The sequence below is a fragment of the Cupressus sempervirens genome, chromosome 2 (genome assembly GCF_028749045.1).
Source record: "Cupressus sempervirens isolate cs-2001-9-10 chromosome 2, ASM2874904v1, whole genome shotgun sequence".
Lineage (NCBI taxonomy): Eukaryota > Viridiplantae > Streptophyta > Pinopsida > Cupressales > Cupressaceae > Cupressus > Cupressus sempervirens.
The window spans coordinates 278002131-278146309 of NC_143119.1; positions in this window are offsets into that span (position 1 = coordinate 278002131).

The window sequence follows — 144179 nt, forward strand, 5'->3', positions numbered from 1 at the left end:
CCCAACAAATAACCACAAAATGGAAGATAAACAAAAATAAAAGATTTGAAGCCAAATCATAATAATGTATTCATAGATATAACTAATTATAGATAATATTATTTCATTTATTCTTCTATTATGTTAGTATAATGTATTTATTATGTAGCATTAATTAATTTTATAATGTTAGTTAAATATTGAATAACATACATTATATTATTATTCCTCTTATTTACTTATTTATAATCATCATATGATTAATTTTTTTTAGTATAATTATATTATTTAATATGTTTTAATTAAATTATTCTTATTTATTTATTATTAATTGATATTTTTGATGAGGATATCACAAATCTCCTTGTTTCCCAAGCCTCAACTACTAGCCCTTTCAAAAATTCACTCCTCTACCACCTCCTATTCTCCAAGATGGATGAATAATGACTAAATAATTCATCAAAAACCCTACTTATACCCAACTAAACCACAAGACAACCCAGTATGCAACAAATTAAATATCCCTTACATTAACTACTTGAAGAGCCACTAGTCGGCCTCCAACATAAATTAAATACCAAATACCTTTAAAGGCTTAAAATAGTAATAAAATACAATAAAAAAAATAACAAAGACCCAAATAGGTCCACTTAGCTCCACTAAAATCCCTTAATCATGCAAGATATCCAACTACCCCAGGATGCTGCTGCATTACACTCCCCAAGTGCAAAAATATGTTCTTAGCAGCTAGAAGAACATCTCCCGTGATTCAACACACAAATACCAAACTTGTTCTTCACATACATGTCTCCAAGTCTTCAACCTTTACACTCTTTTTCTTTCTCCCCTTCTACTTCTTCACCTCCATCCTTGGTGTTCCATAGGTTTTCTATCCATACTAACCACTAACCCTTTTAGACTCTTCCAACTTAATTCAGCTACAAATACTTATGTTCCTTCTTTCAACCTCTTCATTCTGCAAAGGAATCAAGGAATGCTTCTTGTAACCTTTCTCAATTATAAACACATTCTTGACACAACCATGGACAACCTTGCAATCAACCCACCAAGGTTTACCAAGAAAGACATGACAACTGTTCATGTCTACAATATCACACAATACTTGATCCTTATAATGCCCAATTTGGAATTCAACAAGGCATTGCTCCCTCACTTCCAAATCATGCTCACAACACAACCAATAAATCCTATAATGATAAGTATGTCTCACTCTCTTCTAATCAAGTTTCTAAACCATCTCCTCAGCAACAAGGTTATCAGTACTACCACCATCCTAAAACACATTACAGACTTTACCACCAGACTTACAATGAGTCCTAAACAAATTACTCCTTTGACAAAATTCCAATGTCCTCTGACTAACTAGTACTCACTAAGAACCTAAGCTCTCCCCTTGCTTAGGTTCATGGTCTTCGGCCTTATTCACAACAACAACTTTCCTATCACCAGCCTTCTGTGGACAATCATAAGATCTATTTCCTTCTCCATGACATCTAAATCAAGTACCCTTAAACTCTCCTCTACCAATCTTTCTCTTCTACTCAAGAGGTTTTGGTTCATCTTCTACACATGGTTCAACTTTTTTTGAGTAGTCCTGCTTCTCCTTCCCTTGAGAACTACCTTGATTCTTCCTCTTCATCTTCTCCTCTGCTCTCAGAGAATATTGATAAGTATCCTCAACCAATGATATATTCAACATACCATCCTCATCCTAAATATTGAATCTCAAACCATTAATGTACTGAGTTACCTTTTTCTTTGACAATTCTCTATGCTTAGACCGAATAATGAACTTTTGGAATTCGTTGATATAATCTTTCACAGACATATCTTTCTAGTTCAAATTCTATAATCTATTAAAGAACTCATGTTCATAATCAACAAGAATGAAATTAGCCTTAAACTTAGTCACCATCAATCTTCATCTAGTGACCTTCATTTCACCTTCCTCTTCTCTATCTCTTTATAGTTCCTTCCACCAAAGAGCAACATGTCCCTTCAGCTTAGCTTATGCCAACCTTACTTTGAATGGACCCTCAATATCCTCAAGCTCAAAGTAATCTTCCAATTCACCAATCCAATCAATCAGGTCTTAAGGATTTAAAGAACTTGAGAAATTAAAAAACTCCATCTTATGCTTCAACTTCAATAAAGATGTAGGTCTAACAAACTAACCAACTTTATTTCCCATAGGTCTCTCCTCATGATTAGTTTTGGCCTCACCACCCAATCCAAAAACTTCAAAGTCTTTAGCAACTTCCTCACAACATCTTCAGTACCCAATGCAAAGGTACACTACCTATAGTACTTATGATCTCAGTGATCATATCACTTTTCATCAATGCCATCTCAGATCTAAAGCTAGTTTTAGCCTCCTCTACTTCAAATCTAAAATTTTCTTTAACCTTCTTTGAGATCCTTTCTTCTACAATATCACTAAAATCATCAATCGCCCTAGGTTACAATCTTCTCAGAGGCATCTTCCAAGATTTTTGCAAACCCTAATAAATCCAGTTCAGAAGACCCTAGTTCAAACTAGCTCAACTTTGGTGCTCAGTCTACACACTCAGCAACAACCTTCACTCTAATACAACTTGATGTAGTGCAAGATAGGAGAATCCCCAAAGGAGATTTCCTAGCCCTCAACAAATAATCACACAATTGAAGATAAACAAAATTTCAAGATTTGAAGCCAAGTCACAATAATGTATTCATAGATACAACTAATTACATGCAATGTGTTGGGTTGTAAGGCCTTCCAGTTGTAACCAAATACAAATAAAGTAATAGTTCTAGAAGTTTTATGAAGATCCAATCCAAACCCTAGCTAGTGCAAATCCATACTCTTGTATAAACCTCCAAGGAAGATCCAACTGGTACTCACAAGCCCACCAAGTGATCTCCTTGTTTCCCAAGCCTCAGCTACTAGGATTTTCTAAAATTTTCTCTGTCAACACCTCCTATTCTCAAAGATAGATGAATAATGACTAAATACTTTACCGCAATCCCTACTTATACCCAAATATGCCACAAGTCATTCTTTTAAACTACAAATTAAATATCACATACATTAACTACTTGAAGAGCCACAAGCTGGCCTTCAACAAAAATTAAACACCAATTGCCTTTAAAGGCTTACAATAATTGTTAAATACATTAAAAATAATTAACGAAGACCCAAATAGGTCCATTCAACTCCACTAAAATCCCTTAATCATGTAGGGTAGTCAACTACCTTGGGATGCTCTTGCATCACATAGGAGATTGGTAGGTCTCTAAGAAGCATACAAGGAATAAGAAGGTGGATTTTTTCAATGAGTCCAAACAAGGAAAATCCACAAGTAGAAGTACAAGAACAAAACAAATGGCAAGGGAAATTGTAATTGGATGGCAATTAACCTTGGTGGAATCTCATAGGGTATGAATGAAGTTCCTTTCATGGTGTACCTATTAGAAAGTAAAGTCCAGCAAGATAATTGATGGGGGGCGGGAGTGGTTTGGGTAGATTAGTTATCCAGTCATTAAAAAAATTATCAACCTTATTAATCCTTAACCATGTGAACAATATAACCAATAGCCATAAGAATATGTGCATACACAATAACACTAGATATGTTAAGTAGGGAAACCTTTGCTTAGAGGGAAATCCCTATTGGGGATGGTACCGACAAAATGATGTACTAATATAAAAGTTCCTTGTAAGAGGATGGAATTTGTCAGGAGTCAATGAAATACATTTAGTACATATCAGTCCTTGTTAGGAGACTTTGAATTCCTATTAGGAGATTCAAACCATGTTAGGAGTTGTGTAAACCTTGTTAAGAGTTGTAGAAGGAAGATGGACCCACTGTCCAAACATCTTCAGGGGAAGACCACCAAACTCACTGTCTAACTAGTCTTTGTATTATTTCTTGTAGAATAATATAAATTAATGATCTTGAACTCTTGTATCCTATTGACCAGACCAATTCTCTTCTAATCTCAATACTAGATCACCAACTTTGCATCAAAATAATCCCTTGGATTACTTACATGCATTTACCAACTTCACATATTGCTTTTTCACATACAATATAATTCACATTCTTTCCTATATTTTCCACAAGAAAAGTAAATTTCCTTTATGCCATATCCTCAAGTTAATTCCTTCAGTTGACCTTGAGGCTTTCCCAATTAATTATAATAAGACCTCATTAAGATATTACAGAACATTACATCTTTTCATAGCTATCATCTCAGAGTCTTTATAACTTCTCACTCATGTGACCTCTGAACTTGCACACTCACTGATACCATCATCAAGTTTTCTACTATAATTTTCTAACTACACTCATCACAATTCTATCCTTGTTAAGAGATAGAATCCAAACATCAAAAACCACTCATCAAGTACTTTGTTTGCTCATCATCCTATGTAATTTTGCAAATGACTTCCAAATGCATCCAATTTTCTATTCACACACACTTGTCCACTTCACAAGGACATAGTGTAGAATATGTTCTCAATTTCGTGTGACCTCATCATCAATAGGTACTTTGTATAAACTCATTCTATGTCTACTACTCTACTAGTATTCATAGAAATAATACTATGCTGATATCAATGACAAACACAATAAAAAATGCAATGTGTCAATCATATTAACAATCTCCCCAATGCTTAGGAAACTCTTCCAAAGGAATACCATCATCATTCATGCTAACAATATCCCCCTTTGGCAATGATGGAAACATAGATGAAAAATATCTAAGTTCCAAGAATATCAAATCTAACTCTGTTGCTACTATATTCTCTGTAAGGAAACTTGGCAATAAAGAATATAACCGTTTCCACATAACCCATAATAAATCTGAAATAAACACGAAATTAAATTCCACATGCAAGAGAATAGACAATATACCCACAAAATTGTGACACAAGATATACCCTGGGAAACCCTCATTGAGGGAAAAAACCCAGCCTCCAAATGCATCCATCACCATGTATTATTCAACAAAAATACCATTGCCATACAACCATGGAAGCCTTCATGGCCATAGCCACAACCGAGTAAACTATGTGAACAAGCATGAATCCACACATCCCATGCCATGACTTCAACCTTCACAAATGCTCCCTTGGCTAACTTGTCAAGCCTTGTCCCGCTCGACTCTTGCATTTTGTCTTCTCCTTGTCACTCTCTGTCTCTACAAAAACTACCCTTGTGGCTGCTTATATAGTAGCAAGTCCCACAAAACCACCAAGTGGTATTACATAAACCATGTGCTACCTAACCCACTGACCCCACAATTAATATTGGGCATTTAATTCTTTTCCCCCAATATTAAATAATTATATGAAATATTATCACAATGTTACAATACAACTCATCAAGAATATTTCGTGGGAATCTTTACATGTTGCATGTCCATGTAGGCACAACATTACATAATAAAATAAAATAATAAAATAACAATATTATGCAATGTGTGCAACACCCATTATCTCAACAATCTCCCACTTGTTGTATACATTGCATAGGGTCAATCCGTAGCCACATAAATGAACAAGGGAACAATCCCTCCCAGCACATCCACCATCATGGATAAAAATACACCAAGTGCTCCATCCTGGTACCCACAACACAATCAAAGTATCCAGCATCTCAATCATGAATGATCTCACCTCCTATTATGCCACTGCCACTAGACATACATAGAAGCCATCCAAAGAGAAAGCCACCCAACTTGTCACATTAGAAGATCATAAAATCCTGTACCAACTGAAATGCCAAGCACAAAAAACCTGATCCAAAGGTAATCACATGTATCTGTAGTTGTCAAAATATCCATAGCTGAAATAGCACCCACAGCAAGTGCCAAACCCATCCAACTATCCATACCTCAAAGGTATAACAAGTGAATCTCATATCACTGACATATCCAATCTGCAACCTGCAATCACAAGCCTCAAGAGAAATACCTGCCACATATATACCAAGAAGCTCCCACTGCAAAAGATAATGTCAAATCTATAACCAATCCACTCAACACATCTCAAAGAAGTGAATCCATGTAGTATTAAGGACATCCACAATACATAAACTAATATCCTGCAAGAAAAAACTCTTATAACAAGTCTCCAATAGTCTCTCAAATTCTCCACAACCAACAAAGGAAAGAGATAAAGAAATAACCATGTCATCTCTCACATGACATACATGAGCACAAACCAGTGATCACAATCTCCAACCAATCTCAAATCCAATGTAGGCAAAACTAAACATCCAAGAAGATAATCAAGACCAGAGAAACCATGCAAATCATAACCTGTTTCATGTCCTTCTACACACACCTCTAGATGTAAACTGTGCAAGTATGATCTCCTCCATAAAACCCCAACAAGAAGCCTCAACAACACCCAAACCATACCATATAACTAATCATGGATGTAAGCTTCTCACAAGAAGATCAAACTCAATAAAACCATTCCTAAACCAAGGAATATGCCCAATGTAAAACCATCTCCCAAACTCAACCAGCATAACAACATATGCACATGGAGACAACCAATGCTAAACCATCTCTCAAATGAACCCTCCAGAACTAACTCATGTACAATAGCTCAAGATCCATATCCATGAAAGACAAGCATAAATATAATGCAATTGAGAGAAACAATGTGCTTTACCTCTCAAGTAGAAAACCACCGAGTAGACCAAGAGTAGGGAATGAGAATGCTCATCAAGATACCCAAGTCTCCAACCAAGAATCATCTAAGAACAATCTCCTCTCAAGTCCATATCAGGTGACTGCCCCTTGGACTTCTTACTGAAACCATCAACCGTCCCAAAAAATACTTCTCTAATCCAAGAGAAATCAACGTCACAACCATCTCTAAGTATCCATGAGCACATATAACCAATCAATCCATGCCAACTCCAAATGCAACATAGCAATATCATGAAGTATCCAGCTTATGATCAGTGTACTCAATACTAAGAAACTAAACCAAGATCAATGTCAAAGTTCCAACCATGGCCTCAGGAACATAAACATGACAACATGATCTTACCATCTCAACTAAAGAGATAACATGCTGAATATGAACACACCATCACATGTCACAACTCTAAACTTGTATCAAGAGTATACCATGACATAATAATGAAACCATCCTCATACCAAGGATAACATGCCAAATAAAAGCATAAACCACACCTTTGCCAAGAACCCCATAAGTCCTCAAGATGCAACCATCTCCACACATCGTGAAGAACCATATCCACACACCATGAATATAACCAAGAACTCCGTGAGTCCTCAAGATCTAACCATCTTCACACACCATGAAGATAACAAGTGCACCATGCAAATGTCAAAGACGCTTCTGCAGCAACAGGATCTAAGACAAAACTCCAACATCTGCAAACACTCTATAAATATATCAATGCCAACAACTCCCACTCAACTATGGTACCAAGTCACCTATGGCATCATAAAATCCATCTCCTCTATGAAGATCCAAACTAAACCAAGAACTAATCCTGCACTGTCACCTCATCACTGTCACAAGCTCCCACTAAACCATGTATCCAAGCTATCCATGACATCATGATGAAAATACAATCCTCTAACCATGAGAATCAACCAAGGCATCAAACCATCAAAGAACTCAAAGTGCACATCATGATCTCCTCAAAAGAAACCAAATAACCATGATCCTCAACCAAGAAGATATACCACCATAACCAAATTAGAAAATCTAAGCTAATGAACATCAAGGATGTACCTGTATAACCAATCATGTCATGCCAAAAAATCCATGACACCATGATCACATCCATGAACCGAGCATTTGTCTCTCAATCTGTCCAATCTGTCAGCATAGTCAACCACAATCCTCCACCACGACTGTACCTGATAACAACATCTCATCCCTTCTACATGAAGAAAATAGTAAATCATGTGACTTAGGGCATAGACAACCCAAATCCAAGCCACCAATTTGAATATGCATCAATAATGAAAGATCAATGGGCAAAGACAACCCATAACCAAGCTATAAATGCAACTTGTAGGTATAGACCGCTTACAACACTGCACAACTTGTAGATCCAACAAGTCATCATGCATATCCAAACCAAACACTGATAACCATATCATCATTAGACCAAACTTGAGTATACAATGACATCAAAACTTAAATCTCCAATGCCATAAACTCACAAGTTACCATAGTCAAAATATATACCATAAACTATTCAAATAAATACATCAGTAAATAAATCATACCAAACCTACAACAAATCTAAACCAATGTGTAGAGCTCTCCAAGAGCTTTCCGTTGACTACTCTAAGTCCAAAATCCGACTTCGTATGCCCAAGTTATGCCCCAATCCGTGCTCAAAATAAACAACATCTGAGTTTAGGGCTCTAAAAACCTGACAAAATTTTAAAAATCACAGAACCAAACCTACACCATGTTGTAGTGCTCTGAATTAGCTTTCCAATGCCTATAAGAACTCTAAAATCTGATATTCTGAGAGAAAGTTATGGCCATTTTACTAAGACACTCTTTTTACCATTTTCAGTACGATTTTTAATTTTAATTTTTTTTCAGTGATGAAAATTCCGACGGGATTAAATTTGACGGCCATCATGGGCTGAAACCAAAAAACTTTTTCATTTCCTCTTAATATGGCCAAACTAGGGCATATTATGTATCAAAATTTATGGAAATGTTGACCCGGATCCAATGGTGAGGTCTGTTTTTACCCAGGAGATCATTTCTGCATGCTACCCCCAAAAATCCTCATTTAAATGAAACATCCAAAAAAAAAATCTTTTTCTCCAACAATTTCACATGCCCAAATCTTTTAACATCCCATCATAACAGCAAATCCAAATCCCTTAGATCTGCAATAAATCATTCATATATCTTGCCCTTTTCTTTTATCCTCTCATGCATTCCCATGGATTCAATCTAGGGTTACAATAATAAAACCATAGCTCTGATACCACTTGTAAGGAAACTTGGCAATAAAGAATATAACCATTTCCATATAACCCATAATAAATATGAAATAAACACAGAATTAAATTCTATATGCAAGAGAATAGACAACATACCCACAAAATTGTGACACAAGATATACCCTGGAAAACCCTCATTGAGAGAAAAAACCCAACCTCCAAAAGCATCCATCACCATGTATTATTCAACAAAAATACCATTGCCATACAACCATGGAAGCCTTCATGGCCATAGCCACAACCGAGCAAACTATGTGAACAAGCATGAATCCACACATCCCATGCCATGACTTCAACCTTCACAAATGCTCCCTTGGCTAACCAGTCAAGCCTTGTCCTGCTCGACTCTTGCCTTTTGTCTTCTCCTTGTCACTCTCTGTCTCTACAACAACTACCCTTGTGGCTACTTATATAGTAGCAAGTCCCACAAAACCACCAAGTGGTATTACATAAACCATGTGCTAAAACCATGTGCTACCTAACCCACTGACCCCACAATTAATATTGGGCATTTAATTCTTTTCCCCCAATATTAAATAATTACATGAAATATTATCACAATGTTACAATACAACTCATCAAAAATATTCCATGGCAATCTTTACATGTTGCACATCCATCTAGGCACAACATTACATAATAAAATAAAATAATAAAATAACAATATTATTTACAGGAAGGATTTCAAGGATCTAAGCTAAAGATGAGGATGTCTTACAAGAGGGAAATTCCAAGGCTTAACATGGATAACTTTTCAGCGAGGCAAGGTCTCATGAGACTCCATCTAGCTTCCATTGGAGATACAAGATTGAAATATCTAGATGAAGTGTATGTGATTCCTTCTAGTACATTATCTACTAATGACATTGCTAAGAAGAAGACTCATAACACCATGATGATATACATTACATTTTCCCTAAGTTATGAAAAATTTTATGATGTCAAGGACTACAAAACTACTGTTGAAATGTGGAACAAGCTGAAAGACATCTATGGAGGTGATGATAATGTGAGTAGAGCCAAATCTAGAAGTCTAAGAGGACAATTTGATTAAATGAGGATGAAAGAGGATGAAAAAATTCCCAGGTATGTTGAAAGAGTCAAAGTAGTTGTCAATGCAATCAAGGCTTCTGGAGGAGATATTATGGAGGAAACAGTTGTAAGTAAAGTTCTTAGAACATTACTTCTCATTTATGTAATTATAATTTCTACAATTCAAGATAGAAGATGTGAAGCAAATCATAAGATAAATTTAGAGGCCATAGTAGGAAGATTGACTGCATTTGAGCTAGATAACTATGATAACTATGTTCCAGCTTCCAAGAACATTGAATCAGCATTTTAAGCCAAGCTTCCACTCAAAGGTAAAGGCAAGAAGATAAAGGATTTAGTCAAAAAGTGAAGAAGAATAAAAATAGTGTTTAGACAGTGATCTTGAGGTGGTTGAAGCTCTACTTGCAAGGAAATATTCTAGAGGCAGAGGGAAATACAAAGGTAAGGTTCCTCTAATTTTTTTTTTCATGTGAAGAAATTGGACATATTGCTACTAGGTGTCCAAATAAGTAGAACAAGGATGAGAAGAAAGGCCACAAGTGCATTGGCAAGAAAGACTTCAAATCATTCAAGGACAAAGGTAAGAAAACATGTTTCATGGCTGAGGATTCTAATGATTTTGATGAAGAAGAAGATGAAATTGTTTATATTGCTATGAAAGAAGAATCTAATAATGATGAGGAAGATAAAATGGCACTTATCTCTCATGTGAGCAAAAATGATACATGGATCATAGATAGTGGTTTCTCTCATCATATGACTGGTGATAAAACTAAATTTGGACATTTTAAAAACTATGATGGTGGTAGTATGAGGTTTGGTAATAATGAATCTTGTTGCATAAAAGGAAGAGGAAGAATATCACTAACCAAAGAGCTTGTATGTGATAATGCATATTGGTTAGAAGGAGTAAAACACAATTTTTTGAGTGTGGCACAACTACTCAATAATAGATTCAAACTAGAATTAATGCATTGAAAAGAAAGACTGCTAGATGACAAAGGAAAGCTGATTGGATTAGGCATACAAATAAATGGTAACTTGTTCTATATTGAACTTGGTGAATGTTCATGTTTTATTGCTTAGGTTGAAGAAAGTTGGTTATGGCATAGAAGGCTGTGTCATGTGCACTTTGATAATCTAGTAAAGATAAGAAAATTTAGGAAAGTTAGAGGCATTTCTAGTATATAGAAACTTGATGTTGGTCTATGCAAAAATTGTCAAATTGGTAAGGTGGGAAAAACTAGCTTTAAAAGTAAGAACTTTTAGTCTGAAGAAGTTTTGGAAATTGTGCATACTAACTTGTGTGGACCCTTTGGAATTGCAAGCTATACTAGAGAAAATTTCTTCATTCTTTTTGTTCATGATTACTCTAGAATGATGATTTTCATGTATCTAAGAGAGAAATCAGAAGCATTTGAGAAGTTCTAATGGTACTTGGCCAGAGTAGAGAAGGAAACAGTGAAAAGACTAAAATGCTTGAGGTCAAATAGAGGTGGTGAATTCATCTCCAATGAGTACAATAAATTTTAAATTGAAAGAGGAATCAAAAGATAGGTATTAGCCCTTGTAACTCCCGAGCAAAATGGAATAGCTAAAAGGAGGAACAGATCTATCATGGACTATGCAAGAACTTTAATGATTAAAAAGAACATTGCTATCAAATACTAGAAGGAAGTTATCAGCACTACAGTTCATACCTTGAACCAAGTATTGCTGAAGAAAGACTCATTCAAAACCCCTTATGAGTTATGGTATGGCTATAAACCCAATGTAAGTTACCTAAAAATATTTGGAAGAAAATGTTACATTTTGAAAGAATCTAGAAAAGGTAAATTTGATGTGAAAGGTGATAAAGCAATATTTTTGGGATATTCTTGCAAGAGTAAAGCATATAGATGTTTGAATTTGTCTACTCAAAAAGTCATAGAAAGTGCGCATGTGAAAGTTGATGAGTTTTCAAAAAGGGCTGAAGAAGAAAGCAAAAAGAGCCAAAAGATTACAAGAGATTTTTTTTCATTGAGCTTGATATAGTGCTAGATAAATCTATCAATCAGGAATCTTCTACTCCTAAGTCTTTAGTAACCAAGTTGCAGGAAGTTCAAATTGAGCTACAGGAACCTGAGTGACATTTAGATGCTACTAAGCCAATGCCTACTGAGTTTGAAGGACCCAAGTAGTAGATAGAACAACCAGAACCTAAAGCCAAAGTGCAAGAGGATGACAATGCAATACATTCAAAAGGCAAGGAACCTGTATTAGCTAAATATGTCAGGAGGCATCATGCACCAAATCAAATTATTGGAGTCAAATCTAAAGGTACTATGACAAGAAGTAAGCTAAAAGGTACTTGTTTACTTGCTGATTTTGAACCTAGAAGTGTCAAAGATGCATTAGAAATGAAAGTTGGACTGAGGCTATGAATGAAGAGATAGAGTAGATAGAGAAGAACCAAACATGGACTCTTGTACTTAGGCCTAAAGATAAAAATGTGATTGAAACTAAGTGGGTATTCAGAAATAAGTTGAATGAAGATGGTAAGGTGTTAAGGAAAAAAGCTAGACTAGTATGCAAAGGATATTCTCAAGAAGAAGGAATAGAATATGGAGATACTTTTGTTCCTATTGCAAGATTAGAAGGTGTTAGGACCCTACTTGCATATGCTACATACAAAGAATTTAAGGTATATCAAATGGATGTCAAATCTGCATTTCTTAATGGTATACTAGAAGAAGAAGTCTACATTGAGCAGCTTGAAGGTTTTGTTGATCCAGAGAAGAAGGACATGTTTTGAAAATTACACAAAGCATTTTATGGTCTGAAACAAGCCCCTAGAGCATGGTATGAAAGATTACATAACTATCTTATTGAAATTGGTTTTTAGAGAACTAATGATAATAGTAGCTTGTATATCAAGGGAGGACTAGATAATGAGATTGTTTTGGCAGAAATATTTGTGGGTGACACTTTGTTCATAGGAAATGATGATCTTTGTAAAGAGTTTTGAGAGAAAATGAAGAAGGAATTTGAGATGTCTATGTTTGGTGAGATCAAATTCTCTTTTGGTCTTCAAATTCAATAGAGTAAGAATGACATTTACATTAGTCAGTCAAAATACATCAAGGAGATACTGAAAAAGTTTGGTATAAAGGATTGCAAACTAGTTGGGACTCCTATGTGCACTATTCTAAAGCTTACCAAGGATGATGAATCAAAAGAGGTAGATCGGACATTGTATAGATCAATGATTAGAAAGTTTCAATATGTAGTTCATACAAGGTCAGATATTGCCCTTGTAGTTGGTATTGTAGCAAGATTCTCAGCAAAATCAAGAGAAAATCACATGATGGCAATCAAAAGGATCATAGGGTACTTGAAAGGCACTAAAAATTATGGATTATGGTACAAATTTGGAGGTAATCCTGATTTGAAAGTGTTTACTGATATAGATTCGACAAGAAACATTGATGAAAAAAAGAGTACAAGTGGAGGTGCATTCTTTCTTGGAAAGAGGTTGGTTTCTTAGACAAGTAAAAAGAAAAATTGCACATCCCAATCTACAATAGAAGTAGAGTATGCTGCAGCAACAATAAACTATTCTAATATTGTTTGGTTCAAGCAATTATTGGAAGGCATGGAGGTGGGAATCAAAGAACCAGTTGTTATGTTTTGTGACAATACAAGTGCAATTAACATATCTAAAAATCTAGTGATGCAATAAAAAACCAAGCACATTGCAATAAAGTATCACTTTGTTAGAGAATTGGTGCATGATAAGGAGATCAGATTGGAATATGTCCATACAAAGGAACAAATTGCTGACATATTCACCAAGCCTTTACCTAAGGAAGCATTCTTGTATCTAAGAGGTAAGTTAGGGGTGAATCCCCTATTTTAATCTCACTAAAATGAAGTTTTAGTGATGCATCAACAAGTATCAAGTTGAAGATCTTTCAATTGATGCAGAATAATCATGAGAACATTGCATATGAATCAATACTTAAGGTACATTGTTAAACATTTGGTTTGTGTTGTCTTTGGCATGTGTTGTCAAAGAGGGAGAGTATACTGTCATATCTTTTTGAAATTTGAATTTGTTTGTGAAGAGTTTGATGTTTGAAAAGAAGCTATGTAATTCCTTCACAGAGGGAGATTACTATATTTGAAAAGTTTGTGGAATGAAATCTAAGAGGGAGAAACACTTTGTCAAAAAAATACTTCTTCTCAAATTTCATTCTACTATGACATGTTGTGTTGCCATCAATGCCAAAGAGGGAGATTTTTGGATACAATTGTTCAATTGTGTGTTGTATCTGATGTTACACAAATGTCATATCAGTTATCAGATAGAGTCTACCAAGGTCAGTTGGTAAGCAAAGTAAATTATAGAGTCTATCGAGCATTCCAAAATACTACGCTATGAAGACAGTTTCTACGAAGCTCACTCAGGAATCAAAGGATTCTGTGACAAAAGGTAGTCTTAATTGAGCTCCCAAGGTTAACAAAGGAAAGTTAGTTTCTACCGAGCTCACAAGACCAACAAAGGAAAGTTAGTGTTTTCAAGTTCACTTAGTCTCCAAAGGATTTTGTAGAGTTCTCAGTGTTTACCGAGCTTCACTTGGGTAATACTGGAAATCATTTCTGGAGTAGTGTTTACCAAGTAGGGTTGGCCAATGAAGGATTTTATTATTTTGAAAAATAAAGTTTAATTGTTTGATGTAATGTTTGTAGCTGACTGATGTATTGTTTATTGGTAAATGTAACTTGTAAATGAGCTGACTTGACAATTTGTAATGTATAAATATAAGGTCAAGTTGTGAATTCTAAGTGTGAATGGATGTATGAATGAGCGAGTATGAAAGTGAGTTGATTATGTGAAGAGGAAGTGTGAGCAAATTTTGAAGAAGGGTTAGATATCCTTGAGGAGAAGAAAAGGTGTATTTGATCAGTAAGGATCTAGTAAAGCAGAGCAAAGATCTATATCAGCAAAGTTTCATTGCATCTCATTTAGGTCACTCATTGTTACTTTCTCACAATTGTAGCAATGAATTATAAATCTCTTAAAGAGTTGGTTTAGCAGCCATTTTTGTAAATCCTCTAACAAGGTGGATAGTTCTACTGAATTGTTCTAAAGTCCTCTAGCAAGGCCACTCCTAGCAGGTGTTTAAATCCTTTAATAAGGTCACACCTAACAGTGTAGGGTTGGCTCCTAATAGGGCTCACTTTAGAAGAGTAAAAATTGGTATCTAGTTACTTGGTGGTTTTTCCCATATTGGGTTTTCACGTTAAATTTTGTGTCTCTTGTGTTGATGTTATTTATTTTATGCATGCATGTTAAATCTTTATGAATGCTTAAGATCAGTAATAAATTAATATCTACCAAGTTACAGTATTTTTCTATGTGGCTGCCGAGTGACAATAGTATCTAGCTTTAGAAGACATCTAAGAGATCTGTGGATTTGTTTTTGTGGTAACTGATTCAACCGCCCCCACCCCCCCCCCCCTCCTCTCATTTACTCCATCTATATTTCCAACACCATCCCCACTGGGGTTTTCCCTCTAATCAACGATTTCCTTAGTTAACATATCTGGTGTTATTGTGTATGAGCATCTTCCTATGGTTGAAAATTATATTATTCACATGCTTAAGGATTAATAAGATTGATAAATGTTTTATTAGTTGGATAGCTAATTCATCTCCCCTCTTAGTTATCTTGGTAGACTTTGCATCCTTCAAGAAAAAGCTCAACACGTTTAAGAGATCAATGGCAGGTCATTTCAGAAAAGAAAGTCCAAAGTCTGATGAAGTTAATTTTTATGTTCAGAAGATGGAGTTTCTTGGTGAGATATTAGAATTATGTATAGAACAAAAGATTGAGCCTCCAGATTCAAAATATTTTTTTTGCATACAAAAGAATAGAAACACAAATGAACATTAAATCAAAATCTAAAGAAGATAAAAAGTTTTGTAAGAATTTGCCTAAGGGAAAAATTCACCTAGGAAATAAGAAATCAAACAAAAGCACACAGTAGACCAAAGAGAGAGTGAGTATGATCAAAATGACGATGTATTCAATATACCATTCATGAGAGTACACTAGGAGTGCCTCTATATAAAGGCCTCTGAGATACATCTAGAATGCCTCATAATTAGGACCATGATGTGTCATACAACCAAGCACATGTCCACCATATATAGGTTATCCTCCATTAAGCATGGAAGTAAGTGCGGTGATGAGAGGATAAGCCTAGAAGGTGTGACACGAAAAATAGTGTTGTAGACACCATATGCTAAAATAGAGTTGCATACTCATGTGTTGTCAACATTACAACTCAAAAAGGTGTGCAAACTCCTAAGTGTCTCACAAATAAAAATAATAAAATAATGCAAAATAATAAACTAATGCATTAACCTAAGTAAACTTAAGTAAGTGTAATAAGTAAATACTTATTTAGACCAACAAATTTGAAGAAGGAATTTCTCTTCTTATGAAAAGAGAGTTAGAAGGTATGATTTTTTTTGTTTGTTGGACATGTAATGAATTTGGTCATTTTTTATCCAGATGTTTTAAAAGAGTAAAGAAAACTAGAAATGATTCACTTATGATGAATCATTTTAAGAAAGTATGGAAAGATTCTTGAGTGATATTGATGATAAATATAACAAGATTGAATTGGTTTAGAAAGAGGAGGTAATGGAAATAATATCATTAGTAACTATTGTTGATGATGAAGAAGAAAATAATCCTAAACCTATTAGAGAGAATATTGAAGTTTTCTTTGAGACTAACAATGATTTATATAGTGGTGTTCAAATTGTTGAATAAGAGAAGAACACATATATGAAAAAAGAGAATAAGTGAGAGTTGAAATAGAAACTCCCACACTAAAGTGGAATTTGACAAAGAATCACCCTGGTTATTAGATTATTGGAAGCAAAGAAAAAGGAGTGATGACAAGAAACATAGTATACAAGGAATTATGTTTGATTTCTCATGTAGAACCAAAGAGAATAGATGAGGTATGCAAATATGATCATTGGATTCAAGCAATGAAGGAAGAATTATATCAAATTATGAAGAATGAGACATGGGAATTGGTTCCTAGATCAGAAGACAAGAATGTTAAAGGAACTAGATAGATATTATAAAATAAGATGATGTAACGAGGTGAAGTTGTGATGAATAAAGAAAGATTGGTATGAAAAGGATAGTCACCGAAAGAAGGTATAGATCATAAAGAGAAATTTTCCCCTATTGTCATAATGGAAGCAGTATGAAGGTTCCTCACTTATGCCACAAATACTAATTTTAAAGTGTATTAGATGGATGTAAAGTCAACATTTTTGAATGAAGAACTTGTTGAAGAAGATTACATTGAAAAAAATAAAGGATTTAATTTGAAAAAAGAAAAGGACGTGGTATGCAGATTGAAGAAAGAATTTTATGGTCTAAAGCAAGCACCTAGAACTTGGTGTGCAAGATTGGGCAAGTATTTGGAAAAATTGAGATTTTCTAAAGGTATGACAAATTGTAACTTATATTTGAGAGGAATTGAGAATGGAATCCTGATCATTGTAATATTTGTTGATGACATAATCTTTGGAGGTTATAATAATGAAGCAAGTGAAAAAATCACTAATGAAATGAGTGATGGGGACACAACCCAAGCACATAATGGACACAATAGGAAAGAGAAAATTTAATTAACTATAAAAATATGCTAGTACACTTAGTGTAGAGAAACAGACTCCAAAACATGCCCTATGGGCTTATAATAGCATAAATTTGGAGATAAATTCTTCTCCCAGTACCTTCTCTTAAACTTCACTCTGAACTACCTTTTACAATGTCAAAAATGTTCTTAAATAGACCCTGGAGGGTTAAGGATTAGGAATACATTCTAAAAAGTGCTAGTTGGCATCCAAAAACCAAATAGAAGGATCCAAAAGTCACATTAGAAGTCAGGACAAAATTAGAAGAATCCAGAAACGGTAATCGAACTTTCGGGAGGCATAACTTTTGAACTGTAGCTCTGATTGATGAACTGTTTACATTTTTGGAAAGCTCTTGAAGTGCTCTATAGCCCTATGGACCAGCTTTGCTCATATCCCATTTTTGGCCTTTTTTGAAGTCATTTAATGCCCCTAACCTGACTTTGAAGCATTCTTAGGAGGTTTCCAAAAATCAAAAAACTGTGATAACTTTCAAACAATGGGACCTTTTTACCTGATTCTTTTTCTGGAATGCTCTAAATTACAATTACATTCATCCAACTAATTTACACCTTCTAGTTCACCAAAATGATGGCTATGACCCTTCCTACTTCTAAGTAGATGATGTAAAAAGTACATCAGTCTAGTGGTACATACCATTGTTGTTTGTTTGGACTGAACACTGATGCTTCTTATATGGGGGAGTGTCTGAGATGAGTAGAGTCATCAAGGACTCTTTGTAGTTGTTACGTAATAGTGTCTTTGGAAACTTGAGATGATTGAAGACTTGGAGTAGATGATTGACATAATGAAGCCTTTTTTATTTATGTTAGTGGGAGAGAAGTATACATCAAAAACATCTCCTACGTATGGGGGAGAGAGATTATAACAATAAAAGAGATACACCAATAAAATTCATTGATGTCAATGGGAAGAAAAATTGAGTTACACCAATGGGGAAGAATTTGTCAATAATTGATGCCCATCTATGAAATCATGAGGAAACTCACAGGATATGGATTTCAGATTTGATTGATGAAGAGGATGTAAAAATGGAGAGAACACCAACAAAGTTTGATTTGGTATTCTTGGAACTTGGATGCTTTTCATCTATGTTTCCATCAATGTCAAAGGGGGAGATTGTTATAATGAATAATGATGATATTCCTTTTGGGGAGTATCCTAAAAATTGCTAGAACACTTGGGGAGATTTTATAATGATTGACATGATGTATTCATGGCCATGTTTGTCATTGATGTTAGCATAAGGTTGTTTTTGTGAAATTTGGTAGAGTAATTAATAGAGAATGAGTTTGTATAGACTATGTATTAATGATTAGGTTAAGTGTAGTTAAGGAAATGTTCTAAACTATATCTTGATGACATGAATACGTGTGCATTAAAAGAGTCAAAGACATGCAAAAGATATGCTTGATTTATAGAAGATGGTAAGCATACAAAGTAACTAATAATTGGTTTTTGATGATTGATTTATATCTCTTAACATGGATAGAATCAAGATGAGCATAATTAGATAGTAACAATAGAAATCCTAATGATGATGTCAAAAAGTGCACAAGGTTTGAGGTAACAAGTGTGAGAAGTGTTGGAAACTTACAATTTGAACAATTGTTGTTTTGTCATTTATGTTAAACATATTGATGAGACATATTACTACCTAATCTAAATTTTATATCTATTTGATTGATGAAGAGGATTTGAGAATTTTGTCATAAAAATAGCACCCATGGGAAAATTTGAGTTATAAAAAAGAAATTACAATGTACATTTGATTAGATAGACTTTGAGAATGCAAGGTGATTGTTTAAATCAAGAAAGCTAACAAAAGGAAAGCATAAGCATAAAATACAATTAATGCCAAGAAATGCTAGTATCAATAAAGCTATAGTTAGTGTCAAGAAAATCTAGTGTTGAATAGGTATTAGCATCAACCGAGAAAGATAGTTGATGCCAAGCCAGAAAGCTTTACAACAACTGAGTATTTTAGTGATGATCAAGTGCCATAATTTAGAGGTTGCTGAGTGACAGTATAAGAATGAATTTAAATCATGAGATCAAGTTGACTCAGCTGATTTATTATGAGATGTAAACTATGTTGAAGATAATATTGATGAGTTGGATCATTGAATTCAAGGCAAGGATTAGGTAAATACCTAACAGACAAATTTTGGAGAAGTTTCTAGAAGAAGATCAAGAAGATAGATAGATACAATGAATCAAGTTGAACCTGATCATAAACCCTAAGGGCCTGTTTGGTGAGCAGAATGAGAATACGTATTCCAAAAATTGTGAATTCCTTGTTTGGTTGCACCAAAATGGGATTGGAATACGAAGCAAAAATGGAATACATATTACATTTTTGGCCCAAAAATGGGGTTTTGCAATTCCACCAAAATAGGTGGTATTGGAATACATATTCCTATTCCATTTTTTTAAATTTTAGAAAACATAAATTTTTGGGTCCGCAAATTCCCATCAAATATTGGGCGAACCAAATGGAGAACAAGAATACATTCTATTCCAGAATACGTATTCTAGAATATGTATTCAAGAATACGTATTCCTATTCCACTCACCAAACGGGCCCTAAGATCTATGGTGGATGTAGAAAATGGTAAAGCACAAATTTCCTATTTAAAGTGGTACAAAGCTAAATAAACTATGTGTATGAGTGCCTGTACGATGCATGTGATTGTGTTTATAGAAATCTTGTATGTAAAGAGAGACATACAGAGAAAGGTTGATAAAAAACACACAAGAGTGTGAGTGTATGTGAAGCTAATAGAGAAATCTAGTAGATATGATGTTGTTATTGATAAGTACATTAAATGAAAAGACTAAAGTGTGGATGAGAAGAGTGGAATGATTTCTTGAAGGGTGTCCAAGGAAATCATGATCAAAAATGTCAATGGAAGGCTTATAAGTAAACCAACATAAGCATGGAACATAGATCTAAACATACAAAAGTGAGTTGTAATCACCTAGATCAAAACCTACTATATTGTTTCTAGTCATTTTAAATAGTTTGTATTGAAATCCTTTTGACAGAGGTTGACCTAATAGTCATTTGAAGATTTAGCAATTTGTATAAATCCTTTAACTAGGTGACATTCTAAATAAAGTAATCAAAGTCCTCTTACAGGACCACTCCTAATAGGGTGAATAAATCCTCTAACTAGGTTACATTTAATATTGTGTTTTGTAACCTTTAATAGGGTTAGCTCCTAATGGAGCTCACCTTGAAAGAGTGAAAAAGAGTGACATATTATTGGTGGTTTATCCCAAATTGGATTTCCACGTAAAACCCTAGTGTCAAAAATGTGATGAATTCTTTATGTGTGTTAACATTTTATATTGTTTTCATTATGTAATGCAAGTTATGTTTATGACAGCTTTACAATATAGACCAAGTAACAAAATGATAAGTAGAGCAATGAAGTGTTTATTGTTTAATTGTTAAAGCGGTACATATTGACCTTGAGTAAATGATTCACCCCTCCCCCCTCTTAGTTATTCTGAACATTTCTAATAATTGGAACTAGATCTCTATGCTTATAGAGAAAATTCCAAAGGTACTTAAAGCTAAAGATGATGAATAATAAGAGAGATGTAACCAAGCTGAACACAGAGAACTTTCCTACATGGCAGACCTTGATGAAGTAACACATATCTAGCATCAATGATGTTGCTATCAATTTTCTAGACAATGAATATGTAAAGGTAACAACTACTCCTTTGACTTCTGAACAAATGAAACATAAGCTAGAAAAAAACCAAGCAATGTCGAAGATTGCCTCAACCCTAAGATATGCCAAGTTTGATGACCTAAAAGGCTGTGATAGTGCAAAGAAGATGTGGGACAAATTGAAAACCATATATGGAGGTGATGACAATTTTCTAAGAGAAAAACTAAAAATTGTGAGAGGTTAATTTGATGAAATGAGAATGATGGAAGGTGAGAACATAGTACAATACTAAATAATAGTTAAAGAGGTTGTTAATGTTATTCAAGGTGCAAATGGAGAAATAAAAAATGAAACAATGATAAGTAAGGTATTGAGGACTCCAGTCCCTATCTATGCCATTAGAGTCTATATAATCCTAGAATTGAGATGCACACTAGGTAACAATTTGACCTTAGAGGGTGTAATTGGTAGAATTACTACTTTTGAGATGTCTAACTTTGATAACTACACACCTGCTACTATTGAATCTACTTTCAAGTCACAACTAGTTCTTAGAAAAAAGAATGGAAAACATGTGATGAGTGAAAGTGATAGTTCTGATGATGAGATTTATGAACTTGAATCCCTCATTGCAAAAAGGTTTGGAAGAGGAAGAGGTAAATACAAAGGTAAATTACCTATCTTTTTTTTCATGCAACAAAATTGGTCATATTGCTGATAGATTCCGTAAGATAGACGATAAGGATGAAAGGAAGGAAATCAAGTACAAAGGAAGAAGAGATGAAAATAATACAAGAGAAGCAAGGATGAAAAAGGTAAGAAATCTTGTTATATTAATGAAGAAAGGACTGATAATGAATCTAAGAGTAATGATGATAAAGTTTTCTATGTTGCTATGACAACAAATTCTAATGAAGATAAGAAAATTGCATTAATTTCTTATGTGAACAAAAGTGATAGATGGATAATTGATAGTGGATATTCTAATCATATGGCTGCTAATAAATATAAATTTCAAGATGTTGGTTCATATAACAGTGGATCTGTTAAATTTGGTAATGACATCCCATGTGTTATAAAAGGTAAAGGCACTATTCAACTGACTAACAAGATAGCATATAACAATGTTTATTGGGTTGAAGGACTTAACTAACATTTTATGAGTCTTTCATAGCTGAAAAAATCATGTCATAGATTTGAATTCCATAATAGAAAGGCCAAAATACATGATGGTGATGGTAACCTAATTGGAACTAGTGAGCAGACACAAGGTACCTTATTCTATCTAGAACTATCAAATGAGACATGTTTGTTTACACAACAAGAATATGTTTGGTTATGACACAAAACATTATGTCATGTGAACTTTGACAATTTGTTGAATATTAGTAAGATGAAAAAAGTAAGAGGGTTGCCTAAACTAAAGAAGTTTGAAAATGCTATGTGTAAATTGTGTCAATTGGGAAAGACGATAGAGTCTAGTTTTAAGAGAAAAACACATGATGTTAATGACATTTTGGAATTAGTTCATACTGACCTTTGTGGACCCATTGGTGTTCAATATTACTATGGAGATCAATTTTTCATTCTATTTGTGGATAACTACTCTAGAATGATGACTATGATGTTTCTTAAAGCTAAATTTGATGCTTTTTAGTTATTTAAGTGGTATTTAGCCAAAGTTGAAAAAGAAATAGGGAAGAGTCTAGAGTGTTTAAGATTTGACAAAGGTGGTGAATTCATTTGACATGAGCTCAATACATTCTACAATGACAGAGGAATCAAAAGATAGAACCCCTCCTTAGAATGTAATAGCTGAAAGAAGAAACATTTCAATAATGGACTGAACACAAAGGACCCCTGCTTAGAATGGAATAGCTAAAAGAAGAAACATATCAATAATGTATTGTGCAAGAACATTAATGATCAAGAATAATGTATCACATAAATATTGTAGAGAATCGATTAGTACTATTGTTTATACCCTGAATATAATACAAATCAAGAAAGGTATAAATGCTACACCTTTTGAACTATGGTATTGTTATGCTCCTAATGTTAAATATTTCAAAATATTTGGTAGTAGATGCTATATACTGAAAGATAATAGGAATGGAAATCTTGATGCAAAAAGTGATGAAGGCATATTCCTAGGTTATTCCACTAAAAGCAAAGCTTATAAGTATTTAAATTCTAACACTAAAAAGTTGTGGAAAGTGCAAATATGAGAGTTGATGAGTTTGTAGAGAGTGGTGAAAATTCATGTAATGCAGAACTTGAAGACTATAGTAAATTCATCTATGTGGATGATGATGCTCTTAGCACTCAAAATGAATAGACAAGTCAAGCTACAAGTTCCCATCAGATAGGAAATGATAGAATGCAAATGAAAATTATTGAGCAATATAAAATGCTAAGCATACAAAACTTGAACCAAAATGGAGCAAGGAAGAGAAAATGAACTTAAGGTTAATTTTCAAGATGTACTTGTAGAAGATCAGAGAAGGAAACTAACCTTGCTAGAAAAATATGTGAGAAGACATCACAAAATTGAACAAATTGTTAGTGATTCTGAATCAAGTGTTATGACAAGAAGGCACAAAGATAATACATACTTTGTGAGTTTGAGCCCAAGTCAATAAAGGATGCTTTAGACAATGAGATTCAATCTAGGAATGAACAAAGAAATTGACTAGATTGAGAATAACAATACTTGCACCTTAGTGCCAAGACCTAAGGACAAAAATGTCATTGACACAAAGTGGGTTTTCAGGAATGATCTCAATAAGAATGGATAAGTAACAAGAAACAAGGAAAGAGTGGTATGCAAAGGTTATGATCAAGAAGAAGGAGATGATTATGGAGAAACTTTTGCTCTAGTAGCAAGATTTGAAGGGGTCAAAACTATTCTTGCATACTCAAGCTACAAAAATTTCAAGGTATATCAAATGGATGTCAGATCTACAATTTTAAATTGTATACTAGAGGAAGAAGTGTACATTGAACATCTTGAAGGACTTGTAGATCCAAACAAGAAGAACATGGTATGTAAATTGAACAAAGCCCTCTATGGATTGAAAGATTACACAAATATTTTGTCAAGAGTGGTTTTGAAAGGACAAATGGTAATAGTAACTTATATTTGAAGAATGGTAAGAACAATGAAATATTGTTATCTAAAATATTTTTTGATGATATAATATTTGGAGGAAGAGAAGCTTTATGCAAGTTATTTGTTTATGAAATGAAGAAGGAATTTGAAATGTCTATGTTTGTTGAATTCAAATAAAATTTGGTATTTTTGATACATAATCAAAATATATCAAGGAGATACTAAAAACTTTTGGTATGGAAGATTCCAGGCTAGTGAGTACACCTATGTCTACTAGACATAAGCTATCTAAGAATGATGATTTTACTGATGTTAACCATACCTTATACAGATCCATGATTAGAAAATTACAATATGTTGTTTAGGTAGGCTAGATATTGCTTTGGAAGTTGGGATAGTTGCTAGATTTTCAACAAATCCTAAAGAGAATTACATGATAGTAGTGAAAATGATAATGAGATATATGAAAGGTACAAAAGGCTATGGATTGTATTAGAAAAGAAATGATAAGGTTGAACTAATGGCGTTTACTAACTTAGATTGGGAAATAAATATTGATGATAGAAAAAGCACTAGTGGAGGTTCTTTCTTTCTAGGAAAGAGATTGGTGTCATGGACAAGCAATGAGAAGAATTATATTTCCCAATCTATAACTGAAGTCAAGTATGTGGCAGTTGTAGTGAACCATTCAAATATTATGTGGAACAAAAAATTACTTAAAGGTATGAAAGAAGAAATTATAGATCAAGTGGTTATCTATTGTGATAACACAAGTTCTATCAATATTTCAAAGAATCCAAAGATGCAAACTAAGAAAAAGAACATTGCTATCAAGTATCACTACCTAAAGGAATTAGTTCAAGACAAAGAAGTGAAGCTAGAATATGTGAATACAATGGAACATATTGCTGACATATTCACAAAAACCTTACGTAAAGATGCTCATGAATATCTTAGAGGTAAATTAGGGGTGATTCCCCTAATGAAAGCTACTTAAGTAGGAAAGGTGCATTGCATCACATATACTAATAAGAATATCCTACATAGTGATGTAATACAACTCTACTTTGGGAAGTTCCTAAGGTAGATGATTTAATGCAACATAATAGATCAATCATAGACTGATGACAAATATCTATCAAACATTCTAAATCTACATAATTTAGATGTATGAAGAATTTGAAGCTAAGACAGCTACAAATCTTTGACATTTTTGTCAAAGACAGAGAGATTACTTAAGAAGGATACATTTAGAAAGAGAAATTCAAAAATTTACAAAAGAAGAGGTTACACAAAGAGGAGCAATTATTCAAAAAAGAAGAATCAGATTGTCAGTAACAAAATCTTTTGGATTGTATAGTAATAAGTTACAATTAGTATCAAGATGTTTGAGATGTTGCCATCAATGCAAAAGAGGGAGATTTTTGGAAAAATTTTAAAGACTATGAGCTGATAGTTATTTGTAATTAAGAAAAGATGTAATGTTTTGTAATATCTTAATGAGGTCCTATTATAATTGATTGGGAGAACCTCAAGGTTGACTCAAGGAATAATTTTGAGAATAAGGTGTAAAGGAAGGTTATTTTCCTTTTGATTAAATTGGAGCTTTCTAAGTGAAGCACGAACTATGCAAGTGATATGTGAAGTTGATAAATGCATGTAAGCAATCCAAGGGATTATTTGGATGCAAAATTGGTTATTTGGTATTGAGATGAGAAGAGGCTTGGTATGGTCAAGAGGATAGAGAAAGAGATGAGATTATTCATTTCTATTATTCTATAAAGAATAATATAGTGATTGGTTGGACAGTGAGTTCGGTGATCTTGCCCCTGAAACTATTTGGATAGTGGGTCCATTTTCCTTCTACAAGTCCTAACAAGGTTGGAATCTCCTAACATGGATTCAAAGTCTCCTAACAGGGACTGAAATGTACTAAATGCATTTTATTGGCTCCTAATAGAGTCCATCCTCTAACAAGGAACATTTCTATTAGTACATCATTTTGTGGGTACCATCCCCATTGAGATTTTCCCTTTGATCAAGGGTTTCCCAATTTAACATATATGGTGTTATTGTGTATGAGTATCTTCTTATGGTTGCTGATTATATTATTCACATTCTTAAGGATTAATAAGTTCAATAAATATTTTATTAGTTAGATAACTAATTCACCCCCCTCTTAGTTATCATGGTGGAATCTATTTTCTAATAGATTTCTTCTTCAAGTTCTCCATTAAAATTTTTTGAATTTACATCCATATAATATACTTTGATCTTCTTACCTATTGCATAAGCCAAGAATATCCTTATTGCTTCAATTCTGGCAACAGGGGAAAATATCTCTTCATAATCTATACCTTATTTTTGTGAATATCCTGTGCATACCAATCTTGCTTTATTCCTCATAACCTCACCTTGTTTATTCATCTTATTTTTAAAAACCTATTTAGTTCCCATAACATTCCTATCTTTAGGTATGGGGAGCGATTCCCATATCTCATTCTTCATAGTCTGATCTAGTTCTTCCTTCATTGCTTGAACCCAATGATCATCCTTACATGCCCCATCTACACTCTTTGGTTCAACTTGAGAAATCAAACACAATTCTTGATGTACTTCATTTCTTATCAAAACTCCTTTTTCTTACTTCCAAAAATCTAATCAACATGATTATTCTTTGTTAGATTCATGTTTGGTGTAGGCATTTCTTTTTCAACTTTACTTCTTCTCTAGTTTCATATCTTGGTTCTTTTCTCTATTTAACAACTTGAACATCATTCTACAAATCATTGTTAGTCTCAAATAATACTTCAACATTTTCTATAATAAGTTTGGGATAATCTTCTTCTTCATCAGAATTATAATCCAACATTCTCTCTTTAACCTTAAACCTTTCATCCACTTTCACATTTATGCACTCAAAAATAGTCTTATTTCTTTGATTAAAACATCTATAAGATTTTCTTTTCAATGAATAGCCAAGGAACATAGCTTCATTGCTTCTTGCATCAAACTTACCAATATCATCATTTCTCTTTATGTAACACTTACTTCTAAAAATTTGTATGGACTTTATTGAGGGTGCATGTCCAAACTATAATTGATAGGGAGTTTTGTTTGTACATTTTCTAAGTTGCACTCTATTCATGGTGTATAAAGGTGTATTGGCTACTTCTCTCCAAAATGTCTTGGATAGATCATTCTCAAACATCATGTCTATTACTTCTTCAATTATAGACCTATTTCTTCTTTTAGTAATACCATTTTTCTCAAGGGTCTTAGGCAACAATAACTATCTCATGGTGCCACTCTCTTCACAAAAGATGTTAAAATCTCTTAAGGTAAACTCTCCACTTTTATCTAATCTTAAACATTTTATCCTTATTCCTAAATCATTCTCAACACTATTCTTGAACAACTTAAACTCTTCAAATTTCTTAGACTTTTCTTTAAGAAAAGCTACCTACATCATTCTAGTTAAATCATAAATTATCTTTCAGCATAGAATCCTCTTGTTCTAGTAGGATCACTCAAACCTATGTGAACAATATCCAATTTTGCTAGGGTGGTGAACTTCTTGCTAGGAAAAAAATACTTCTTCTACTTAGCCATAAAACATTCTTTTCACTCAACATTAGTAGGCTTCACAATTTGGTAAATCTCTGGCAACAAATGTACTACTAGCCTTCACAATATTATGAAAGTTTGTATGAAAAAATATGATATGCCATAACCAATTGTTATCCACTTTTGCAACCAAAGATGTCATCTTTATAGGGTTTAATTGAAATACATTACCTATGGATCTTGTACCAATACCAATCAAATTAGCATGTTTATCCTTGATAATGCACATCTTCTCTGTAAATTGTAACTAATAACCTTTGTCAACCAACTATCCAACACTCAATATTTTATGCTTTAATCCATAAAAAAATAGATGTCATCAGTGTTAGTCTTCCCATCAAGAGTAACAGATCCTATTCTATTGTTATGACAAGCTGCACTATTATCAACTTTGATAATTTGTCCATCATGATTACTAAACTTAACAAACTTATTCATGTCTCCAGTCATATGATTCAAGAATCCACTATCTATAATCCAATCAGTTCTCTTTTCAACTTACAACACTAAGGCTTTCTCTTCTCTGACTTTTTTTTATAGATTTCTTCTTTTATGGCTACAAATCCTAACTCATCATCACTTTCACTTTGAACTCTTTCTTTAGACTCATCATCTTTATTTTCATACAAACAATCTCAAGGCTTTCTAGACTTGAAATTATTCTTATACACTATCTCTCTCTTAGGAAATTTAGAACCATAAATGACCAAATTCATTGCAAGTCCAACATCCAAAGATTCTCTTATCATCTAGTTCTTTGTTTTGTTGAATCATGGTGTCATAGTTTTCAAGATCTTCCAAATAATGTCATCTTTAGTTTTAGATCCATTGTAAGACATAATTCCTACAAAAATTTTAGATATTACACCAATATAACTTCTTACAGAATCATCTTCCATCATTATAGCATCTTGAAATAAAAATATACAATTTTGTAATCTAATTCTTTTAGCATGCACATCACCTTCAAATGTAGTTTCTAAAGCTTTTCAAATTGCATGAGATGTTTCCAAGGATTTAACCCAAATTTTTTCATTCCTAGGAAGAGATGACAATAATGCTTCTTTGGCAAGCATATTGCACATAAATAGATCTCTTTCAGCTTCACTGCTTTCCTCAAGTTTTCTTCCTTCTACAATTTTCTTTCCATTCTTTGTCATCAGCCAATATCTTGGACCCATACATAGAAAATGACTCTTCATCTTTTCTTTCTAGGTGTCATAGTTAACTCCAAATTTAAGATTTTATTCAAGGAATTGATGCTCTAGTACCAATTGTTAGATACTAAAGTCCACCAAGATAACTTAGAGGGTTGGGGTGGGGGGGGGGGGGAGGGGTGGGTGGTGAATCATTTATCAAATTATTAAAATTTTAATCAACCTTATTAATCCTTAACCATGTGAACAATATAACCAAAAACCATAAGAAGATACACATAAAAAATAACACTAGATATGTGTAGGAAATGATTGAAATGATCATGAATGAATTATAATGGAACTGGTAAAGAATTTTTTCAATAATTTTTTTGACATTGATGTCAAACTTGCTACATGTAGGAATGAAAATTTCTTGAGTGATCCAAATACTATCACTTGGTTGATTGTCAAGGAGGTGGCAATCAATAAGATGTAACTAGAGTACCTAGAGAAGGTTAAAGTTATGATGTTTTAATGAAGTATAAGGATCAGCTAAGCCATTGATAAAATAGTGTATTGATGAAATACTCTAAGAGGTTGGACACACTAAGACACATCAAAGATGTAAGTTTTAACTAAGCCATTTGTAAAGCCTAACTAAGTTCATTGGAGAGTGTCGAGCAGCCTTCAGGTGCCAAGTGAAGATCAAGTGTCGAGTAACTCAGGAAAAGACTTCAAGTTCTGAGTAATTTTTCAAGTGCTGAGTAACTTAGGAAAAGACTTTAGGTGTCAAGCATCAGTAAAAGCAGTAGAAGTCAAGTAACACAGACGAAGTTGAGCATCAGTAAACCAATGATGTTGAGTTGCTGCATTATTTGTTAAGTCAAAGATTCATCAGATCAGTAGTGATAAGGTTGTTAGATCAAATTTTGTGAATTAGTTGGATGATAAGGATGATGAGTAGATGTGATAGAATTTTAGGTAAACCATACAAACCAATTCAAGGCAAATGCTAGTGGACTTATCATGAAGTTTCTAGAAGAAACAATTTGGAGGAAAAATAATACCGTTTTCTCAAGATCAAATTAAGATTTGAGTGGGAAATGAAGAACATAACTTTTTTATAAGGAGTTACAAGTCAGAGATCAACTATGCATGTGTGAGATCGAGTTGATCAGAAGAGTGGTCATGTGAAGAAGCCAAGAGAAGGCTAGTGTGAAGTGTCAAGAAGAGGACACAATGAGGAGTAAGTAAAGAGCATCAAGACTTTGAGTTGATCAAGTGGCCATAATGTGCATTGGCATAATGAGTAGAAGAACTCAAAGAGATAGATCTTGAAGGGTGAACAAGCTGGTAGTAGTACAAGGGAGAAAAGCCAAGCGAAGAAAGAAATTGAAGAGTGATCTAAAATTTGCACAACTAGGGTTGCAATCTTTATCAGGTCAAAACTCTTCTAATAATCTCTTACCATTGTATTAGATATTGAAATCCTAGATTGCTAGGTTAGCTTAATAGCTAGGTGGATAAGCCTCAGGAAAAGGATAAAGATATCCCTAGGAGAAGGATAAAGAGATCCTTAGGAGGAGGATAAAGAGATCCTTAGGAGAAGGATAGGAGATCCTTAGGAGGAGGATAACAGATCCTTAGAGAGGGATGAAAGATTCTTTTGAGAAGGTGACTGTAAATCCCATGGACTTGGGTGAGCCTAACAGCTCTATGCAAATCCTTTAATAGGGTGACATTCCAAGTTGAATGTTCTTAAGTCCTCTAATAGGGCACACTCCTAACAAGGTGTAGAAATCCCTTAACAGGGTCACATTTAACAATGTGCTGTAGCCTTTAATAGGGAAAACCATTAGAAGTGGTTGAAATCAATTATGGATTTATTTTGTGGATGTCATCCCCACCCCATTTTTACCTTCTTATTCCTGGAGGGTTTCTGGGTCATCAAAATCCTATGTGTTATGGTGTGATGCATGTTTACTTTTCATGATTGTTTAATGTTTAATTGCATGCATGATAATTTTAGTTATGTGCCATTAAGGATTAGAAGAAAAAGTTGTATTGGATATTATTGGATCTTGAATAACTGGTTCACCCCCCCTCTCAGTTATTCTAAAGAATTCTAATAGATATGTTAACTAAGGAAACCCTTGATCAGAGGTAAAAACCCAGTGGGGATGGCACCCAAAAAATGATGTACTAATATAAAAGTTCCTTGTAAGAGGATAGACTTTGTTAGGAGACAAGGAAATACATTAAGTACATATCAGTCCCTTTTAAGAGACTTTGAATTCCTATTAGGAGATTCCAACCCTATTAGGAGTTTTGCCAACCATGTTAGGATTTGTAGAAGACATATGGACCAATTGCCCAAACATCTTTAGGGGTAAAACTACAAAACGCACTATCCAAATGGTCTCTATATTATTCGTTGTAGAATAATAGAAATGAATGATCTTGAACTCCTCTTTTCTCTTGACTAGACCAATCCTTTTTTGATCTCAATACCAAATCACTAACTTTGCATCCAAATAATCCCTTGGATTGCTTACACTCATTTACCTCCTTCACATGTCCCTTGCTCACATACAATAGAATTCACATTATTTCCTATCTTTACCATAAGGAAAGTACCTTCCTTTATACTGTATCCTCAAAATAATTCCTTGAGATAGCTTTGAGGCTTTCCAAATTAATTATAATAGGACCTCATTAAGATATTACAAAAAATTACATCTTTTCACACTTGTAGGATCACAATATTTACATCTTCTCTCTTGTGTGACCTTTGACCTTGTGCACTTGTTGATGTCATCATCATGCTGTCTACTTTGATTATCGAATTTTTCTCCTCATGATTCTATTCCTATTAAGAGAAACGATAAAAAACATAAAAAACCACACATTAGGTACTTTGTCTTGTCTCACTATTCTTAGTAATTCTTGAATAAGTTTTGCATGTCTTTGAATCTATGTTTGCACACTTGTACACTTAATTAGGATATAGTGTAGAACATGTTCTCAACCATGCATGAACTCATCATCAATATGAAATCCATATGAACTCATTCTCTATGCACTACTATGCCAATCTTCACAAAAATAATAGTATGTTGACATCAATGCCAAATACAGTCATGAATGCAACATGTTACTCATGCTAACAATCTTCCCAATTCTTAGAATAATCCCCCAAAGGAATACCATCATCATTCATGCTAATAGTACCAGCTTAAAATAAATGCACTTTATTTTGAGGATGTTTTAGCATCCTCTCCTAATGCCTTCTTCAGACCATGGATGTACTGATTCTTGATCCCCTTTTCAACTATCTTCTTCCTTTTTTCACCTTATTTGTTGTAGTACCTATCTCTTCTTTCTATGGCACTTTTGACTTGATACCTAGGATCGATTCAACTTAGGTAAACATATTCTAGGCTAGGTCAACCTAGTCCTCATTAATTTTAGGGATCAGGGCCTAAAAGGCCTTAGGGTTTCAATTAGTTTTATTTTGCTCTCCTATTAGCTTGTATTGTTTTCTCACCCAAAAATTCATATAAAAGGAGGCTTGGAGACTTCATTTTCATAATTAAGTTCCAATATCACATTGTACTCTCAAGATCTTGCTCACAAGTCAAGATTTCTACCTTTTTCATTCATGGAATTCAAGTATTCAAGATTTTCAAGCATTCAAGCAAGGATACTTCAATCTAGCTATGCATGATCCTTTGTGAATATTTCATCTCCAAGATGTAGTTTATGATTGGCCATCAAGGAAGGAGATCTACATTGAAGCATTCATCCTCTCCTTATTGGTGCACATTTACATCCATGACACCATAAGGGAATTATGATAGATCCATTACAAAGTGTGGAGATACTCTACATTCCTAGTATAAGATCTATAATACATTGCATGCAAAATCATTATTGACAAGAAAAATCCTAACATTTGTCTTGTCTTTTAGTCATTTACATTTACATTTCTCATTTATAGTTAATTTCTTAACCTAGGGATTGACCAAGGAAATCCCTCATCAGTCCCAACCATAAAAACCCTTATTTTTTGTGTTTGTTTACAGAATATCAATCAAAGCTCACATATATGAAAATGATTCCTTGGGAGCTTTCTGGAGAAGTGTGTTATGTAATCCTCAGACTACATCAACTGGGTCATAAGATGTAATTCCAAGTCAACCTAGTCCTTTAGTGTCTTCTTGCCAATAGATTTTTTGGCTTTGTGCCTTTTTTCATTTCATTTTGAGATCCACGATCAAATATTTAGAAAATATTTTAGATCCATAACTTTCAAATCTATCTTCCCCTACTCATTTCAAGGTGATTCTTTCATATTTTATTTCCTTTCATATCTTTACCCTAGATCTATATCTTAATTAAGCTAATTGTACACACATATCATCTAGATTTACATTATTACATAAATTAGTTCAATTTCACATGAACATTATCCTAGTAAGGGCTAAAGAGAGCATTTCCTTGTGTTGTATTCCCCTTGGGTTCTAGCTAATCTAATTTGGATCATAACTAGAATCATATTTGCAAATTCCCCTCTTTACCTTTTGATACATGTTTGAATGGCTTAGTGGCTTGGATAAGCAAAGACCTACAAACCTATTAAAGTGCCTCTCTTTTCCCCCAAAATAGTTTGGTGAAATTTACTTGTGCTTGTTTCTTTTTAGAGTTAAATTATTTGTTTATCTTCTTTTGATAAACCTCACTCATCCCCACCTTCTTTTTGTGTTGGATTATTTTAGGTGTTTACCTCCTTTTCTCTCAACCCCTTTCTATTTTTGATCATAACTTGTTAGATCTAGCTATCTTGTGTGTGGCTAGATCTCTCTTTTACTCTTTTTATTGCATTTGTATGCTTTGATCTCATTAGATTTTTATCTTTTGATCTCCCCTCTTATGATCTTCATTACATGAAATCCAACCTATGGCATTCTCGTTAGGCAAAGCCATGGACTCATGGGATCGTTTGATCATAGTTCCTCTTTGCTTCCTAGGACTCATAATGATACTCATATATTCTCTCATGACCTTAATCCTATAACATATCATAAATCTTCTCACTCATTCCATGATGAGGATGAAATTTTAAGAGTTTCTCCTATTGGGACTCAAAATCACCTTCCCGATTTGAGTACCATTCCACGCTTTTGAGTTAGGGGAAATTTTTATCATTTAGAAGTTAGTTTGATGAAGATATTATCAAAATTTCAGATATTTTGGCAAAAAAAGGGCTTTCATCATTAAGGAAGAGATATTTCCAAGTTTGTTATAGATAATGTTGAGAATAATTTCAGCTTTTGGTTGTATAAATATGAGAGGTACATTGCAACAACAAGGAATGAAGATTCAAGTGGACACATGTCTCTTACAGATTAGATCTAGGATTTCATTTCTTTCATGTCATGGTTTTGCTAAAAATCAACATCATTAATCAAATATCTTTTCCCTTTAATGCTGAAGGAACTAGAAAGGATGCCCTCACTTAGCTTATCAATTTCTCAAGTCATGTTTATTAGCTATTTCGTGTCTATGATTTTTGCATCAGTACAAAAGATATAACAATTTTTATCTACTTTGTTTAGATTCACTCTATGCTTTGAATATTGGTACCATATGAAGAATCTATAGGTCCACCCACCTAGGCTTTGTAGAGCCTGAAGTAGAAGAAGGGTCCAACCTTATAGTTGGCTTGGTGTCTAAAAGGATATGTTGTAGATGGAAGTAGCTACCCCTAGATGTATTCTATTCTCATCGAGGTAATTTGAAACCAAGATGTTTCAAAACACCAACATCTCCTTCAAAATTTCATAATATTTCTCATGAATTTGATAAATTAGAAAGTTGTATTTCATAAGAAAATCAGAATCCTAGTAATATTTATGCTCTTGAAGCTCTTAACAAGCTTGTTAACAATCATGATAATAACATTTCTATCTTGTGTGGTATATCTCACCATATTAATACTCATGGTAAGTCTTTGATAAAATATGCTCAAGAATTAGGATATCCTCCTCTTTCCACAACTGTTGAACCCTCAATTCTAATTTATACCACTCTTTCTAGTAAACCTACATATACTCCACCTCTTATGACTACTTCTAGAAAAATTTATGTTCCTATAAGTGTTGGTCTTCTTATCCTTTCACTTCATATGAGTGTTCCTCCTACATCCATTCCTTATTCATTACCCCAATCTAATGCAATTCCTTTTACTTATTTGAACCCTTTACCTATTCCTTCTAATCCTCCACTGAAATCCTTACATATTTCTTTTGTATCTTATAACTTTCTTAATCCGTCTAGCATACATATGCCTACTAGAATAGCTTATGATCTTAACATTAGTACCTTGGTTCAAACCATTACTACCTTACAACAACTCACCCATTTAACTCAATATAAGTACAATATTCCTACTTGTGACATTGTTAATCCTCTTTTCTTAGATATTGTTTATGTTTTTATTCCACAAAATGTTGAGATTCCTAAAAATTTGCAAAGATTTACAAAGATCTTGAATGAGATTCCTAAAAAATGTAGGTTGGATGATCAAGTGTGTTTAGTGGTTTATCTTGATGCATTTGATTAAAAAATGAGTTATCTATTGAAAGATAAAGAGCTTGAGACTGTGCATCAGGAATTCATGACAACAATGGAGATTGAGAATAATATAAAGTGTAGCTTAACTAAGGATCATTTCTCTAGAAATGTTTTTTGACAAGATGAAGTTCAAAGGAGAAATTAATGTCATGAAGAGTGTTCAATTTCAAATCAGCATGTGGTACTACTATTGTTGTAAATAAGTTTGTTGAAAATTCAAAAATAAAAATATGTGAAGATGAAGTCTCTTTATTGCAAAAAAGAGCTAATCTTTTTCTTGCTGAACATAGTGCACATGTTTGTAGTATCACAATAGCAGATGACCAAATTAACTCACTTGATCTGTTATATGTACAAGAAAAAATTTCAGTCACTCCTCCTATTGATGGATTGGATTATGTTAAGAATATTATTAGCCTTTAAATTTAAAGGTGTTCATCTCATTATGAGGAAAAAGAGGATGAAAGCTATGTTTCAAGTGATGAAGGTAAGATTTCTGATTTGGTATACTATGAAGAAGCATCATATGAAGACAATGATGAAAGTGGTTACTTGAGTGAAGAGGAGGAAATTGATAACACAATTTCATCTTAATATGAATCTGATAAAAAATAGGAAGAAGAAAGCAATGATGGAAGTGAGTACTCTTATGCAAGTAAAGGTATGAGTTCTTTTTGTAAATTTGAAATTGAAGTTCCATCTCAGAATTATACAAATCAACTTGAGGATGAAAATTTTGAAGAAGAGTTGTCTACACAGTATGAGGATAAAGAGACTTTTTATAAGAATGAATTACTTGGTTGTGTAGATGAATGTCATAAAGTTGCATGTAGTAGTAGTCAATAGTACATAAGTAATTGTAAGATTAGTGCATCAGCACCTATTAATAAAATGAAAGATGATTGGTTTTCAAGACATTTGAATCATCTTAGTGAAGACAATACAAGTAACATTAATTTATAGTCTACGTTCTTTGTTGGTGAAATGAATGGTGTGTCTTCATTTGATGATTCTAATTTTTGTTCTTCATATGCTAAAAGTATTCATGACAGTGATGTTAGAAATGGTTTTAAAGTTTTCACTAATCTATTATATGGTGAAGAGTTTGATATTAATTAGCACATCACTTGTTATAATGTCTACAAGGGAGATTTACATGGGATTATGAAACTGATTTTGAAGAGCACATGGAATATTCCAATTTGGTTAATGCTAATCTTGATGGTGATACATTGTCTTATTATTGTAAGAGATTAGATTGTTCTTCTTCTAGGTGTGATAGTAATTATGATGATGAGGTTGCATCTCATGATGCTAACAAAGTGTTTGACAAAGTCATTATTGAAGATCAATAAACACCTTACAATGAGTTCTATGGTGAACACTCTAATATGGTGGCTAATCAATTTTTTGATTGCAAAGAATAATTGGAGGACTCCTGATTAGTTTCATACATTGACATTGATGACATTTGTGAGTATAAATCTGATTGCTCATTTGATTACCATCTGGTTACACATGAAGATATACAATTTGAAGGTATGTGTGATTTTTTTCCCCAAGTTGAATATGAAACTTTCATATTCAAGATTGATAGCATGCATGATTCATTCGATGAAGAGGAGTTTCAGTTTTAGTCTGATATGTTGGAGTATGCTGATTTATACTTTTATAATGAGCAAGTTGTAGAGAATGAACCTAGTTTTTAATTTTGTTATGAACATGAAAATGTATATTCAATTTTGTCAAGTGAGTTGATTTAGATTGCTAATCTAATTGGTGAAATTGATAGAAGTGATGTTTCTAGATTACCTCATGAAAATTTAGATGAAAATCAGATCTATGATAGAGGTAAAAGTTTTGTTGAAATTTAGTGGCCTGGGGCCATCATTTGTACAGTCTAGGAGTATTTATATCTTTGCTTTCAATAAGTTGTTCGAGATAAGTTTTCATTGTCAAGTGTGTGGTTTATTTCTCCTAGTGATTTTGAATCCTTTCCATGCCCACAAGGGACATGAATCCCTAGAAAGAGCCACTGTTGGGACTCAAAATTGCCTTCTCGATTCAAGTACCATTCCAATCTTTTGAGCACTTTTAAGAACATTTAATGCATGTTTACTTGGCTACTCGTTTGAGGCGTAAGATGTGTTTAATATTTCTAATATCTTTAATTTAGCATATTCACTCATTCGATGAAGATAAATTCCCATTCTGAGTCATTCCATGAAGTTTCCTTTCGAGCAGTGTCCGAATTTGCATTTTTGCCTAAGGGACAAACAACAATAGGGGGCTTTGTTTGCATTTGAATATCTTGCACCCAATAATGTTTCATGACTAATTATAACTCTAACCCAATTGACAAAAATGAGATAGTTCCTTTTGTATTGCATTCTACAAGTTAGAGACTTGTTATGTTTTAGATTTAAGCTTATGAAAAATCAGTCTGCTCAGTTTTGGAATGTGATTTCATATGAAATTTAAAAAGTTTTAGTGGTGTCATGAAATGTGGATTAATTGGTACCTATTAAGGATGTTATAACTCCAAATTCATGATAGGTGAGATCAAATGGTTTGTATAATTGTGTTCTACTCTAAAAATACTTAAGTGTGCCAGTTTATAAGTCTTGACGAATCTATTTGGACACTTTCACAAGTCTATTCTATTGTAGAAAATCCATTTTCTACCACTATTCCTAGTTCCGAAAATCCAAGTAACCCACTTTGACCATTCACCAAAAGTGCCCAATTATTTGTCATGAGCCCAACTCCTAGATTTATACTCTCCTTGTGATAGTGAACCAACACCCAATTTTTGTGCACCCAAGTATTTTTTTCCCTAGTTTTTAAAGCCAAAATAGAATACAATTTATTGTTTTTTGATATGTTTCTTTGCAGACAGTTCTGAGAAGGAAACTTTAATAGTCAATATCTTTTGACTAAATGATTGTCATGACACAAGATTTGGTAGGGTGAAAGAATGTGGATCAAAGAATTAGCATGTTTGATTTCAGAGGTTAGTGAATTTTTAAGGCCAATCAAAGGACCCTTTGGAATGAAGTTGAGAATTTGTAGAAAGAGGTTAAAATGAGTTTTAAAAGTTGAACCAATGATGCAGATTGATTTTAGTTAGAGTTAGGTGCTCAGTAGATTAGTTTGAGATGTTAGTTGTTTAAAAATGATTTTTGTTTAGTCAGACCCACTTTGGGACTTGACTAATCACTTGGATTGATAACACATGAGATTTGAGGAGTTATTGATTATAATAAGTCTTATCATTTTAATGAGTTCACATATCATCTTTTCTTTTTTAAGTAGAGTGAGAGGTTTACAATTTTGAACCAACATTTTATAGTGTGGGAGAAAAGCATTAGAGGATACATTCTTCATGAAGAATGTAGTGCATGTATCATCACATTTTGTATGTATGTTTTCCTACACATGAAATAAAAGCTTGCTCTAGAGTTATCTCAATACACTTGTAGGTAGAGAAGGACACAAAGGAATGATGATTAGACATTCAATTTCAGACCAAATAATGCACATATAATGCTCAGAGTGTTCATAATTTTCAAGAGACTTTATCATAGACCGAAATGAATGACAAATCAAATTGATGTGCCTGGATTTCAAAATTTAGATATAGAAAACAAAATTATTAGCCTTCCTAATTTGTCAAAGGAGTGTTAGATCTACTCTCTTCACACGAAAAGTATAGAACAATATCTATATTGATTTCATGATGATTAAATATGTAGTAAGATCATGGTCACCATAGTTTCAAAGAATGAAAATTAATAGGGAGCACCAATGAAACAAAATGCAAATGTATAACAGGAAGGAGGCCAACCAAGAAAACATTGATGCCTATTACCTTGCCAAGAGGATCAAGATGAAATGTCAATTCTCTGGTCTAGTGCAGTAGTAGTGAGTGTTGTCTCTTTAATGTAAGGAAAAGGCTCAAGTCATTCACATAGATAATTTTTGAAGCCTTTCACTAACAATAGTAATATCAAATAGGGACATCAGAAATTCATTTTCTATAGACCATGGAAAATCTAATGGAAATTGGATGAAGTCACATTCAAACCAATGTTGCCAATGAAGCATTCATCTACTATAGCTAGCCACAGGTGAAAGGGAGTTTAATGGTGGTTCTCTTAAGAAATTGAGTAAAAGGAACCAAAGATCACACTGAGAGAATGGATGAGAGAAGAAATAACATAAATATGGTTTATGTTAAAACTATAAAAAACATGAAATTGCTCATAGTTTCAAAGGTGAATAAGGCATATTATTTTGCCTAGTCTTTTCCAAAAGGAATACTCCCATGAAGATGGTTGTTCATGCAGAGTTTCACTCATAAAAATTAGAGATTAGATAGACCGCTTCATTGGTAGAAATTATATGCTTAGTCATAGTTTCAATTTAGTGATGGCTTGGTCAGATGTATCTTCAATGTTTAATCCTACATTAATGCTCCAAGGAGGTTTCTTGTTATTTAATACCTTAGCATTAACATAAAGAAATGTCTTAAAGATAATGGCTTTTATAAGCCAAGGATTCTTGCATGGGTCCTGATTAGTTTGGTGGCTTAGGAAAATTTTGAACTATATGTGCAAGCAAGGATGATGATGTTAGATGATGAGTGGATCTGCCAGACAAATTGAAATTGATATTGCAGCCAGAAGGACTAGTTTTAAAGTGACACATGGAAGAGGTTTCCATGATGGGCACACATTTTGAGGTAGCCATGTGGTGAGGAGTGACACATGGTGCAACATTGCTATGTTGCTAGTGACATAGCCGACCCAAGATTTCGTAGTGACATAGTGATAGGTCACCATGTGGCGGGATCAGTGATGTGGCATAAATTATGAGGTAGTGATATGGATAGAGGTACCATGTGTTGCGATGTTGTTATGTCATGATGACATGGCAATCATATTGACAAGGATAGTGACATGGTGACACAATCAGAGGCTGCCTCATGACAGAGGACTCATTCACAAGTGGCAAAATAAGGACCAATCTAATGGTGCCACATGGTACCTAGCTGGAAGATTAGATGACATGGTAGGAATGAGTGAATTAGAATGTGACATGTGTCAAACTTGGTCAAACCTAGTTTGACTTGGATTGGTAATTGGAGGGAAATTTCAAAGTATAGAAAATAGTCATTTTTGATTTTGAGGGTACATCTAGTTTTAAATCAAAATGGTATATACTCTAAAGTTTTGACTTTAGGGTAATACTAAATATTTGTTAAAAATGTAGTCTCAGAGCCATGCCAGGGACCTAAAATTCATTTTGAGATTTTGGGGATCTCCAATGTGCCAATATAGTACTATTATATATTATTAGAACTAGGAGAGAATGAATTTTTTATTTTCGGAGTTTGTTTTGTGCACAAGAAGCCATCTATTCAAGTTATACAAGGTTTTGTCTTTGGTACTCAGTCTTTGGCCACATTTAGGTATTGAAGTTTATATTTGATTTCTAGCAAGATGAGGATTGAATGTGTGCTAGAGGTGGTAAGAATGTAGTTAGGGTCAATTTTTCTCATTTCCAAGTTAGTTTGATGAAGATATTATTAGTATCCTAGATGCATTTTAGATATTTTGGCAAAACAAGGCTTTTCATCATTAAGGAAGAGATATTTCCAAGTTTGTTATAGAAAGTGATGAGAATATTATCAAATTTTAGTTGTAGAAAGATGAGAGATGCTTTGCAATATTAGGGAATGAAGATTCAAGTGGACACATGTCACATATAGATCAGATTTGGGATTTCATTTCTTACCTATATCTTTCTCTTTCTCATCCATTGTAAGGATTGGTAGTTTTCTCTATGAGACCATAGGTTCTAGTTTTTGATATGTTCTAGTTTTGGACATTTTTCACTACTGTGATACCATTTTCTTTAGCATTTCTCTTGTAGTGAACAAAAAGTAATAAGAATATAGATAGTTCTAATTTTTTAGGCATTTCTATGTTTCAATTTTGTGCATCATATTGTATTTGTTTCAAAGAAATGAATAAAAATGGATTAACAAGTTAATATTCATTCTAATATCTTGTCTCCCATTCATGTTGTTTGTGATCTTTTATGTTTTGTAAACAAAGGGTATAAAACTCAATTGCAATCTATTTTAGGTTGTATATGTTGATTTATTTTTCTTATGATTCAAGGAGTCATGTAAGTGCTTGGTTTATCATCATGGGACTACAGATCTCATGAAGGGATAGGTTGAGTATGAGATTTAGAAAGATGTAGATATCTAATTCATAAGGTGAATGGATGGATCAAAAACTTCTGATGTATGGTATATGTCAATGAATTTTAGGGATGTGTGTTATGCGTTTGTGGGATTGCCTAATAGATAAGACACTGATCAGTTATAGGATCAAAGTGTCATGTTGTTCATGTCATGGTTTTGCTGAAAATCAACATCATTAATCAAATATCTTTTCCCTTTTATGTTAAAGAAATTGAAAAGGATGCTCTCACTTAGCTTATGAATTTCTTAGGTCATGTCATTAGCTATTTCATGTCTATGATCTTTGAATAAGCACAAAAGATATAAGGGTTTTTATCTACTTTGTTTAGATCTAGTCTATGTTTTGACTACTGGTAGCATATGAAGAATCTACAGGTCCACCCACCTAGGTTTTGTAGAGCCTAAAGTAGAAGAAGGGTCCAGCCTTATAGTTGGCTCAATGTCTGAAAGGATATGTTGCAGATGGGAAGTAGCTGCCCCTAGATGTATTCTATTCTCATCAAGGTAATTTGAAATCATGATGTTTCAAAACACCAACATCTCCTTCAAAATTTAATAATAATTCTCATGAAGTTGATAAATTAGAACCTTGGATTGCATAAGAAAATTAGAATCCCAATAGTATTTATGCTATTGAAGCTGTTTAACAATCATGATAATAACATTTCTATCTTATATGGCATATCTCACCATATTAATACTCATGGTAAGTCTTTGATAAAATATGCTCAAGAATTAGGATATCCCCCCTCCTTCCATAACTATTGAACCTTCTATTTTTATTTCTAGCACTCTTTCTAGAAAACCTACATATGCTCTGCCTCTTATGACTACTTCTTTAAAAATTTCCACTCCTATAAGTGTTGGTCTTCCTAACCTTTCACTTCCAATGAGTGTTCCTTCTACATCCATTCCTTATTCATTACCTTTATCTAATGTAGTTCCTTATTCTTATTTGAACCCTTTACATGTTCCTTCTAATTGTCCATTGACATCCTTTCATATTTCTTCCATATCTTATAACTTTTTGTTAGTAGTTCTTTGGGTTTCCACTTGTCAAAGGTCTTTCCTTCAACTTTTTCCTATCCATTTTTTGAAGTCTTTCCCTTGTCACTTGACGTATTCATCATCTCTTGAAGTGATTATTTGAAGTCCCTTTTTCCCATAGTTGATATCTCTTCCCTCAGACCACTTTGAACCTTGGTTCAAAGTAGTTCAAAGAAGTTCAACCAAAGGTTTTGTACTAACATTTTTTTTGGCCAGTGATATGCATCAACATGGTAGAGTTTTCTTTTGAATTGCTTTGAACCACTTTGAACCTTAGTTCGAAGTAGTTCAAAGTTGTTATATGGTGGAGGTGTTTTGGCAATATTAAATCCTAGTGTATGACGCGCCATCATCCCAAAAGGCAATTGATGGTCATGTCAGAGAATAATGAATAAATGGACATTTCTATTCCCAATGTGGAAAGTCATCATTATGGGGAAAGTGGGAAATCTTCAGCCGAAAAAGAGATTGGGTGTCACATTAAAACTAATCATTACCAATGCATCCAAAAAGGAAATCATAAAATGGAAAATTTATGCAACAAGGCTTTCAAACATGTGAATGTTAACAAGAAGTGATGTGTCATTAATGCCTTATAATGAGCTTTTAGTTCTGCACATAAGTATTTTCCCCTTGTAACTTGCTCAGCTTCCTTTTTCTATTTGTCATGCAAAGAACTAAAAGTGTGGAGAAAAAACTATTAAGAGTGATAGAGAAAATCGTTGGTTTTTTAGCAGAATACAGGTGAGAACTTAACAATTCTTGTTTTGTTTTGAAAATCTCTATTATTTAAGAATTATCTGTTTGAAGCCTTGTTGTTTGATTATGAATGAGTTCTATATTGCATTTCTTCAGTAATTTCTCAAGTTTAGAATGTAGAAAGCTAGTCATTTGTGATATGAATTTGGAGGGGGTTAAGTTGGAGAATTTATAGGAAAATTTTCTTGAATATGCTAATGAGGTCAATGGGTGTATGGAAGTCCTAACTAGTGGGTCAAATGAGGCTATTATTTTTCCCCCAACCTTTGTGAGTTCTGAAATTCTTCAAGTGTTTATTGATCACTATGATGTTAGAAGAAAAAGTATTGTAAGTAAAAATGGAAACATGATACTCTCAATTTCAAGAGACACTATTGCCTCTATACTACGTTTGCCAAAGAATACCTTTGCTACATTTTCCCTTGTTCAAGCCTAGGCTGAATATCAAGAAAGTCCAAACCAATTTTGCAATATCCTAGCAAGGAAATTGATTGAGACCATGTATGATGGAGGTTCTAGGCTACCCAAGCTCATCACAAAAGATCACGTTAAACCTCATATCCATGACCTTGTGGTGTTATTGCATAGAGTCAAAGGTTCAGCCGATTGTTTCTTTTTGAAGAATGGATGTACAGGTACATAGAAATCATCTTGAAGGGTGAATAATGGATGGATTGGGTAGAGATTATTGCCAGTTCATTGAGGGCACAACTCAGACATGCCAAGGAATGCTGGGAAGATTTTTTTATGGCTTCCTATCTAACTTACTACATTGCTTGTACTTATGATCTTACCCCTCTTCCTCATGGAGTATGGAGTGAAGAAATAACAATTTTTTAGTATTGCCCAATACTACAGAAAGATAGAGTCTTGGAAGATTTTAGGAAAGTTCATGATGTGTTAATGGAGAATGTTTTTGTGTCTCTAAAGAATATATTGATGCCTATGTTGCCTCCCGAAGCCCAAAGGTTAGTTCAAAAATATTGAAGCCACTTCATATAATTTCCCAGGTTCATGTACTTGAGGATAGGTTTATTCGAAGAAGAACCTAAAAATTTTCCATGGCATGCTTTGGATTGTTTTGTTTTGGTTGAGATATGTAGGTAGCTTTTCTCTATTATAAAGGATAATTTACCACAAGAGGATTGGGAAACACATTTTCCTATCACGCTGGGTTTTTTGGTTTGTAGTAGCATGATCAATGCTTCTATCATTTGAAGTAATCTTCTTGGGTTCAATTTCAACTCTTACCATAGAAGAAGGAACTTCGAAAGTAAAGCATATGTAGTCCAGATTCTTAGCATTGAAGTTCCCTTGTTGAAAACTCCATAGTTGGAAGACCTATGGCAAGATTGTAAGGATGAAGGAGAAGTTCTAAGAAAAGATCATTCAAGGCTGGCTTTGCAAAAAATTAATTCTTTTAAGTTGAAGTTCAAAATAGAGGGAGTGGTTGAAGATGGCTTGGATATAATTGAACCTAGTGAATTAAAGTCTCTGATAGTTGACTGGAATAGAGATGAGGAAGATGATATCAATCTAAGGGCTAGATTTATACTTACCTTAATAGATGACTAGTTAAAGAAAAAGAGCAAAGGAATTATCAATGAACCCTCTTCAGGGTTAGTTTCTTTTTTTGAACCATCTCCATCTGACATCCCACTTTCTCCTATTGCAGGTAGTATATTGGCTCAGGATAAATAAAAGAAGACACCGGGCTTCATTTGCAAACTATAGCTCTAAGGACTAGATCTCAGTCTATGTCTGAGGCCTTGAAGCAACATAAATTTTAGAAGGAGAGAATGTCGACTCAGGGGGAGGATTCGAATGATGGCCTTAATTTCTTAGATGGTGTGGATGGAAATGTTTAGTTCATTGAGGCTCCTAAGGTAGATTAGCACATATTCCTAACTCCTACTGGAGATGCCCAGGTAATGTCTGTGAGCCCTACTATTCCTTCCTGGCTATCTAACACTATCAACAAAAAAATGAATTTGCAACTAGTGTCCACACTGGTGAAAGACATCGTCACTAAATATGCAGTTAGGGGTTTGAAGGTAAAGAAGTTGAAGATAGATGGTCACCTTAGCAAATACCTAGTAATAGGAAAAATCACTGCTGAAACAACTACCTACAAGTAGAAGAAGGATTTCGGGGATATTGATGACGAAGGTTTCAAAGTTACCTCTATTGAACTATAGACTATTAATAGGAGCATTAGTAATCACTTCTTTAAATTCTCTACTGATCATATGTTGACACAATCTAGGAAGGATATCAAAGAGAAAAAGGAGCTAAAAGGCATGGTAATGAAAATGGCTACATATATTAATTCCTTAATGAACCTTGGCACATTACCAATTGTTCAATTTCCACAGTCCTTTGATCCTAATTTGGTAGGAAGTCAACAATTAATGAAGCAAATGCAAAAAGGGAAGCTGTTAGCTGATGCCATGAAGGATTGGGTGGACATCATCATAAAAGAAGGTAATACATTTATTTTAGAATTTACTAATGTTTATGCTGAGAGAGAATCATTTTTGGGAGAGATGCAAACTTTAGTTCTAGTTTGGAAAATAGAGCTAGGTCGATGTCAAACAATTGTTGTTTAAGTGGCTAAATTCAAGAGGTTCGACGTCCTCATGTTCTTGAATGAGAGAAAAATATGAATCCCTACATGTTGTTCATTATGAAGAACAACATGGGCTAGAAGGAGTTAGTTTACAAGGAGACAATCAAAGAAGTGCCAAGTATAGAAAATAAAATTATTGAAATACATGAAGAACTCCTTAAGGATATGAAGGTAGTTAATCCTACAGGGATCCTACAGTTTCACGACAGGAACATGGATGCTGAGGCACTAACAAAGAGCTTCAATGAAGCCATGGAACAAATTAGGGCAGGTGAATCACCAAGTGCCAATGATTTCACTACGTTGGCAAGTATTAAATCAATGTTTTGTCTCAACAAGAACCTAATGCCGTGTCAATGTTTAAAGATAAAGGAATTCAAATAGCAGAAGGATGCATGTAGAGCCCAATTGCTGAGCTTGAAGAATCCACACTCCCATGCAATTTAGGAGTTTATGAATAATTTATGAAGCTGGAAGCTAGTACGTCAGATCATTGGAAAGGAGGAGAAAATTGGCAATGATGCTTGAACTGTTGCTTTTAGTTACTTTTTAGTACTCATTTTAAAATTGCTTTCTTGTTTTGTAACTGTTTCTTTTTTTAACTAAAATGGTTGGGTTTTGATGGAGGCCTTTCAATTTTGAATGGAAAAACTATAAATGTTGAGGCATTGAACTAGTTTAAGGTTAGCAATAGATAGTTAGAAGGTAGATAGTAGAAAAACCCTTGATAAAATAGGTAGTTTTTAAGTAGCAATCAAAGGATAGTATGTGGATGTTTTTCTTTCAAATGACTATGTGCATAGAAAGGTTTAATATACATATATAAATCATCTTGGATTCTACTTTTGAAACTTAGTAGTCAAAGTGTTCAAATCTCTATATTTTGTGGACTATGGTTTAACAATTTGAGATATTGGTTGCTGTTCTGACTGTAAGTCCATTTCAGTTATGGAGCTCAAATGATTGATATGAATTTGTGATGTTATTCATTCATTTAAAAGTATATTTTCTATATAACTATATTCAAATGGATGTTTCTTTGAGATTTTTGAATTGATTTTTACCTCACTACCTAAGAGTAGCTAAGAGATCCTTATGTGCTTTACGATAAAACTGTAAAAGATAATTTGAATTCATTGCAAATCTAATAAGGGAGCTATACATTTAAAATTTAGAGAGAAAGTCAAATAGCATGAGATTTTCTCAACTATTGTGAGCATTTTGTGTTTTTCACACCTTGGGTATAGAGTAAATTTGTTAAATTATTTGAAAGGACAATCTATTCACTAACACTTTCTTAACACATCTAGCATATGTATGCCTACTAACATATATTATGATCCTACCATTAGTACCTTGATTTAAATCATTACTGCTTTACACCAACAACTCACTCAATTAAATCCATATAAGTACAACATTCCTACTTGTGACATTGTTAATCCACTTTCCTTAGATATTATTTGTGTTAATCCACAAAATGTTGAGGTACCTCAACTTAAGACTTATAATGGTAAGGGAGATTTTGTAATCCATGTTAAATCTTTCTAGACTATATGCAGTGATTTTTCTCATGATTATAGGCTTATGGCTAAGTTGTAAGTTCATAATTTTAGGGATAGATCCTTTTAATGGTATTGCTTTTGAACTCCTTATTCTATTGACTCCTTTCAAACTCTTGCTAATGCTTTTATTCAATAATTTCATAATAATACTGGTCCACAAATTTCTTTAACTGATTTAATGCATTGTAAGAAGAATCTTATAGAGAATGTTACTAAATTTATTGGTAGATTTAAACATTCATATGCTCATATTTCTTATCCTTTGCCTAATCATGATATTCAATGCATCTTTATTTTTAATTTATAGAAAGACATTAGAGATAATATTCTCGTTACTAAGTATACCTCCTTTTCACATCTATGCGAAGTGCTTCGATATTACTAGTTAAAAGTGATTTAACTCAAGAGCTCTACTATGATGGATCCTATTTTTAGTGATAAGAGTTATTCCACCATAAATTGAAACAATTTATCTAAACCTAAATTTTTTATCAAAATCAAGACTGCAAATATGGTTGTTGATAAAGTGGCTACAAAATCTAGAGGTACGACTACTTTTTTGTTTGTATATCATCCTAATTATAAGTACAATCAATTATCTGATCCTTTTTGTGAGGTGATGACTAAATTAATTCATGACAGAACTCTTACCTTCCTTCTAATCATCCTATTGATACTACTAAACTTTTGCCTAAACATTTTGATTCAATGCTTTCTACTAATATCACCATCAACTTGGTCATGATACTCAAAAGTGTTATGGTTTAAAGAATAATATTCAGTACCTTATTGATTCTAAGGCTATATCCATTTATGAATAAAGTACTAATCTAAATAGATCTACTACACTACCTAATTAGAATTTGCAAATTTACACTAATCCTTTACCTTCACACTCAATGAATGTTATTAATCAACCTAATTCTTCCGATTGCAATATTAGTTATGATGATAAGATGCACGAAGTGAATCGCATGGTAAATCATGTTGAGTTAGAACCTCAACCTTCAATTTCTTCTCCACATGAACCTAAACATTAAGCTCTTATTAGCTTTATTCAGACTGGTATGTTTAAGGAACCTGATGGTCCTCTTTACATCACTTATAGAGTTTCTCATATTCCTTGTCATGGTACTTTGGTGGATTCTTCTTCCACTATGAATGTTATCACTGCAGAACATATTTTTAACAAAGGGTTACATAGAGATACTTATGATACAACTCCTATATAGATTCAAACATTTAATGGTTTTCTTTATCATCCTCGAGGTTCTATCACTTTACATATTACTCTTTAGGGAAAGCTATTTATATTAACTTTGTTATCATTCTTACTTTTGATCAATTTCAAGTTAATCTTGGTATTCATGAATTTCTTCAATGCAACCGATAGCTTCTACTATTCATAAATGACTTAAATTTCTTCATGATGGAAATATTATTACTATTAATCAATCTTTTTATAAAGCATCATGTCCTAGAGATTGTGCTGAGATTGATTTCTATTGGCTATCTCATCTAAAGAAAAATCAACTCATCCCAATCATCTCCATAGAAACTAAAAAAAAATAAAGTAGCCAAGATCATGGAAATTAGTCTTCCTAAGGGTTATTCAACTGCGCTTGTCTTGCCTACTCTATTTGCTTCTAATTTTGAACTAGTTTTACCTTCTACATCTAGCCACTTAGCTACTATATCTAAACCTATTGATGTTCCTTCTCTGGAACCCATGATAATTGATCCTAATCCTCCTACTATTATTCATAAGAATATTAATAATTAATATTCTTGTGAACATTTCAAGAACTGTCAAGATAAAGATAAGGCTAAAGCTTGTTCTCTTTCTTCACAACCTATATCTTCATGTCAAACCTTTCCTTCCTTTGATCAAACCATGTGTGAGTCTTCAAAGTAAGCTAGACAAGGTAACACTATCCCTATAGATAAACATGTGATTATGTTGATTATTTTAGATTCTATTAATCTTGATATTGAAGATACTTTAGATGATTAACATGTTAGTAGTGATGGAATCTTCAAAATGGCTAGGTCTCCCGCTCTTGTTTGAAATGCTGGTTCTCCCTCTCGTGGCATTCACACCTCCTCTCCTACTACAAAATTTGGTGCCCCCACTCTAGGTGTTCCTATGTCCTTAATGTTTTCTCCTATCGGTTGTGTGGGTGGTTGTGATGTTGGGCAGTCTGTGAAAGGGGTTGCCTTGCATTTGGCCTTTGGTGCGAGTGGGGTTAGGGCTTCCTTTGCCCCTCACTTGGCTCCTAGATCACCTCCTTGTTCGAGGGGCACATCTTTTGCCAACATGGCTGCCTTTAAAGTAGGCTTACATGGTGCTCCCCCTCTTGTAGGTTCATCTAAACCCCTTCTTGTGTCACCTATAAGTGCTTTAAAACCCATTAAGGTTTCTCTTGACCCAGATTCTATTGAAGATATTTTTCATACAGCTGAAGAGCTTTCCTCTTTGGCTACCATATTTCACTTCTGAGGTTACTAGACCTCTCTTTCTGATCTACATGTCTGGATCTCCAAGAACTGGATGCCACTTATAGATAATAATGTCCACATCTTCCCGTGTGCAAAAGGTTTTTTTATAGCTAAGTTTCAAAGTTCCAGTGATAGGAAGATTATTTTTTGTCACAATAATTTTTCTTGGCTGGGTAGGTGTCCACTTATGGCCAAACCATGGCATATGGATTTTGATGCACTCACAAAATCCTTTAATAAGTTCCCTATATGGGTTTGGCTTCCTAATCTTCCATTACATCTTTGGCAAGATTAAATTTTTTAAACTATTGGAAATGCTATTGGCAATTTCCTATATGTGGATGCTGACACTTTAGATATTATCCATTCAACTTGTGCTCACTTTCTTATTGATTTGGATGTTTCTAAGGGCCTTGCTTAAGTGATTTTCTTTGATTCCCCAAGGGGTTCTTTGACACAATTTTTGGATTTCAAGGGTATCCCTTTTTGTTGTAGGAATTGTCTCTTAACAGGTCACATTGCTGCTCAATGTGTTGCTGGGAGATCCAAATCTAGGTGTCCACCTTCTTGGTGGTCAAGGGCATCCTCTAAGGACTATGTGGTTAAATAGCCCCAGGCTGCTCCTTCAGATTCTATGACTGAGGCTAGTGTTTGTTCTGAGCCAGTGGTGGAGGAGGATGCTTTGGTGGAACATTCCTTGGATGTTTCTATGGTTTCTATGGCTGAGGATAGCATTCATTCTAAGCTGGTGGTTGAGGTGGATGTTTTGGTCTCTCCCCTATTTTGAATGTTCCTCCTAGGGGCCAAAAGTTGTTTGATTCTCATAGGGAGTTTGTTGTGGCTTCTGCGTCCCCTAGGTTCCATGGGTCTTTGTCTTCTAAGGATTGGGTTGCCGAGGCAACAAAGTTAGAGGATGGTTGGATTGCGGTTAAAAGGATGAAGACTAAGTCTTTTGCTCCCCCTTTAGACATGATCCTTTGGTTGTGAAAAGGAAATTTCAAATCAAAAGGAAAATCCTATGTTCCCTTTTGCTACTGGTTTTATTGTGATGGTAAACTGGATGCATTTCTAGTTTGTTGGATACTAGTTTGGGTGGCTTTTAAGGTTGTTTTGCTCTAGTCTGTGGACTGTCTAGGTTTCAATGTTTTTATGATTGTTTTTTCTAGTCACTTCTGTTAGTCACAGGTCCCTATAAAACTTGGTTTAGTTTTTTAGCTACTTTTAGGTCCTTTTAAAACCTGGTTGTGGTTAATGATTTATCTTTCTCTTTTTTGTAAAGGGTTTTGGGCCCCCTTCAAAACTTTCTTTTACCTTAATCTAAAACATGTTAGTAGTGATGAATAATTAATTGATATGGATAATGATTTTCCTAACTTGATTTCTACACAACTTACAAGCACTTTTAGTAATAACCATAATGACTCCAAATGTCCTTGCTTAGAGCTCATTGTGATTCCTACTTTAATGGTTGTCATCCCTCTCATAATTTAGCATCCTTCCCATAACATTTTAGACTAAGATGGGTGGGGGTTATTGTTGGTCTCAGTTTGGTTTTGACATTTGAGTGTCAACACATTTAACCACTTTCTACATTGAAGCCAAGTGACTTCATGTGCCAAGCATTATATAGGTGTTGAGTCATAGTTGATGCCAAGCAAGTTAGAATGCTTCATTTACTTAGTGAGCTAGAACTATATAGGTGCCAACCAAGACAAAATGTAATAGGTGCTGAGAAAACTAGGATCAAACTTGTGCCGAGCACTAGTAATCTAGTATATGCTGAGTTACACAAAATCAACATATGAGTTTGTGGTTTCACAAACTCAAATGTAAACCATTTTTTGAACTAACATAGAAGGATTTTGAAGGATAATAAGGATAAGAATGAATCTTTTATATTTCCTATGAAATCAACAGACAACCAATAAGAGAAAAGGAAAATACATGCAACCAATGAGAAAAGTGCAAGGAATGAGTGGAAATTAAAGATTCAATATGGATTGTAGATCCATACCTAACCCTAAGTCTATGAAGCCTTTATAAGAATGCTTAGACCCCATGATTTTATGTTGCTGAATAGGAGTTAAGGAAATTACTAAGAAGATGGTAAAAATTGTAGAACATGAAAAATAATAGGGGCATCAAAGACTTAGTGAATTGTGCAACAATTACTTATCTAGTTGATTAGAACAAGACAAGGTCTATGAATAGATATCAGATCAAGCAATGATCACATCAGAATAAATATTCAAGTGCCTAAAATTAGCAATTGAAGGTTGTAAGCAATTAGGTCAAAATATTTCTAATACTTTCTAGCAACTGTATTAGATAGTGAAAATCCTATGTTGATAGGTTAGCTTATAGCTATTTTGTAGATCCTTTGAAGAGGTGATTGAATCCTTTAACAGGGTGACACTTCATGTTAAGTGTTTTAAATCCTTTAACTAGGTCACTATTGAGATAGTGTAAAGCCTTTAATAGGGAAGACTATCATAAGTGATCAAACAATTATTGCTCCAGTGATTTTGTGGGTATCATCCCCACCTTAGTTTTACCTTCTTATTCCTGGAGGGTTTTTGGGTTACCAAAATTCTTGTGTTATGTGTGTTGATGCATGTGTTTACTTTATGTTTATTTAATATGTTTACATGCATGCAGTCTACTTTTAGTTTTTTTTTTTAAAGGTTTTGGAAAGATTAAGATGTGGTACTTCTGATTCACCCCCCCACCCCGCCCCCTCTCAGAAGTACTCTTCCCATTTGAATATTCCAACAATCGGTATCGGAGCAAAGTTCTCACAAGGAAATGCTTAATAACTTAGAGAAAAGATTTGAAGATGGAAGTCTTCAAACTTGGGAAGATCATAAACAATTAGCTGATTGATGTGCATCTCACTCTACACAAATTGAAGGAAGCCAAAGACGAATTGAGAAAGTCCTTGAAAAGAAGGAAGGATATAGCCATAGCTGAAAATGATATACACTACAAGGAGATTGACACCACACCATTTTTTTTTTTAATGGAGATTCCAAGGAATTTGGTGCAACAATAAATGAATTAATGGAGAAGAATAGAGCTCAAGTAGAAGAAATCAAAATGCTAAAACTTGAACAAGAATCATAAGCCATAATTCTTTGTGAAGTAACTGAACAGAAGAAGAAAGCCATTGAAGACAAGGATATGATAGAAGATGACAAGAGAAATCTTATCAATAGATTGGAGGAGAAGATAATTGAGTTTGAAAGAATCTCAAACATGCAGCTTGACACCTTAAGCTAGATGATTAATGCACATCATGAGCTGAATATGAAAGACATTGAGATCTCTACATTGAAGATAAAAAATGATCAACAGAAAAATGATCTAAAAAGAGAGAAGGAAGTTGCAAAAAGTTTCAACAAACCTAGTGAGGCTATCAAGTACTTTGAGTAGTTACTAAAATCACCAAGGCCAGTAATGATACTTCAAAACATGGTTGCACTAGCACTGAACTAAGAGAATCATCCAAGACTGCAAAAGAAAGGAGTAACAAAGGTAAGAACACTAAACCTACTTGTAATTTCTACATTAAAAAGGGACATAATTCTAATGTATGTAGGAGCAAGGATGACCATTAGCATGATAAGCCTAAAAATGCAAGCTTTTTTCACAAGTGCAAAAAGAAAGGACATCAAGCACATGAATGTAGAACCAAGATCAAAGCCTATGTGGATACCTAATCATCATGCAAAGGGAAATAACCATGGTCATCATTGCAATTGGGACTATAAAACTAGGTATAGTTGTCACTACTATTAGGAATATGGAAACATTCCTAAGAACTACATAAGAACACACTTCAGAGGGAGCTACAACAGATGGTTGAGTGAAACCACATGTTTCAGTTGCTTGAAGACTGGTCATATTGGTAGGTATTTCCCAACAATGACAAAGGTACCCAAGTCAAAAGTCAACAAAGGAAAAGAGAAAGTAGATGTTGAACAAATTAGAGGAGAAATGAATAAGACATGGAAGAGAAAGGATGGAGCCAACACATCAAATGAAGGGATCACTTTACCCAAGAGGTCAAGTGATCACACCTCATCCAACTAACCATGAATAGGTGTATGGGACTGATATACATAGTTATATCATGCATCAATCCCAAGACAAACAAGTATTGCAAAGAAGAAATCAGCATGAGCAAAGATGCCAAGTTTAATTTTGAAGTACTGCTGAATTGTTCTCAAATGTCAAGCAAAGTTCCATTGGATACTAAGTCACTAGTAGCGACCGAGTTGATAGTTAGTGTCAAGTTGAGAAATTTTAATGGAAGCCAAGTGAAAAAATCCAATGGAAGCTAAGTCATGTTGAAACCTTCAAGTGCCGCGTTTACAGTTGTATGCACTAAGCATTTAATGCTAGGTTTTGAAAGGTATAAGGTCAAATTTTGATGATTTTTTCACCATTGAAACATAGAGCAAAGATGAAAAGAGTGTAGAAGTGATCAAAAAACAACCTTGAAGCCTTTTGCACTAATTTCAATAGTGATTCAACATAAATTTAGTCTATCTAAGGTATTTATCAAGTGCCGAGCTACATAGTGTTAAAATTTTAATATATTGAAACCCTAGCTTGGTATAATGGCTTCTAGTTCTAAGAACCCCAAGGGAAAGGAAAGTCATGAGGTCAAGTTTGTTAGTAATAAAGTAAAATAACCTAAGTTTAGACCCATTCCCAAGGTAGCCTAAAAAAATGACCCTACCAGTGCATTGTCCATAATTCCACCCAAGTTTGTCATGGTGCAGGATGTAAGGAACTGTTACAACTAAAAAATAGGAGTAGTAGGAGACCTTGAAACTTTTGAAGCCTATGACAAGCTATGTGATAAAAAAATTCAAAAGGATGAGTTTTAGATAGTTAAGAAGAAATGTTTAACAAATGCCCTAGTTTACCCTATATGTTTTAAAATAGAGTGGATAAGAATTATTTTAAGTAGTATACATAATGGTTGTTTGTGGCTAGAAATAGGACCATTTAAGATTACCAAGAAGATAGTGCATAGGGTTATAGGTTTCCCAACCCTAGATTGGCCTAAGACCCTGAGAAGTGATTCAAAAGAGGTCATTGAAAGGAATACAGGGGCTAAGTCGAAGAAGAGTTGTATAATAATTGATACTGTAATATATCCTCTTTTAGATTTTGTATTGAGAGTGATATCTCACAAATTTTACCAATCCAACAGATTAAAAAGTGTACAATGTATTGCTATTGATGTAGCCTATAAGCTTTTAAAGAAAGATCATACATATGATCTAGTAGAATTGATGCTTCAATAGACAAATGAGAACCTAGGAGCAATAAGAAGGTTAAAAGGGGCTCAATGAAAGTTTGGTTCGATTCTTGTTTACATATTTTTCTATGTCATGGAAGATTTTCCATCAATAGAATAGGTGAACTGGAATCCAAACAAAATTGCAATCACTCAAATTAATGAGTACATTAATCAGATGGGTGACAACTTTGAAGCACAAATGACAAGCTATTTTGATGATTTAAAGAAATTTATGAAACAAAGAGTGAGAATACTAGTTTCCCTAGTGGAAAAACATATCAATGACATATGCTTCCTAGTAAAAATTGACTACACTTACATTCAAGTAGCAATTCCAAGGGTGAGATGGCTAAGGCCATCAGGTTATGAACTTGATGTGGATGAAGCCTCTGTAGCAATCACAACATTGCTTGCAGAAGAGATTGATAAAGAGGCTTGTCATTTTTGAACATATGAAATTGTACATTCCAAGGTAGATATGGAACTAAAAACAACCTCCACCCTAAAGAAGAAAGATAAACTAGTGAAGAAAATAAAGAATAAATTTGGTGCAGCAATTGAAGGGGCAGCTGGTGTTGAAGAGGAAGAGGAAGAATAAGGGCAAGGCCCTATGGAATTGAACCGGGGCTTAGGAGAAGATAAGGAGGAAGGTGTTGAGGAAGAAGAAGCCAAGGAAGCACCTACACAAGCAAAGTCAAAGAAGAGGAAGCCTAAAACTTAGCCTCCAGCCCAGCCAAAGGAGAAAAAGAAGGCTATAGAAACATCTCAAGCCAAGCCAACACTAGTAACAAGAGCTACTACAAGGGCCTCTACTCAAAAGGTGAAGGACAAAGTAAAAGAGAAGAAAAAGGCCACTGAATAGACTAGTGAATGCAAAAGAAAAGAAGAAAGTATGTTGCATAGCTAGATTCTAATGATGAGGAGAGAACAAAGTCAGAGGATATCATCCAATTCAGAGTGGTAAGCAATCCTCCCAAATATGCCATAGATAAAATTTATGAAAATATTAAGAATGTAGATTTGACTGATTTAAAAAGCCTTGAATTTAACAAGTTAAATAGAGAAGAACAAAAGAAAATAGAGGAATCAATGTATGCCATCATGGTTGAATTTAAAAACACACTTCTAGAGCTAGGCAATACCATGGCTAGGGAGTTATATGAGATAGTTTAAAATAAATGGCATTATTGTCTCAAAATGGAGAAGGAGATCAGAGAATCAACAATGGCACAAGTGATGTCTAATCTGACAAGAGGTTAAATTACTAAGGCTACTATGAAACATGGTGGAAATTTGCACCAAAATATAGAACCTTTAGTATTCTACAAAATAAAACTGGGGATGTAGTGAATAAGTCCACACAATTGTGGAAGTCAATATACAAATTGACCGATGAAAAGAATGTAGAAGAAAATAAGGCTAAAGGCAATGAGAAAGAAAGGATAGCCAAAGCAGTGGAGGAGGAAAAGAAAATAGAAGACAAGACAGAAGAGGAGAAAAGCACAAAAGGAGAAGAAGAGAAGAAATGAGAGGAAGAGAAGAAAGAAGAAGAGAAGAAAGAGGAAGAGGATAAAGAAACAAGAAAAGGACAAGAAGAGAAAAGAGAAGAAGAAAAGGAAGGTGAGGAGGATAAGGAAAAAGGAGAGGAGGAAACACAAAAGGGAGAAGATATGGCAACAGCTGAGCAGCAACAAAAACAAGAAAAAAGTGTGCAAGACACACAAATGCCACCCCCTATCCCTCCTCATACAACCATCACACCTGCAGACACTATAACAATCAAGGATATTCCTAAAAATTCTACTCAGAACATCAATTCCCTAACTACAAAGGATCTCTCCAAGATCCTTCACCAATGCACTCTACAGGCACAATTATGCACAACCTTGTATTGGTGAGTGTAGATGAGCTACAAAAGGTAGTAGTAGAACCAAAAAGAGACAAGGTGAAACCAAAAGAACCACCTTTCATCTATATATCTACTAGTACTCAAATTTTGATGCTTCCACAACCATCTCCAATGATTTCAATAGCAGAAGGTGACGCCATTTAGAAGCCAAGTGTAGAAGAAGGGAAGTCTAATGAGAAGGAGGATACATCAAAGGAAGAGGAGTAGACCACTATTTAGACATTGGTAGAGCTACCAAAAATAGGCACTCCTACAAAAACCCTTCAAAAGCGGAGCATTGAAGCCATACCTTTGCAAATCTCCACACTAGGCTCAAGTTCTATAAAGGTTACTAGGGTACTTCACTATGAAGATGTTGAATTAGATGAAGAGATAGTCATACCTTCTTATGACTCTAAGACTCTCACAATTGAGAAAATTACAGAGATGTGGGATGCATTAAATAGAAGGAGAAGACAAGAAATACTTAGTAAAGAGTATAAACATAAGCAAGTAGTACTTGAGATTAAGGACATCTTTATGGATTCCTTCAACTTGTAGTCACTAGATGAGTTAAAGCCTATAATGGAACAACTATTATATATAGTTGACCAGGTGACAAGTGAAGACCAAGATACAAATGTGAAACTTATGGAATGGTCTAAAAGGAAGTTTGAAGGAAAGTTAAATGAGAAAATATCAATTGGCATAGCACTCCAACAAGTTGAATTGGCCAAGCAGATTGAAAAGATCAAAACTATACCTGAGAATATCTTCTCATTGTACAAAAGGTTGTGTGATTTTTTTTAATTTCACACAAGAGATAGGCAAAAGGATAATGAGCTTGGACATAAATTTGAATATTTCTAGCATGCAATTACCAAGAGCTCTAGCTCAAAGTGAGAAGCATTTTTCTTAATCACTTCACACTCGAAGAGAGTTAGTTGCACTCACAAGTGAAGCTACCAATATAAAGGCCAAATTGATGTAGACTCAATCCTCCATTACCCCACATTTGGTGGTCCTCCACAAAGAGAAATTTTATGCTAAAACTATTTTAAAGAAAGATCCGTATCTTTCTACCCTTGATGGGCTTGTACATCTTGGTGAAGAGGCTGCCATCCAACATAAGTCACTAGAAATTACTTTGGAGAATTGGGATGCAGCTCTGAAGATGATAATGGAGGTAAACAACACATTTTTGGTGAAGTGTGGTATTACTCCTTAGAACCCTTTGACATAAGTGTCAAAAAGGGGGAGAAATAAAAATAAGGGAGTTAAGATATATATATATATATATATATATATATATAAAAATAATAAGGAAGATATAACTAAGGGGGAGAATACTAAGCATTTTGATTACATTCTTTCATTCATTATTTTGAAGAATAAAGGAGGAAAGATTGTAGATAGCCAAAAGACAAAACAACTCAGCACATAGGTACAAATTACAGAAATAGGGCAAAGCTAAACAGTATCAGACAAAATCAACATAGAATTTTGGTAACAAGAATAGTGTTGTCACTTAGGTTTGCACCCTTGTCCAAGGCCTATGCACAAGGACAACCTAGTGAAACATGGAAACAACCTCCAAGCTGTGGGACTTGAACTACGAGGTTGAGTCTCCGGAGAAGGCCGGTTTCCTCTTACTATCGGGGCGCACCTATCTATTCTCAGAAGGGAAAGGGAGAGAGAGAACGTTAAAGCAAATCTACCTAGTCTAATCTAAGGCGATGATGCACCAGAACATAGTGTTCAGACTCATTCCTGCCCATATATATACTACAAAACCAGAATAACATACAAAGGTCATACACGTTCAGACTTATATCGATCAATAATCGCATACAGATCAGAAAAAAAAAACCAATCGAATGACACTAGGAAAAGGAGATTTCACTTGTGTATTATCCAACAGGCCAAAGATAGATACAGTATGCAGATGACTGATCTCAATAATACACCAATGGGAGGCAAAGTGATGCACATTCACACCGATGGCTGAAAGAGATGATACAGGCTTATTACATGGCTCAGAGACAAAGGGATTTTACACTGCAAGTCTGTAAGCAGTAGCAGAGAAAATCAGGAAGAGTCGACCTTGAGAACAGATCACAAAATTGCCTTTATAGATCAGGCATAACTGAAGATTTCCGCGTTACATTCACTTCTTACCTACTGGCATTAACTTCCCATCTTGAGAATCCAATCGGGGATCTGATTGAAATCCTGGCCTGCATACCGAGAAATATCATTTCTTTCTAAGAAGAGCCTGGAGAAGATAGAAACGGTGCCACAACATCCCCTGACATGGTAGATGGATCGACCGGATGGGTGGAGTGTCCTTATGTCCTGCATTCATTCCTGGGAGGTCAAAAATGATCGCGAAGATCAGATCGCAAGATACGTCGATCATCTTTGCATCTTGGTTCATGAATCAAAATAGCCTATTAGTCGACCCGATTTCTTATATGCTGACTAGGCCACGCAGGCCAATCGCAATCCTTTATCTTGCCACCTGGAGAGTCCTTCTGCGGTTGATCGCCTGCGAACTAACCGCGCCAACCTTACCATCTAACCGCTGGCTGTTAGCTAATTGCCACGTCGAAAAATGGACCCGCGAGGATACGTGTCTATTGGGCGTGATGTCGCCATGGTAAAAATCTTGCAGCTTCACTAAGGCAACATGTCGCCTACCATTGATCTTTTCTCATCTTATGGTCACGAACCTGACCTCCCGTAACCCTCTGTTCCTATTGATTTGCCGGGCCCACTAATATGTGGCATCCTCTTGTTGGTTTGTCAGTCATCCCACCCTAACTGCTTTTGATGACATGAAATGTAGCCCCGCCAGGACACGTGGCGCACAGGCGCTATGTCGCTGATGCTAAAGTCCGAGCAGTTCCTGATGGCGAGATAGCGCTAGCCGTAGATCTTTGCAGATTTGATGATTAGAGCGACATCGTACTTCACTCGCCGTCCCTCCTAAAAACTACTAGGGCCATGGTTGCCGTGTCCTGACATATACACATGGCATCATTTGATTGGTGAACCCGAGACTTGATCCATAGAATGGCCACGCGATGGATGGGCGCTATGTCGCCATGATAACATCTGCGCATCTCTACCATAGTGAGATGGTGCCATCTATTGATGCAATCAAATCTGACGATGGAGATCGCAAACCTTGACTGTGCCAACCGTACTGATAGAGACTCTAGCTTGGTTACACACGGTGGTTCTTTACTAACCCAGCGGAACACCACCAGACAATCTTGCGACTTGGCCTCACAGGGTGACCACGTGTCGACCAGGCGCCATGTCGCTATGGAAAAAATTGAGGTTAAATTCCCATAGTGCCATAGCGCCCAACCGATGACATGTCCCTATCTGTGCGTGGCTCCTTTTGATTCGTTGCCGTAGCACCGGGCTCCGCCAACTGGGCAGATGAGGTACATAATGGGGCCCATTATTTTGTCTGAAGCTCTCGCTATTTATTTTCTCCGGCCCACCAAACTTTACCTGACCGTCGCAACATTTTTTCAGCAACGTGACCCCCCCGCCGACGTGAGCATCTTCGCCGGGGCTATGTTTCCATGGAGATTTTTCGGTTGGCGTGCAATAGCGCCATAGCGCCGCAAAACTTTCCCGACCCACCCTCTGTTGAAACCCACCTGTCAGGCCCCACCAAACACGTGTCAATTTGGTGCGATGTCGCCGATACTATCTCCCGTGCAACTTTCATTGACGAGATCGCGCCGACCGTCGATCCATCTAAAATCTGACAGAAGAGAAACTTTGGCGGGTCGGGGCATTAAACAACAATTTTTTAGGCTAACCGTTGAACAGGCCGCAGATTTGAATTTAATCTTTTGGCAGTAAAACCAGAGGTAACACTTCTGGTGACTCGTAGGGGGCATGAGCCTACTCAATGCATGACTAGTGCCTAAGAATGATCCATTGGGCTATGGAGTCGAAAAGAGGACTAGGAGGCACAAAGCTGAGAGCTACAAGAACCCTAACCCTTAAAGAGGAAATCAAAACATTAAAAACCCTTAAGGTTCTAGCTCTGCTTCTATGATTGGAAACAAAAAAAAAAGGACCTCCTCAGCAGTGTGAGACATGTCAAAAATGACTCACGAAGAGAGCCATGTGCTCATGCACTTATTGCAAAACAGAAACAAGCAGGAAGCAACTAGATTAACTATGTACATAGATTCACAACCCTTCAGAAATAGGGTTTCAGATAGATCCCATTGACTGGAATGGGTAGAATTTCACCACTTGGCCTGCTTAGTTGGAATGCGTTGGCCTGTTGGCAACTGGAAATCAGATAAGGGCCACTCCATAATGGGTCAAACTTGGAGTGCCTTCCTGGTTTTGCTCTGTCTGAGTCCCACTTGAGAACTAAATCTCCCTCTCTGAAGATTCTGGCCCTTGCCTTCTTGTCAAAACTCCTCTTCATCTGTTGCTGGCGAATCTCTAGAGTTTTCATGGCTTTGTTTCTCTTTTCTTCCAACTTAATTAGTTCTGCCATTCTTACTGACATGGCATCATCTTCAACTAGTTCCAGCTGATGAGCCAACTCCAAGGATGGGAACTCCAATGAGATTGGGAGTCTAGCTTCCCTACCATATACTAGCACAAAAGGTGAATTCCCAATAGATCTCTTGGGTGTTATCCTATCAGCCCACAAAGCAGTCCTTAATTTCTTGTGCCAGGTCCTCTGATTGTCTTCTATTGTCCTCTTCATAATTCTGATCAGATTCTTGTTGGAAGATTCAACCAAACCATTACCTTGGGGATAGTAGTTCGATGATGTGCTCAGGTAGATATTGTGATTCATGGACCATGCACAAATTTGGGTCCCAAAAAAAGACTTGGCATTATCTAAGATGATAGTAGAAGGAGCACCAAATCTAGATACAATCCCATCAAGGAATTCAACAACTGATGGCTCTGTGGCATCCTTCAAGGCAACTGCCTCTGTCCACCTAGTGAAATAATTAGTAGAAGCCAAGATCCATTTATGACCTGCACTAGATGGAGGATTAATGGGGCCTATAAAATCCAACCCCCACTGAGTGAAGGGCTGATCCACCTGAATAGGATGAAGAGGAAGAGCTGCAAGTCTCTGTTTGCCTGAGAAAAAAGCACATTTCTCACATTTCCTCAAATACCTATAACAATCATGGAACAGAGATGGCCAATAATATCCAGCCCTCATGATCTTCGTAGCGGTTGTTCTTGCAGAGAAGTGGCCGCCATCAGGGCCATCATGGAGTTCTCTAATCACCCTTTCAGCCTGATCCTCTTCAACACATCTCAACAGGGTCCCATTAAAATCCCTCCTTAATAGGATATCGTCAATCACAACATAGGGAATGGATTGTAGTCTATATTGTCTTCTTTTAGCTCTATCCAATCCCTGAGGGTATCCATTCCCTAATAAGAAATTCTTCATGTCATTTATCCAGCACCTTGGACCGTCAGCATGTCTTTCCTCCTGCTGCTCTGCTATCACCATGGCAACTTCTTCATCTGAGTTCTAATCTGATAACATTTCTTTACATAACCCTCTTCCTCTTACCAATTTGGTAATCTGAATGTCAACATCATATTCCATTACCCTAGTGATCCATCCATCCCTCTTCTCACTGACATCTTTATTTAACAGGAAATATTTTACACTTGCATGGGGCACCAACAAATGGATCCTATTATGGGATAAGAGGTGTTTGAACTTCTTCAAGGCTCTAATGACTGCAAGGGCTTGCTTCTCAACAAAGCTATACTTATCTTCATATTCCTTAAGCCCTTCACTAAAGAAGGCTATGGGCTGCTCCTCATTCTGGTCATTTGTTTGGGTCAAGACAGCAAAGATACTTGACTCACCACCTAAAGTGTAGAGGATGAAATCTTTCTCAAATTTTGGGTTCATGAGGGTAGGGGTTGATGCCATGGCTGCCTTGATCTTTTCAAAACTCTCCTTCCCCTCCTTGGTCCATGAGAAGACCATATCTTTCTTGAGCATGGATGTAAGGGGTTTCACCATGGTGGCAAGATTAGGAATAAACCTTCTTAAAAAATTTATCCTACCAAGGAAACTTTGTAGCCCTTTCTTGTGTTTAGGGAGAGGAAGGGCAAGTATTGCTTTTGTCCTTTCTGGATCAATGGTCAATCCATCCTTAGATACAATGTGTCCCAATAGTTTTCCCTGGTTTGTAGCAAAGACACATTTGGCTGGGTTGAGAGATACCCCAAACTCTCTACATCTTAGAAATACCTGTCTCAAATGATCAAGATGATCTTCCACATTCTTGGAATAAACAGTTATATCATCAAGGTATACCAAGACAAACTTGTCAATTAATCTTCTGAAAGCTACCTCCATTGCCTTTTGGAATGTGGCACCTGCATTTGTTAATCCAAATGGCATTTTGTAATAAGCATAGGTGCCCCATTTAGTAGTAAATTCTGTCTTGTATCTATCAGACTCTTTAACCAGCACTTGGTTATAACCAGAAAACCCATCAAGAAAAGAGAATATCCTTGACCCACTAACTTTGGACAGAATATGCTCCATAGAAGGGAGAGGATGGTGATCTTTAAGGGAAGCCTGATTGAGATCCCTAAAGTCCACACACAATTTGATTTCTCCATTCTTCTTCCTCACAGGGACAAGGTTAGCTACCCATGATGATTGTTTGATAGGAAAAATTATGTTAGCCTCAATTAGTTTGGATAGTTCTTTCCTCATTAAAGGTTCAATCTTGGGATTCACTGGCCTCTATTTTTGCCTTACTAGTTTGACCCTATCAACTAAATCTATGGTATGCTGAAACAAACTAGGGTCAAACCCTTTTAAATCATCATATGTCCAAGCAAATACATCACTAAATTCTTGACATAGATGAATGAAATCTTCTTGCTCAGCTTTAGAACATACCTTCCCCATGTTAAGAGATTTTCCATCAGCAATAGTAACTGGGGCATTGTCATCCTTTTCTGCGGCTAGATTCATCCCTTTGCCCCTTGTTTGATCATCAAGATTAAAAACGCTCTCCAAGGTAATGAGACACTTGGGCAGCTTGTTGGAACTGAGATGAATGATCTAATCACCATATTGATCTTGTAGCCTTAGGTGATTTCTCTCTGAAAATTCTACTTCATTCTGCAAGAAGCTCACAATTTGCTCATCAGACTTGAACACTTGCCAATGAGTATTATTATAAGGAACAACATGCCTCACCACTACCCTTATTTGTTGTTTCTTTTCTTCCTCAAGATTCCCTGGCACATCATAAGATGCACCCACTGCTGCAAGTCTATCAGCATGTCTATTTTCTTTCCTAGGAATGCTCTGAATGTTAAATGCATTGAAACCCTCAAGAAAATCCCAGACTCTATGTTTATAAGACTTGAGCAGGCCATTTTTGGTGATATTCTGATTTCTCACTTGGTTCACTACCAACTCGCTGTCCCCATATACTTTCAAGGCTCGAATTCCCCTCCTTTGGGCAAGTAGGAGACCTTGGATCAAGGATTCATACTCAGCCACATTATTGGTACAACTGAATTGGAACCTAAAAGAGAAGTAGTATCTTATTTGTGTAGGAGAGATCAACATAACACCAGCCCCTGATCCATTTCTATTCCTTGAACCATCAAAGTACATACTCCATACTCCATTTATGTCGTCATTAGTCCTAACAAGGTGAGGAACTTGAACCTCTTTCTCTATTATGCAATATGTACTAAGGCCTGTCTCAAGGGTTTCCGACATAGGTTCAAACTGACATGTATTTGCCCACTCAGCCAAGAAGAAATTAGGAATCTCTGCTATGGAAGTGACAGGCTCGTTTACTATGTTATTTTTGTTCACCTCTAGGATAGGGCAATTCATATTGATGAAGTTGGGAGTGTAGGGTTCAGTGTGATGAAGGGCTTGAGGTTCTACTCTTATTGAAGCATTGGCCCCATATCTGGTCTTAAATGACATGTAAGACCAATCAGCAGATATGAATCCACCAATTTGAGCAGTGAAATCTCTTGAAAGACAGATGGCAAAATAGGGCTTAACCTCAGCAACAGATATGTCTTGAATCACAGTACAACCAGGGCATGCATGTAGGGCCATTTCCAAACTTCTAAGGATGCCTACGGTTTTGACAGTACTCCCATCTAGTTGTAACACATCCCTAACAATGGGCTCATATTTCATCCCTAAAGCATCAGCAACACACCTAGGCATTACTGAGCTGCTAGCCCCCGAATCTATCATGCAATTATGGACTAATTTACCCCCTATAATCAAAGAAACATAAAAAGGAGGAGGTCTAACCTTTTTATTTGCCTCCACATATCCTATTGGTTGTACTAAACTAGTGGCACTCTCCATGGTAGATGACTGATCCTTGGGCTCAATCCTTTCCAATTCTTGCTGCAGCATCTTCGTCTACATTGGTATGGTAGCAACAGCATCCCACATGGAAATGTTTACATTGGTCTTCTTCATTTTCTCTACCACACTCAATGGTGCACTAGGAATTTTGGTAGAAACTTTGGAGGCTGCACTTATAAGAGGTTGAGATGGGGCAACAAAAGGATCACTTGCATCCTCATTTCTTGGACCTTGCTTTTGCTATTGTGAAGTATTTGTCTGCTCATTTTCTGTTTGTGTGTTAGGTATAACTCTTGAAGTTGAGGCCTGCTTAGGAGAAGGAGGAGCAACATGTTCCATAGCTCTCTTCTTACTTCTTGTGTTATGAGCAATGGAGTCCTGGTTTACATTACAATGTTCCTCCATCTGGTGATTCATAAAAGAGCAATCACCCTGCCTCTGAACATATGAGGCTTCCTTGGGATGATCTTCTTTGTGTGATTACTTTAATGTGGACTCCTAGACAGTTAGGGCCAAATAAGATTCTACTTTCTAACATAGGCAATAGGTATAAGAATAGTTACATGAGGGACAAAAATCTTGGTCTTGGGCCAAGTTATTTTGAGGGACCATAGCTCTGTTCTGATTTGAGCTTGAAGCAGAAGCATGACTATTCTGCCTATTCTGATCAAAAGAGCTATTCCACTGATTAGGAGGCCTACCACTACTTGGAGCCTGATATTGCAATTGAGGAGGCTTGCCACCTTGGGCCTGCTGCCTTTCTAAGGCCACCACCTTGTTACTCATCTTTTGTATTAGAGAAAAACTATCCTCTAGTCTCTTCCCTTGGTCCTTCAACTCCCTCCCCTGCTCTTGTAATTTTTTATCTAGGGTCTTTTCTCTTTTATCTGCGTTCAATACTAGACCTTGGAGCATTTTCTTGAGTTCATCTATTCCGTTTGAGGATGTGGAAGCTTTGAGAACTGGGGTAAGGGCTTGCGATGTAGAATTTTTAGGGAGAGGGGCTATTGCTGGTTGGTGGTTGGGAACATCAAGAAAGAAAGGCAGAGGAGGCCTTGGAGCCAACTTTCCTCCTTGTATTAGAATGTTCTCAGCTTTTATGGCTGTCTCATAAGCATTAGGTAATGTATCTCCTCCCATAGTTTGGATTGTAGTGGCAATATCACTGTTAAAAGCTCTAAGGTAATGCAAGAAGGCATTACCAGGGGTAGGTTTCACTATAGTAGGTATTCTATCCCATGTCTTTTGGAATATGTAATTAAAATCAGTCATACATTCATGGGGGGCTCTTTTTATTGTAGTCAGCTGCTCTAATAGTGACAAATGGTCACTCTTATCCTCAAAATGTTTGCATAATCCTGCTCCTAGTCCATCCCGATCAGTTATGGAACCATGAGCTAAGCCTCTATACCACTGTAATTCTTTTCCTTTTAAAGATGAGGCTAGAAGTCTGACGGCAACATCATCTTCTGTAATACCATGAATATTGCAGGCATTTGCTACCTCTTAGATATTCTCTAGTGGGGAAATAGAAGTTTCACCAATAAAATCAGGTATGCTTTTTAGTGCAGTTACTGGTATATCATGTCTTTGGGCTAACAACAGAGGACTTCCACAATTAAAGGTGGCAAAAGGATGAACTCTTGGCTGTGCCATATAAACAAGTGTTCTATTGATGAGTGTTGATGGCAATCTAGGCTGAGTTCGGACAGTAGGAGGAGTAGAGATAGATCTCACAGGTATATTGATTGTTCCTCCACCTCTAACTGGTGATAATGAAGCCCTAGCCCTCCTTCTTCTAGGACTTGAAAGTGAGAGTTCTTGATATTGAAAATTACCTCTAGAAGACGCCCTTGTTTCAGCTCTGGGCATGAATTTCTGCAACTTTGGCCTGAAACCAGATTTGTTGATGCTCAGAGTCGCCAAGTACTTGATGAATCAGCCTCTTGAAGGCTTGAATACTGAAGCCAGCACTACTTCTTCAACATTAATCTCAGAAGCTCTTTCTTCTTTTGACACTAGTAGACATGAAATCTTCTGATATTTGTCCCACCGGGCATGCCAAAAACTGTTGTCACTTAGGTTTGCACCCTTGTCCAAGGCCTATGCGTGAGGACAACCTAGTGAAACATGGAAACAACCTCCAAGCTGTGGGACTTGAACTACGAGGTTGAGTCTCCGAAGAAGGCTGGTTTCCTCTTACTATCGGGGCACACCTATCTATTCTCAGAAGGGAAAGGGAGAGAGAGAGCGTTAAAGCAAATCTACCTAGTCTAATCTAAGGTGATGATGCACCAGAACAGAGTGTTCAGACTCATTCCTGCCCATATATATACTACAAAACCAGAATAACATACAAAGGTCATACACGTTCAGACTTATATCGATCAATAATCGCATACAGATCAGAAAAAAAAAACCAATCGAATGACACTAGGAAAAGGAGATTTCACTTGTGTATTATCCAACAGGCCAAAGATAGATACAGTATGCAGATGACTAATCTCAATAATACACCAATGGGAGGCAAAGTGATGCACATTTACACCGATGGCTGAAAGAGATGATACAGGCTTATTACATGGCTCAGAGACAAAGGGATTTTACACTGCAAGTCTGCAAGCAGTAGCAGAGAAAATCAGGAAGAGTCGACCTTGAGAACAGATCATAAAATTTCCTTTATAGATCAGGCATAACTAAAGATTTCAGCATTACATTCACTTCTTACCTACTAGCATTAACTTCCCATCTTGAGAATCCAATCGAGGATCTGATTGAAATCCTGGCCTGCATACCGAGAAATCTCATTTCTTTCTGAGAAGAGCCTGGAGAAGATAGAAATAGCGCCACAACATCCCTTGACATGGTAGATGGATCGACCAGATGGGTGGAGTGTCCTTATGTCCTGCATTCATTCCTGGTAGGTTGGAAATGATCACGAAGATCAGATCGCAAGATATGTCGATCATCTCTGCATCTTGGTTCATGAATCAAACTAGCCTATTAGTCGACCCAATTTCTTATATGCCGACTAGGCCACGTGGGCCAATCGCAATCCTTTATCTTGCCATTTGGAGAGTCCTTCCGTGGTTGACCGCCTGCGAACTAACCATGCCAACCTTACCATCTAACCACTGGCCGTTAGCTAATCACCACGTCAAAAATTGGACCCGCGAGGACACATTTCTATTGGGTGCGATGTTGCCATGGTAAAAATCTTGTAGCTTCACTAAGGCGACATGGCGCCTACCGTTGATCTTTTCTCATCCGATGGTCACGAACCTGACCTCCCATAACCCTTCATTCCTATTGATTCGTCGGGCCCGCTAATATGTGGCATCCTCCTGTTGGTTTGTCAGTCATCCCACCCTAACTACTTCTGATGGCATGAAATGGAGCCCCGCCAAGACACGTGGCGCACGGGCGCTATGTCGCTGATGCTAAAGTCCGGGCAGTTCCTGATGGTGAGATAGCGCCAGTTGTAGATCTCTGCAGATCTGATGGTCAGAGCGACATCGTACTTCACTTGCCATCCCTCCTTAAAACTACTGGGCCTATGGTTGTCGTGTCCTAACATATACACATGGCATCATCTGATTGGTGAACCTGAGACTTGATCCATAAAATGGCCATGCGGCGGATGGGCGCTATGTCGCCATGATAACATCTGTGCATCTCTGCCATAGCGAGATGGTGCCATCCGTTGATGCAATCAAATCTGACGGTGGAGATCGCAAACCTTGATTGTGCCAACCATACTGATAGAGACTCCAGCCTAGTTACACGTGGCAGTTCTTTACTGACCCAGCAGAACACCACCAGACAATCTTGCGACTTGGCCTCACAGGGTGACCACGTGTCGACCAGGCGCCATGTCGCTATGGAAAAAATTGAGGTTAAATTCCCATAGCACCATAGCGCCCAACCGATGACATGTCCCTATCTGTGCGTGGCTCCTTTTGATTCGCTGTCGTGGCACCAGGCTCCGCCAACTGGGCAGATGAGGTACATAATGGGGCCCATTATTTTGTCTGAAGCTCTCGCTGTTTATTTTCTCCGGCCCACCAAACTTTACCCGACCGTCGCAACATTTTTTTGGCAACGTGATCCGCCCGCCTATGTGAGCATCTCCGCCAAGCGCTATGTCGCCATGGAGATTTTTCGGTTGGTGTGTGATAGCGCCATAGCGCCTGCGGCGCCGAAAAACTTTCTCGACCCGCCCTCCGTTGAAACCCACCCGCTGGTCCCCACCAAACATGTGTCAATTGGGCACGATGTCGCCATTACTATCTCCCATGCAACTTCTGATGACGAGATTGCGCCGACCGTCGATCCATCTAAAATCTGAAGGAAGAGAAACTTTGGCGGGTCGGGGCATTAAACAACAATTTTTTAGGCTAACCGTTGAACAGGCCACGGATTTGAATTTAATCTTTTGGCGGTAAAACCAGAGGTAACAAATAGACAAGGTACAATCAACTTAGGGGGAGTTATAAGGTATTTTGAACAAATTTTGAAATTTTTTACATATGCAGAGCATAATGATTAAAGTACTCATAAGGTCAGATCAATAATGCCTAATTAAGTTTTCTTGACACTCATGTCAAAGGGGGAGATTGTTAATCTTAGTTTGGTTTTGACATTTGAGTGTCAACACACTTAACTACTTTCTACATTGAAGCTGAGTGACTTTAGATGTCAAGCATTATACAGGTACCGAGTGATATATAGGTGTCAAGTCATAGTTGATGCCGAGCAAGTTAGAATGCTTCATGTGTCGACTGAGCCAAAACTATACAGGTGTCAAGCAAGAAATAATGTAATAGGTGATGAGCAAACCAAGATCAAACATGTGCCGAGCACCAGTAATCTAGGAATCACTGAGCTATATAGAATCAAATTATGAGTTTGTGGCTTCACAAAATCAAATGTAAACCATTTTTTGAGTTGACACAGAAGATTTTTGAAGGATAATAAGGATAAGAACAAATCTTTTATATTTCCTATGAAATCAACATGCAACCAATAAGAAAAATGGAAAAGGCATACAACCAATGAGAAAAGTGCAAGGAATGAGAGGGAATTAAATATTCAAAATGGATCAGAGATCCATACCTAACCCTAAGTCTATGAAGCCTTTACAAGAAGGCTTAGACCCCACAATTTTTTGTTGTGAAATAGTAGTTAAGGAAGTTGCTATGCTGATAGCAAAAATTGTAGAACATGCCAAATAGCAGGGGCATCAAAGACTTGGTGAATTGAGTAGCAATTACTTAACTAGTTGATTAGAACATAACAAGGGCTACAAACATATATTAGCTCAAGAAAGGATCACATCAGAATGAGCAGTGAAGTGCCTGAAATCAACAATTGAAGGTTGTAAGCAAATAGGTCAAAAGATTTCTAATACTTTCTAGCAATTGTATTAGATAGTGAAAATCCTATGTTGATAGGTTAGCTTAACAACTATTTTTAAGATCCTTTGAAGAGGTGACTAAATCCTTTAATAGGGTGACACTTCATGTAAAGTGTTTTAAATCTTTTAACTAGGTCATTATTGACACAATGTAAAGCCTTTAACATGGTAGACCATCATAAGTGGTCAAATAATTATTGTTGTAGTGATTTTGTGAGTATCATCCCCACCCCAGTTTTACCTTCTTATTCTTGGAGGGTTTTTGGGTTACCAAAATTCTAGTGTTATGTGTGTTGATGCATGTTTTACTTTATGTTTATTTAATATGTTTACATGCATGCAGTCTACTTTAAGTTATTTGTTTTAAAGGTTTTGAAAAGGTTAAGGTGTGGTACTTCTGATTCACCCCCCCTCTTAGAAGTACACTTCCCATTTGAATATTCCAACAAGGTATGTGAGATGCTTGATTTTGACTTCATTTTTCATGGTAGTCTTTGTGCTCTTGTGATGTGTTTTTGTCCCATGTCATGTGTTTGTTACATGTTTAATTTTGATTGCTTTAGACAATCCTTGTTTCTTTGTTGAGCACAAGAGGATAATGGAATCTCTTTGTATTAAAAATTATTCTATTTTTATATCTTTTCTTCTATATATTATTATATGTTATGTTTTACTTGTTCTATTGTTCATACCAATGGCCTTGTATAACCTTCTTGGTTGCTTATGATATCGTAGCACCAATTAGTTTGTTCTTCATGTTGTTGGCCTAAAAAGGCTCTTCTTTGTAACACTTATGTGTTCTTTCCTCCATTGTGTCATAGTAATAATTACTTTGGGGAATGATGATATTTCCATACTTGATATAATATTACATATTATCATATGATCTTACTAACCCCAAATTTACTAGATCCCTTTGTTCTCTCTTTATGTTATGTGCTCATTTCCCTTGAAATGTTTCTCTTCTTGGGGGCATCTCACATTGTAAATGTTCTTGGTATATGTATGTACTCTTCCACTAAATCCATTGCTCTTGTTAAGGCATTATAAATCACTTTAATGTGGGGACATACACTCTGGTTATCTCCTTTTTGACGATGGAATATAAATACAGATCGTGTATAGCTTGGAGTACTTTAGCCTTTAGTGGTTGGTATGATTTCTAAGGTATACCCAAATCTATGCATTGTTATTTTATTCTCTCTCTCTCTCTCTCTCTCTCTCTCTCTCTCTCTCTCTCTCTCTCTCTCTCTCTCTCTCTCTCTCTCTCTCTGTGCTTCTAGTTTCCTAGAACTATTGACAATTCTTGGGGGCTTTGTCTCTTTTGGACATCTCTCTAAACTAGTAACAAATTGGGAGGCCCAGTCCTTGTTTTGAACTCTTCTTTTGACTATTAACATTCTAGGAATCCCTATTTTTTTTTGATTCAATAAGGACACACACATCCTTATTCTTGGGTTGATTTGATTCTTTTTTTTGGGACACAAAATCCCCTTGAAGTTGAATCCTTTTATAGACTTAATAGCATGCCACACACACTTGCTAGATTGTTCAATGTCATCCCTTTTTGTATAGACCTCTCACCCTTTTTTTTCTTGTGTGGTTTACAATAAGGCACAAAAAACTTATGGGGTGAGTAACTATACCCCTTCATAGTTCTTATCTCTCTTATTATTATTTTGTACATGACAAAGACTCAAGTCTCTTGGGGGCTCGATGAACTATATGCCTCCTGGATCATGATAAGTTTAGCTCTTTTCTCTTGATCTACTTTACCATAAGTTTGAGGATACTCATACTCCAGATAAAGTGGGTGTCAAATATAGCATCTTAAAATGGATGCATTTTCCTTTTAAGACCTTTAAGAACTCTCCATAATTCCTTCTTCGAACAATATATGTGTTGGTGCATATTTCTAGACTATATTTTAATTTTTGACATATGAAATTTTCTATTTATATTTTAATGCTTTTGGTTACTAAATATTGTAGTTGAGAAGGGTTTTAGTTAATAACCCTAGGAAAAGCTGAAAAATCCCTAAGTCTTTCTATTTCCCCATTACCTTTTTTTTCATTTAAGGGAGGGGTATTTTCCGTGTGTTATGTTTAGCAGCTAGGATTTATCAACTTAACTCCTAGCCCTTTCACACTTTTATTTTAAATGTGACTATTTTTCTAGATCACTTAAGTAGGGTTGTTCTTATGTGAAAGGGGGGTCTCGATGTTCATGTCCTAGGGATTAACATTTTATCACTCTTGGTCTTTCTCTAATCAAATATTGAATCTTCTATTTTAATGATCTTTGCACTCTGCATGTTAAGCACATGAAAATGGTGGATTTCTAAATCAATGATACATGTACCTATATTGGACTTTACCTCTATGTTAGTAAAGATGCATGATCATGCCACATAGAGATGGTGGGGCTGGGTACCTCTCATTTTAAGCTAGCACTTTTTGATAGATCAATGACAATTTCTATCATGCTAAGTGTCCTTCCTCAAATGGAAATATGGTGTGGTGATAACACATATCCAACTAGTGGTTCAAATGTTAAGAATACACAAAGATGTAGATCGACAAATCACTTTAACTCACTACCTTTTTTTGCTGATATAGCAATGAAGAGAGATGATGACATGTGGAGTCAACCTCAGGTCCAAAGTCTTAAATGAGACCAACACCACCATGGGTTGGTTACTCTCTGATTGGTCCACATGTGATTGTATTATGTGGTGAAAATGGAGTGGATGTATGATTTGTATGATGAAGAAAATGGGATTTTGTCACATGGATCTAGTGACAACTTTCCAATTCTATGTCATAGTGGGTCCATTTCCTTATGAGTCAGCCATGCCATTGCTTCTTAGAATCTGAGAAAGGTTATGGTGAAAGAGAAAGGTTATGACATGTGTCTTAGTCTCTAGTAGGGTATTCTAGTAGGACCTGAGTCATTAGCCAAGACTTGAAAGAGACCACACTAAATGTGTCAAAAAGATCAATCATAAAGTACTTATGCTCTCTTTACAGAGGGGATAATCTATTGGGCCACATTGCCTAACTGAAGATTGGCTCTCCCATCATGATGAAGCTTGATGCTTCTACATGTCACACTCATGCCAAGGTAAATTTTTTACCACTTAAAGTAAATATAATTTGAAAGCGTTAAATAAATAGAGGGGACCTAATCTCTTAGTGGGGATTATTAATTCATATTTTAGAGAAGAGAATAGTGAATTGATATTCTGTGTGCTAGTGCAACGTAATGTGAGGTATACGACAATGCAATGTGATGTGTCGACATGTCCCTCTTGCTTAGAAGGCACTGAATTTTCAAACATGCTTGCTTAATCACTTTTTTGACTCCTCATTGGTTGGTGATAGGTCTTGAAGGCTGACTAGGATGGTTAACAAAAGTCAAATGCATTCTCAGTCATCCAATGCAAAGTTTGAACATGATTAATAGTTGATTTGAAAACCTAAGTATAGAGTTGAGCAAAAGATTTTCTTCACCATGGTGAATTGATAGTTATTTCACACAAGATCTTGGTTTAAATAAAGATATAATAGTTGTAAAGGTTGTTATGTCACCTTGGTTGTCATCGACTATATACAAAATTTGCAAGAAGTAGAATTACCAAGCTTGAAGGTTTTTGAATTAAAAATTGAAGTGCTTTGGAAATTGGGAATTAAACAAGTGTTGTATTATCCCCTATGTTATGAATTTGATAATTAGGTTTCTAAATAATTTAATTTTCTATGAGTAGGCCCTAGGTTATATCCTCAAACCCTAGTTGTGTTGATCCCCTATTTTAAGAAAAAATGCCTCTAAGGTACCCTGGGTTAAAAAAGAATAGAGAGGCCACTAAAGGGTGGAAGATGTTGAAAAATGAAGTGAAACTAGATTTGAACAAAAACTATGGGAATTTCTGTGATACCAACATGACCACTAAAGGTCTAGAGATTTTTAGATGGTGGTGTGAACAAGCCAATGCAGGAAGCCCACTTAAAAATGTGTGGCAATATGATCTAGGTAAACTAGTAATACCTACTATTTTCCTTGATGTTGACCTACTTTTCGAGTTAGTGGATAAGTATGATTTGGTATCAAAGGTAATCATAGACATGAATGGAGATATCCTATTAAGAATATATACTAACTCTATTAGAAAAGCCTTTGGTCTCCACCTTCCTGAAGATGTAACTAATAGTATAGATTTTAAGATGTTCAAAGAATCCTTTGATAGAGTAGGGAAGGATGTGCAATAAAATTTGGTAACTTGATTATTGAAAGAAGTGGATGGCATAAAATTGATATCCTTAGCCATTTAATGTAAAATAGATAATTGTGAGCTCTATAATGACACTTTGGTAAATACCCACACTGCACTCTATGTATTGATTTATGACTTCCCCAAGTACTTGGAGAAAAAAATTAACGAAGGAATTTACCTATGAATAATAATTCTACATGTGGTTGATAATTTTCTCTAATCTTTAAAATATTCTTTAGGCCTATTGACTTTGATTTAGTGCGAAAAATGTGTCCCAAGTGGTGGGACATATATTTTTACCCTTTCACCATAGTCATAAGGATATATTGATTCCCAAGAAGGCCTTTTGCACTTCCAAAATATGTCCCATTGAGAATTGGTTTCCTTGAGATTATGAGATAGATTGCTATGTTACAAGACATTGATTTTCCCCCAAAGAAGGCTAGGAAGGGAACTTTTTTTCCAAACTTAACAATCTTTCATCATTTTTCTATTATTAAGGATGGGAGAAATAATTTGATTAAATTGTTAAGACCTTATAGCATAAATGTTAGTTCAAAGATGATGAATGATATTGATAGTTTTTATGAAATATTGATGCATAAAATAAACAAAGCTCCAAGATATAAGAATTAATTTGATTACCATGGGCACGTTATTTGAAATAAAGAAGATTTGAGGTCTCAAAGAAATAAGAGAGCATACTAGTGCATGCACTAGGAAACTCTATAAGATATTTAGGAAAAGGACCCTATATATGATCGACTCTCTAATTGTAAGAGCCTAGAGAAGAGATTGAGAATACTTTTGGGAAACTTCAAAAGCATATGTGATAATATTAATGAGAATTTGGTGAGATATGAAATGACCAAATTAACTTTTGTTGATAATATAGAGAGTTTGAAAGCCTTTTTACAATCAATTGATATAGTCCCAAAAGAGAGAATAGGGCATAAAAGAAAAAGAGAAGAATCACAAGCCCATGATGCTAAATTAGACAAAGGTCTTGAGAATCCAGAGGGTTTAAAGTTGTATCAAAGAAAAAGGATGGGAGAAATGCCCATTGACTCAAGAATAATTGAAATACTAGATATGGAGGCAATAGTGTTAGATAATTGAGCAAGAAGATCTCCATCTCATAAATCTCCTAGGCCACCTCCTATAGCTTCCCCACATGAAAGGCATGGTGAAGACATACATGAAGAAAAGGAGGGAGAGATTGGTAAAGGAGGGGTTATAGTAGAGGCAAAGCATATTCAAGGTGTAGAGAAATTTGTGGAATTATATATTCCCTACATAGATGATGATGATGAAGGAGGAATATGTTTATGTTCCTGAAGAAGATCTCACATGAAGATATCTTCAAGTCCCTAGAGAACCAATCTCTAATATTACTAGACGAGATAAAGGGACTTTTCCCAAGGGAGCTTAGAACAAAGTCTTGTAAGGTAAAACTTTCTAATGACAAATTTGTTAAATCAGCCCCCTTCAAGCAATTATTATGACAATATTTTAGGGAATATTTTCAAAGGATGGTTGATTGGAAAAAGGAAAATGACTAGATGATGATCCTAATGACATTGGTAAAGAAATAAAACATGGAATGATGATCAAATTTGATGCTATCATCCTAGAGGAGGGGAGGAATATTGTATAAGAATTAGGAGTCTAGTTGCTCTAAAGCCTAAATATTTCTTATACAATTGCATTTGACTGTATCATGAAAGATATGAGGTTGAAGAAACCTATGAAGGAAGAAAATATATCTACTTCTTGGATGTCTTTTAGTGAAGACATAGCTGTCTTGGATAGTTGTTCTAATTCTCCTTCTTCTTCATGTCAATGCACTGGTGAGGACATTGGAGTAAGGGGAAACATGGTTTTGCATAGATTTGAAGATACCAAACTTTCCAAATCCATGAGGAATTTGCAAGAACACATGTCCTTTGTTCAAATCATGGAAAAGGGAATAGAGAATAAACATGAGCAATTAAAAGAAAAGTATAATCTTGTGTATGCCACTTATGAACAGAGAACAAAGGAAAACACTACCTCTCAGAGTAGTGTGAGTTTACTAGAAAAGAAAATAACAGAGCTTGAAGAACGAAAATCATCTCCTATAGACTAGCCAACTATTCTAGAGGAAGCCACCTCATTAAGGAAACTAAGCATGGTGCCTTTTGCTCCTACAATTTTGTTAGCCCCTCCTAGGGAAACTCTTTAAAAGAAGGCCAAGAATGATCATACCCTAATAAATGAGGTTGTGGATCTACAGATGCAATTGGAAAGTAAATAGAGAATTTTGACTATAACAAAGAAGTTATAGTCTAGACTACATTAATGCTTTTGTTTGAGAGGATCAATTCGAAATTATTTAGAATTTATGAGGTTTGTAAAATTATTTACTTAGAAATTAGTAAAATGTAGGATGATAGCAAGATGGCAAAGCCATCATATTAGAAATAGATAGGGAGAATTGAAAAATTCAGATAGATTGAACTTTGTGTAAGAGTGGACCCCAATCATCCTCCAAGTCCATGGCCATAGTAAAGATCATTAAATCATTGATATTTTTTTTCAGTTTTTCCAGATTCCATTCAAAATAAAATGATGTCATGAAAGGACTAGATAGAAGGATTCAAAGGACCCTGGTGCCACCTATTTTGAATGATGACAGAGTAATTAAGGATTTTTCTAGCTAGAGGACATAAGCTATACAAATAGTGAATAAATTGGTTAGAAAAATAACTAAAGATATGGACATGTTCCTTTTTCAAGAATGTATGTCCAAGTTGATTAATTTAGATATATTCTATACAAAGTTTTGAGAAAGAAGTCACCTAGGCTTGAGTTAAATATATTCCTTATAGGTAGGTGGTAGATCCACATCTTGGAGCATACATGTTGATTTCATGATGAGTTTGAAGAGTAGGTTAAAAAGTACATTCCATCAGACCCTAAAGAATCCTAAAAATAGAAGCAATAGCAAGGGAACATTAAGGTGAAACAAAGCATAAGGAAAAAGACATGTAGTCAGATGACCACAAAATATCACATCAACTTGTTATGAATTAACTTTGTTTATAATTTTCAAAACTAACATGTCATATCAGATGGTGACATGTGTGTTGATCTCTATTCCCAAAGTTTGTAGCAACTCAGCTGTATAAGTGAGTTCCCAAGGATAGAGAAGGGTTCAAAATTTTGGTAAATTAATGCATTATCTTGTTTCTAGTCTGTCTATTAATGTATATTTTAATCCAATATTTCTTTAATGGAAATTGAAAGTAGGAAATGTTGAGTCTGTTTTGAGATTTTCTCATGAAAATTGATACAGAATTGTATATTCTTAAGCAATACAAACAAAGTACATACATAATGGTGACTTAATCTAGATTTTATCTCTTGTTTGTGTTGCTTTCAATTTTTTGAGGTTTGACATCCAAGTTTATTGAATTCTTAGCTATGATTCATTTATAGTTATATCATTTTCATGTCTTACTGATAATCAAATTGATTATGTAAATGCTTGATGTGAATTAAGAAAATTGAGGGTTTCATGGAAAGATTTTGATAAGAATGAGATTTAAGATTGAGTATTGATATGTTCTTCACAAAGTGGTAAGATATGTCAAGTGTCATGTGTCAATTTTGTGAGTAAATAACCCAAAGGATAAAGCACTGGTCATATAACAAGTAGTGGAATATGGATAAGCTATATGGTGTAAAATCCTTAAATCAAATATTTTATATCTTTATTATTTGTAGATTTAAAAAGATAGCCTACATTTGATTCATGGAGTCTCAGGGTTCGAAGAATTAGCTATTTTCCAACCCTCTTACAATCCTCGAATTAGAAGAGTTAAAGGAAAATTGATCTATTATACTTGAATTTATGTTTTCATATTGCTATTAAGGAGGAAAATAATAAATTCCAAGGTACACCCCCTAAATCTTGTAGAATTCTAAGGGAAGAAGACTAAAAGGTCTTAATAGTTGGTCCTATTGATTTTTTTTGAATACTCACTATGGTTTTTACCTAAATCCTAGGTATTTAATTCACTTTCATAAGGCATTTGGAATCCTATCAAATCAGGAGCCAAGAAAATCATGACTCTACTAGGGGCACAGAATGGAAGCATTAAATAAAAAATTTCATTGAATGTGTGTTAGATTAGTGTTTTATCATTTATAGAGTAGGCTCATGTTAGCATACAATGAGTTTTTCAAACCAAGATTGTGACCATAGCCTTGGTACAAGTGCAACGTTCCCATTGTTCAAAATAAACTATAAAAATAAGTCATGTTTAGTAGAATCTTTCATTAACCATAGGATATGGTGATATATTTCTCTTTTGTAGATTGTCAAGGTTTGTCATTAAAAGTTATATTACCTTAGTGGGTGGTGACTGAGTCAAGGTTTCAAAAGCTAGTGCTATTTTAATATTAAAAAAATGCTAACAAAAGGAAAACTAAAAGAGAAAATACCAAAGAAAACCATGGGTTTCCACTATATGTGGAGTTACCATAGGTTAATAGAAGAAATGATGCAAAGAAAAAAGGGGAATCTAGCCATAGCTTGAACCCTAGGGATAGTCTAGGAAATGATCCCTTGTATCAACATCTAGAAGAGAACGAAATTTCATCTTTAAGTTTTAGTTCTAAAAATACTAGATTGCTCAGTGACCTTTTTACAACTCCTTTTCAAAATTAAGAGGTTTACAAGGACAAAATAATTCCATCAGTAGGGGAAAAAATCTTTTAGACTAGTGAGTCAAAAGGGAGGGAGCAATATGTGGTATCAAAAGGTATTCAAACATTCAAATCTAGTTATGATCAAGTTCTAGTCATAGGAAGAAATCTCTTTGACCTTAGTGATCCCACCAAAATTGGTACCACAACAAGAGATCAAGATGATTTATTGGTTAAAGTGGAAACTCTTAGGAAGAAGGTTGCTGAAGAATATGCCAAGCACATATGCTAGGGGAAAGAAAATGAGAAGGTCATTATGAATTCTCTTTTGGAACGAGATAATCTGCTTAGAATAATAGACATGGTTTAAGAACAAAATTAGAGGTTAGAAGAGAAATATACAACCTTACACTTAGATGCATTTGGAGATCTTGGAGAAAACAGATCTATAGTTCATGAATAAGAATGATCTCTGCATGAGAAGCGAGGATCTGTCATCACACAGGTCTAGCTATATAAACCTATTGAAAAAAATAGAGCTAATCCAAGCATAGTTGACCTTACTACTAATGTTGTTGATAAAGGGAAAAAAAAGGGTTATGGGAATTCAAATAAATGAACCCATTATTACACTCAAGAGTACTCATGGTATGTCTCATATTGATTTGGAGTTGGAAAAGGCTAGAAAAGAATGTGAAAATTTTTCCAAACAATTTGAGGAAATTGAGAATGAGACCTAGGCTACCGAGATGAAGAGGAACACCTTAGGGAAATTATTGATATGTTAAATGATTAAGAGGTAGAACATGAGGATATTGTAATGAAATTATTTTTATATTCACTGATTAAAGATGCTAAGGATTGGTTCAAAATGGTCCCTAATGATAGTATTAGTTCATGGGATGAATTGGAAAAATTATTTAAGGATAAATATGGAGATAACACCAATTCCATTTTAATTTTAAATGAATTTAGCACTATCAAGAAAAATCAAAATGTCTACATTTGATTTTAATGTAAGATTTTAGAAGGGCATGTACAAGTTATTCCAAGTAATGGGACTAGATGAGAAGGTTTTCCTAACCATGTATTTAAATTCTTTTGATAGTAAAATGACATATATGCTAAGAGATAAAGATCCTAAGACACAAAAAGATTCTTTTAGAGTTTCTATGAATATTGAAAACAACAAAAGAGCCTTAGGAAAGTTGGGGAGGAGAGATTATCCAAAAAATTTCAACCCTAGGGAAAATAAGAAATAAGGTGATAAATGTCCTACAAATAAGAAGCCCGAAGAGGACGAGATGAATCAGATGTTAAGCTTGTTGGAAAATATGAAACCATTAATGGGAAATATCAACAAGCCTAATACTGGTGATAAAACACAACTTAACAACAATTTCAATAAGCAAACTAGATCAAAAAATTATCCCTATAATACATAGTGGAAGGATGGTAAACCCATTAGTAACCTTGTATATGGTGAAAATGAGACATATACACTAGATCTATTGTAGAGGAATTTTGTGGATGTTGTAGAAGAAATGCTTTGGTTTATGGTTTATCAATCTCCCCTTTCCCCTAAATATTGTGCAGTGGCTTAGTCAATCTCTAAATCTGAAAAATCAAAATTAGAGGAAGTAGTGAAAGAGGAGAATCATGATGATGTGGTTTATAACTTGGTTGATGTTTCAAGATTGATGGAAGTATGAATGCTAATGATATTCCTATCAGGGAGTATTGTAGATATGTTACTATGATGGTATGTTACATTCATTACTAAGTTTTTCATTGATGTCAACATAGCAATTTTCTGTGGTATCTGACAAAAGAACAATGGAAAGATCAAGTTGGTATAGTTGGATAGATGAGTATTCTATCTGAGGTTATGGGAGATAATTCTAAATATCTAGTATACATAGTTAATGTTTTAAGAAGAAATGATAACTCTAGAAGAAGTAATGTAAGTTTTGGTGATATTAGTTTTGAGATCAAGTTTATAGAGGCATGTTCTAGTAAACTTGTTATATCTCTTATTCTAAGAATCAAGGTTCAAGATATGAAAAAGACATGTTGGTAATGACATGGCCAAGCTTTCTCATCATAATATTACATTCATGGAAAGATATTAAAGTTTCAAGTTGCAAGATTAATATTATCACTAAGTGTAACATGTTCTAATAATTAATTGAGAAGGTCTAATAGCTAACTCAAGGAATTGTTTTATGGACTCAATATAAAGGAAGGACATTTTTGTTTATCATATAGCATGGTTATTAATTGATGATAAGAAATAGTAAGAGAATAATGCAAAGTTGAGTAGAGCAGAGAATAAGTGAAGGAAACTTCATTGCCAAGGTTTGATATTTGGATCTAAGGTTTGTGACCTAGTCTACAAGGTCTGACAGTGATTTGTTTGGTTGAAAGAACAAAGGAAAGAAGAACATAACACTAAACTACATGTTTGAGTAGTGATCTCTTCTTGTAGTTGAAATTGCATGTTTGGGTAGTGGGCTCTTCTTGCATACATTGTACTACAACTCCTAACAAGGTTGGCACAACTCCTAACAGGGTTGGAATCTCCTAACAGGGATTCAATGTCTCCTAATAGGGAATCTATGTAATAAATCTTGTAATAGACTCCTAATAGGGTCCATCCTCTAACAAGTAATATTTATATTAGTACATCATCTTGGAGGCATCATTCCCATTGGAGTTTTCCCTCTGATTATGGGTTCCCTAGTTAATGTATTTGGTGTAATTGTCTATGTGCATCTTATTATGGTTTCTATTACTTTGGTTCAATGGTTAAGTTTGTTTAAAGAAGATAAATTTTTTAATTGTTGGATAACTGATTCACACCCCCCTCCCACCCAGTTATATTGGTGGACTATTGTTTCTAACAGTTAGTTCCTACTGTGGTTGTGATGAATTAGATGTTAAAGAATCAGAATGAGATGTGAACAATCAGCTAAATGTATATGGATTCTATAATCAACAAGTTTTCTCAGATGATGAGGAAGAAATTGATGATAGAGCATGCAACATTACATCAAAGGTAGGACATATTAACTTGAGGAAGCCATCCAAGGAGGAGATTGAAAAAATAACTGTAGAAATGGTCACCCAAGTTTAGAGTACCTATATTCTGAGAAATAAGACATTGAATGATAGCACTAGTAAATCATCCAATATTTTTATCAAGGATTTATCTCACAAATAATTTGATACTAAAAAAGGAAATTTTCCATTGGTCGTTAAGGTAAAGAGTGTTAAAGATAACAAATTGGAACCCAAAAAGAGTTTTCCTATTCAAAATGCTGATAAAAAGAAAGAACTTCTTGTTGTAAAGAGACTTGAAATAGGAGCTCATAGCCATCTTGAAGGCACTATTGAGAAACCACAATAAGAAAAAGGTATGGTTTTTGAATTTACCTCTTATACTACCATTGATATGATGATGATGTTGTCACAAATTACTATGAAGGTTCCTTTATCTGAGATGTTTAGAATAAAAGAACATAGAAATAAGGCCTTAGCATGGTTGGAGGAATTTGGAGAAGGTAATACCATTGAGATTGAAAATACCCTAGGAGATAAGACCCAAGCCTCACCTAAAATTAAGAAGGATAAAGGAATAATATCTTAGATACCTCCAATATACCTAGACAATTCAGTTGCAACCTGTATTGAAAACATTGACCCTTTCTTTTTGAGCTTGATAGTAAATGGAAAAGTTAAAAATTGTATGATTGACTCAAGTGCTTCAAACATCATTATACCTTTTAAGATCATGGAGTCCCTTGGTCTGATGGTAGATACTAAATAGGGGAGATGTTGCACCTTGGATTAAAGAAAGGTCCCTATTATAGGTACCATCAATGCATTTCCTTACAAGCTAGCTGCATAGCCTGACAATGACCTTAGCATGAGTATCTTAGTAGTGGATATCCCTCAAGATTATAGTATGCTATTGTAAAGAAAGAGGAGTGCTTCTATGGAGGGAAGTTTATAATGTGATTTATCCCTTTCTACCTTTCACATCAGTGATAAAGTTATTAAGGTGAACAAAGAGACTAGGGTAACTCACATGATTTAGGAAAATATAGACAATAATACTAAATTTTTTATGGATAATAATACAAATGCCTTCATGGATGAAGTGTCTATTTTAGAAAGGGAGAAACCAATGCCGCTGATTAAAAAAGAAGTATCTAAATGATTTGATTTAGAGGGAATGTAGACCATGTTTTTGTATGGAGCTAACTGAAAGGAAAGTTAGGGGTTGGAGTGGTTTTTGTTTCACCAAAAAAGAAGACTTTTAGATGTTATTTCACCTTAAAATTCACGTGTACCATCAATATAGAAAAGTATGAAGTACTCCTACTAGGGTTGAAAGCAACTCTCAAACATGGTATAAGGAAATCACATGTGATTAAGGATTCTAAACTAGTAGTATCTCAAATTAGGAAAACATATGCATCCAAGAAAAGAAAGCTGAAATAGTATAGAAATGTTCCTTGAGATGAGATTGGAGCATTTGATCCATTTGGAATAAAATGGATGGATATGACCAATAAAAAAATGGCCAATTTGCTAGCTAATGTGGCTATTAAACTAGATGATATGGCTTTTTCATGGGTTTCTAAAATTGAAACACTGTCAAGGATTTCGATACCAAACAACACTAAAAATTGGAAAGTGTTTGAGGATGATTGAGACATATTGAAGCTCCTCCTAATTGAAGATAAATATCATGATTAGGAACTAGATTGTAGTGTATTAGTGGAAAATGTGGATGGTATAGATACAATTCTAGGCCAAAGAATGTTGTAGCTTAGGAAAAAAAAAGGACCCAAGAGGTTTGTAGTGTTATAAAGTATCTTTGATCATCAAGATAGAGTTCAATCAAAAGTCAAAAACAAATTACATCTAGAAGAGTTGGAAGAAGTAAATATTGGAACCACCTAATCTCCTAAGAATGTTTACACTTGTAAGAAACTATCTCCTACTATAAGGAAATATCTCATAAATGTTTTGGGGAAGTTTAGGCATGTTTTTGCATGGTCATATGATGACCTCAAGGGATACAGGGAAGACCTTTTCAAACATGTCATCCCCCTAAAGGAAAATGTCAAACCTTTTAGAAAGAAAAAAATGTCCATCAACCTCACATTAGCCTCAAAGATGCAAGAGGAGTTGATGAAACATAGAGATGGTGGAATTATAAAACGAATAAGATATTCAACTTGGGTTTCAAACCTGATACCAATTAGGAAAAAGAATGGAGACATTAGGTTATGTGTTGACTACAAGAATTTAAACATCACTTCCTTAAAAGATAACTATAGTTTACCAAATATGAAAGCTATGCTACAACAAGTGACATGATCAGAGATGATGTCAATGATGGTTGGTTTATCAAGGTATAACTAGCTATTGGTGGATGAATATGAGCAACACAAAACTTCTTTTACAACACCTTGAGGTATGCATGTGTATGTCAAAATTTCTTTTGGTTTAACTAATGCAGGGATGTCATTTTAGATAGCCATAGATGTAGCTTTTTCTAACTTTATAGATAATGGTTGTGTACTAAGATGACCTAACTGCATACCAAGATGACTTGACTGCATACTCCAAGGATGCATAAGACCATTGTAAACATTTTGAAAAGATCTTTTTGAAGGTCTTAGAATATGGGGTTTCACCAAATCTAAGGAAATGTACATTTGGAGTGACCAAGGGTAATATTTTATGACTTATAGTGTCTAAAGAGGGAGTAAGGATAGACTGTGAGAGGTTTTTTGCTATTGAAAAAATCCCCAAGTCCATAAATGTCAAAGGAATGCAATCATCTTTTTGTCCAAGTAGATTTCCTAAGGAGATTTATAACAAATTTTTTAGAAATCAGCAGGCCCATTTCTAAAATGCTCAAGAAAGGAGCATAAATTAGATGGAATGGACACCCTTTTGCAAAAATCCATTATATTAAATATGTTATTAAAAATGCACTAGTGTTAAGTACCCCAGGCTATAGTAAGCCTATGCATGTTTTTTATTTTTCTTCCTTTCACACTATTGCTCTAGTATTACTCCAAAAGAACAAGGAAGGTTTCAAACATCCTTTCGCATTTTTTAGAAAGTCCCTTGAGGAAAATAAACCCAAGTATGATATTAATAAAAAATAGGCATATTCCTTGTTAAAAGTAGTTGAGGCCTTCAGATGCTACTTGGTTGTACAATTTTTTTTCTTTCCCAAATGCTACAACCAAGGGCATATGTTCTCAGTAGGAGGTCTTTGGTAGGAGATATATATGGATCAACACAATACAAGAGTTCAACATAGATATCAACATTAAAAAATTGGTGAGGGGTCAAGGTTTGGCAAAATTGATAGAACAATCAAACCTAGATGCAAATCAAATTAATGTTGTAGATGATGATCATCAACCTTACACTAGTGATATGAATCAATGTGTATGATAAGGAGATATCATTCAATATTTGTAAAACATGGCTGCTCCATCTCAAATGGATGATAATGAGAAAAATCTCTTAAATTGCAAGCCATTAGATACATTGTTATTGATGGAAAACTCTAGCTGAAAAAACTTGAGGGGTATTGTTGAAATGTGTTGACAAAGAAGAATCTATCAAGATTTTTGATGAAGTACACAATGGAGTGTGTGTTGGCCATTACATGTCAAAGATAATAACCCATAAGATAATAAGGTCTAGATTTTGGTGGCCAACTCTATTCATAAATGCTCATGAATTAGTCAAGAAATGTGACCCGTGCCAGAGATTTGATGGTAGGATAAAGTTTTTTGGAAACACACCATTAAGAGCTATGGAGGTTCATGCACATTTCTAATAGTGGGGGATTGAATTCATAGGTGAGATAGAAAACAAGTCAAGCAGTGGTTACTCATGGATTCTTGTTACTAATAACTACTTTACAAAATGTGTAGAAGCCATCCCAACTAGATGATCAACTAGTAAGGTTGTAAATGATTTCCTGATAAAAAATATAATTACTAGATTTTGGTGCCCAAAACAAATTTTCACAAATAACACTATGTGTTTTAGATCTAGTGATTTTGTGCAATTTTGTCACAAGTATAGTATAGCGAGGTCTACTTCTTCCCTATACCACCCACAGGGAAATGGGCAAACTGAGTCCATAAAAAAAAGTTGATTGAGGATCATAAAAAGGATCCTAGATGAAAATAAGAAAGCTTGGGAATCTAAACTACCTTTGGTAGTATGGACATACATGGTGACAATGAAAAGGCCCATTGGACTAGCACCTTTTGACCTAGTGTATGTGATCCAAGATAGAACAATCTGATGGATATGTACAAGTTCATCCAAAAGTATGAAGGTGATGTGATTGATGATATGCAAGAAAGAATTTCCAATCTCACTGGATTGAATGAATAAAGGAGAGAAGCATTAGTGAGAAATACCAAATTATAACTACAAGTGAAGAACCTATTTGATAAAAAGACAACATAAATAAAATTTGAGCCTAAGGAGCTTGTGTTGATGTGGAATACAAGATTGAAGGAAAGAGGGAAGAATAGCAAGTATGATTTCATATGGCTTGGCCCTTATCTAATTTATTTTAGGTGGGGAGAAGAGTCATATATACTAAAGGAAATCTTTGTAAATATTCTTGAACTCCTAGTCATGGATAGTTCTTGAAGAGGTATTATCGCTGAAAAATATACTTTCTTTCCATGAGAAGTAGATAGGTTTTGTATATAATCTATTTTTTCCTTGTGTATAGGTGTGTTTCTTTTCTTGTTTATGTGGTTGTTAATCTCTATAGAATTTTCAAGTTTGTAATCTTCTTCATCTAGAAATTTTGAGCCCTTGCATGAACATGAATTGTTCACCATCCTCAGAAATAGCCTGTGGTATGTATTTCTAGACTATCTTTGTGTTTTCACCATAAGGTTTTTTTTATTCATATTTTTATGCCTTTGGTTACTAGAAACCCTAGTTGAGAAAATTTTTAGTTGAAAATCCTAGGAAAACCTAAAAAATCCCAGAGTCTTTCTATTTCTTCATTACCTTTTGTTTCACTTAAGGGAGGTGTCTTTTTCTTGTGTTATATTTTAGTGCCTAGGAGTTATCAACTTCAATCCTAACCCTACGGCTCTTTTATTATAACATGCCTATATTTTTAGATCACTTAAGTAAGGGTTGTTCCTACGTGAAATGGGGGTCTTTGATGTAGGAACATCTTGGTTTGCCTTGTTATCCTACTCATTTTGTTCATTTTGCATGTTGATTTCGAGTCACTATAGCTCTAATGGATGATGAGTTACTATAGCTCTAGTTGGTGTTGAGTTATTGTAGCACTTAGTTGGTACCAAGTTACTATAGCACTTAGTAGATGCCAAGTTATTGTAGCACTTAGTTGGTGCCGAGTTACTGTAGCACTTAGTTGGTACCAAGTTACTGTACTAGTTGGTGCTAAGTTACTGTAGCACTTAGTTGGTGCTAAGAATCTATAGAAATCTACTATTGACCAAGTGTTCCTTCATGTGATAGGTTACACAATGTATGCTAGGTAACTCTTCATGTGCCAAGTTACCCAGTGTATGTTGAGTGACCCTTTATGTGTTGAGTTTTCCTATTTATGCTGAGTGTCAACATTTGGATGTGATTTTCTTGAGTTGACTTGCGAGATTTATTTCAATTGCAATATTAATGTTAAGATTGTTTCTTGGGATGTGTCAAGACCATTGTTGGGTTAGCCTTCCTTTTATCTAATGTTCTAGAATGATCTATAAGCCAGTTTGGCAAGTATATGTGTTTAGGCTTAGAGTTATGTAGTTTTTGGAAGAGGATTGTAGAGAAGAACTAGAAAGTGTGAATTTTCTATTGGATCTTTGAATGCGAATGTATTTATAATTCACCTCCTTTGATTTCTATTCTTTCTTTTTTCTTCCATCATGTTAACTCTTGTAGGGTGATTTGGATAGCTGGGTGAGCCTTGGCCCTAGTTTTCCCTATCCTTCCCTGAATCAAGTGGTATCAGAGCATGAGGTTCATCCTTGTGAAGATTGTATTGCATAGAACCCTGATTTGGATTTGGTTATAGGGTGGCAGATCTATGGATTTGACCTATAACTTGCAAAGGGTTACAATCTTGTTGGAACCTAATTTGTAAAAATGGTTCGTGGTAGAGAAAATAGTGCTAATAATTGTATATTGGATCAATTGAGACAAATTACAGCTAGATTAGATGCTACGGAGATAGTCTAGAGGAGAGGAGTACATCTTGATGATGTAAGTGATGATGAAGTAGTAACACCAAACCATACTCCAAAACTTGAAGAAGATCAAGATGAGGAAAGATTGTTGCGAGTGTTGTCTAGGGAAAATTCAAAGCTTGTTGTAGAAGTTTTTCCTTATAATGGAAAATTGGATACCAATGTTGTGTTGGATTGGATCTCCAATATGGAGAAGTTCTTTGAGTATTAAAACACTCCTAATAATAGAAAGGTGTATACTGTAGTGATTAGTTTGAAAGGTCATGCTTCACTATGGTGGGAACCTTTGCAAACTGATAGACAAAGGAGAAGAAAGGAGAAGATTAGAACAAGGCCAAAGATGGTGAACAAGGTAAAGAACAAATTCCTTCTTGCTAATTACCAAGTTAGCTTGTTGAGAAAAATGCAAAATTTGAAACAAAAGGACATGACTGTGAAAGCGTATACCAAGGAATTCTATAGATTGGACATCAAATCTGGACATGCAGATGATGATGTGTAGAAAATTACAAGGTCTATAATTGGATTGAGATCTAGAATTCAAGATGAAATAAGCTTTGTGAAGTTGGAAAGTATTGAAGAAGCATATCAATATGCCTTGAAAGTTGAGGAGATCTTAGTAAAGAAGCATGAAAAAGAAAAAGAGGTAGAGGTGGTAGATTCTAGAGAGGAAGAGGTAGATCTTATGGTGAAGGTGGCAGATTTGTCAATTTTGTACAGGATAAAGGAAAATTTGAGTGGAAGAATGATGACAAAGGCAAGACTAAATGGAAAAGTGGTAATTCTTACTGAGGAGGTACTAATTCTTACTAAGGAAGAGGTAATTCTTATTCTAGAGGTGGATTTCATGGTAATTGTTTCAGATGTGGTAAAGAGGGACATATATCTTTCAAATGTAGATCATCTGAAAGTGGGCAAAGTAAGAAAAATGTTGTGATTCAAGGAGGTGATGAGGGTTGACCAAGTGCACCTGAGGCTGGAGAAAATATGATGGTGAGAGAAACCTTATGTAATAAGGGAATAGATGAGGAACCTATCCTTAGAAGAAGTCTTTTCAAGACCACATGTAAGATGAATGGAAAATGCTGCAAGGTAATCATTGATAGTGGAAGTTCTACAAATTTGGCATCAAAAGAGCTGATTACAAAGTTGCAGGTGTAGAGGTTAAAACATCCCAAACCTAATCATGTTTCATAGATCTAAGATGAGCATAATATATTGGTAAGTGAGCAATGCCTTGTGAAGTTCAAAATTGGACATTACTTTGATGAAGTTTTGTGTGATATTATGTGCATGGATTGTTGTCATATTTTGATGGGTAGACCTTGGAAATATGGTAGATATGTTGTGCATGATGGAAGATTGAATCAATATACTCTTTGGGTAAATGGGAAGAAACAATCATTGCTAAAATTGATTGAAAGTCTAGATGAGGTTAGTTGTACTGCAATTACAGTTTGCATGGTTAGTGTAAATAAATTTTAAAAGGAAGTAAAGAAGAATAAAGTTTTTTTTGCTATAGTTCCTAGAGGACCAAGTGTTGGTAGTAATGACCAAGTACAAAAAGTTGGTATCATAGTAGAAATTGTAGAATTGCTGAATGAATATAAGGATATTTTTTCTAGTGATATTCCTGATGGTTTACCTCTAGTAAGAAGTATAAGTCATTGTATGGATCTGATTCCTAGAGCTAGTTTGCCGAACAAAGCACCATATAGATTGACACCTATAGAGAATGATGAACTTAATAGAAAATTTAATGAGTTCTTGCAGAAAGTTTTGATAAGAGAAAGCTTAAGTCCATGTGCTATACCTACTATATTAGCACCTAAAAAGAATGGAGAATGGACAATGTGTACTAATTCTAGAGTTATTAACAAGATAATAGGGAAATATAGGTTTCCTATGCCAAGGATGGATGACATAATGGATTGTTTGAGTGAAGCAAAGTATTTTACTAGGATTGATTTGAGGAGTGGCTATCATTAGATCAGACTTAGAGAAGGTGATGAATGGAAGAATGATTTGAAGACAAAAGATGGTTTGTATGAATTGTTGGTTATGCCTTTTGGTTTGACTAATGCACCTAGTACTTTCATGAGGTTGATGAATTAAGTTCTGAAAAGATTTTTGGGTAAGTTTGTGATTGTTTATTTGGATGATATTCTGATATTTAGTAAGACTAAGGAAGAATATCTTGAGCATATTAGCCAAGTATTGTAGAGGTTCAAAGAGGAAAAGTTGTTGATTAATATGAAAAAGTGTCCTTTTATGTAAGAGGAGATTGATTATTTGGGATTTTTGATTTCAGCTAATGGATTGAAGATGGACCTTGAGAAGGTTAAAGAAAATTTGGAATGGCCTACATCTAAGAATGTGGATGAGGTAAGATCATTTCATGGTTTGGCAAGTTTTTACAGAAAATTTATAAAGAATTTCAGTGCTATTTGTAATGCTATGACTAAAAAAATGAGGGGAGATAAAAAAGAGTTCAAGTGGACACATGGAGCTGATAAGAGTTTTGAGACTTTGAAACAAAAGGTTGCTGAATTACCTGTATTAGCTTTGCCTAATTTCAACAAAGTATTTCAAGTTGAATGTGATGCAAGTGGTAATGCAATAGGAGTTGTATTAAGTCAAGAAGGTAAACTCGATGGTTTCTTTAGTGAAAAATTGAATGACGCCAAAAGGAAGTATTATGTGTATGATCAATAATTTTGTGCTATTATTCAAGCATTGAAGAAGTGGAGACATTATTTGATTCCTAAAGAATTTGTGCTAAATGCTGATCACAAAGGTTTACAATACTTGTGAAGTCAACATAAATTAAATCAAAGACATATGAAGTGGGTTGAGTACTTGCAGAGTTTCACATTTTTTATCAAGCATAAGAGTGGAGTTATAAATAGAGTTGCTAATGCATTAAGTAGAAGACATTCTTTGTTGACTGAAATGAAGGTTTAAGTTCTTGGTTTTGATGAAATAAAAGAGTTGTATGATGCTGATGCTAATTTTCTGAGGTGTAGAGAGAGTGTAGAGCACCAAATATGATAGATCACATAAGTATGATGAGTATTTCATCAAAAAGGTATGTTTTTCAAAGGCATTCATTTGTGCATTCCTAAAAGTTCTATGAGGTTGAATCTGATTAAGGAAAAGCATAGTGGTGGATTGGCTAGAAATTTTGGAATTGATAAGACATGGATATTGCTGAAAGTGAACTATTATTGGCCACAAATGCATAAGGATATTCAAATTTTTTTAAAGAGTTGTGGAGTTTATCAAATTGCAAAAGGAGTAAGTCAAATACTGGTTTGTATACACCTATTACTATTCCTGAAAAACCTTGGAGTGACATTAGTATAGATTTTGTTCTTGGATTACCTAAGATAGTGAAGGGGTATGATTCCATATTTGTTGTAGTGGATAGATTTTCTAAGATGGATCATTTTATATGATGTAAGAAGACATCAAATGCAGAGCATGTTGCTAAACTTTTATTTAAAGAGATTATGAGATTGCATGGATTACCACGAAGTATTATTTTTGACAAAGATAGTAAGCTTGTTGGTTATTTTTGGAAGACTTTGTGGAAGAAGATGGGTATTGAGTTGAAGTTTAGTTCTACATTCCATCCACAAATAGATGGGAAAATAGAGGTTGTGAATAGAAGCTTAGGTAATTTGTTGATATGTTTAGTTGGGAATAAACCAAGTAATTGGGAGATGGTATTGGCACAAGCTGAATTTTCATATAATAATTCTATGAATAGAAGTATAGGGAAGACACCTTTTGAGATTGTTACTGGAATGAAGCCTAGAGGAGTATCAGATTTGAGAAATGTTCATGGTGAAGAAAAGAGAAGCATTATAGGAGAAGAATTTACTAATGTTATGGAGTCTTTACATAAGTAAGTAAAGTTGAGGTTGGAACTAATTAATCAGAAGTATAAGGAGAATACTAACAAGTCTAGAAGACATCATGATTTTGAAGTTGGTTATGAGGTGATGGCTCATTTAAATAAAGGAAGATTTCTTGTTGGAACATACAGTAAGCTAAAGATGAAGAAATTTGGACCTTGTAAGATCTTGAAGAAATTTGATAGTGGTAATGCTTATGAAGTTGAGTTAGCTAATGACATGAATATATCTCCTATATTCAATATTGCTAATTTGTATAAGTATCATGAGTTAGATGATGAAGTTGTTGTATCAGAAGATTATCCTAAGAAGTAGATTGAAGAAGTTGAACAAATATTGGATTAGAGAGTTGGAAAGAGCACAAGAGTAAAAGATTACTATGAATATTTGGTGAAGTGGAAGAATAGGCCTATTAAAGATGCTTCATAGATTTCTCAATTTGAGTTGGATCCAATTCAAATTATGACATCTCAATGATTTAGGAGAATCATTTATTTCAACCTTGGTTGTTTGATGTAGGAGCATACTGGGTTTCCTTGTTATCCTACTCACATTTTCATTCTGCATGTTGATGTTGAGTTATTGTAGCTCTAATGATGCCGAGTTACTGTAGCTCTAGTTTGTGCCAAGTTACTATAGCACTTAGTTGGTTCCAAGTTACTATAGCACTTAGTAGGTGCCGAGTTACTATAGCACTCAGTTGGTGCTGAGTTATTGTAGCACTTAGTTGGTGCCAGGTTACTGTAGCAGTTAGTTGGTGTCGAGTTACTGTAGCAATCTAGTTTTGACTGAGTTTTCCTCCATGTGCCAAGTTACCAAGTGTATTCCAAGTAACTCTTCATGTGTTGAGTTACCCAGTGTATGCTAAGTGACCCTTTATGTGCTGAGTTTTCCTATTTATGCTAAGTGTCAGCATTTGGTTGTGATTTCTACAAGCTGACTTGTGGGATTTATTTCAATCACAATATCTTTGTTAAGATCTTTTCTTGGGATATGTCCAAACCATCATTGAGTCAGTCTTCCTCTTATGTAGTGTTCTAGAATAATTTGTAAGCCATTTTGGCAAGTATATATAAAGTGTTTTGGGTTAGAGTTAAGTAGTTTTTGGAAGAGGATTACAAAGCAGAACTGGAAAGTGCAAATTTTCTATTGCATCTTTGAATGTGAATGTATTTATAATTGGTTATAACCCAGAAGCCATTATAGCTAGGCATGTATGAAGATATTTTGATGAATCAATAAAAGTATTTCACTCTTCTTCCTCCTTTGGTTTCTATTCTTTGTGTTTTCTTCTATTGTGTTAACTCTTGCAGGGTGGTTTGGATAGTTGGGTGAGTCTTTAGCCCTAGTTTTCCCTATCCTTCCCCGAGTCATTCCCAATGTTCATATCGTAGGAATTAACATTTTATCACTCTTGGTCTTTTTCTAATCAAATATTAAATATTCAATTTTAATGATCTTTACACTCTCCATTTTAAGCACGTGAAAATAATGAATTTTTAAATCAATAGCATATGTACCTGCACTGGAGCTAACCTCTATGTTAGTGAAGATGCACAATCATGCCACATGGAGATGAGAGACTAGGTACCTCTCATGTTGAGCCAATAGTTATTGATAGATCAATGACCATTACTTTCAAGCTAAGTGTCCTTCCCCAAATGATAGTGTGGCACGGTGATGGCATGCATCCAACTAATGACTCAAGTGTAAAGAAGAGATAAAGATGTAGATCGAGAACACATGTTAACTCACTACCTTTGGTTGTTGATATAGTGGTGAAGTGAGATTTTGACATGTGAAGTCAATTGCAAGTCTGAAACCTTAAATGAGACCAACTCCAGCAAGGACTGGTTACTCTCTAATTGGTCCACATGTGATCGTGTCAATTGGGGAAAATGGAGCAAATGTATAATATGTATGATAGGTAAAATGGTATGTTTCCACATGGATTTAGTGACAATTTTCTATTTATATATCACAGTGGGTCCATTTCCTTAGGAGTCAACCATGTCATGGCTTGTCAAAAATTGACAAGTGTTATGGCAAAGGAGCTAGGTTATAACACGTGTCTCAATCTCTAGTATTGGTTTCTAGTAGGACCTAAGGAGAAAACTAGGACCTAAATAGATGATTGGACCAAATAGAATGTGCTAGCAAGCTTAGTCATGAAGTACTCATGCTCTCTTTTTAGAGGGGATAATCTAACAGTCCATGTTGCCTTGCTAAAGGCTAGCTCTCCCATAGCAATTAAGTGTGATGCTTCCTTGTGTACCACTCATGATAAGGTAAATGTGTTACCACTTAAAGGATATTTAATCTATGAGCATTAAATAAATGGTGGGGATTTAATCACTTAGTGAGGATTAAATGTCCATATGTTTGAGATGATAATGAAAAATTGATGGTCCACATGTTATTGCAAGGAAATGGCACCTATATAGAAATACATCTTGATGTGTCCACATGTCCCTCCCACTTAGCAGGTGTTGAATTTTCAAATAGGTTAGCGTAATTACTTTTCTAACTCTTGATTGTTTTGTGATAGGTCTTGAATCCTCAATAGGATGGTTAGTGAAATTCAAAAGGGTTATTAGCCATTCGATGCAAAGTTTGAACATGATCAATGGTTGATTTTCAATTTGAGTATAGAGGTGAGAAAAGGAGTTTTATTCAACATAGAAAATTTATAGTTAGTTTGTATAAGATCATATTTAAATGTTGATATAGTAGTTTTAAAGGTTGTTATCCCACCTTAGTTGTTGGTGACTACATACTAAATCTACAAGAAATAGAATTTCCAAGCTTGAGGGTTTTTGAATTCAAAATTGATGTGCTCTAGAAACTATATATTAAACAAGTAACTATTGCATTATCCCTTGTGCTCTAAATTTGATAATTGGGTTGTGAAATAGTTGCATTTTCTATGAGTAGGCCCTAGTTTATATCCCCAAAACCTAGATAAACGCTAGTTGTGTGGATCTCCTATTCTGAGAAAAAATGCCTACGAAGAAGTACTCTAGAAGATTTATTTATGAAGATAGGAGGCTTCAAGAAAACTTTATTAAATAATTACCTTTGTCAAAATAGGGTAGAGAGGCCACAAAGGGGTAGAAAATTTTGAAAAATGAAGTGCAACTAAGTTTAAAGGAAAAATATGGGAATGTGTGTGATACCAACATGCCCACTAAAGGTGTAGAGATTTTTAGATGGTGGTATGACCAAGACAATGTAGGAAGCCCACTTAGCAATGTGTAGTAGTATGATCTAAGTAAACTAGTATTGCCGACTATTTTCCTTGATGTTGACCTACTCTTGGAGTCACTGGATAAGTATGATCTGGTATCACAAGTAATTAGGGATATAAATAGAGATACCCTATTAAGAATAGATGTTGACTCTATCAAGATAGCCTTTGGTCTCTACCCTGCTGAAGATGTAACTAATGGTATAGATTTTAAGATGTTTGAAGAAGCCTCTGATAGAGTAGGGAACTATGTGCAAAAAAAATTGATAACTTATTTCGTAAAAGAAGTTGATGGCATAAGATTGACACCCCTAGCCATTTCATATACAATAGGTAATTGTGAGCACTATAATGACACTCAAGTAAATACCCACACTACACTTGATCAGGTATTAGGTTTAACCAATAGGAGGAAATTCAACAAGAAAACAATGTTGATGTGCTAAGGAATTTGGGAATATGGGGATGCAGTCATTTATCACTTACCAAAGTACATGGAGAAAAACATTAATGGAGTGAGATTTCATAAAAATGGAGAGTCCACAAATTTCAAGTGGTCCTTATTACTAATGCATATGGTTCTTTTCCATAACAAAGATTGTTTTGTAAAGGATATGGATTTGGAATTTTAGAGAGATGGAGAGAAATTACTTGTTCATTTGTGGTCTACTATTCTATCTGTGGATTGGGAAGGTTCAAGTTTTATCTTGTTTGAAAGCCAATTTGGAATTGCCCTAAGAAGAAGATTTCTAAATGTGGTTGATATTTTTGAATGATTTTTAAAATTATTCTTTGGGCCTATTGACTTTAATTGAGTTCCAAAAATGTGTCACCAATGGAGTGACATATATTTTTATCCTTTCACCATAGTCATAAGGATATATGGGTTCCCATGAAGGGCTTTTGGTGCTTGCAAAATCTGTCCCATTAAGAATTGGTTCCCTTGAGATTATGAGATGGATTGAAATGTTACAAGATATTGATTTTCCTCCAAAAAAGGCTAGGAAGGGAATTTTTTTTCCAAATCTAACAATCTTTCATCATTTTTCAATTATTAAGGATGGGAGAAATAATTTGGTTTAGTTGTTAAGACTTTATAACATGAATGTCAGTTCCAAGAAGATGAATGAAATTGAAAGATTTTATGAAAGATTGATGCGTAAAATAAACAAAGCTCCAAGAGGTAAGTATGAATTTGATTACCTCAAGGACAATATTATAAATGAAGAAGACTTGAGATCTCAAAGAAGGAAGAAATTATACTGGTTCATGTACTAGGAAATCCTAGAAGAAATTTGAGAAAATGACCCTAAATATGATCCACTCTTAGATTGTAAGAAGTTGAAGTAGAGATTGAGAATAATTTTGGGAAACTTCAAAAGTATATATGATACTATCACTGAGAAGTTGGAGATATCTAAAAAGAAATAATTAACTTTCAAGCCCACGATGTTGAATTTGACAAAGATCTTGAGAATCCAGAGGGTTTAAAGTTGTATCAAAGAAGGATGGGAGAATGTCTCATTGACCTAAGAATAGTTAAAATACCAACTATGGAGTCAATAGTGCTAGATGATCCAACAAGAAGGTCTTTGTCTCCTAAATATCCTAGAACACCTCCTATAGCTTCCCCACATGAAAGACATGGTGAAAACATACATAAATAAAAGGAGGGAGAGATTGATAAAGGAGAGGTTATAGTAGAGGCAAAGCAATTTGGGGAATTAAATCTTCCCTATGGAGATGATGATGATGAAGAAGATGAATATATTTATGTTCCTGAAGGAGATGCCACATGAAGAGATATTCAAGTCCCTAGAGCACCAACCTTTGATATTACTACACAAGAGATAAAGGGACTTTTCCCAATGAAGATCAAAAGAAAGTCTTGTAAGGTGGATGTTTCTAATTGAATTTGTTAAATTAATTCCCTTCAAGAAATTATTATGACCCAATATTTTAGGTAAGATTATCATAGGATGGTTGATGAGAAATGGAAACAAAGACTGAATGACGATCCTGATGACATTGGTGAAGAAGTAGAACATGAAATGATGATCAAATTTGATGCTATCATCCCAGAGGAGGGGAGGAATATTGTAAAAGAATCAAGAGTCAAGTTGTTGTCAAATCTAAATATTGTTGATGTAATTGTATTTGACTTTATTATCTAAGAAATGAGGTTGAATAAACCTATGAGGAAAGCATAAATATCTAGTTCTGGAATGTATTTTAGTGAAGACCTAGTAGTCTTGGCTACCTAGTCTATTTTTGCTTCTTCTTTAGGTCAAGGTGGTGATGAATATAGTGGTGTTAGGGGAAACATGGTTTTTCATAGAGTTGAAGATTCCAAACTTTCCAAATCCATAAGGAATTTACAAGAACATGTGTCTTATGTTCACAGTGTGGAAGAGCGAATAAAGAAGAAACATGAGCCATTACAAGAAAAGTATAATTATGTGTATGCCACTTATGAATAGAGAACAAAGTAAAATTATATTTTGTAGAGTAGAGTGAGTTCACTGGAAAAGAAAATAAAAGAGCTTGAAGTAGGAAAAACATCTAGTGTGGAGCAACAATCCATTTTAGAGGAAGCCACCTCATCAAGGAAACTAAGCATGGTGCCTTTTTCTCCTAAAATTTTACTAACAGCTCATAGGGAAACTCTTTCAAAGAAATATAGGAATGATGATACCCTAATAAAGGAGGTTGTGTATTTGTAGATGCAGTTGGAGAGTAACTAGACTGCATTAATGTTTTTGTTTGAAAGGGTGAATTCAAAATAATTAGAATTCATGAAGTTTAGAAAATTCTTTACTTAGCAATTAGTAGAATGGAGGATCATGGTAGGATGGTAAAGCCAACATATTATAAACAAATAGGGATAATTGAAAAAATAAGATAGATTGAACTTTGTGTAAGAGTGGACCCCAATCTTCCTCCAAGTGCCATGGCCATCGTAAAGATTGTTAAAGCACTAATAAATTTTTCAATTTTGCCAGATTTCATTGAAAATAAAATTGTGTAATTAAAGGACTAGATAGAAGGATTCAAAGATACCCTGGTGCCACCTATTTTGAATGATGACAAAAAAATTAAGGATTTTGCCAGTTGAAGAATAAAAGCAATAGCCATAATGAATGACTTGGTTAGAAAAATAGTTGAAGATATGGATGAGTCCCATTTTCAGCAATGTATGTCCAAGTCATTTACTTCAAAAGTATTCTATGAAATTGTCAAGAAATATTCACCTAGGTTGCAGTTAAATATATTCCTTATAGACAGTTGGCAGAGAAAATCTTCGATCATACATGGCCTTTTGATGATGAATTTGAAGAGTGGGTTAAAAAGTACATTACATCAAACCCTAAAGGTTCCCCACCATATAAGAAATAACAAGGGGATATTTGAGATAAAACAAAACACAAGGAAAAGGACATGTAGTCATGTGACCAAAAACTATCACATGAACTTCTTATGAATTAACTTTGTTAATAGTTTGTAAAACTAATATGTCACATCAGATGGTGACATGTATGTTGGTCTCTATGCCTATAGATTGTAGTAACTTACCTAAATAAGTGAGTTCCCAGCACTAGAGAAGGGTCCAAAGTTTTGGTAGATAAATGCATTATCTAGTTTTCTAGTCGATCCATTACTGTATATTGTTATCCAATATTTCTTTAATGAGGACTGAAAGTAGGAAGTGTTGAGTCTATTTTGAGGTTTTTTCATGAAAATTGATATTGAATTGTATTTTCTCAAGAAAGATAATACAAAGTACATGCATATGGGTGAATCATTCTAGATTTTGTCTTTTATTTGTGTTTTTTTTCAATTTTCTAAGGTTTGATAACCAAGTTTATTAAATTGTCAGTTCTGATTCATTTTGAGCTGTATCTTTTTCATGTCTTGCTAATAATTAAATTAATTATGCAAATGTTTGATGTGAATTAATAAAATTAAGGGTTTTATGGAAATATTTTTATAATAGTGAGTACATATTTCTTCTTCACAAAGTGGGAAGATAGATATAGTCTCATGTGTCAATTTTGTGAGTAAATAGCCCAATGGATAAAGCACTGGTCATATAATAAGTTATGGAATATGGATAAGCTATATTACGTAAAATCCTTAAATCAAATATTTTAAACCTTTATTATTTATAGTTTCATGGAGTCTTAGGGTTTGAAGAATAGATATTTTCGATCCTTCTTAGAGTCCTTGAATTAGAAGAGTTAAAGGAAAATCCATCTTTTATACTGAAATTTATATTTGCATATTGTTGTTAAGGAGAAAAGTAATAGATTCCAAGGTACACCCACCTAAATCTTGCATAATTCAAAGGGAATCAATAACCACCATGGAATTTAGCTAACTCCTAGGTATTTCTTGCACTTTCATAAGGTATTTAAAGCCTTGTCAAATTAGGATCCAACAAAATGTACATGTGATTTATCTCCTTTTCTCCTATCTTCTTCCTTTTGTTATCCTATTTCTTCTAGTATTTGGCTCCTCTTTCTATGGAACTCTGCACTTGATCGCTAGGGCTAGGTCAAATTAGGTTAACCTATTCTAAGCTAGGACAACATAGGTCGATGTAGTCCTTGGTGATTTTGGGGCTCATGGGCTAAAAGGCCTTGGGGATTTAATTAGTTTTATTTTTCTCTCCTATTAGCTTGTATTGCTTTCCCATGAATCATATATAAGAAGGCTTGGAGAATTCATTTTAATAATTCAATTCCAAGACCACATTGTAATCTTAAGCTCTTTCTCTCAAGTCAAGATTTATACCTTTTCCATTCAAGGAGTTAAGGTATTAAATATTTTCAAGCATTCAAGCAAGGATGTTTCTATCTAGCTTTGAAGGATCCTTTGTGACCACTTCATCTTCAAGATCTATATTATTGTTGGCCATCAAGTGAGGAGATCTATATTGAAGCATTCATCCTCTTCTTCATTGATGAAAATTTACATCTATGGTACCATGATGAAATTATGATAGATTTGTTGCAAAGTGTGGAAATACCATACATTCCCAGTTTAAGATCTATAATATATTACATATGAAATCCTTATTGAAAAGGTAAATCCTAACATTTATATTGTCTTTCATTGATTTATATTTACATTTCTTATTTATAGTTAATTCCATAACCTAGGGCTTGACCAAGGAAAGACCTCATCCAAGCAAACCACAAAAACTCATTTTTTCTTTGTTTATTTGTAGTATATTAGTTAAAGCTTATAGATCTAAAACCTACTCCTCAAGATCTTTTTGGTGAAGTTCGTTATTGAATCATAGTATTGCATCAACTAGGTCATAAGAAATCCTTACAATTCAACCTAGTCCTTCAATGCTTTCTTGCTGGAGATTTACGGGTTTTATTCCTTTAATCATTTAATCCTAAGATTCATGAAAAATATATTTAGAAAATAATTTAGATCCACAACTTTTAGAGCTAATATACATCTTCCTTTATACATTTCAAGGTGAGTCTTTCATATTTTATTTCCTTTCATATCTTTACCCTAGATCTATATCTTAATTGGGCTAATTGTACAAACACAACATATAGATTTACATTATTCAAGCAATTAGTTAAATTTTATATTCACATTATCCTACTAAGGGCTAAAAATAAAATTTTCTTGTATTGAATTACCCTTTATAATTCACATTTAGTATTGGAGCACTTCTTCCTTTGACTTCTACCTAAGCTGATTTGGATCATATGTGGAATCATATTAGGAAATTCTCCTATTTCCCTTTCATACACATTTGAATGACTTAGTGGCTTGGAGAAGCAACAAGGTTAACTATAGTGGAAAATATTTGCCAACTAGAAATTTTTTCTCATTGACCAATGTCAATTTGGAATTTTTTTTCCACATATGTGGTATGGTTACACCCCAAGTTTAACAAAAATGGGTCACACTCCTGGGCCCATAACCAAATGATTTATGCCATTGGATCTCCTTTCAAAACAAAATAGCCAATCATAAATATTCTTTACACACACAAAATTAAACAAATTATCCTATTATTTTTGAAGTGGAACTTTTTGGACAACCTCAATTTGCCTTTGGTTTAAAAAAAAATTGTCTCAAGAGAGGGAAGAAATTCACCCCACAAAATTGTAGACATATATCACATACTAATTCAATTTTTCCAAGTATATCATGCATTACCATATAATGGATGAACCATATTCACCTTGGAAATTACATAAGACATGTTTTATAACTCATGAGTTATTAAATACTTTGTTTGTGCTATAATATTCCCATAGAATTTTCCAAAAAAGAGTGGTATAAATACATCTCAAACTGTCAAGGTCATTTCTGAGTGAGTCACAAGTATGATGATTGCAATTTAGGCTAAGGTGAGTAATTCAGACCCCTGTCTATTTGTTCTCTATAATTTTAGTTTGTTATTATTTAGTAGATACAAGTTAGACTATCAGTGCTCAAGTATCATCTAGGACCAATGACCGGTACCATTGAGTCATGCAGTAACCATGTAGACCTAGGACATCTATACTTTATAGTGTAGGTCATAGGACCAATAATAAAATTTAGATAAATATATGTCATAGACTATAGTTGACTGCCACTTTTTGAACAACTTGAATTTTATGGTATCCTATATTTCTTGGGAGATGTCAAACATAAACAAGGGTAAGAGTCCTACATGTGGTGGAAACCAAGAAAGGCCAACCAAATGTACTTGCAAACCCTTGTCATCATATTTTAGTGGCTAAAATATGGAAGCTACAACATCACAAGTATATTTACAATATTTGTAACCACTGCCACTTTCAGTTTCATTGGCACATATTGAAGAAGATGGCAAACTTGATATCTCTAATCACGATGAACTTGGAGAAGATATTTTGGTAAATACCAAGAGTAGCCAAGATCTTTAGGTCAATACCCAAAGTAGGTAGAATAATATAATAGACTTGGATGATAATTCCAAAGATGGTGATGGTGCATGGCCAGGAAAGGGAAAAAGGAAATACAATGCAAAAATTGATGCACAATCCAAAATAGATAAGAATTGGGATTGATTGATCAAGAATTTTCAAATAGAATGGGCCTCAAAGTATCCTTTGATTGAACATGTATGCAATCCAAAAGAAGGTGAGCCTCTGGTAGAATGCTGATGTATGATATGAACAAAGATAAATAAAAAGGAAAAGAGGTTGTAGCTAAAAATTGATACCATAGAAAAGCATATGGGTAAAGTTTACAAGAAGAAAATCATAGATGGAGGGGAAAATCCAAGAAGGAATGTCAACATGTTAATAACACATATAATTTAGAATTTTAGGAGAAACTATAGATGAAGCCTACTAAAGTAAAAGGCTCCATTGAATCTCTTTTTGGAAAAGAAATAGAAGTTGAAGAAATGGGTTAAATTCTTTAGTTAAGTGTTGTCTTCTATATTTTGAGAAACTGGCATACCATGACTGATTACCCATCATTGAGTGGTTTATTACACTTTCTGAAAGTTTATTATTATTCGAGGAGATATTGGTTAGTAAACATCAGATGGGATTGGGAAAGTTGTCTTGCTCAGGTTGAATAGGAAAATATCAAAGAAAAATTAAAGAGTCAAATTTCATTGCATTATCTTTAGATGAGGTGACAACAATAGACAATACTTCTTGGATATTCATGCATGTTTAGATTGTACAATTTTTTTTTCCACCAACCCAATCTAATACTTCTCGGATATTCATGCATGTTTATATTCTACACAATTTTGTCCACCAACCCAATCTACTAACTGTTATTAAAATGAAGGATTTAATTCAATAATGAAAAACGTATTTGAACTAGTATAGAAATTCTCTAATTGAATATGGAGGTATAGATGAAATGAAAATTTCCCAAAATTTGGTGTGTGTTGGAGCAGATGGAGCTTTAGTAATGCAAGGCCACAAGAATGGTCTTGTCAAAAAGTTAAAATATTTTCTTGCACCGTACAATGCTAGAATTCACTACATGACCCACATAATGAATCTAGGTTTTAGAATTGCCAACAACTCTCTAGAAATATAAAATGTTGAACTTTTAATCAAAGAGATCTATAGACACTTTTATCAAAGTCCTAAATGATTCAAGGAATTTCAACACTTTGCTAAGGGACTAACTAATGGGAAAAATATTCTTAAGGATAATGCTAGCAGATGGGTCTCTTTGCATGGTTTAGATCATCAAGTTTTTTTTTGAATATCCATCATTGCTTGGTATAATGGAGTCAACTTGTCATGATCAAGGTGGTCAATGGAAATATGGTAGGCTACTTGAAAGGTTAAGTAATGTGGAGACACTCTTAATGTTAGTGTCCATTCTCACCATGCTAGAATAAATGAGAAATATAATGAAGAAGATCCAACAAAGATTTATGTATATTGTAGAATATAATACTTTGCATAAAATGACATGCATGATCTTCAATAACCTCTATAGAAATCCAAATTCATTTTCTATGGATGAAGAACTTTCAAGGTGGATAAGAATCATAGATTTGGATAATCCTGATAACTTTTTAAAAATTGATGCAAATGAAGAGTTATGTGTTTATATACGATGTGTTGAGATACCAATACACTACTTTACAAGGCTCATGTCCACAAGAAAAGGAAAGAAACCCACACAATCAAAATTAACTATGACAAAGGCACCTTTTTAATAGATTATTAAGTCTATAATGGAGTCTAGGAAGAAAATTTCGTATATTCCTTAGAAATTAGAGAAATATTTCCTAGACATGAATTACTTGAATCAATATGTATTGTGTTTCCCCATTAGTGGAGATGAAGAAGTCCTAATGATTTTAGAGATAAGTTATTGGTTTTGATAGATCAACTTTACAAAAGAAAAAAATCAATGAGGTAAATGTAAATGGAGTTTTAGATGAATCTTGTTTAAGAGAGAAGTCCCATAAATTTTCCATTAGAATGAAGGAACAATATGATCTTATGTGGAACCTCAGAAAAAAAGGATCAATAACCAAACTTTGGAGAACTCTAGCTCAGAGAAAAGTGTTGCAAGATTAAAGATCAGAATGTTTTAAGCTTGCTGAATTATATTTTACCATGATATTGGGGTCTGTAGAGGATGAGAGATTTTTTAGTGCTTTGGGTTCCTAAAGTTATAGGTAAGAAATAAACTAGACAAGGATTTGGAAAATTTTGTGAGGCTATATATGTCTAGATATGAAGTCAATAATAAGGAAGAAATGTCAAAGAAGAGGCTTGGGCAACATTTCAAATAATTGGATCAATAACTCAAGTAGTGGTACTGGTATTTGTAGAATTGATGTTGAAGCCAAGGATCAAGCAAGCTAAGATATGCAAACTAGAGAAAACATGGAGCATAATTAAGGAATGTTTCAACTTGATGGTGAGGAATCTGAATATTCAGAAGATGAGATGCTATGGAAAGTTTAACAGTTATAAGTTATATACTGTTAAGAAAATATAGTTCAAAATTTAGACTAATATCAAAAAATTACAAATAGAAATAAAATAAATATTACAAAGAGGATTAAAATCACTTTCCAAGTTTCACATATTTTGATTGATGTCTTATGAGATGATTAAATTTTTGGCCATCTTTTTAAGGATGTTGAATTCTACTTTATTTGGAGTTTCAACATTTTTTATGTTATAGTAGATGACCTACAACTTTGTCAGACATTCATATTTGGAAGATTTACTTGAAAAAAATGCTACATCCAATAGTGCATTCATATTTTACAATGGTTTGATGCAATTCAAAATTCCTTCAGGAGATTTATCCTAAGGAAACTTGAATGCTTTAGACATCATTTTGGTCTCCTACTCTTTTTGGTAAGCTTCTCTTCAAACAAATTTTGTTGATGAGTTACTAGGGCAAGGATTAGGTAAACCAAGACATATTTTTAATTTTTATATGTCATCCATCTTGGTTACATTTAATTCAAATGAGTTCAAATATTGCCCTCCTTTCCTTATAATTTGGCATTTTTGAATGATAGATGATGACTTTATTGATGCACTAATGTGGACATGAATTCCATTGCTGGCCAAATAACCATCACTATTTTTTATTTTAATGTGTAAAATCTATCTTGTAGTCTTCTTAAGATTAAAATGTCTTTTTTCTTATAAATTTTCTCTTTGATACTCCCACAAATAGCTCAAATAGTGTGATGCAATTCAAACCAATCACACAACCTATCAAAATTTTCCATAATTTCCCCAACTTTTTTTCTTTAATTTTCTTGAATGAATTTTTTATTTTTTCATTTGACTCAGCCAAGATGTTTTTGTAGGTTGTGATTAATTTCTTTGTCTTATGTATCTCTTGCACCATTTGTGACAACTAATTTTCACTTCTTTATTTCCTTTGCTTTCTCTTCCCAATATTTTGGTTTTTCCCTCTCATTGTCGTATACCTTATTTAAGTTACTAACTGTATGTCCACTAGACTCCAATTTTTTGAAAATATCTATTGCAGATTCTCTTTCATCCTTAAGTAGTTTATTGGTTTCTTGCAATTTGTCACTAAATTATTTGAATTTTACATATGCATCCATATTAACATGATTCAAACTATCCCTATGTTTTTTGTTGCTTTCTTTCAATTGTTCCATTAACTTCTTGACTTTTGATTCTCTCTCCAAATTTACATCACTTAACTTTTTGTTTCTTTCTTCTAATTGTTCCTTCATAATTTTCATTTTCTCCTCCATATTTCTTGGCTTTGTAGTTTCTTCTTGAGAGGAAGCACGTGATGTCCTTCTCTCTCTATTTATTTGCACCTGTTATATGCCACTTTCTACTTTGCCTTTTTATTTTCTAGGTCTTTTAACTTTTCAATTGCCCTCTCTCTCTCTCTCTCTCTCTCTCTCTCTCTCTCTCTCTCTCTCTCTCTCTCTCTCTCTCTCTCTCTCTCTCTCTCTCTCTCTCTCTCTCTCTCTCTCTCTCTCTCTCAGTGAACTGCAAATGTTAGAGTTGGTCTTTTTTTTGGTACTGACTTTGTCCACACTTTTTAGTATGGAGAAATCCATTGATAGGGTGCTAATATGAAAATTTGGTAGATTTATCTCACTCTTTTGAGGGTTAATATGTAGCTATGGGGGTAAAAAAATCATGAACTTTGTCATTTATTTATTTGGGTTATATGTTAAAAATATCCTATTTGATGTAGTTTCTTCAAAATGAGGAACATCGAGTACATCCTTCTTGAATACGTTATTATTTTTCCTATTCATTTTTTTGGTTTTTAAATTTATTTTTTACAAAATTATTGAATTCAAAATCTAGGTCTACTGACACAATACAATGTTTGAAAGGAGAAAGAGCACTTGCAATATTGTACTTATCTCCACCAATGCCCAAGGTTGTAATAATTTCATTTTGAGGATTACGAATGACATAACCCCTTCCTAATCCTACCCCTCTGCCACTAAGAAGTGGAGTCTTTAGAGTCTTTGGATTTTTTTGTTGCTTTTTTCCTAAGGGAATTACAACTGAAATTTTATCAATATGGGTATGCGTAACCTTTTTCTATTTTACACATTCATCTTTAGTATTTATGGTCAAGGTGCACTTTTAATGTCCTTTTTGAAGATGTACAAATAGTAGGAGTTGGAATTTCATCTGGGATGAATAATTTCATGGGTTCACCCTTTTGTGATGAACCTAATGGGTCATGTGACTTATCTCCAATGACTAGATAATAACTGGGTTTTGGTTGCTTTTATAGGGGGAGTGGGTAGCAAGGTCTGTTGGGCACAATCCACCATCACCTGGATAACTCATGTTTTCTATCATCTTTTTGCTTATGCCATGCTTTTTTCTTGTTTACTGATTGAGAACAATATATTGTCTAGTTGAATCAAATGCACTACTGGTAGTAGTTTGGGGAGTGGATTTAGTGAAACCAATGGTAGTGCCTATGGTGATGGATGTAGGAACCTGAGAAACCACATATTCATTGTCTTCATCCTTAGCATCATGTTATTCTACTACTATATTTGGATGCTCAATATCCCATTTTTTTTCTAAATATTTCATCCTCAGGCAAGTCTTCAAAATATGTCAAGGTCTTAAGGTCCCTAAGATTTTTCCTCATTTCCCAAAAAATATTAATTTTTGATTGACACCAATTTGGAATTACATAGTCTTTATTTATGGTGTCTGTAAGAGATTTCTTACTTGTATGGTGCACTTTCTAGTGGAAATTGTAGGATGTCATAGGTTGCACCTTTTATTTTTTATTGCCCAATTCTTTAATTTGCATTGATAATTACTCTATTGAAATATTGTTTTCATTGGCGCATTTCTCAGTCTCTATTTTGACTGCTTCCCAGGATTCCATGCTTTTAAAAAAAAAAAAAAATCAATGGAATGCTCTCATGCTGACATTTTCATGTAGAGTTCCCATTCTGTACAAGTTTTATACCAATTATTTTTAGTGGATCATACTGCCAGTGCCTGATAACATCTAATTAAAAAAATATAAAAAAATATTGTACCACTTTGAATGCTCTTCTCTCAAATGTGAACCCTCCACATGCGATAGCAAAGGAAGGAAATATTGTTTTCTTTTGCTAACCATAAAAGAGTACATCTATACTTTCCTTCTTCCATACATATTCTAATGCAAATAACCTCTTTGTCACATGTATTAGAATTTTTTTAGGGTTTTAATGCTAAACCATAAAACCTTAATACAGTGTAGTCTGCTATAAGTACCGATTGACCAATTGAATTTGGCTTTAGAGTTGAATTAATTGTTTACAAGACACATGAAATCTAGGCATTGAAGTGCTTGTAATTTTATGATAAAGGTTATCCAATAAGAAGTCTAAAAAGTCTTTGTAGTCCACTTGGGGATCAATTGTGCTAATCACCAATGTCTATTCAAATATTTGTTTACCAAAATTAAGCTAAAGCCTGTTTGTTTCAAATATTTGACGATGCTTTGATAACATAAAATAACACAAGTAGGTCATGTATCTAAATGTCTTCTATGAGTGTAATTATGAACTTTTTTTAATCATTAACTATTGTTCTTTCATGCCATGAACAATATACTCAATACAATTATATCTTAATGGATCTCATAGACCACGAATATTGAAAATTGCTTCCAAAATACTAGCACTCAGTTTTTGGTTACTTTCCAAACAAAAACACATTGATAGTAGGGATATAGTATCCTGAACCCATTGAAAAAAAAAGAGTCCAATTCATAAGGCAATTTGTGAACACATGACATATTGGAATTGAATCCATTTGCTAATCCTCTAATATATGAATTTTTTCTATTTGATCATAAGTTCTCATATGTTTCTAGTAGTTTTCTAGGTCAATATGGGTAGAGTTTTATTCTTTGTACAATAGGTCCAATAAACTACCAAATTCACTCTATGTTATTTATAGAATTACTTCATGTGTATTTTGATTGACAATTTCCTTTCTTTTTTATCATAGTTTTCAGCACAACCCATTACAAATTTTGTGCAAAGGAATACTAGAGGAAACCCCAAGTGAGTTGTTTCCATAGTCCATGTTGTAAATTTATTTGGAATGGACTCTTTCATTTTGTTGTCTTTAATGTATTTTGACTCTTTTTGTGGATCATTCCACTTATTTAGAATTACATGTTTGATTGTCTTCATACTCCTTCCATAGGTAACATGATCACAAATATCATGGTATTCATCAGTAAAACCTAGCATTTTAACCTATTTGTGCAAGTCAAAAAATGGTTTCCTCATCCCCTATATTTTATTTTATTTTGCACTTCCATCACCTGTGCTAGTGCCACGCCTCTTTTATATTTTTATCATCATTGAAAACTTTATAGAACTAAACACAATTAAAAATTACAATTTATAAATTACAGGTGCGATCATCATTTAAAACTTAAATTATATATTTAATATTTTACTTTGCAAGTTACCTAGCTACTAGAATGTAAACAATTTAGGCTTACAATGCATGATAAATTCAAAATTAAACCCTAAATTCTATGACCAATATTACACATACAATAAAAATTTAAAAAATATGGTAAGGAAAATGTGTTCGGGATCTTACTCGGAAAGTTGAAAGTCAAATTTATAATTGTAGTCTGTGAGATATCTTAAAAGACTAGGACTTCATTAGAACTTGCAAATCATAAATTTGGAACACGATTCTAATTAGTGATACTCCAATATTTTTGTAGAGATCTTAGTAGTTTATGTAGAGATCAAAGATTGAATAATGAAAACAAAATCTTATAGTCTAGACTCAACAAAAGAAAATTCCAATAATTATGGAAGTAGAAGAGTCGAGACTGGGTTTTCTATTAATGGTAATGTATATTATACAATGTAAAGTTGGTATAATAATTTATTATGAATCATGCCGCATTACAGTATAAATCAAAATTAATTTTACAGTAAAAATATGAAATATGCCACAGTGTTTATTTCTATCTCTGAAGAGTTAGAGACTTATTTTCTAGGGAAATTTTGAAAAAACAACTATTGTAGCCCAAAGTACATCTCCAATAGTGGTAATTGCATTGACCTTTGCCTCTTTAGAGGGCATGTCAATACACACCATCATTCTCATTTCTCGCTTGATATGTGTATGCCACATGTTTGATTTCTGAGATTTTATTTGAAAAAATAACTACTATAGCCGAAATTAGCTTGAAGTACATCTCCAACTATTGATCAATGATCGACACATTGACCATCACCTCTTTAGAGGTCATGTTAGCACAATGTCATTTTTCAATTTTCAATTGATACATCTTTGCCATATGTCTTCTTTCCATGGACATTTGAAGAAAGTAGTTGACTACTACCAAAATAAGTCCAAAATACATCTGGAGTTGTTGATCTTTGTTGATTGAACATCAGTCGCCATGTCCCCTTTGTGTCCTTTCTAGCACAATATAAATGATGGCAATGTTGTGTCATCATGTATCAATATGTTATTTACCACATCTAAATGAATAGAGATTAGTCATATGTGATACTTGTATGCCACATGGCTTCTCTCTAGGGTGATTTGGCAAAACAAGTTGAGTATTTCCCAAATTGAACTAAAATACATCTTGAGCTATTGATATTTGTTCATCCAATGGTAGTTGGAACATCCCTTGTATTATATTAAGACTTGTGGCATTATATTAAATTATAATTATAATATTATTATTATATTATAATGATAACAGCATTGTGTTAACCCTTGTCCAAGACACCAAAATGATCTAAAGTAAATCCAAGATTAAAATTTTAGATTTAAATAAGATATGTTTTGTTAAAATAAGTGCCATGCAGTGGATTTTAGTTTCCATAACTTGTAATAGTTTAATTAAGGAAAGTATAAAATATTTTTACTAAAGAAAAAATTACTAACAAAAAGTAAATTGAATAAAGATGTTTTATGTTTTATTTTAAGAAAAAAATTGACTTATTTGTGTTATTTTTTTAAAAATTATTTTATGATTGAATAAGAAGATTTTCATAACAAATTAAATAGAAATAGGAATCTATGTATTTGTGAATTGAATTTCCAAATGAATCACTAAATAATTATCTTATTTAATGCTTTCGATGATGATTAAAAAATTGAAAAGTTGGTATATTATAATCAAAGTGTTTGTATGAAAATAGAGTAGTTTATAAAGATTAAATTTATTGACTATTATGTTAGAACTTAGAAAACTACTTCAATAATTATATTAGGCTATAATTAAGGACCTAATACAATATAGTTAAATCATTATAATTCATATAACAAATTTAAAGTTTTAATTAAAATTTGAAAGTTATTACAATATGAATAATTCAATAATGATGCATCATTATTAATTTATTAGCTATTAGAGTTGACATGTATCTTCTTTTTGGGTGTATTTATAAAAATGGTTGATTGTTCCCCATATTTGTTCGAAAATCATCACTGGCCATTGATCTAAGTTGATCAAATGGTGCTATTATGATCATAGTGATTTCACACTTGATGAATGTTTGCCATGTGTCTTCTTTCTAGGGAATTTGGAAAAACTAGTCGGTTGTTGTCGAATTTGACCTGAAAAAAATTGTTGTCGTTGATTTTTGTTCATCCAACAGTAGTGGTGACATCACCTTTATAAGATTACTAACATAGTTCTTAAATATATTAGAATATTTCTAATTTCTAAATTAAAGTAGTTTTTTAATGATACTTTAAATTTGATTGTAAAATAAACATCCGATGGAGAATTAAATTTGATTGCAAAAGTAAACATTGATTTTGTTCCACATATTCTATTATTCTGTACTATTGAAATTGAACACTGAAGCAAGTAATTTATTAATTAAATTAATTATTAAATGTTAAATCTAAATATATTAATTTTAATTCAATGTTAAATGTTATATTCTGTTTCTTAACAGTTGAATGGAAAAATTCAAAAATATCAAAACATTGCATAAGCATAACAATAAAATATAATTTTATATGGAACTCCAAATATTTCATTGATATAACTTGAAAATAATATAATCTAAGGAAGGCACATGCACAACAATTATAATTTGAAAAATTAAAATAGAAAGTGAAAGTGGACTATAGGGGAAAACCCTACTACTACTGTACTAGTCTTTGTAGAAAGCACAACTAAGGCTACGAATTTTTTAAGCCATGGGTTGTCCCATTCCACTTCATCTAGATTATACCGTTTTAAAAGAAAATCTAAGCCAATTCATGCCCATTTCTTATGGTGAACCAGAAATAGCTTCAAGATCATATTTTTACCATGTTGCAAAATCTTGTGGATTTCACTTGCCCAAGGGGTCCTAACTCCTAATTCTACATGAGAAACAATATAAATGTCATTGCCCAAGTATTAATCTATAAAATTCATTCTTAGGAGTAGAAAAATATTGACTATTTCTTCATTGAGGTTGAGTAGAGATGCTAGAAAATGGGATGTAATATCTATGTTGACATGGCACCTATTCTCTTTCTCCAAAAAATTGCACCCCAGAACTATTTTCATAGCATAAATTATGAAATGCACAATGGAAAAACCTGAATGGATGTCACCTAAAAAGTCTTCTATTCCTCTTCCAATTTGCATATCAGGCAAATTGGAGTGCCCATCTTGATTAACAATTTATAAAATAATTAACTATAGAAGAATGACTACAACTAGTGACTACAAAGCAATGACTACTAGTCTACCACACCAAGTAAAGTAGACCATAATTTAATGAGCACTACAAGTATACCAAACTTTTGAATACCAAAAATAAGATGAGCAATGATGAAAGAATAAGCTCCATTACCTTTAAATAAGTTGAGTGGCTGAGTGATGGTCCCTACACATTTGTCTATCTAGCTTCTAGTTCAATTGTTTTAAATAATTATATCTTTGCAAATATTTTACATAAATACAAGTTTATTCCAAAAAAGTTGTAATGCGTGCAGAGCGGATGGAAGAGGGAATGTTATTGATAGTGAGAAGACATCTACTTAATGTCCATTGCAAGTGGTACAAGGTGGAAGGAGACATGTCACCATTCCAGAGACTTGAACAAGATCAAGGCTTCATTCAAGCTGTTTAGCCTAAAGTAAACCTTCAATCATTGATATATTATCATCTGATGGTAGTCTGTAGGTGGATGTTACCATTTACACATGTATGTTGGAGATATGACATGATACTTGAAACATTTCTGAAAATGTCATCACTTTAGAAATCAGTTCCTTCTTGCATGTTACATGTGTGTTGTGTAATACTACTAACCAGTACATACTATAAAATGAAGTTCAAATAAATTTGGAAAGTAATAATTAAATGCATCATCTTATTACTATAAAATAACTAGAGCCCAAAAGAAAACATAATCCCACTAAAATATCAAAAATATCAAATATCAACAAAAGGGGTTTACTTTGCATTATATTCTCTATATATACTTTACATTTTATCTTCATTCACACACACACACACACACACAATACCAAAAATGGTTGTAGTTTCCCTAAAAAAGGGAAGCAATAAGTTTTGAACCATTATATTTCAAATTTAGACACTTTTTGATAATATATTTTACAAAATAAACCGTATCTAAACTAACAATTCTTTGTGTAATACTTCTTTTATCTTTCAAAACATCCCAAAAGTTTTGAAGTCCCAGTTTTGTTGTTCCATCGCATTTGCAATTTGTTCTTCAAAATTAGTAGGGTCAAGACCCATTTTAATGAACATTTCTTGAAGGTTTTCCTTTTCCTACTTCTTTTTGAGCTCTTTGATGACATCCCTATGATTAGGAGAGAGAACATGCAAAGCTTCAATAAGCCCAATAATATGATCAATTTGTTCCTCATACTCCTCCACAATCAAATTTGGGTTAACAACAGGGCTTGGATTTTCATTCTACGATCCCTCATCCACATGAAGTCCCATATTTGGCCATTAAATATGTTTCTAATAATGACAACCACCAACTAGGATGTCTATAATTTAAAGAATGTTTTATCAACCAGATTCTTCTTTTCTATAATTGCAATGGGACATTCCACATACATGTCATTCTATAGATACCTCACTTTCTTATCACTCTTTGATTTAATACTAAGTGTAATCTTTTGATAATCTGATAACTGATTTGAAAAACATAAGATTAATCTCTAGTCATTGATTCATTGAGTGATCACTACATTTTCTAGCACATTTGCCAACACATTATATATATATATATATATATATATATATATATTCGCTAGACAAGAAATATCACCTAATCAAATATATGTATTTTCCAATAAATGGGAAAAAATGTCTAGTACAATATATATATTTTTCTAGTAAATGAGACAAATTGCCTATATATATATATATATATATATATATATATATATATATATATATATATATATATATATATATATATGTATCTAATAAATGGGAAAAAATTACCTTATATTGATATATATATTTTCTATCAAAAGGGACAAAATTGCATAGATTGTATGGATTTTTTTAATGGTCAGAGAAAAATTGCATTTATAATTAAACTTTTCGTAACTTCAAAATTCTTTTTCCTATAGAAATTAAATTTTTCTCTCGACACTAATGTTGGATTGCCAAAAATTTATGTATTTTTTGGGGAGGAGGTTTGTTAAAGTTATCCTTCATAAGAGGAAACCTATAGCCCTATTAAAGCACCTTCCTTTAGCCCTTAAACATCTGACACATATGAGGGTTGAAAAACCCTGAAAAATAGTATATTCTTAAATAAGCATTCTTTCCTACAAAGATTGGCATTCTATTAATCCAAAAATTAAAAATGTTTTCATCTTGTTTTACCATTATTGTTGAAAAAATATGGTATAGGGCATGAGGTTGATGGGTGTTGGGTGGTTTTATTACACTTTGGAACATTGGACTTTATATGGGGAGTATTGTGTTGTTGGGCCAAAGTTATATTCCTACCTCTCATATCTACACCAACTATTATTGGTGCTTCTTGAACATTTATGTCCCTAATTAGAGGGCTATGAGGGTGAGGATCTTTAATGATATCTCTAACTTTATTGCTAACAATAGGGGTAGTAAATTTATGTGTATGGGTGATTTTAATGCCCCTCTTTTCCCCGTTGAAAAATTAGATAGGGAAACAAATCTTACCAAGAACATGAGAGAATTGGCCTTATTTGTTAATAATAAATTCTTCAGGGGGGGGCCATATACCTAGTTTAATAATAGAAAAGGTTATGACTTTAACTAACTCAAACTTGATAGACTACTTTTGGATTAAAGTAAAAATAGGTTTTGAGGGGACCTAAAACCCCATACAAAAAAAAAAAAAAATCTATGAAAAAGTATCCACCCAGTTTTACAAGGACTAGGAACCTGTAATAACATCAACAATAAACCAGGTTTTACAAGGACCTGAAACCAAAATAGTAGCATACATGCAAAAAATAGCTTGAAAGTAAAGCCATAGTTAAAGACAACCAACATAGAGTGTTGAAAACTATTGTGTAATTGTATATTGTCTTTTATGTTACACAAAATGTCAAGTCTTTACTAGTTAGTGTTTGTCGAGCTCACTTGAGTGATGAAGATAGATTACAATGTCTGTTGAGCATTCCAAAGTAAACCAAGCTTAGAGATAGTACCTACCGAATTCACTCAGGCACCAAAGAGAAGTTGGCATGGAGCTAGTATTAACTGAGCTCACCCAATTACCAAAGGAATTTACTTCAAGATGTAGTGTTAACCAAGTTCTCGTGTTTAACAAAGGAAGTATAAAGAAAATATTTTTGAGTTAGTGCTAAATGAGCTAGGTTAGATAAAAAAGGATTTTCTAGAATTAGCATATTTAGTTTGATGAATTTATTTGTTAATTCTAGCCGACTTAAGGGTTCAATATTGAATATTTGTAAGTGTATTCAAGCTAACTTGACAAGGTAAAAGATATAAGTATAAGGTCAAGTTGTGGGATTGGAGATAAGAAACATGGGATTAAATAGATAAAGTTTATAGTCTTGGCATCTCTTGAGTACCCTATCACATTCCCATCAAAAAATTATGTTGCACTTACTGTAGGAAAATCAAAAAATCATTTTCTTGGGACTACATGGACATGAAAGGATTAGATCCTATTCTCTACACTCACAAGATCTACATCAATCTTGACTTCAAACCTATCTGACAATGTTAGAGGAGAGTTAACCCTATTTTGAGGGATATAGTTAAAAATGGGCTCCATAAACTATTAAGTGCTAGTTTTATCTACGCCATCTTAGATAGCGAATGGATCCTACCCCTAGTTATAGTACCAAAGAAGGGAGGAAAATGGAGGGTTTTTGTAGATTATAGGGAGCCCAATTCAACCACTAAGAAAGACCACTTCCCCTTTCCATTTATAGATCAAGTTCTTGACAACCTAGCTGGCAAAAACTAGTTTTCTTTTCTGGATGGTTTTAGTGGTTACAATCGAATACGAATAGCTCTAGAGGATCAAGAAAAAATAACCTTCACCTACCCATGGGGAAATTTTTAGTACTTAGTTTTACCTTTTGACTTGTGCAATTTCCTAGCCACATTCCAATGAGCTATCATAAGTATCTTTTATAATATATCTGCTTATTGTATGGAGATCTACATGGATGATTTTACTATTTATGGGGCTACTTTTGAGGAAGCACTAGCCAACTTAGAGAAGGTACTCAAGAGATGCCATGACTATAAACTTTCCCTAAATAGTGAAGAATATTTTATCATGATGGAAGGAGTAGTAATAGGTCATTTCATTTCATCAAAAGGCATCCAAGTAGATCCAACTAAGATTGCGGTCATTAGTACCCTACCTACTCTAAGTAGAAGGATGTACAAAGTTTCCTAGGGCATGCTGGTTATTATAGAAGATTCATCAAAAAATTTAGTCAAATTACAACACCCCTTTATAACTTTTTAAAAAAGGATTCTAAATTTTCCTGGGACTTTGAGTGTGCTACATCTTTCCTGCAACGTAAAGAAGTTCTCACCATAGAACCATTTTTTAAAGGGCCCAATTGGGAATCGCCTTTCCACATCCATACAAATGCCTCATACTATGATATAGGTGTAGTGTTAGGCCAAGAGGTGGACTCAGTTGAACATGCTAATTATTTCATCAATAAAAATTTGCAAGGTGTAGAGTTTAACTACAAGTCACTATAAAGGAGTTGTACATAGTTATCTATGCACTTAATAAATTCAGGCACTAGATTACTAGATATGAAATATTTGTTCATACTAACCACTCTTCTATAAAGTATCTAATGAATAATTCAATAATATTAGGAAGGTTAGTTTTTTGGTTGATACTTATGCATGAATTTGGTATCACAATAGTAGATCAACCTAACAAGGCCAATTTGGTAGTTGACTTTCTCTCTTAGTTACATGTCTCTGATGATCTTGCAACCATTGATGATAGTTTTCCAAATGAAAACCTTTTCCTATTGTTAGCACAAAATCCATGGTATATAGATATGGTGAATTACCTAACCATAAGAAAGATGTCAGTTTAGTTATCTGCTAAAGAAAGAAAGTTGTTAATTGAAAAGAAATTTAACTATTCTTGGATTTCTAGATCTATGTTTTATACTGCTCCTGATCAAGTAATGCATTTGTGCATAAGGGAAGATGAAACATATGATATCTTGAGGGCATGACATGATGAGTCCTGTGGAGGTCATTTTGTAGCCGAGTAGACTACCTTAAAAATATTGACAACCAGGTACTATTGGCCAAGTTTACACAAGGATACAGCTAGATATACAAAGAAATGTGAAAAGTGTCAATGCATGGGGAGACCCAGTAAATCAAAAAAATTCCCCTACAACCTCAAGTAGTTGTTGTACCATTTGATAAATGGTGGATTGACTTTATAGGTCCTATTGAACCCTCTTCACAAGGAAAATCCTATTTTCTAATTTGCACTGATTATATAACTAAGTGGGTAGATGCCAAACCCATTAAGCATCAAAGGATAAAAACCTTGCCAAGTTATTGTATGAATCCATCTTTACATGGTTTGGAGTCTCTAGGGAGTTGCAATATGACCAAGGAGATTAATTTACATCTAATATAATAGTGACTCATGGAAGAATATACTATTTGGCATAATAAATCATCACGTTACCATCCGCAAGCTAATGGCCAAATAGTAGTTACCAACAGGGAGCTGGAAGCCATTCTCACCAAAATAGTAGTACTCCATAGGAAGGATTGGGCCACACAACTTCCTGAAGCTCTTTGGGCTTATGGAGCCACCTAGAAATCTACAATAGGTTTCACTCCTTTTGAGCTAATCTATAGGTCAGTTGTAATACCTGTGGAGTTTGAGTAAAAAACATTAAGGACCACTCTAGAGCTTGGTATGGAACTTACTATTGCACAACAAGACCAAATTATGAGTTTAAATGACCTTGATGAATGGTGCAAATCTGCATTGAATAACACATAACTCATATAGCATTACTAGAAATAGTGGTGTGAGAGTTCATTAAAGATAAAATGATTGTTGTGGGAAATTGGGAACTTCTTTATAATTCCAAGTATCAACAAAATCTAGGAAAGTTTCAAACTCATTGGTTAGGATCAAATGAAATTGTTGCTATATTTCCAAATTGAGCAGTGTAGTTGTCTACTATTGATCCCATTCAATTCAAGTTACTTGTCAATGGGAATTTCCTTAAGCTCTACACAATAAACCAATCATTTCTAAGGAGTTCTTGTAGTAGTTCTGGCATAGCATAGATATACTCGTTCCTACAACCAAACAATCTGGGTCTTCTACCCTAACTTCTTCTAATTCTTGATTCTATTAAAGACTTCCATAATAAACACATTCTTCTCAAAATTTATTTGTCCACCTTACACTCTACCTCACCCTGTCTCTTCACCATCTTTCCACCCCATCCCATTACTCCATCAATTAAGATGATCTTTTTTAGAACACTTTTACTGTAGCACTCACTAGGTCTGTGCTTAATAACTTTGTATATATTTTATTTTATTTATTCTTTATTAGGAATTTGTGTTATTTTAATTTATTACTCTTGTATATACTGGCCTAGTGGAACCCATGCCCTTACTTAATTGGGGTGGAGTGGGGAGGGGGAATATTCATTTTTTAAACTTTCAAATCGCATGTAAACTTTAAAGTTTTTGTCTAATGATGTAACTGTTGTTATATGTTTGATGACTCGTCATTCCATGAGTGCATCATTAAAGTAATTAAGGACATTAAAAGTTGGGGTTAACTTTTAATGATATATTAGCAATGTGTTTTGGTGGTAGGCCTATATACGAGTGAAAAATTATGACACTTGATGCAAGAAAATATATCATGAGATTTCATGCATTAAAAATCTTTATTAAGCATGTAGTAATTATACACCATTTTTTTGTCTCTAACATTTGGTGTCGTAACTCTGCAAATTTTGTTAACTCACCATTGTTGAGTTATGAGAACACCATGATTCTTCTGTTGATAACAATGGGTGGGGGTCTTCAGAGATATGATCCAACCAATCATAGGGTCTTGTTGGGTGACATGACCAGTTGTGAGATGTTTAGGAGAAGAGAATGGTTAGACTACTGCCTCAGTCTCAAGGGTTTGATGAAGAGGTTTCTCTTTAAGAAGGATGGAATTACAATGTTCAAGGGGCTAAAAATTGAATTTACAAAAGATGTGGTGGCTAAAGTCACTAGGTTACCCTAGGAAGGAGAAAATTGGGTTAAGGATTTTGATTTATGTACAGCTAGGGCATAGTTTAGTTTGCATCCTGACCCTCTACTGGATATAGAAAAAAAGCAGGGAACCTCCAAATTATCTTTACCCTTGGATTTTATCTTGCCAACAATATTTGTCATTCAGTAATTTATTTGTGAAGGTCATTATAGGTACCTGCATGAGCGACATTTAAAGATTTCGGCTCATCTGTGACATGACTATAGGTAGGTAAATATTTCCAATTTATTGTTTAATATTGTAAAGAAGCAAGCTTCTTTAGTGAAATCAAGAAAGGATTAGTCCATCTCCCATCATTCTTTGATAAAATTAATTGTGGAAAGGGAATTTAAAAAATAATCAATTGGGACATGGGAATTTTTTTTGCAATTACCTGAGGTAGAGCCTAGATTGGTCAGCCCTAGAGGTGAGGGTGTTGGATGAAGGGAAAGAACATCCACTAGTTTTTGTAAGGTTATTCCTAGGACTAAAAATGTTCCTAAAGCCTCTCCCTCCAATTCGAGACCAACTAGGAAGAGGATTTATAAAGTTGATGACTCCATTTCTAGCAAAAAGAAAAGTAAAAATAGAGAAGTTGCTAGTGCCCCCAAGACCCCATCATTTGTATAGACCAGGTCTACCATCAGGGAAGGAAAAGCTAAAGCCATGGAACTACCAGAGGAAAAATTAGAGAAACAACCTAATAATGAAAGTAATATTAATGAAACCCTACACTCGCAAGAGGAGGCAGCTTCATAAAAACCTCCTAAAGGAGTTATGATAGAAATGTCTACAAGAATTAGGAAACGAAAGAATCCTCCATGTTTGTCTACACCCCCTATGAGACAAAGTGTGAGGCTTTTTTAAGAAAATAGGGTTACTAAAATCTCTATTCCAATAGTTAACTTAGAGTCTTTTGAGTTTGTGAAGGAGGCCACTTCAGAGGGAAAATTTCAACAAAACATAGCCAGTGATAATGAGTGCAATAACCCTAGTTGATAACCCAAAGTTGACCTTAGTGTGAACTATGTACCTTTTGATAGTGATAAGGATTCTAAAGAGCTTGAAGTGTCTAAGCAGTTGAAAGAAAATTATCTTATGTAGGACACTTGTGAGAATTTAGAAAACCTTCCTTCTGAGGACTAGCTAAAATTGAGACAAGAAATTTTTGAAAAAGTGATAGAAAAGCTCAATTAGGATGGACTAGAAACATGCCCTAAAGTGACAATTGAGTCTAGTGAGGAAGAAAATGTGGTGACAATGCTTGTTATAAGGAAAGGAGAATGCTCCATGCCACAAAGTGCCAATAAAATTCCTCATCCAACATCTAATTGGATAGACATTTTCAACAAAGAACCATTGCCACAACCCAATCTATCTACACCCTTGCCTACAGGGATCAATTTGTTCCAATAATTCTTATGGGAAAGAGTACAATGGAAGCTAGAAAGAGAAAAATTGAAACATGTCATTAATGAGAAAAGTCATCAATTGAAGCAAAATTTAGACCAAAATGAAATTTTAAAGAGGATTGAACAAGTCATAGGATTGATTCCTGAACTGATGGAATGCAGATCACCATCACTAGTGTATGCATTATTTCTAAAAGAACAACTTGAAAATTTCAAATTGACAAGAATTTTGGAAGGACTTAATCCCTCCATTTCAACTCCACATGATTTTTTTTATGAATTCCAATCTTTTCCAATGCCTTTGAAGAACTTATTATGTGGATTATATCTACATTATTTGGTAGTACCTAATGATACCAAGTGGAACTCACTCCTTTATATAGTAGATGTGTAGTTGAGAGTAGTAATGTCTTGTAGAATGAGATAAGTAGGGAACACCAAGCTACACCATACAAGGATAATGCAATGAAAACTCCTCTACTCATGAGACTAGAAGTTCAAAACTCTTGGTAGACATTTCTAGATTGGATTTCTATTCTAGGAAACCATAATGGAACTAATAAAGTATACCCAGTTAGAGAGCAAGTCTTTGCAGATTGGGAGCAACACTCACCTCATAATGTTGAAACAATAATTGTTGCTTCAAGACAAAGGTGTTAAAAGATGCCACATGACCTAAAGATAAGAAAACCCAACTCTCTTCATAGTTTGACTCTTGCTACTATCAGAATTTCATGGTATATCGATTTAGGAAGGAGTCTACACAAATACTAGGTCCCATTAAGGTTTCAACCTCCCACTCTCCTATAGCTACTACTAGTAGTGAATGACAATATAGAGGATCATGATATGACAATAGAAGTTGGGAAATGGAGAAGGCTTAGGGAAAATTATGGATACTTTGATTATATTAAGAATGAGCCAGGGGAGAGGACAACTAGTGATTGGAGAGTTCAGGTCAGAATCAAAAATTTCATGGTTGCATGGGACCAACAATAGCTTAGTTGGCTGGAATGATGGGCCTCCAAAAGGCCATCATGCTAAGTTCTTTTTTTCTTGTTTTTAAATAGTTATTTTGTGAAATATTCATGATTTTATCATTTCAAGTGAATGAAGATATGTTTTTTAATGTATATTATATATACATTAAGACATGAAGTAGAAGTATGGATACTTTAAATATCAAAGCTATTAGATTTCCACAATCCATGAATATGGTATATGATTTCTGGAAAAGATTGTGTAAGAATTTTTTCATCAACGTTCCGGATCATACAACATGATCCATCATCAGGATGCTAGAGAGTCAATGAGATTTTTTTTTTTCTCATTGACTCTCTGGCATCCTGATGATGGATCATGTAGTATGATCCAAAATGTTGATGAAAAAATTCTTACACAATCTTTCCCAGAAATCATATACCATACTTTAAATATGTTGTATTTGCTTGGATCCATTGGTAGAAATGATATAATGAAGTAGTATTACATTTTGATAAATGTTTCCCCATCTATGCTATGTTTTGGGTATTTTTCCTTCTATAGCCAAAGGATTTGCAAGAGTGGTAATTTGAACTTTACACCTTCTCTCTAATATTGATGATGAAAATAAATATATGTATATGGAGGTTGTGTGTGCATTGATTTTTTTGCAAGTATTTATTATGGATATTCAAAGATCAACATTTTAGTGCCAAAGAAGTCAAAGCCAACCTGATTGTTAGGCCTTTGCAAGTAGAGTGAATCATTTATTGCTTTCTATTGTTGCAACACACAAATGTGTGTTCCATAACTTTCTATATTCCTAGAGGATTTAATCATGGTTAATTTTTGTTTCTATTTCAAAGTTTGAGTCTATAATTGATCCTCATTAATGGAGTGATCTTACATTTAGAAAGTAGTTGTAGCTTCCTTTAAATAATGACTATTGCAGCTTTGAGTATAGTTGGAAGAAAAATATAATAAGTTGATTTTCATAGCAGTAACATGTGATATTATTTTTAATCAAGTGTAATCTTTCACCATGAATGAATAGAATGCATAATTCAAGTTTATATCTCTTATCCTGATTATATTTTATGTTCACTCATCCAAGAGGGTCCACTTGGTGAGTGAACTATTCTATTAGAATATATTTCATTTCCTTGTTTCTTAGTAAGGTAGAATTTTGTTGCTCCTACAACCATTGATAATAGAATTAGCAAACTATTCCTAGAACATAGGTGCATAGATAGGTTTACTATGTGCAACGTTACCTTAATCTTTATGTTAATTTATCATTTCAATTTCTAGCATATGTTTCCTTTAGCGTTGCCTTTTCTTAGTTGTAATGACTTAAAGAAGAATTAGAGGATATACTTTATAGTCATTATTTCAAGTTTAGCTCCTGGATTGATAAATTAAGTGAAGTTAGTATACTATTTTAATTAAAACACATGATGTTTTCTGACCATAAAATCATTGTTAAATGATGTCCAATCCTTGATTACTAAGGTATTAAGCTGATCAACCATGGATCAACTTCTACACTTCTTTAGAATGATAGTTTTTTCTTTTAAAACTTGTCTTTCCCATCTTCCCAATTTGAAAATTCTTGCACATGCCCATATCAAGCTTCTTAAGGCTTGAAATGTCTCTAACCCTTCTGTTCTTTCTTATGTTTATTAGGTTATAAAAATTCACACGACATAACCTCTTGTGCCATAGCCATCTTTCTTCTACTCGAGCAATGAAACATGAACTTCTATTAAGATCTAGCTAGAATAGATCACCTTTTGTTTGCTTGCTAGTCCTAACTAGATTTCCCTTCCTATTTAGTAGATTGGCCTTTCTATTCTTGAATTCTACCTTGAATCTAGTGTTATTCAATTTAATGACACTAAGTGGATTATGCTTTAGTCCCTCAACATAATTATTGTGCTTTCACAATGCACACCCCATTTTTCCTAGAAATGGGGACCCCCTACTTTATTTTTTAGCTTTCTAGATCCCTAGTCTAGGCTCTAAGTCTTTTTTAGGGTTTTTCCTAATGTCTTTGGCTAATCTAGGTCCTGACCTAAAAACCCAAATTCTAGAAGAGAAAATAAAATTTTCTATGGAAATGTGTGCACTAGCACATGTAGTGCACCTCACCAAGTGCGATAGTGCACTAAGGCAGTGATCAAAGCACTTCCTTCTTTGGAGTGCATAGTGGTGTACCTCCAAGAGGTGCACTAGAGCCTTGAGTCTATAAAGCCTATGACCCCCACCCTTTCTTACCTTCATTTTCTCTCTTTAGCTCCTCGCCTCACACCTACACAACTCCTTAGGTGCATTACTATGTCATTCTGCACCAAAATCACCTACACACAAAGATAAACAAATTAAAGGCACAAGGTGTGTAGCTTGCGCACCTCCTAAGGTGCACAAGTTGTGCACCTTGTTAAAAAACTAAAAAACTAAAAAACTAAAAACTAACACCTAAGTAAAGGTGCACAACTATGCACCATTACTCTAAGAAGCATCCTTTAAGAATCAAAGGGTGTGCATTTAGCACACTGATGAGGTGCACTAAATTTTAACACCTTCTTATGTACTTAAATGATATAAGGGTGTACACCTAGTGCACCCCATGAGGTGCGCTAGGTGCACACTCTCATATTTTAAAAGTTTGATAAGGGATAAGGCACACCTGGTGCACCTCAAAGGTGTGCCAGGTGTGCCCATTTTTTGATGTCTTTTAGAAATTAGGGTTTATATTAATTAAGTTATTTCAAACTTAAAACTAATAGACATTGATTTTATGTAGATTTAATGTCTTCTTCATAATGCTCACTTACTACAAAGATGGTCCTGAAACTAGTGATTTGCAAGTTTCAAGGTGTTTCAAAAAAGTCACACTTCCAAGATTATTATTCAGAGATTTAGGACACTAAACTTGGCCATACTAACTAGAATGTGTTCCTGGTGTTCTGCAATAAACCTATAGAGAGGTCTTGATTGATATCTTCTCTTATCAAATTAGGACTACGTAATGTAGCATCACACCCAATATCAGTAAATTCCTCAAAGTTGATCATGACACTAGCAAGAAACTATGTCTTTGAGGAAAGTGTCATAAAGATTATAATTGGAGAGATCATGCTAGATCTCCAACCAAAGAACATAGAAAAGGTATTACATTTTCCAAGAGTAGATCAGTTTATTAGATTGACCTATCACCAAGTGGAAAGATGGTACAAAGAACATGTAGAGGAAGTGTGTGAAATCATAAAGTCCTCATACCTCATTGAGAAGACTCCTTTGGGAAATCAAGCAGAAAAAGTGGACATGATAATGGGCTATATGAAAGAGGATATCAGATATTTTTTAATACTCTTGAGTAGAGTCATGGGGTTACAAACGTTAGGACACCTAAATATATAGATGGTAAACTTTCTTGAGACTATCAAAATATCAAATATGTCAATTGATTGGGCTCCATTCTTAGTGACAACCTGGATGAGTAGCTAGTGATAGTTAATAAAAATCATAAGTTCTACATGACATCCTATTTTGTGTACCTATTAGCGGCAAGGGCAACAAATTATTTGGGACTATTCAAAAAGGGAAACATGCACAATGTGTATGCATGACCCTATATAGTATATCCCTAGTTGGTGAAGAGAAAGCTTCTAGAGAAAAAAAAGGAATATAGGATAGTGAATGATGCTTTTATTTTCATGATTATTTGGTTCATTGAAGGGGATTATGCAAAAAGGATGTTAGATGAGGCAACAACCAAGATTTTAGAAGTAGGCACCTATTACATCGAATTTTGAGCATTCACTTATTTGAGGGTAGTAGGAATGACTATTAATCCTAAGATGCTCCCTAGGTATCCAAGTGACAGAATTATATTGCTAAAGATCACTGAACAACTCTTATCTGCATATGAAAGAGTAAGGAAGTAGCATTAGATAACCTGGGTGTGGCCCATTACTGGCCTGAGTAGTATCAAAATCCCTTGGAGGAATATAACTCTCCTCATCCTTATTTTGATAACATTGGAAGAGTGTAGTACTTAGCAGGAAAAAAATTCCAACATGAAGATGATATTGAGGACCATTGGATGAACACAGTAGATGACAATGATATCTATATAAGGGATTATTATAGGATGACTCTCTATTTGGAAAGTAGTACTTTGAAGATAAAGGTTCCTTTAAAGGTAGTACAACAAGATATTGAGGATGTCCTTGATTTGTTGTATAATAGAGATAAGATTTTTGAATGACCCATTATGAATGTTGAGATTGATAAGGAAGAAAACTCAAATATTAATCACAGGGTTAGGCATGTCATCAAATTGACTAAGGATTAGATCAAAAGACCTTCCAAATTGGATCCAATTCCTCAAGTAGTAGTCTTCCATGCTATAACCTACCCAACAAGAGGTAGAGGAGCCAAGGTAACCGTGCCCACTTTTATAGCCCAGTCCCCAATGAGGTCGAAAATAGTGCACCAACTTGATAGAAAAGTTGAATATTATAGGGATCATAGGGTTAAAGGAAATAGGTAGAGAAATTCTCCCCAAAAAGCTGATCCAAAAGAAGAATGAACTCAAGCATCACCACAACAAGGGGTACAAAATGTACAAAGGTTAGAGAATGTAGAAGCTATGCATAACCTAGATAATCCTCAAGTGCCACTACTAGATCAAGGAAAAGGAGGGACTGAAGAAGAAATACAAGAAGTGTCTCCTCCTTAATAAGAGGTGCAAGCCTCCCCATCATCTCCTAAAAGAAGAAAGATTAAAACTCTAAACAAGAAGGGACAAAAGGTGATTAGGAGAGTTATTTCTTTTCCCTTAATCTTGAAAGTCATTCTAGAAGAAGATGATGAAGATGAAGAAGATAACCATCCTTTGAGTTGGAGGACTCATCTTGCTAGAGAAACATAGTTAGAATGGAGAAGAAGCTCCACCATTACACCACCGTCCATTCCCAAGTAGCCTACTCAATCTACCACTTCAAAGGATGAGTTGAAGCAATGGATTGATGAGTAGGAGGGTGAAGGGACTGATGTCTTTTAAATGTCAGATTTTGACTTTATGTTAGTTGGCATTGAACTCATGGGAGATAAGATAAGAGATACTACAACTAATTAAACTCAAATTTATGATTTTAGTTAGTTTTAATCTTAGCCACAAGGACCTCGAGTAGCTCCACCATTGCCAAATAAGGTTACATTTTATGTGGATAAAGGTTTAGCTACTCCTCTTCCTCTAAAAAATGAAAAAGAATAGGTACAAGCAAAATAGGAGGAAGAGCCACGATAAATACCCATGATGAAGTGTTAGAGGAAGGGAAAATATGTGAACAACCTCAAAAAACTTCCCAAGACATAGGGGTGAGAAATGTGGAGTCAATGGATATAGAGACTCCCGATGTGAATCTCTCACAAAAGGAGAAGACTTTGAAGAGGAGTAATAAGGGGAAGAACATAGAAGAACAAAGTCATTCATCACCAAAAGGGAAACCTCTGATGGAAAATATTCCAAGATGGTTGAGAAAAGAAGAGATTAGAAAAAAGGTAACAATATGATGCTAAGGAAGAAGTAATGAGATAATTGATTGAAGTTCATAGAAAACCTGAGTCACCACCAAAAGATGCAAGGGCATTGGCCTCTATAATGAGTAACTAGAACTAGGATTTGTTTTCTCATGCTTTTATCCCTCCACTGCATGCAGATATTAAAGAATTGACATCAAGAGATTATCAAATTCAGGAGTTTGTGCTTGGGAAGCCCAAATTGGACACTACCAAATTGATGGTAACAACAAGAATCAAAGAAATGTTTAGGAACAAAGAATAGGATGACATCCAATTGATAACACTTTGGAAATAGAATGAGATCCTAAAAGGATATCTAAATGAAGTTTTTGGTTTTTTAGATCGTAAAAATCTCAAGGAGACTATAAATGCAACATTGAAGAAAAGAGATAAGGAGATTGTGCACCTAGATCCATTTTTAGAAGGTTGTTAGCAGTGGTGATAAATTTTTGAAGAAAAAGGTGTGCAAAATATATAGGAAAATCTTAATCTACTACAGCATATCTAGAATAATGTAGATAAGTTGGTGGTCAGTTTGAGCCAAAATTTTGGGTTAATGGATGAAGTACATACCTGGGGCAAGGATCTACAAGCACTATAGTCGATCAAGGGTCAAATGTATTAGATGTTAATGGATGTATATACAATAGAAGAGTTAGATAAAATTGATGATTGGATAGAAAAGATTTTAGATGGCAATAAAGTAATGGAAACATTACATGTAGATATTCATAAGCTCAAGGATCAAACCCCAGAGCAATTTTCGAGGCAGAGAAATATTATAGTGATGCATGCTTAGATATTTTTGAAGATGATTCAAGCGAAAAATTGATGACTGTAGAAGAAGTTATTGAATAATTATGGAATTTTTTTGAAGAAGCTTCTAATAATGATGATATTAGACAAGCATTCAGGACTAAAGAAGCATTGTTAGACTTAGATGTGAAACTTGGAAATTTTGCAAAGACTTGCATAAAGGTGGGCAATTATAAGAAGAAAGTGAAGGACAAATATGAAGCTTCAGATTTTTCAAATGCAGCCCAAGTCACTGAGATTATTAAGAAATTCAAGAGCGAGTACCCAAACATAGCTTTGGTATAAAGGGGAACAAAACCCAAAAGCTAGAATTTTAGTTTTGACACTTGGTAAAATTTTGCATTTTTTGAACCTACTTCTAAGGTGCGCAAGTGCACCAAGTGCACAGGTGCCCTTTTTTAGAGGTGCACTGGAAGTTGTTTTTGAAGAAGTTAGAGGTGCATTGACAGTTAGCTACCAGTTCTAAATTTAGAGCTTTTGATAGATTAGAAATACATTATGATGATAGGTAACTATTATAGACACACGTAGTGAAGATGGAGCTTCTATTTTTGGTACTTCTCGACATTCCTACATCATCTAATAAATTTTTTCATCTTTTTTTGTTTTGTTTTAAGACATGTAAAGGATCATGCATCCATTTAATGATATAAACATGGATAGAGTTCTACTAAGCACCAATTAGAGAGTTAGTTTGTACATAATTAGATTTGTTTTATTAGTTTAGAAGCATATGTTTACACAAAGATATCTCTCAATCTCAACACAAATTGAGGAGAAGATTTGTTATAAATTTGGGAATGTAATATGTATTGTAGGCCATTATTTTGATGCAATAATATATGCTATTAGTGCTCGCATTTGGAGTGTAGTGATTTTTGTCTAAGTGTGTTATTGCATTATTTTTCCAATAGTTTTATTGCATTATTTTGATTGTGCAATCTTTTAATTTTGGTGTTTGCTACGATTCTACAAATTCTGCTGATGTATTTAGTGTGAAAAGATATCATTCATATTATTCCTACATAGCTTTTTATCTCGCATGAGTGCACTTTCTGTGGCCTTGCAATTTGATGAAAAGTGAAACATTCTATGGTTATGGAATTCCCATCGATGATTGCATCAATGGAATTAAGTAAGCACTGCTCCTATTTTTATTGGTTATCTATCGATCTTTTTAAAGGCTTAACTCACAAACGTGTTGTTTTCATAGCATATGTCCATTAGGAAATTTACTTTTCATTCATTTTCTTAAACTTCTTGTTACCCTATCTTCATTATTTGCTTTACTAACCCTTGGTTAATTTAGGAATTGATATAGTTGCATTGTTAGATTGCATTCATCAAAAAATTAAAAAATACAATTTTTTCTTGTGTGGTTGTTATTTTGAGATAGCAAGTAGATTCAAAATCTTATCTAAATTTTTTAGAACCAGTAAAGGCCTCCTCATGAACAATCACATTTATCTTCTACTAAATGGATTCCAATAGGTTGCAAGATCACCTAGAACCTTGGAATTGATTCTAGATCAACTTTTCAAGAGAGGAGTTCTAAAGGATTGCTATTGTTAAGCATTGTGCAAAACAACAACTCAACACTAAAATGCATTATCACATCTAAGATCATTATTTAGTGCAATAAAACCTTTACCTTCCACATAACATGGTTCATCATTGTCAAATCTAGCACTTCCACCATCATAGTGTACTAAGTTCTCAAATTTAGATTTGTCACCACTCATATGATGAGAATAAAACACTATCAATAATCCATGTATCATTCTTACTAATATGTGAGATAATTATCATTTTATCATTTTCATCATTTGATTCATCCTTAATAGAAATGTAGACCATTTTATCTTCTTCTTCACTACTTTCAGAATCTTTAGCAATGTAACAAGATTTCTTACCTTTGTCTTTGTAGTCATTGTAGCTTTTGAAGTCCTTATTGCCATTGCACTTTTCATTCTTCTTTTCTTCTTTTCCATCTCTATTTGGACACCTTGTAGCAATGTGACCAACCTCTTCACAAGAAAAGAAAATCAAAAGATTTTTTCCTTTGTACTTCCATTTGTCCTTGAGAAATATTTTTGCAAGTAATACTTCAATGACTTCAACATCTTCATCAAAACCATCTTAATCCTCATTGTTAGATTTATTTTTAGATTTCATAGGTTTCTTCTTGAGTGATAGCTTGGCTTGAAATGTATATTGAAGGTTTCTAGTGTTAGGAACATAATTGTCATATTTAGCTAGCTCAAATGTTGTCAATCTTCCTACTACTACATCCAATGATATATCATTCTTGGGATTATGTTTCATCACTTGAATTTCTAACACTCTAATTGCATATATACAAAGAAGTGTTCTAATAACCTTGCATACCACTATCTCATCTTTAATTTTATCACCTAAAGCTTTGATTGTACACACATTGGCTTTTATTCTTTCACTGTATTTTTCAATATTCTTATTTTCTCTCATCTTCATTTGATCAAATTGACCTTTGAGACTTTTTCCCTTAGCTCTTCTTACATTATTATCTCCTTCGTAGATGTCCTTTAGCTTGATTCACATTTCATGAGTAGTACCACAATCTTTGACTTCATCAAATTTAGCATAGTTGAGAGTTGAAACAACATCAATCATCATAATGTTATGATTCTTCTTTTCTATAATTTATTAAGAAATCATAATTCTAGTAGGTGACACATACTTGGAATATAGGTATTTTAGGCCTGAGTATTAAATAATTTCCAAATGCAATCTCATGAGTTCCTACCATGCCTTGAAGTTATCTCTATTTAGCTTAGGGATCTCCCTTTTGTAAGACATCTTGATCTTTATCTTAGGTCCTTGAAACCTTCTCTACAATCACCAAAAGCACTGATGTGAATTGTTTGAAATATAAGAGGAGTAATTAAGAGAGGAGGGGTAAATTAGTTAACACAAAAATAAATCCCATCTCCCTTAGATGTCAATACAAATCAAAACCAAACTCTTCTGAAACTAAAAATAGTGATGTAACTCTGTTAACACTGGATCACTTGGCAAACACTAAGAATTACTATAACTTCATAAGAACTAAAATAGTAATTCTTTAGATGTTTAATGTGATTAATCTCAACTAAATTAGTTTCATAAATATAAGGCAAATAACATGAACACATATGACACCAATATTTAACGTGGAAACCCAATTCGAGAAAAACCACCAATTGCAACTAGTTACTATTTTCCTCATTGCTCCTCCTACCCAAACTAATCGCCACTACACATAAAATGGTAATGATCATGTTCACTTTTTTTCTACTATCCTTAACTAGTTTCCTTAGGCCAGCTACATAGGCCTTTACTTTCTTAGGAATAGTCTAGATTTTCCCTTCAAGCTCAATTCTTTTGTTTATTTCAACTTTATAGAGTATTAGTCTATATTGAGTGACAATAATTAATTTCTTCTACCTTCTCTACTTTATCATGTATGGTGTTTGATCATTTTCCCATCCTTCTCAATTGTTCAAAGGGACATTATAGTGGACCCAAGCCTTTCTGTTATTAAATTATGTGGTACTCTCACCATGACCTTAGTAATTATATGAAGGAATAGTGAAATATTATTGTTGAAGACACAAATATGTTCGAGTTGGCTATAAGGCTAGAGAATGTGAGAATAAATGCTATTTATTGGAGAAAGGGTTGTTAGCATGAATGCTGATGCTATGGGGGAGCATTACCGAACATTGATATGATGCATTTATAATTATGTTTTTCATTGATGACAACATAGTAATAAGTTTGTAAAAGACTAATAAAGCATTAGACTATGATTTCTATATTGAGAACATTATATTACTTATCTAATGATGCACAATTACCCATGCATACTAAATTGTGTATTTTTACAAGGGAAAGTGCGCAAAACATATGTGACAATGTACGAAAGATATGGTTGATCTACAGAGAATGGTATGGAAATAGAGTATTAGGAAAGAAATTCCTGTTGTATGATTGCTACAGTTCATTACAAATGTGTGAAGGGTTGTGTAGTGAAATAGAGATAGTATACTAACCGTTGATGATGTCAAAGAGTGTGCATGTATGGAAGTCACATGTGTGAAAGTGTGTGTATAACTATGAGCTAACAACATTAATTAAATGTGTATTTCATTTAATTAATGTGTGGAGAGCTGACTCAAGGATTTTTTATTGAGAATGGTATAAAGAAAAGATGTTTTCCATGTTTTACATATAGACAATAGAGAAGACTTGTGAATTACTGAGTTGAAAAGCAATACAAAAGTAGAGTAACTTACCTATGCATATAAGTGACCTTAAGGGTTATTGTTACTGAGTTTAGAGTTCCAGATCTGATTGCATGATCTTAAGGTGAAGGAGTCTGACATACTAGACAAAGGAAGAAATGAAAACTTGTTACACATCTATTATTATGAAAGTAATAGTACTGAGGTCAATTGGACAATGGGTTCAACTACCTTCCACAACTCTCAATAGGGTTGGAATCTCCTAACAAGGACTCAAAGTCTCCTAACAGGGACTCTTTTTACTAAATGTTGTAATAGACTCCTAATAGGGTCTATTCTCTAACAAATAATATTCATATTAGTACATCATTTTTTGTGCATCATTCCCACCAGGGTTTTCACTCTAATCAAGGGTTTCTCTAGTCAACATATCTGGTGTAATTGTTAATGTGCATCTATTTATGGTTGTTGTTTACTATGTTTGAATGGTCAAGATTGTTTAAGAGGATAAATGTTTTAAACTTTCATATAACTAATTCATGAACACCCCCCCCACCCCCCCCCCCCTTCTTAGTTATATTGGTGTACTGTTGTTTTTAACAATTGGTATCAGAGCATCAAGTCCTTGAAATTTTTTTTTAACAACTTTGGGAGATCCATGGCAAACATGTTCGGAAAGGAAAGTCTAAGATTTGATGGTAAAAATTATGAAAATTTGAAGGATAAAATGAAGACTCATCTTTTGTGGATGGGTCTAGGATATTGGATTATAACCAAGGCATCTAAAAGTATTGCTTAAAAAGACAATCCTAAAAGTTGTACTAAGGAACAAAAAGAATTACTTATGTAAAACATCAGGGCAAGAGAAGCAATATTGTTAGATCTACCTGAAAGTGAGTATAGCCAAGTAAAATAACTCAAAATATCTCCTAAAATTTTGAAAACCTAAGAAGCTAATTATGAGGGTGATACACAACAAAAAGAGTTAGATTACAAAATCTACATTTTGCATTCCAAGATGCTACAATGATGGAAGATGAATATGTAAGAATGTATATTAGCAGAATATCTTAGATTGTTGTAGGAATCACATCTCTTGGTGGGAAGAAATTAGATGATGAATTAATATGGAGGATCTTGAAAATTCTGACACCATCTTTCAAGACAATAACATAGATGATTCAGGGGATGATACCATGTACTACTAATTTTACTAAAAAAGCATTGCTTGGTAGATTGGAAGCTAAAAATTTTGATCTAAAACAATATGGAGAATTAGAAAAAGTTGAGACATCATTTAGTGCATTAAATATTAAACCTGGTCTAGCAAGGAACACAAAAGCATAAGGAGACATTGATAACAGTAGCGAGTCTATTGAGGAAAATATCGAACAAGGAGTGGCTCTTCTTGTGGAAAGAGAAAAAGATGGTAAGAATATCTTTAAATGTTGGACATGTAATGAATATGGTCATTATGCATTGAAGTGTCCTAAAAGAGAAATAAAATATATGGGAAGATTCAAATCTAGAAGATCTAGAAAAATTTTAGATGCTAATAAAGAAGAAGAAGAATCTAATCAAAGAAAAAGTGAAGATGAATAAGGATTTGTAGCTATAAAGGAGGATGATCTTGATAGAGAGATCAAAGAAGAAAGCATGCTGATTTCAAAAGTTGAAAGGAAAGGTTGGATCATTGATAGTGGTTGTTCACATCACAAGACTAGTGATATGAGAAAATTTATCAAATTCAGAAGCCATGATGGAGGAATTGTTAGAGTAGGCAACAATGCAACCTATCACATTATAGGAATTGGATCTATCACACATGATGGTAGATAAAATATTGATGATGTTTATTTTGTTGATGGGCTGAAACATAACTTGTTAAGTGTTGGACAACTTATGAACAAAAGTTACCAATTATAGTTTGGTAATGTCACATGCATCATCAAGGACAAGAAAGGAAAATTAATTCGTATTGGCACAAGAACTAGAGGTATTATATTTTAGTTAAACACCACAAAAATAACATGTTTAGTAGCTAAATTTGACAACAACTGGTTATGGCACAGAAGATTTTGTCACATAAACTTTGATAACATTGTCAAAGCTAGTAATACACTTGTTGTAAGAGATTTACCTAAGATCACTAAGCCCACTGACATTATTTGTAAGGAATATATCTTAGCTAAGTAGAAGGAAGTTTCATTTCCTAGCAAGCAGTTTAGTACTACAAAAAGTTGGAATTGGTTCATATAGATTTGAGTGGTCCCGCAAGAACAAGAGGATTCTATGGAGAGAAGTATTTTATGATTTTTGTTGATGATTTACCAAAATGATGTGGATAACTTTTCTTAAAGAAAAATCAGAGGTATTTGAGAAATTTAGGATATTCAAGAACACAGTAGAGAATGAATATGGGGTTAAAATCAAGAGCTTAAAATTTGATAGAGGAGCAAAATTCACTTCTAAAGATTTCAATATCTATTGCGAAGAACATGGAATTAGGAGACAACTATCTTCACCTCATTCACCTTAGCAGATTGAGATTGCTGAAAGAAGAAATAGATCAATTGTTGAAGCAAAAAGAGCTATGTTATTCGAGAATAATGTACCAAAGACTTTTTGGAGAGTAGTCAATACAACAATATGCACACTAAAAAACATACAGACTAGAAAAGGTATTGAGAAACAAATTATGAGTTATGGTCTAGTTACTCACCATCAATCAAGTATTTTATAATATTTTGGAAGCAAATGCTACAATAAAGAGATGATGATATCAATAATTTTAATCCAAGGAGCAATGAAGGTATGCTTCTTGGCTATTCATTAAAAAGTAAATCTTACAGATGTTTCAACTATAGAACAAAAACTATAATAGAGTGTGCAAATGTGAGAATAGATGAAAAGTTTGGCACTAAAGAGAAGATGATGGATTATAAATTTGACGAAGATAATTATTCTAGGATGACCAATAGATGTAACAAGTTATTTCTCAAGACTAATAATGACTTGAAAGATCATGTGCAAATTGAAGAAGTAAGAGAAGAATAGAGTGCAATACTTGAAATAAGAGTTGAAGCAGAAACTCACACCCCAAATAAGAATTTGATTAGAAATCATCCTACTGATCAAATAATAGGAAGTAATGGAAAATTAGTAAGGACAAGAAGCATAATCAATGAAGAACTATGCCTAATATCTCAAGTAGAACCAAAAAAGTGTAGATGAAGCAATCAAGGATGATCATTGGATAAAATAAATGGAGGAAGAACTTCAAAAAATAATAAAAAATTACACATGGGAATTAGCTCCTAGACCCAAGGACAAAAATGGGACTGGCACAAAATGGGTATTTAGAAATAAAATGAATGAAGAAGGAGGAGTAATAAGAAACAAAGCTAGAATAGTATGCAAAGGCTACTCTCAGCAAGAAGGAATTGACAATGAGGAAACATATGTACCTATAAAAAAAAATGAAAGTAGTCATAATGTTCTTGGCATATGCAACAAATAAAAATTTCAAGGTATATTAGATGGATGTTAATTCAATATTGTTGAATGGAGAACTTGAAGAAGAAGTTTACATTGAGTGACCTGAATGTTTTGCTTTGATAGAAGAGAAGGATATGGTTTGTAGATTAAAGAAAGCCTTGTATGGATTAAAGTAAGCACCTAGAATTTGGTATGCAAGGTTGGATAGATACCTAGCAAAACTTAGATTTGCTAAAAGAACAACAGATAACAACTTATACTTGAAAGAAATAGAAAATGGTTTGTTGATAATAATTGTATTTGTTGATTCAATATCATTTTTGGAGGAAATGATGAATCCAGTAACAAATTCTTAGAAGATATGTGACGCAGGCAAGGGGGGTGAATAACTAGGGCCAAAGGCTCACCCAGCTATCCAAACCACCCCGCAAGAGTAAACACAATGGAAGCAAACACAAGTGGACAGCAACCAAAGGAGGAGAAGAGGAAAATAATTCGATTGATTCATTAAAATATCTTCATACATGCATAGCTGTGAGGCCTTCTGGGTTATGACCAATTACAATATATTCACATTCAAAGATATAACAGCAAATTTCCAGTTTCAGTTCTGCTCCCTCAAAACTTTTCTTCTTCTAAAAACTTACCTAGCTCTAAGCCTAAGCTCTCTATTTATACTTGCCAAAACATCTTATAGAACATTCTAGAACATTACATAAGAGGGGGGCCAACCCAACAATGGTCTGGACTCATCCCAAGAAAAGATCTTAAATTAAATGTCACAAATGAAATAGTTCCCACAACTTAGATTGCAAAAATCATGTCCAAATATTGGCACTCGACATACACTGGGTAACTCGGCACCTGAAGAAATGCTACTGTAACTTGGCACCTGAAGAGTGCTATAGTAAATCAACACCTGAAGAGTGCAACAAGAACTCGACACCTAAAGAGTACGACAAGAATTCGGCACCTAAAGAGTGCAATAGGAGCTCGGCACCTGAAGAGTACGATAGGAACTCGGCACCTGAAGGGTGCGACAGGAGCTTGACACTTGAAGAGTGCAAAAAGAGCTCAGCACCTAAAGGGTGCGACAGGAGCTCAGCACTTGAAGAGTGTGACAAGAACTTGGCACCTGAAGGGTGTGACAAGAGCTCAGCACCTGAAGAGTGTGACAAGAGCTTGACACTAACAGCAAAAGAACACAAAAAATGAGCAGGATAACAAGGCAACCTAGGATGCTTTTGCATCAGACAACTGGGGTTGGAAGAAATGGCTCTCCTGAATCATTGAGATGTCCCAACCTGAGCTAAATCCAACTCAAATTGAGAAATCCATGAAGCATCTTCAATAGGTCTATTCTTCCACTTCACTAAATATTCATAGTAATCTTTTTCTCTTGTACTCTTGCCAACTCTCTGATCCAATATCTGTTCAACTTCTTGAATCTATTTCTTAGGATAATCATCTGGAATAACAACGTCATCCTCTAACTCATGATACTTATACAAATCAGCAATGTTAAATATAGGAGATATATCCATGTCATCAGGTAACTCAACTTCATAAGCATTACCATTGTCAAACTTCTTCACGATCTTACAAGGTCCAAATTTCTTCATCTTTAGCTCTCTATATGTTCCAACTGGAAATCTTCCTTTCTTTAGATGAAACATCACCTCATCACCAACCTATAAATCATGGTGTCTTCTGGACTGATCAGCATTCTCCTTATACTTTTGATTACTTTGATCCAACCTCAACTTCACTTCTTTATGCAAGGACTCCATAAAATCAGCAAATTCTTCTCATGCTACACTTTTCTTTTCTTCACCAACAACATCTCTCAAATCTGATATACCTCTAGGATGCATTCCAGTAACAATCTCTAAAGGCTTCTTCCTTGTACTCCTATTCACAGAATTATTAAATGCAAATTCAGCTTGTTCCAATACCATCTCCAAATTACTTGGCTTATTCCCAACTAAACATCTCAGCAAATTACCCAAGCTTCTATTCAAAACCTCTGTCTGTCCATATGTTTGTGGATGGAATGTAGAACTAAACTTCAACTCAGTACCCATCTTCTTCCACAAAGTCTTCCAAAAATAACCAACAAACTTACTGTCTCTATCTGAAATAATGCTTCTTGGTAATCCATGCAATCTCATAATCTCTTTAAAGAAAAGTTCAGCAACATGCTCAGCATCTGATGCCTTCTTACATGGTATGAAATGAGCCATCTTAGAAAATCTATCCACTACAACAAATATGGAATTATACCCTTTCACTTTTTTAGGCTATCCAAGAACAAAATCCATACTGATATCAGTCCAAGGTTTCTCAGGAACAGTAATAGGTGTATACAAACCAATATTTTGACTCACTCCCTTTGCAACTTGAAAAACTCCACAGCTCTTTAAAAAATTTTGAACATCCTTATACATTTGTGGCCAATAATATTTCTCTTTCAAAAAAATCAACGTCTTATCAATTCCAAAATGTCCAGCTAATCCACCACTATGCTTTTCCTTAATCAAATTCAACCTCATAGGACTTCTAGGAATACACAACTGAATACCTTTGAACAACATACCTTCTTGAATGAAATACTCATCATACTTACTTATGTGATCTATCAGATTTGGTGCTCTACACTCTCTCCACACCTTAGAAAAATTAGGATCAACATCATATAACTCTTTCATCTCATCAAAACCAAGAACTTCAACCTTCATTTCAGTCAACAAAGAGCATCTTCTACTCAATGCATTAGCAACTTTGTTAGTAAATCCACTCTTATGCTTCATCACAAATGTAAAACTCTACAAATACTCAACCCACTTCATATGTCTTTGATTCAATTTATGTTGACTTCCCAAGTATTGTAAAGCTTTATGATTAGTGTACAACACAAACTCCTTAGGCATCAAATAATGTCTCCATTTCTTCAATGCTTGAACAATGGCATAGAATTCTTGATCATACACAAAATATTTCCTTTTAGCTTCGATTGATTCATTAAAATATCTTCATACATGCCCAACTGTGAGGCCTTCTAGGTTACGACCAATTACAATACATTCACATTCAAAGATCTAACAGCAAATTCACAATTTCAATTTTGCTCCCTCAAAACTTTTCTTCTTCTAAAAACTTACCTAGCTCTAAGACTAAACTCTCTATTTATACTCACCAAAATGGGTTACAGAACATTCTAGAAGATTACATAAGAGGGGGGCTGACCCAACAAAAATCTGGACTCATCCCAAGAAAAGTTCTTAAATTAAATGTCGCAAATGAAATAATTCCCACAAGTCAGCTTGTAGAAATCACGTCCAAATACTAGCACTCGGCATACATAGGGTAACTCGGCACCTGAAGGAATGCTACAGTAACTTGGCACCTAAAGAGTGCGACAGGAACTTGACACCTAAAGAGTGCGACAGGAACTCGGCACCTGAAGAGTGTGACAGGAGCTCGACACTTGAAGAGTGCGACAGGAACTCGGCACCTGAAGGGTGTGACAGGAGCTCGAGACTATAAGAGTGTGATAGGAACTTGGCACCTAAAGGGTGCGATACGAGCTCGAAACTTGAAGAGTGCGACAGGAACTCGGCACCTGAAGGGTGCGATAGGAGCTTGGCACTTGAAGAGTGCGATAGGAACTCGACAACTGAAGGGTGCAACAGGAGCTCAACACTAACAGCATTAGAACAAAAAAATGAGTAGGATAACATGGCAACCTAGGATGCTCCTGCATAAATATGAAGAATGAATTTGAGATTAGCATGATAGGAGAAATGAAATTTTTCTTAGGATTCCAAATTGTTCAAAACAAAGAAAGAATCTTTATTCCTCAGACCAAATATTTGAAAGATTTGCTTAAAAGATTTGGACTAGAAAATTGTAAACATGTTGCAACTCCTATGGTAACTAGTCACAAGTTATCAAGCAAGGATGAGACATCTACTATTGAACAAAAGAAGTATAGATCTATGATTGGATGATTGTAGTATTTGACTTATAGTAGACTAGACATAGCTAATGTGGCAAGATTTCAGGCTGATCCTAAAGAATATCATTATGCAACTATAAAAAGGATATTCATATTTTTGACAAGGACATCTTATTATAGTGTTTGGTATGAAAAAAGTAATGATTTTACCCTTTGCACTTATACTGCTGCTGATTGGGCTAGAGATATAGATGATAGAAAAATCACCAATGGAGGAGCATTCTTTCTTGGTGGAAGACTAGTTTCTTGGCCCAACAAGAACTAAGATTGCACTTCACAAAGTACTGCAGAGGTAGAAATTGTTGGCAGAAAATAACTATAATCAAGTTATATGGATGAACTAGATGATGAAAGAAATTGGACTTACATTCAAAGAACCTTTTATTATTTACTATGATAACACAATTATAGTAAGCATGTCTAAGAATCTTATTTTGCATTTTAAGACTAAGCATATCTCTATAAAGTATCATGTGTTGAGGGAGAAAGTTTTAGAGAAAGAAATCAGCCTAGAATATATTAATACTAAGGAACATATTATAGACATTGTCACAAAGGCCTTACCAAAGGACACATTTGAGTATTTAAAAGGTATGCTTGGGGTTATGCCCCTACCTACTTCTGAATAGAAGATGCAAAAATGCATCAGTCTAGGGTACATAGAACCATTGTTAGTTTGGACTGAATAGTGATGCTTCCTCAATGGGGGAGTATCTATGATAAATAGAGTCAACAAAGGACTCCTGGTAGTTGGTAATTGGTATGCAACAATGTCTTTAAACACTTGAGTTGTTTATGGATTTATATAAAAAAGTTGTAAAGCAACATACCAACTTGTGGTCGTGCTAATAAATTATTGTATGTGAACTCAAGAAACTGTTCCATTTGCATATTATCTTTGACATTGATGTTAATGGGGGAGAAAGTGACATGAAAAACATTCTATGTAGTTCAATTGAGAAGAAAGGAGAACATGATGGTATTTTTGGAACTTAGATGTTTTTCATCTATGTTGCCATTAATGCCAAAGGGGGATATTGTTAGCATGAATGATGATGCTATGGGGGAGCATTGTACAATATTGATATGATGTATTTATAACCATGTTTTTCATTAATGACAACATAGTAATACGTTTGTAAAAGACTAATAGAGCAACAGACTATGATTTCTATATTGAGAACATTATATTACTTATCTGATGATGCACAGCTACCAGCACATACTACATTGTTTATTTGTTACAAGGGCAAGTGTGGAGAACCTAATGCGACAATGTATGAAAGATATGGTTGATCTATAGAGAACTATAAGGAAATAGAGTATTAGGAAAGTAGTTCCTATTTTATGATTGCTACAATTCATTACAATTGTAGTGAAGGGTTGCACAGTGAACTAGAGATAGTATATTGACCATTGATGATGTCAGAGAGTGCGCATGTATGGAAGTTGCATGTGTGAAATTTTATGTATAACTTTTAGTTGACAACATTAATTAAATGTGTATTTCATTTAATTAACATGTGGAAAGCTAACTCAAGGATTTATTATTTAGCATGGTATAAAGGAAAGATGTTTTCCATGTTTTACATATAGAGAGCAAAGAAGACTTGCAAATTATTGAGCAGCAAAGCAACACAAAAGCAGAGTAACTTACCTATGCATGTAAGTGACCTTAAGGGTTATTATTACTAAGTTTAGAGTTCTAGATCTGATTGCATGATCTAAAGGTGGAGTCAGACCTACTGGACAAAGGAAGAAATGAAATCTTATTGCACATCTATTATTCTAAAAGGAATAATATCGAGGTCAATTGGATAGTGGGTTTATTGATCTAATCCTAAAGTTGTTTAGATAGTGGGTTTAGCTGCCTTCCACAACTCCTAACAAGGTTGGAATCTCCTAATAGGGACTCTTTGTACTAAATGTTGTAATAGACTCCTAACAAGGTCTATCCTCTAATAAGGAATATTCATATTAGTATATCATTTTCTCGGCATCATTCCCTCCAAGGTTTTCCCTTTGATCAAGAGTTTCCCTAGTCAACATATCTGGTGCAATTGTTTATGTGCATCTCTTTAT